The sequence below is a fragment of the Phyllobates terribilis genome, unplaced genomic scaffold (assembly GCF_046119375.1).
Source record: "Phyllobates terribilis strain yellow unplaced genomic scaffold, ASM4611937v1 Scaffold_8__6_contigs__length_399053987, whole genome shotgun sequence".
Taxonomy (NCBI): domain Eukaryota; kingdom Metazoa; phylum Chordata; class Amphibia; order Anura; family Dendrobatidae; genus Phyllobates; species Phyllobates terribilis.
In genome coordinates, this window is record NW_027362768.1 from 168,214,777 (window position 1) to 168,331,054 (window position 116,278).

The window sequence follows — 116,278 nt, forward strand, 5'->3', positions numbered from 1 at the left end:
TAACTTTGGGGCAATAAGGATTGGTTATACCTATTTTTTTTTTGTTTCGTAAGTGTCATAAGACGAGGGTAACATATCTCAGGAATGGAGAGGCGCAGGAGCAAATGAAAAACAACGCCGGATTCAGGAGAACAGCGGCATTTACTTCTGTATAGATTTACCATTTGCTAAAACGGCCACTTGATAACTTGACTTTTTGTAAAAGGTAAATGTTCCATTAGCAAAAAAAGATGAGATGAATATGTTACAGCTGCCATTAGTTCTATGCATGAATAAAGCCGCCATAACTGTTTTTAATCTATGATAAATTACAATCTGCCAGTCTGATACCGTTTTGGGTGTATATAGAGGCAGCCTATGTGGTTCCTACAGGGCCGTTTGGAAAATTTGGGTCTTGTTGGTCTTATTCTCTTTCTGTTGGGTGGTGTTTTGTGCAGGATTCCCCTCTATAGAAGGACGACATTTTAACAAACAAGGAGAGAGGAACTTTTTAAAAAGTTGCAACAGGTACTCCACATCAAATCTGGAATTTTGTACAAATTTTACACTATTTTAGAGGAACATGTGACTTTGTGCTAAGAAGTTGCAAAAAGGTTACAGACAAAAATAAAGAGCATTTTTTATTATACGTAAAATTCACGAACTGCGTGCCCCATTTTTAAGAATTTGGTGCGAAAAACATCATCGAATATCACGAGACAAAAAAAGAAAAGTGAATTAAAAAAATGCAAAGGATCCTGGTATACATGGCCTCCTCATCCCCAATCCTGTTATGCAAGGCCCCCTCATCCCCAATCCTGGTATGCATGGCCCCCTCATCCCTAATTCTGGTATGTATGGCCCCCTCATCCCCAATCCTGGTATATATGGACCCCTCATTCCCAATCCTGGTATGTATGGCCACCTCATCCCCAATCCTGGTATGCATAGCCCCCCTATCCTGGTATACATGCCCCCCCATCACTGCACACATAAAAATATAAACACTTCTACTCACCTTCCTTCCTCATCTATGCTCCAACGCTGCGTCCTGTTCTGCCAGCAGCTCATGTCAGCATCTGAGCAGCGCATGACATCACTGCCATGCGCCCTCAGACGCCGAGGTGAGCTTCCGGCATATTCACTCCACTCCATGTCGGGACTATGTGCGTGGAGAGGAGCGCATTTTCTTTAGTAGCGGGCAATGTCAGCAGAGGCTGCGGCTCAACGCTCCTCTGTGCCCACTAGTAAATAGAATAAATATTCACTCTCCTCCACCCCCATGGGCGTGGAGAAGAGTGAATATTAATTTCCATTTAGCAGCGGGCACATGTGTGCCCCGCTTCTCCGCAACCTCCCACCCCCACCACCACTATCCACCACTGGAATATATATATACTCGAGTATAAGCCGAGGGGGCTTTTACAGCCAAAAAAATTTCTGAAAAAGTTGGCTTATACTCGAGTATACACAGTATTTGTTTACTTTTTATTTATTTGAATCATTTATACAGCACCATTAATTCCACAGCACTTTACAGACATTATCATTTCAGTCCCAATTGGAGCTCACAATCTAAATTCCCTATCAGTATGTCTTTGGAGTGTGGAAGAAACTGGAGAACCCGGAGGAAACCCAGCAAACACGGGGGGAATATACAAACTCCTTGCAGATATCGTCGTTGGTGGTTTTTCAACCCTTTTCTATCTATATTAATGGGTAAATTTTATTCACTTTTTAGTAGATGATGGTGGAAAATGTGGATGAATAGTTAAATCTATCTCTCAGAATATTGTTGTAATTTAAAAAAAAAGTCCACAATTATCCTAATTTGATAGCATGCTTTGCATTTTTTTATATTGATAGGGGATGTTTTTAAACTGCTTTAATTTTAATATGTCACTTTTAACGGAGTCATTGGATGCGGGACATGCAACTGAAAGTATTTGGGATTTGGCAGGGGTGCCAGGTGTCGGACCCCAGCCAATCAGTAATTGATGACCTATCCTAAGGATAGGCCATCGATGTAAAAGCAGTGGACAACCTCTTTAAGCATGGAATTGTGTATCTTCTTTCTTTTTTAGCTATGGGGTTCAGCATTCCCTCTCCCTGATCAGAGTATTAGGTGCTTGCAGTCACATAGACGTGTAGGTGGTCATGTGTATATAAGGCACTGACTTACCATTCATGCTCCCCTTGCTCTCTCTCTGCGCCTGTTCCTTCTGTATGGATGGGCCACCACAATTGCTCTTAGCCTTTCGAAAAAAATTCTCCTTTGCTCGATGGCGATGTTTGGCCTATTTGGTCTATCGTCTGCCAGGAGTCGTTCTAGGAGTATGTTAACATCTGTGGAAAAAAAATATTAAAATTATTAATTATAGAGAAGATATATAGAAAAATCGGGGTGTCAATTTTTTTTTTTTTGAGATATTCCATGAATGATTACAATTTTTAGTAGGTTTCTAAATTATAATACACAATGCCAGTCGGCTGCAAATAGACCTAAAGAATTATAGCCTTTTATTAGGTCTTTAATCCATGGGAAAAAAAGTAAGAAATTGGCGCATACATCTGGAAATAATAAAAACTAATTGATCTTTATTAGAAATCCATGAAAACACAAACAAGTTTTGGTGAAAGATTAAATCTGACACGTTTCTGGCAAACCGCCCTTAGTCATGAAATGGTCTTTAATCATCAGTAAATGTATTTATTTATTTTTATTTCTTTTTACTCATGTATATAGCATCATTGATTCCACAACGCTTTACAGACATCATCACCATTGTCCCAAATGGGGCTCACAATCTACATTCCCTATCAGTATGGGAGGAAACCGGAGAACCCGGAGGAAACCCACAAAAACACGGGGAGAACATACAAACTCTTTGCAGATATCGTCTTTGGGGGGATTTGAACCTTTATCCATCTATATTAATGGGTAATTTCTATTCACTTTTTAGGAGATGATGGTGGAAAATGTGGACGAATAGTGAAATCTATCTCTCAGAATATTGATGTAATTAGAAAAAAAAAGTGCACAATTATCCTAATTTCATAGCATGTTTTGCATTTTTTATATTGATGGGTGATGTTCTTACTCTACTTTTATTATAATATGTCCCTTTTAATAGAATTATTGGATTATTGGGACATGCAACTGTTTTTTTTTTTGGAAATTGTAGCTGTAACTAAGAGAGGGAGGATGTAAGAGATTGCATTGGCCATTTCAATTAGGGGCAACAAGGATTAGTTATAGCTTTTTTTTCAGTTTTATAAGTGTTATGTAAGAGCCCAACGACCACTGATTCCCTCCTTATGTTAGACATTTATGACCAAATCAATTTTGTCTGGTAGCTGCTGCATATAATATGGCTTTACCTGTTTTTGAAACACTTTTAAAGAAGACTTGTCGCTTGCCACAAGCATGACTTGTTTCACCTGATATAAATGTCGCTTCCTGAATCCGGCGTTCTTTTTCTTTTCTTCCTACTCCTCTCTGTTCCTGAGATATGGTCCCCTTTTCTAAATCTAGTCTTGTTAGCCAACTGAGCATGATTCTCAAGAACACGCCCACAGACAAGAGTTGAGGATCACGCCTACTTGGCTAAAAAAATACTAGATTTATTTACAGAGAAAAGGGGGCCATAACTTAGAAACAGAGAGGCGCATGAGCAAAAGAAAAACAGCGCCAGACACCAGGTATAAAAATCCCCAATTACATATGACATACAAGTGACAGGTCCTCTTTAATGTTAATGGTTTATGCAGTAAGTAGTGACAGTGACACATTATATTGCTGGCCTTATAATCTGACCTGACATGATGACTTTCTGTCCTGCTGAAAATAGTATCTCAATAAATGAGGAAAAAGAAGAAATAAATGCGAAAAAGTCTAAAAGTTATGGGAAATCCCAAAAAGAGATGCTGTCCCTCCAATCACCGACACTGCATCAACAGTTTGTTTCCACGACGACGATTATGAGGTCTCTACTCGAGCATTCTAAATGGGAGGAGCTTCCAGCAGCCAATAGGAATCAGGTATTAGATTGTAATTGTTAACAGTCTGTATAGATTAGTCATTTGCTAAAACAACCACTTGATAATTTGACTTACTTTAAAAGGTAAATGGTCCAATAGCAAAAAAAAAGAGATGAATATGTACACAATGTGCAAATAAAGCAGCCATAAGTGTTTTTAATCTATGATATGTTGCAATCTGCCAATCTGACACCTTTTGGGGAGATATAGGGATGTATATATCAGCCAAGAGGAAAAACTTTTAAAATATAACCTTTATTAGATCCTTAAAATAATTAATTTTTTTTAAAAAAAATTTTTGTACCTCCAATGTCCAGTATGAACGGCTCATAACCCCTGTCGCATCATAGGCAAGCTCCCTATGCACTAGAGGGAATCAGCACAAAATACCTCTAACCTTATTTATTAAAACAAGACACTGTGCAACCTTCTTATAAATCCCATTGGAAGGAACCAGAAATATATAATGTCAATCCCATCTGGTCCATATAAAACTTAGACATAGTGATAAAAAAAAACTCTAAATAATATGTGTAGATCTCACCCATTCTCTTGTCCATGGGCATCCTCCAGGGTTTTTTCTCCAGTTCAGTAATCTCCAAATATTAAGAATAAATCTACCCTGTCGTGCCCCTGGTGATTGCTCCCGCCCTGACAAGGACAGTAACCAAGTGTATCTATTACCCCACAAAATGCCTCCCGACGCGTTTCTTCCTCCTCAAAAAGGATTCATCAGGGGAGTGTAACTCGTATCTTGGGGAACACTACAAAAAAGTGACTAAGTGCTATAAAGTGCTATGTGGTTCAAAAAATCTCGTCTAATGGACCTCACAATAGCGAGTGTCCATTTTTTGTGGTACAGAGTACTGTTACCACCTTCAAATATGCAGATATGCAAAGAGAAAAGGGGAGTCTCCACATCTGTCTCCTCTGTTTAAATATACTCCTTTTCCCTCCATTTTTGGGCGTCTCATGTCACTTCCGGGGTGGGGCTTGGTTTGTTTTCTCATTATCACTAATTAACAGCCTTTTTGTTATAGAATATTACCCCTTGTTTTTCTTAGGTAATAGTTTTCATTTTCATAAAGGTTCCCTTTTAACTTTTAATATCGCGGTGGCTTCCCATTCATCGCCCAAAAAAATGCCCATATGATCCTTTCCCTCCTATTACATCCATCTCTTAAGGTCACCAAACTCCCACGTGTCAAAATGTGGGGGTCATATATTTGTTTTCTAGCGTTCATTATCTGTTTCTCTTTCCTTAGCATTTGGAACGCATCTGCCATTTCCGGACGCCTGGAACGCAACCCTCCTACGTCATTTCCGGGCGTTCTCCACCGCGCCACTACCTGGCGTCTGGACCGCAGAGCCCGATGTGACCTTAACTATTTCCGGGCATATGGAACGCATAGTTCCCATACCAGCCCGGAATACGCACCTCTCACAGCGCTTCCAGGGTCTGGACCGCAAAATATCTTTTGGGCATTCCCTGTGCGTGTCACTGATCTCATTTCCGCCTCAACATGTAATTTAATGCATTCTTACACAGAATCCCTCCAAAAAGAAGGAACTTCTCTCTTAGAAAAACAACTTTACACCACCAATCTCCTACTTATTACTTTACATTACCCTCCTTTATTGTAACTGGAGGGATCTATCGGTGCCACCTTAGATATAAAATTATTAGGGAACCTTTAATATTGGATTTCTACTCTGGCACTAAATCCAAATTCTTTTCAAACGATCATCCCATGATTTTTCTTATAAGATTGGCCAGTACACAAAGTTATCGCCCCAAAATCACATATCAGAGGTACCTATATATCGCCCTATTTATTTTTCTTTTCCAGGGCATGTAAGTATTTGGCCTTCTTTTTTTCTATAAAAGGCATCCATCTTTCTTTTAAAAAAAAAGTCTGACTTATAGCTGGTTTCAGTAAGTGGGTCTTTACACAAAAGCATGGCCGTCTCCGGATATTACAGGGGGATTCTCATCTATATAAAGCCACTATAATTAAGCTGTTCATTTAAACCCCCAGGGCCATGGTACCTAACCGGAAAATCCATCTTGCTTCTTTCTGCCGTAGGATTTTGTCCATGTTACCTCCTCTAATATTGGTCTTCATACATTCGATTCCCATAAAGGAGATTACTTTAGGATCTCCTCCATGTACCGAATTCACATGCTTTGCAATTGGCGTCTCTTTTTTATTTAATATGTCATTTAAGTGCTCCCCTATACGTTGTCTCATTTCCCGAATGGTTTTTCCTACATATTCTTTTTTGCAGATACATGTTGCCTTGTATATTACAAATTTAGTTCTGCAATTAATAACATTTCTAATCTCAAAAGATTCTCCAGTGACATTACTCACAAAAGCCTTTGTATTTTTCACATTTGGACATGATACACAGCCACTACACTTGTAGCAACCTTTAGGTCTTGTTGGTAGCCATGACTTGTCTTTTTTTGGGGGCACATAATGACTCCTGATTAGTCTTTCTCCAATTGTTCTACTTTTACGGAACGTCACCTGTGGTGTAGTGCCCACAGTTCTCTTCAGATCCTCATCCATTGTTAGAATACCCCAATACTGTTCTATAATCTTTCTAGCTTCCAAGGCACCATCATGAAATGTGGCTATAAATCTTGTGCAATCCATATTTTCTTTTTCTTTCTCCAAGATTTTAGGGGTAAGTAAGATCTCTCTCCTTTGTTTCAAAGCAAATTGGTATGCCCTTCTCAGAACCCAGTCAGGATACCTGTTAGAACCCTCCTGTTAGTTTTTGCTATCTTGTGTTTTGCGGTCACGTGACCATCTGCCTATATATTCTAGCTCTGCCCTTCTGGCTTTGCTGGACTTTAGTGTTGTGTGACTGTTTTGCTAGCCAGGTGCTTCGGTGCCTATCTCTGTCTAGTTCGCTTGGTCCTCTGGGACCTCTAGTACTTTTTGTCAGTTTGTCTTTTGTGCTCTGCAACAACTTCTGTTTAGGAGGTGTCCCATTTTTGTCTCAGTCCTTAGTTCATTTAGGGACCCCTCCCTTAATTCTATAGGTCTTCGTTCAGACTAGCCGAGGACGAAGGCGGGTCTGTTCACAAGGAACAGGCAGCCCGCTACATCGTAGGGATTCAGCTTAGTCTTATTGTAGGGACAGCTTTCCTTATCTTTCCTTAGTTTATGTTGCAAATCATAACAATACCCCCTCCTTTTAAATCTTTCATATCTTTTGCCTCCTGTATAAATTCCTCATCAGTGAAACAGTTCCTTCTAAGCCTTATATATTGGCCCTTTGGTATTCCCCAACTCAGGGGGAGAGGATGATGGCTCTCCCACCTGAGGAGGGAATTTGTGGCCGTAGGCTTTCTATAGATGGTGGTACGCACCTCCCCCCCCCTCCTTTTTATTGATCCGTACATCTAAAAAGGGCAGGCTCGTCTGGTGTATCTCATGTGTAAATCTCAGTCCTATCTCATTTTTATTCAAAGCTTCCACAAATTTTTCAAAGTCCCTTTTGGGTCCCTTCCAGAATATTAGTATATCATCGATATACCTCATCCACAATTCAATACACTGTGTGAAGCGCTGATTCTCCTCTGTAAATACCACGGTTTCCTCCGCCCAGGAACAGATTAGCATAGGTGGGCGCGCAAGAATTGCCCATAGCGGTGCCCCTGAGCTGGTGGAAGGTTTTACCGTTAAACAAAAAGACATTGTTTGTAAGCACAAATTCAAGCAGGGTGAGTATCAGTACATTGTGTACTTGAAACTGATTTCCTCTTGACCCCAAAAAATACTCTACAGCGTCAATGCCCTTTGTATGTGGTATCGAAGAGTATAGGGCTTCGACGTCGATGCTTGCTATCCAGACGTCTCTATCTAAATGTAGCCCTTCCAACTTACACAAGAGGTCCGTAGTGTCTCTTGTGTAAGAGGGGAGTGCTTCCACAAAAGGTCGGAGCACCTGATCTAGGTAAATACCTACGTTTTGTCGCAAACTTTCAATGCCTGATACTATAGGCCTCCCTTTTAGGACGTCCAGCCCCTTATGCACCTTTGGCAATGCATAGAATGTTGCCAGTTTGGGATATTGAGGTAGGAGAAAGTCTAATTCATTTTTATTTATCAAATCTTCTTCTCTAGCCTCCTTCAAAATCCTTTCCAATTTTGTTCTCATTTCTACAATGGGGTTATTTGACAATACAGTATAATTCTCTTTATCAGCCAACATTTTCATACACATGTTCTCATACATTTCTGCTCCCATAATGACTGTATTTCCCCTTTATCTGATTTCTTAATCACTATTTTATCGTCATTTTCCAGGGTTTTAAGGGCTTGGATTTCTTCCCTTGAACAGTTTGGTTTCCGAGTTTTGGTATCTAACTTTGTCAGATCCCTTGTCACCATATTTACAAAAACATCAATTGCTGACAAGACCCCAGTGGGTGGAGGCATTTTATTACTTTTATTCCTCAATGTTGTATGTGGACCCATACCATCAGACCCATTTGGGTACTTATCTAGTCCTGCTAGTTCCTGCACATCAGGTAACAGATCTAATGGGATATTCAAATTAGAGCATAATTGTTTCTCAATCTGCCAGCAAATAGATTAAGATCTTTAACTCAGTCAAAGAGATTAAAATCACTTGTTGGTACGTATGTTAATCCCTTATTTAGAACACTCGTCTCTGCTAATGTAAGGGGGCGATCGGATAGATTAGTTATAGAAGACTTATCTATGTGTTCCGATTCCTGAGGTAGTAATTCCTCTGTAAAAAAAAAAACCATTTGGTGAAGGCCTATTATTTCTATCACCTCTGTGTCTACCTCTACCCCTTCCTCTGTCTACCTCTGAAGGGTTTACTTATGCCTTCATTATCAGAGAAGTCCGTTTCAGTGGACGAGAGATCAGTAACTGTCTCCTTCCATTCTGGTCTCTCCTCCAGGAAGCGATAGGCCTTGTTTTCCTTAAACTCCTGTAAGTCCCTCTGATACTGTTTATGCTTACGCTCTTTTAGATGGTATTGGAACCTCTCTATTGAATTTTGCAATAAGGTTTCCTTATTTTTGAAATCTGGTTCACTTTGGAACTGCTTTGTAACCTCTATTTGCTCTTTCAATTTTTCATTTAACGTTAATAGGTTTTCTTTTTCTTCCTCTAAGAGCTATTCGTGGCTTCCTGTTCCCACTTTGATAGAAGTTGGGTACTTCTACTCCTCAGACCGGGAAGCAATGTGATTCTTAAGCCTCTTGGGACTATGCCGTTCTTAACATAATTTTCAATGCTCTGTATCTCCCACCTCTTGTTCTGTATATGTTTTAGTCAGTTCCTTAAACGCCGCATTAAAAGTTGGGGTATATTTTTTTTGTGTAAATATTTTGTCGGAAAATACCTCCTTCGCCTCAGACAACCATTGCTCCGTGTTCAGACCCACCTCAAAAAAAACTGCCATCAGATCAATAACTCAGATATTTAGCCACAGACTGCTTAAACTTCTGGCTGTATTCACTTATAAACCTCAGTATTAACAATATATATCAGCCAAGAGGAAAAACTTTTAAAATATAACCTTTATTAGATCCTTAAAATAATTAATTTTTTTTTTTTTTGTACCTCCAATGTCCAGTATGAACGGCTCATAACCCCTGTCGCATCATAGGCAAGCTCCCTATGCCCTAGAGGGAATCAGCACTATTGTGAGGTCCATTAAATGAGATTTTTTGAACCGCATAGCACTTTATAGCACTTAGTCACTTTTTTGTAGTGCTCCCCAAGATACGAGTTACACTCCCCTGATGAATCCTTTTTGAGGAGGAAGAAACGCGTCGGGAGGCATTTTGTGGGGTAATAGATACACTTGAGTACTGCCCTTGTCAGGGCGGGAGCAATCACCAGGGGCACGACAGGGTACATTTATTCTTAATATTTGGAGATTACTGAACTGGAGAAAAAAAACCTGGAGGATGCCCATGGACAAGAGAATGGGTGAGATCCACACATATTATTTAGAGGTTTTTTTATCACTATGTCTAAGTTTTATATGGACCAGATGGGATTGACATTATATATTTCTGGTTCCTTCCAATGGGATTTATAAGAAGGTTGCACAGTGTCTTGTTTTAATAAATCAGGTTAGAGGTATTTTGTGCTGATTCCCTCTAGTGCATAGGGAGCTTGCCTATGATGCGACAGGGGTTATGAGCCGTTCATACTGGACATTGGAGGTACAAAAAAAAAATTAAAAAATTAATTATTTTAAGGATCTAATAAAGGTTATATTTTAAAAGTTTTTCCTCTTGGCTGATAAATATTGTTAATACTGAGGTTTATAAGTGAATACTGCCGTAAGTTTAAGCAGTCTGTGGCTAAATATCTGAGATATAGGGATGAGCTATATCTATGAGATATAGATGAGCTATTGGACTGCAAACGGCCCATATATTGTTCTTGCTCAGAGGACTCTCCTGTCCCGGTCCGCTCCTTTTTCAAACTATATTTTCTCTGAGAGCGTTTCATCTCGCTGCAATCGTGCCCGTGGTTTGGGCAGCATGAATCAGGTGACTGCTTACCTTTAACATCCATCGTTTGGAGGGACAGCGTTATAAGAGGATTTATTCCTTCCATATGCTTACCAATCTATCCGCAGAGTACAGGCTGCCGTAAAGCTGCAGTTCTGTACAATTGGAGTATCGTCAGTCGCATTTATCCAACATGTCGGAATCCCACCGTGCCCCCATACACATTAGATCGTGGCAATATTCTGCTGACAATCATGTGTTGCATATTTGCAGTTAATGAATGTGATTTCAACATCTTGTACAGATAGCCAGGGCATGCCTCAAGGTCAAATACCGCTGTCTGCAAGCCGTGACCTTTATGGACTCCCACCAGGAAGGGGCCAAGGTTCCTCGGCTTATATGGAGATGTAAATAGACAGGAGACATTCCACTGACTACATTTTGAAGAGCAATAAATAATTTTTATTGGTCTATTCAGGGAAAAAAAATTGCTGAAAACATAACATATAGGGAGGGTGATGTATTACATTCCTGTGTACACCATCAGGCGGGCAGCGCTGTGCATGATGTGGGCATTTGCTTCCTTCTCGGCAGATGTGGGCATCTCCGGCACAAACCTAGCCATCTATATACTTTCCAGATGTCAGCCTCACCTGTGCTTCCTACACACGTACGCTGGCTCACGTCCAGGTACAAGCTTCTCTTGCTTCCTCTGCTTTTCATCATATCTTGCTTTTTTTCTTCCATGCATCAACGGAAGAGCAACTTCTGTTGGTCACTAAAGAAGACATCTGTTTTCTGCATGGCGTCTGGAAAGCAAGAATCTTTGGCATGAAAATGATGCAAAATGAATATGGTATTTCCTGGAATGGTGCAGGATTAGAAAAAGCATGGTTGGTCACTTCCATAAACAGCGCCACCACTTGGTCACAGGTTGTGTGTGGCATTACAGCTCAGAACAATTTATTTGAGGGAAACAGAGATGCAATACCGGGCACAATCCATGGACAAGTGGGGCGCTGCCATGTTTTACTAATTCTGGACAAACACTTTCAAAAGTAGACGCCTCAATAGATCAAGTCTCAAATCACAATCTCTTGGCAGGAATTAGCATGGCTGCCCAGGCATGTTAATATTGCAAAATTAGGCCCTCTCCCAGGGAATCTTCTTAGACCTCATCAGTCATTTTTTCGTATGTTAAAAAGAACTAAAAATGGACGGATTTCTATCAGTGTTTTAGACTGAACTTTCATTCTTACCATCAGTGATTTTCTCGTACATCCCCAAAAAAATTTGTAAAGCGTAAAGCTTCTCCTACCCTGCACAGGAATGGGATCTGTGCGCTGTCCGTGACTTTCATGGACCCATAGACTTGTATGGGTAATTTTAATCCGTGACTCAGATCAAAAACAGACGTGTCTGTGTGATTTTTTTTTTGTGGACACATCACCTGCAAAAAGACACGGACATGTGAACAGCTCCATAGATTGCAATGGGTATATGTTCTGTCTGTGTAAGATACATGACTCAAACAGACACCACATCTTGGAGCTTGTCTCATATTGGTGGATACAGCGGAAAATGATGTCTGACAAAGAACTCAGTGACTCCGTCTCTATCATTACAGTCAATGGTCACATCAGCGCAAAGATCCAAATCCGATTTACAGGGCTACAGACACAAGTTCTGATGGAGCCACTGACAGTAGACTAAAGCACAATGTGAACCCAGCCTTAGGCAAAAACTTGTTACAGCTTTTCTTTCCGATGTCTCCAACACACACTTGGTTTGGCTGAGGGTGCATGTGTTCTGAATGGTAACAAGGGGAACAAATGGTTGGGCATGTCAAAATGTAAATTGTCCAATCTATACTTTTCCTAACGGGCTGTTGGTAAGAATTAGGCCGCCCCCATATATGTTCGGCCAGTTACGCCGAAGCTGTCTGGTTTTGGCGGCTTTATGTAACATATTCGACCAGCTTAACCGGGCTTCCCAGAGTTTTACTTAAGCACCTAAGTTTGCTGCCCAATCCTTTTATCTAACTACCCTAGCAATTGAAGGGTGTTTTCTTGGGGGACACATGCTAATCCATCTCTGTCCCCCCACCTAATACACAATTCCATCCATCCCAAAAACAGTACACAGCCCCCAAATAGTACAGCAAGTATCCATAGTACAGTATGATTGTCCACATCAGCCTTACTTCAGAGGATCGCTGTGTGCTTCATACAAGACGCCTCCTTTAAGGAAAACCTTACAGAATTGCCATAAATAATCACATTATATATCACCAGTCTCTTCTATAATCCTGCTGTTTTTACAGATAATACACATTTGATTCTTACTGAAGACCCTTCAGTTTTGTCAAAACTTGTCACAGGAAAGAAAAAATTCATCCGACTCCAAAAATGTATCCAGAGAAAATACAAGTCCCAGGATACAGATTATACTCTGTGCTAAAACAATATCAAGACGTCATATCAGACGACTGACTGTGTCACACAAGACTTCCTTCCTGGGGAAAGAATTCCTGCCTTTATGGTGGTAAAGAACATTTTCTGCCCTATAGAAGGAATGAGCTCATATAAAACACCTTGTGAGTCACCGAGAAAAGATATTCTCACTATGACCCTCTATCTACAGCAATTCATTGTATCAACTTCTGGAATCTAATTGGATGAGATAGATAGATAGATAGATAGATAGATAGATAGATAGATAGATAGATAGATAGATAGATAGATAGATAATAGACAGATGATAGATAGATAGATAGATAATAGACAGATGATAGATAGATAATAGACAGATGATAGATAGATAGATAGATAGATAGATAATAGACAGATGATAGATAGATAGATAGATAATAGACAGATGATAGATAGATAATAGACAGATGATAGATAGATAGATAGATAGATAGATAGATAATAGACAGATGATAGATAGATAGATAGATAATAGACAGATGATAGATAGATAGATAGATAGATAGATAGATAGATAGATAGATAATAGATAGATCAATAGATAGGTATATTTTTAGCTATGGGGTTCAGCATTCCCTCTCCCTGATCAGAGTATTAGGTGCTTGCAGTCACATAGACGTGTAGGTGCTCATGTGTATATAAGGCTCTGACTTACCATTCATGCTCCCGGCGTTATCTCTCTGCCCTGTTCCTTCTATAAGGATGGGCCGTCACGATCTCTTGTGTCTGGAGTTGTCCTAGCAGTATGTTAATGCCTGTAGAAAGTAAATATTAAAATTATTATTTATGGAGGAAGATATCCAGAGAAATCACGGTGTCATTTTTTTTATTGCAGATATTCCAGGAATGGCTCCAGTTAGTAGTAGGTTTCTAAATTATAGTACAGAATGGCAGTCTAGTACAACTAAAGCTAAAGTATTATTGCCTTGCATTAGGTCTTTGATCATCTGCAAATGTATTTATTTATTTTTATTTAATTTACTCCTTTATAAATTGACAAATTTGGAGCAAAAACAGAGAAAAAAAAGAAAAGTGACTTTTTAAAAAATTTTTTTATTGATTTGGAAACTTTAACATAAAATGGATTTTTTTTTTTTAATCCAGAAAATTTCTGACTCACTTTACCACTCCCCAAACTTCAGAGTTAATTCCTGCACATACTGCCCAGGTCTATACACAATGGTACAACCAGTACAGTTAATAGGCGCCTTACTCCCAGAAACTGATTCGAATAGGGGCGGAGGTGCAGTACCCTGCCGCGGCCACTATACAGTATATGGAGCTGTGCTGTGCTGCTCCGTAACTGAGCACGGCCGGCCGCTGCCGACACAGGGAATAGCTGATTGGCGGGGGTGGCGGGTGTCTCACTACCACTGATCAGACATTGATGACCTATCCCAAGGATAAGTCATCTGGCACAGGTTTACCATGACAGAGTTGTGCCAGAAGATTGCAGTGTCTGATTCCTCCCACTCCTGCACTGATTAGAAGCATTTCACCTTCATATGATGCAGGTTTATTTTAGCAGTGGAGGAGTTAATCTGTTTAACTGTGATCTCCATGAAGCTTACCTGCCTTGACGCTCTTAGCTGTTTACTGTTAGCCACTCCCCTCTCCTATATATTCTGGGCTCTGCCAAGCAGTCATTGCCAGAGCTATCTTCATGCTGCATGGTTTCAGGAGTTTGGTGGAGAGTTGTTTGAGAAGGCGATTGGAGGATTTAGCTAAAACTGTTGCATAGTTTTGGTTGTGTGTTAATTCCCTTCTCCTAATTTGATTTTGCCCCATCCTCCACTCCCCCGTTTTCCTCTGTAGTTTGTGTGAGTATATTTGTATGGTATTTTCCTTTATCCTTGTTTATATTACCTTCCTAGTCTGGTTGACGTATTGCGATACATTACTACTCCCCTCTTCCCTGGGTGGGGGGAGGGAACAGACTGAGGGCAGATTGAGGAGCTCAGACAAGGTACCTGGCCCTGGTGTCTTCATCTTCAGAAGTAATCAAAGGAACAGGGCCAGCTAGGGTGCCCCTAGCATTAGGGACAGTGAAGGAGCCCCTGGTCCAGGATACCCGACACCAGAGTCGTGACATCATCAAGTTAAAGTAGTGGAGAACCTCTTTAAATATTACAGTGCTGGCCTCTTATTTTTGGGTGAAATATTTATGGTTTGTTTTTTTTTGCTAATCCTCTGAAAGTGTATGCCCAGTAATATACTACTACTGCTGCTTTATTTTCTTTCAGAGAAATCTGAGATAGATAGATAGATAGATAGATAGATAGATAGATAGATAGATAGATAGATAGATAGATAGATAGATAGATAGATAGATAGTGATGTGCAATGTTGGCACAGTATTTATATAATTAGATAGAAATGTGTCAGTATTACATAAGTTAAACAGGGAATAATGTATCTATTTGATTTTTTTAGCTATAGGGTTCAGCATTCCCTCTCCCTGATCAGCATATTAGGTGCTTGCAGTCACATAGACGTGTAGGTGCTCATGTGTATATAAGGCTCTGACTTACCATTCATGCTCCCCTTGCTCTCTCTCTGCCCTGTTCCTTCTATAAGGACGGGCCGTCACAATCGCTCTCAGCTTTTGGAAAAAAAACCTCTCCTTTGCTGGTTGGCGATGTTTGGTATAATTGGTCTCTCTTGTGTCTGGAGTCGCCCTAGCAGTATGTTAATGCCTGTAGAAAATAAATATTAAAATTATTATTTATGGAGGAAGATACGGAATATACACAGAGAAATCGTGTGTCAATTATTTTAATTTTAGATATTCCAGGAATAATTACAATTTTAAGTAGTAAGAATAAGTAGTAGTAAGAAATAAAGGCGAATAAATGTAAAAGATATGGGAAATCGCAAAAAGAGATGCTGTCTCTCCAATCACCGTCACTGCATCAGCAGTTTCTTTCCACATTTATGATTACGAGGTCCTTACTCTAGCAAAAGAGCGTATACAGACATTACAGCACAGGATCACAGCTGATTCTTTCTGTGAGGTAAAACATTGCTTAAAAACAGCCAATGAAATGTTTTGCCTCACAAAAGGAATCATCTGTGATCCTGTGCTGTAATGTCTGTATTCTCTTTTGCATCTTCCCCTCCCCAGGAGATGTGTTATGATCAGACCGTGTTCCTGTACGGTCAGACACAGCCATTACACAGTACACAGCAGGGGACATTTATAAGATTATCTCGGCACAGGAATATTTTTATTTAATAATATTTTTTTTGCAGTAGGTCATCAATGTCTGATCAGTGGGAGTGAGACATAGACACAATGATACATAGACGTGTAGTTGCTCATGTTTATATAAGGCACTGATTTACCATTCATCTGACGCGCCCCCCTGGGCCGTGTGTGTAGGGGAAAACCCGGAGCCAGGTCTTTGTGTAATGCTGGGGGTTGTAGTCTCCGTGGCAGTGACCCAGTCTATTTATGTGGTTTTTATGATTATTAAATGTCCGACTACGCCACCCGTGGATTGCGGCTATTATGAACCACCGCTGCGGGGCAGTCCACTGAGGCTGATGGTGTGTGCAGCAAAGATAGTATAACTCCCCACAGGAGGAGTGTAGCCTCAGGGCAGCATGGGTGAATGATGAGGGTTGTGGTGCAAGGACGCAGCTGGAACGACTCAGAGTCTTTGAGGTGCAGTCCAGGGTCTTTACTCACAGTTGTTTGATCCGAGACACTTTTGCTGATAGTGACTTCCCCGCGTCGCACTGCGCTCACCAAGTGAGGGGCTCGGCTGACTCCCAGGTATCTCCGGAGTACTTGTCAGGACCCCATTCGTGTGTCCTTTCTCTGGCCTGTCGTACCCCACAATTGACCACGTTTCTGTCCAGCTGCCTCGGACCTTGGCGGTCAAACCTATGTTCCATTTCCCTGGATCCTATGTGGTGCCTTCCTAACGGGTGTAGTGAGGGGCCGTGACACGTGCAATGCCACGGCCTCCGGTTACTAGCTGAGGTTAGTTGCTCTCCTCTACTAGCTGAGGGATCCGGTTCCCTTTCTTGGCCTGATCCCCCTACTCTGGTAGCGGCGGGTGTACGGCCGGCTTGCTGCACGGCCCATACCCCTGGGGTCCCTTCACTCCACTCCTGGAGCCTCTCCTGCTCTCCTTCTTCTCCTCTCTGCTCTTTCTCCTCTCAGTCTGGGGCCTCACAGGCTAGGCCTGCCTCCTGGAGCAGAGCTCCACAGAGCCCTGCTCTGTCACTTCTCCCCTCTGACTGAACACTGTTCCTAAGATGGCTCCCACCTTTTATACCTCTCTCATCAGTGCTCCCAGGATCTACGTTCTCCACCTACATACTACTTGGTTCCCCTTACTCTAGGTGGTCCCTCCCCACTCCAGCCAGGGATCAGGGACAGTTGTGCTCTCTCATGGGAACATTGTCGCCCTGTCCCCCGGAAATGTGGTGTAGTGCATGTGGGTGTTAGGGTCCTGAGCCATACTCCATCCTTACCTGAGAGTGAGATATCACACCTCTGGGTGAGATGCAATACCTCTGTCCTAGCAGTATGTTAATGCCTGTAGAAAATAAATATTAAAATTATTACTTACAGAGGAAGATACAGAATATACACAGAGAAATCGGGTGTCAAATTTTTTTAATTTTAGATATTCCGGGAATTATTACAATTTGAAGTAGCAAGTTTCTGAACGGTTTTATATTAAAGAAGTTGTCCACTACTTGGACAACCCCTTCTCATACCCAACACGTGGCCCCAATTAAAAAAAAAGCTTACACTCACCCCCCGTGCTGGCGCCATTCCCACACTGTCGGCACTCGTGTTCCCGGGGCTCTGGAGCAGTTGTTATAATACGTGAGCCTGGTGCCCAATCAGCACTGGCGTCACTAGCCCCGTCTTTGGACAAATCGAACATCAAGAGGAAGTCAGGACTGCAGCTGATCTCTCACTTCCTCTTGATGTTCGAAGGTGGAGACAGTGACGCCAGCGATGATTGGGCGCCACAGCCCTGGGAATGCGAATGCTGACACCTCTGGAACGGCCCAGGAGGTGACTATCAGCTCTTTTATTTTATCGGCGCCAAACATGTAGATAAAAAGGGGTTGTCCTCAGGGGCGTAGATAGAAATCATGGGGCCCCATAACAGAAGTTCTAAATGGGCCCCCTCCCCACACAAAAAAATGTAAATAATTGTCGGGGTCACAGAAGAGTAGATCTCACAACTTTCCATCCTTTACATAGTAATATTCCTCCTGCTGAAGTCCTAGATTCCTCTTTCATTGCCCCATAAAGTGTGATACCAACAAAAGTGCCCCCAAACACAGTGTGATACCCTCATGGTGAATTCCTCCACATGCGCAGTATAATGACCCTACTGTACCCCACCTCAACTCCCAGGGCAAAGTATGCTGTCCCCAACACAGTATGATCCCCCAACTGTGACCTCCTAGAGCTAGAGAGGATGGTACATAATAAGGGAGAGTGTTATACATAATAAAAGAGGAAACTATATAACTAAGGATGGCGCTATACATAATAAGTGAGTACGGTATATACTAAGGGACTGTGCTATACATAATACAGCTACATTCCTGCATCTGTGTGCAGTGTCGGTGTGCTGCCCTGTTTTACCGACGCATTGAGCATGTCCTATTCTAATCCTCAAAATTAGATCAGAACAGGACATTCTCTGACCCTCACAGATCTCATTCTCAGATCCGTGATTTTCATGTATGTGTGAATGGATCTATAAAACTCTACGAGTCCGTGGACCATCCGATAAAAAAAATCTGGCAGCACACGGACATTTCACACAAATGTGAGAATGCAGCCTAAGGGATTTTACAGATAACATTATCACTCCAAGTCACACAGTGCATACAGAATAATATTCACATCCAGGCACTTACCGCTGACGTCTCATCTGATCAGAGTCAGTTTCTGCTGCTTCTTCTCCATCTGGTCAGACCTTCATGTCGACATCTCCCAGCCACGACTCGTCTTGTCACGATGATCTCCAGACTAGAAAATAACAAGGTCACATATTTTGTACATGCATCTCCCCCACACTGCGCTACTGACTACAGATATGTACACCTCCCCCCCATTAATATACTATTAGCCACTTAGTAATCAAAATATAAAGTGATAAGCAGCACTGTGCCCCCCATTAACTATAATCTCCACCAGCCAATAATATAAATTATTCAGTCTCTGTGACTCTCCCCAATTAACTGTAAGGCTATGTGCACACGGAAAATATACAAGGCTTTACAGTACAAGCAAAGTGAAACCCCCATCATTGCTCTCTCTCTCCCACCACCTCCATCATTGCTCTGTCCCAGCACCTCCATCATTGGTCTGTCCCAGCCCCCTGTCATTGCTCTCTCCCAGCACCCCCGTCATTGCTCTCTCCCAGCACCTCATCATTGCTCTCTCCCAGCACCCTCATCATTGCTCTGTCCCAGCACCTCCATCATTGCTCTGTCCCAGCACCCCGATCATTGCTCTCTCCCAGCACCCTCGTCATTGCTCTCTCCCAGCACCTCCATCATTGCTCTGTCCCAGCACCCCGATCATTGCTCTCTCCCAGCACCTCCATCATTGCTCTCTCCCAGCACTCCCGTCATTGCTCTCTCCCAGCACCCTCATCATTGCTCTGTCCCATCACCTCCATCATTGCTCTGTCCCAGCACCCCGATCATTGCTCTCTCCCAGCACCCCGATCATTGCTCTCTCCCAGCACCCCCGTCATTGCTCTCTCCCGGCACCTCCATCATTGCTCTCTCCCAGCACTCCCATCATTGCTCTGTCCCAGCACCCTCATCATTGCTCTGTCCCATCACCTCCATCATTGCTCTGTCCCAGCACCCCGATCATTGCTCTCTCCCAGCACCCCGATCATTTTTCTCTCCCAGCGCCCCCGTCATTGCTCTGTCCCAGCACCCCGTCATTGCTCTTACTGAGCACCCCGTCATTGCTCTCTCACAGCAAACCCCGTCATTGCTCTCTCACAGCACCATCATTGCTCTCACAGCACCCCCATCATTACTCTCTCCCAGCACTCCCATCATTGCTCTCTCCCAGCAACCCGTCATTGCTCTCTCCTTCCCCACATCCCTATCATTGCTCTCCCCAGCCCCACTATCCCCATCATTGCTCTCTCCAGCCCCATCACTGCTCTCCCCATCTCCACCATCTCCATCATTGCTCTCCCCAGCCCCATCATTGCTCTCCCCAGCCCCCCATCACCACCATTGCTCTCCCCAGCCCCCCATCACCATATTTGCTCTCCCCAGCCCCACCATCCTCATCATCGCTCTCTCCAGCCCCATCATTGCTCTCCCCAGCCCCATCATTGCTCACCCAAGCCCCATAAGCCCCATCATTGCTCTCCCCAGCCCCATGAGCCCCATTATTGCTCTTCCCAGCCCCATCATTCCTCTCCCCAGCCCCATCAGCCCCATCATTCCTCTCCCCAGCCCCACCATCCCATGATTTCTCTCCCCGGACCCATTATTGCTCTCCCCAGCCCCACCATCCCATAATTTCTCTCCCCAGACCCATTATTGCTCTCCTCAGCCCCACCATCCCATCATTGCTCTCCCCACCTCCCCTCCCCAGCGGTAAAACAAACAAAAAACAACAACTTACCTCAGCTCGCTCCCCTGCAGCATCCTCCTGGTTGCCGGCAGCTTCCTACCTGACCCAGGCGCACGCAGCATGATGACATCATCAAGCTGCGCGTGCCTGGGACAGGGAGGAAGCAGAGGATGGATTCCTTCAGTTCCGCTGCCATTCTCCTCCTGTCAGCAGCGGAGCTGCAGGGATCGCTCCCTGCCCGCCGCTGGCAGGGAGCAGCTGCACTGGCGGACCCCCCGGCGCAGCTGCACCGGCAGCGGTATGTCCGCCCCTGGACTGCTATGGGGCCCCCGCAGCTCACGGGCCCCATAGCAGCCGCGTGGCCTGCTGCCATTGGCGGTACGCCACTGGTGAGAATAGAGATGATGCAGCTGACAGGAGCAAACTGGATCTACCAGTGTCAGGCAGCTGCTGCCAAGGCATGAGATCATGGGGTGAACTTTGTTTTTTTAAGTTTTTTTTTTTACTACTTCTTGCATTCTAAGGCCAAGGCTCCACTATCAGTATTTGGTCAGTATTCGGTCAGTATTTTTTTTTTATCAGGAGTGGGAGCCAAAACCAGGAGAGGAACAATCAGAGAAAAGGTATAATACAGGGTGGGCCATTTATATGGATACTCCTAAATTAAATGGGAATGGTTGGTGATATACACTTCCTGTTTGTGGCACATTAGTATATGGGAGGGGGAAAACTTTTCCAGATGGGTGGTGACCATGACGGCCATTTTGAAGTCGCCAATTTTGGGTCCAACTTTTTTTTTTTCAATGGTAAGAAGGTCATGTGACACATCAAACTTATATATATATATAAAAAAATAAAGTTGGATCCAAAATGGCCTACTTCAAAATGGCCGCCATGGTCACCACCTATCTGGAAAAGTTTTTCCCCTCCCATATACTAATGTGCCACAAACAGGAAGTTGATATCACCAACCATTCCCATTGAATTTAGGAGTATCCATATAAATGGCCCACCCTGTAGAAACAAGTCACCAATTCTGCATTTATCACCCACTCCTGGTTTTGGCTCCCACTCCTGAGAAAAAATACTGACTGAATACTGACCAAATACTGATAGTGGGGCCGTGGCCTCACTTTGTTTTTGGCACCTTAACCACTCCAACTCTACACACTCCTCAAGGTCTCAAGCAATAAGTGACTACAGTTTCAGCAATTGTAATGTAATGAAAATGTAAAAAGTATCTTGCACCAGATATAAAAATGATCTGCAATTAATTTGTACAAGGTTTATTCAGTAGAGTGGGAATGAGCTGCAGTATGCAACACTGCCCATAGAGAAGGATGGTGCTACTTCTGGAAGGAAAATCAGCCCCAATTGACTAGACGTCATTGAGTCATTCTCTTGTGTCAAAATTTCTAAAACTACTTTTCAACCATTTTTTAGTTTTGATGATTTTTGTAAAAACTGTGTGACAACTCACATGGCCTCCATTACCTCCAATATTATAGAATGTAACATTGTAATATTTTGTTTCTATTTTTATTTTAATATTCCAGTCTTGTTTTCTTACTTGAACCTTTGGGATTTTTCGGGAGCTCACATGGGTCACTTCAAGCACCAGAGCCCAGATATTAGAACAATAGGGAGGAAGTCTGGGTAATGTCTCCCGGCCTAGGCTGTCTTAAGTCCGGAGGGTGCTATAGGATGGGGGGGATGGGGTTTCAGGACTCGGTGAAGTCTCTTGTCTTAGAAGTTGTTTTCTTTCCTGCAATTCATAAGCAGCTGGCACAGAACCAAGTCCTCTTTATGCCCAGGACACAGCTCCTGCCGCTCTGCAGTCCATGCTTGAAGATGTCCGAAAGTCAGAGATGGGATATTAAGTAAATAACTAATAAAGGAAAAATAAATTTACATTCGAATGTGATTATCTAAACATAATTGTCCTGAGAAGTGAACGGAGAATATGAATATTTCCGATTTATAATTGCAAACGTTTTTCCCCAAGTGTAAACTGAGCCCTAAAATCTGTACCAAGGTCACAACCATCATGTGTCATTTATTGCATTGCTGTTCTCAAGGGGCTCCACTAGGAACTTGTGCACCCCCATAACAATATTTCTGTGCAAAGTCTTTTAGCTAAAAGCCATAAAAAAAAACTCACACCATCCACCAATCCATAATTTTGTTTTCCCACCAAAAATTTCCCTCTAGAATTGTAAGACCAAGCCGATCAGAGATCCCAGTGCCTGGGTTTTGATTTATTTTCGATCAATCATAGATAATATTGGACCTTAAATGATCATTGTTATTTCAACCAACTTTGTATAAATGAATAGTGAATGAGTGAATATAAGATATTCTGAATAATAAGACATTTTGCAATTTATAGCATCAGAGAAATCTGCCCTTATCTCACTTATGAGCCACTTCTTCTCGTCATCCTGCCTCCAGAACTCATCATTTACTGCGAAAAACTGCAAAGATCCCTCTGGGTCAAAACAAAATGAACTGCCAGCTCAGTGAGTGATCAGATTACAGCTGCCTATTGAAGTCTATGGAGAAGGGAATTGGAGGAGAATTGAGGAGCAGAGTGAAAAGGAGAAGTAAAGAAACACCTTGTGCTGCTGTTTTCTAGTAAGTGTTCTAACGCACCGTACAACTGGATTCACAGCAACACTGCTCAGTACAGCTCAGTATTGATAAATATTTTTATACAGATTAATTCTTCAGGTTTTTTTTATGTTTTCCTCAGATGTTTCTATGGTTACTAAAGTACAATTTTAAGCATTTCATACATTTTAACATTTTTATTGACAAATAGATCAAGTTTATACAAAGACTCAGTTTTTACAGTGCTGCCCCTTATTTCTCCAGACTTCTGCCTGGCAGCTGGATATTGGCTTCAGGGCCAAATCCTGACTGACGACCGACCGCCCATTACTGCTTAATCAGTGATTGGAGGTTGTCACAATTTCTATGTCTTTGTTTGCCCTCCAGCTTTTTGAGGATTAACCACAGATTCTCAATCGGATTGAGATCTGGGGAGTTTCCTAGATAAGGACCCGGAATTTCAATGTTTTGTTCACCGAGTCACTTAATTATCACTTTTGCCTTGTGACATGGTCTCCATCATCCTGGAAAAATCATTGTTTATCATCAAATTGCTCCTGGACCGTTGGGAGAAGTTGCTCTTGGAGGAGATTTAGATCTTGTTCTTTATTCATGGCAGTGTTCTTAGGTAAAATTGTGAGTCCCTTCCATGGATGAAGAGGATGCTTTACTGTTCACATGACAGTCTGAAGGCAGCTTCATCAGAGAAAATAACTTTACACTTTGCAGTCAAATCCCTGTGCTTCCTGCAAAATGATCAGACTATGGCCACGGCCCCACTATCAGTATTTGGTCAGTATTCGGTCAGTATTTTTTCTCATGAGTGGGAGCCAAAAGCAGGTGAGGAACAATCAGAGAAAAGGTATAATAGAAACAAGTCACCAATTCTGCATTTATCACCCACTCCTGGTTTTGGCTCCCACTCCTGAGAAAAAATACTGACCGAATACTGATATTGGGGCCGGGGCCTATTTGGGACATCTGGAAGAATGATTGTTGGGGGGAAAAAAAGGTGAGCACTAGCATGAGTCCTGTGTCATCCAATAATAAAGCATCCTGAGACCATTCATGTGTGGGGCTTTTCATCCATGAAGGGGGCTCACTCACAATTTTGCCTAAGAATAGGGTCATGAATAAATAATGGGATCTAAATATTCTCCAAGAGGAACTTCTCCCAACAATCCAGGAATAACTTGGTGATGAACAATGATTTTTCCAGCATGATGGAGACCACATCACAAGGCAAAAGTGATAACTACAGTAAGTGGCTTCATGTACAAAACCTAAAAGTTTTGAGTCCATGGCCTGGAAACTCCTAAGATGTCAATCCCATTGAGAACCTGTAGTTAAGGCCCCGTCACACTAAGCGACGCTACAGCGATCCCGACAACGATACGACCTGTCAGGGATCGTTGCTGCGTCGCTATGTGATCGCTGGTGAGCTGTCAAACAGGCAGGCTCAGCAGCGATCGGGGGAGCAGCGACATCGTGGAAAGAATCTTTCCACGATGTCCTGCTCCTGGTTACGAGCCTGCTGCTGAAGCAGGAGCAGGCTGGTAACCATGATAAACATCGGGTTACTAGGGGCACACGCGCACCTAGTAACCCGTTGTTTATCATGGTTACCACTCTGCTACGGTGAGCGGGAGGTTACCGCTCACTTTAGCAGGCTCGTAACCATGATAAACAGCGGGTTACTAGGTGCGCGTGTGCCCCTAGTAACCCGATGTTTATCATGGTTACCAGCCTGATCGCTGCTCCCGCTGGTCACACACAGCGATGTGTGCTGACCAGCGGGAGGGCAACGACCAAAAAATGGTCCAGGACACTTTGCAGCGATCAGCGACCTCACAGCAGGGGCCTGATCGTTGCAAAGTGTCACACATAGCGACATCGCTGGTGAGGTCGCTGTTGCGTCACAAAAACCGTGACACAGCAGCGATCTCGCTAGCGATCTCGCTATGTGAGACGGGGGCTTTCATCCTCAAAAAGCTACAAACAAAAACAGAGAAATTGTGATAAACTCCAAGCACTGATTAGACAAGAACATGTTGTCACCAGTCAGGATTTGGCCCAGAAGCTGATATCTAGCTGCCAGGGGCGAAGGGCAGAAGTCTTGAAAAATTAAGGGTTAACGGTGTACATATTGAGTCTTTGTATAAACCTGATGTATTTGTCAATAAAAGTGTAAAAACTTATGAAATGTTTGTAATTGTACTTCAATAACCAGAGAAAACTAGAGAAAATGAGCTCAAAGATGAAAAAACACTGAAGCAACAAACTGTGAAAAAACAAAATTTGTGTCAGTGTCAAAACTATTTGCCACAACTGTTTAATGTTCCCTCTGCTACTGCTGCGACTGATTTTGCGCTTTAGGCTGTGTGCCCACGATGCGTTTTTCAAGCGTTTACGCTGCGGAATTTCCGCAGCGTAAACGCTTGTGAAACGCATGGTAAGCCTTCTGCCATGGTCCCCTATGCAATTCCGCACTTTCAATGCCCATGCTGCGGATTTTTCCGCAGCGTTTATGCTGTGCTCAAAAATCCGCAGCATGTCCATTAATTTTGTGGAAGCGCTGCGTTTTCGCCGCCATTGACTTGCATTAGAATGCGCAAATTCCGCAAGACTGCATCTGTACTTGCGTAATTGGCGCATTCTAATGTGCGGATGGTACCCGGGTGTAGAGGAGAGGAGAGTCTCCTCCACACCCAGGTACCATAAAAAAAGAATAAAATAAAAAATAAAGATTATATTCACCATCCGACAGCCCCCGGACTCCTTCTCTTCGCCTGCCGACAGATCGTGCAGGACTAATGGACCTGCGCTGACGTCACAGTCATGTGACGGCAGGTCTTTTCAGTACAGCGTACTGCGATCTGCCGGCAGCCAGCACAGGAGTGCAGCAAGACTGCAGGGGCCATCGAAAGGTACTCTCTCGGGTCACACTATATAAATCCATGCCGTTTGCATGGATTTATATAGTGTGACCTAGTTGTCACAAGCACTTTCCAAGTGATGCTAATCGCTTGGAAAGCGCTTGTCAACCCGCATGCAGAAATGCATGTGAAGAACGCTTCACATCCACATGTCCCTGGCAGGAAAACGCATGTACAATCCGCATGTACAATCCGCATGTACAATCCGCATGTACGATCCGTATGCACAATCCGCCTGTACAATCCATATGCACAATCCGCATGTACAATCCGCATGCGTTTTTTTCTGCCAGGGAGATGCAGAAACGCTCAGGAAAAAATCTTGAGCATTTCTGCATCGTGGGCACATAGCTATAGAGAGACACAGGAGCAGGAATCCCTTATGTTTGTGTATGAGACATCATAGCAGTCAGAGAAAATTACAGCCTGCAGAGGTGAAAACTGGTGAAAAATGTAGGATAAAAGTCATATAATGGTAAGAAGTAGTGTTACTCCTCATGTACACACAGGACAGCTAATCCCGAAAAGTCACCTGAGATGATGGCTACGCTTTAAGACTAAAGTTTTGGTTCTGAGTGGAAATGTCCTGGTAACATGGGGGAGGTTTATTCCTGGCCCTGCACCTCGGGGGGTTAAATTCTTGGCGTCTCCTTCCACTATTGCCATTGTCTTGAGATGTTTTCCTGTTATTGTTTGAGGACAGTAATGAAGTTGGTCTCCACATCCTGAGACTCTGTGAGCCGAGAGCAGCTGGGGATTCTCAGGCTACACGGACCTGGTATGATTGAGGATGTCACCACTTTGTTTTCAGGTTCCTTGCACAGTAATTGGCGCTCCCTCCGCTTCCTGCGCCGTATCACGAGTGGTAATACAGGGGAGACGATGAAGATAAGGGTCAGGACTGGTCAATAGAAGACATCTGTGGGTTCACTTTGGATCAGCTGTTCTCAATTGCTAATCCTAATTTGTTTCTCATCTATCCTGATCCCTTGCTACAAAGTATCAGTGCTGGTAACAGCTGCAAAATGGCTGGCAGCCCTCACTGCTTGGCTTATATGAAATGCCTGGACTGGATTCATTATATCAAACCCTCAGATGAGCGAAGAATGAAGGCAGAATTCACAGATCCGTGTTTGTGAATAGGGACCGTTATATCTGGACCGTCTGCGGGCCGGTCTCTTTATCATGGTCTGTACTCAGACACGGATGTGTGAAATCATTACAGGTGCTCAGGCTCTGAATGTAAACCAAAATGTGTCATTCACTAAAAGCAAACAGAGATCTGGAAAATGGCGAGGATTGCAACAGAAAGTATATTCGAAAGCAGGAGAACTGTATCATACAATGATTACTATCTTGGAAAGTGGTGGCTTATCACTAGGTGTTGCACTGGATGACTTTGCTATGGGTTTGTTACACATCTTTTTTTTGCTAAGGTAATGGTGTTTTCCTATATAATCAGCTGGACTTTAACAGAGAACCATGTGGTCACTTTCATTGTTGGGTAATAGCCTCATTTCATTTATGTCTGTCTTCCCCCTTTTTTCTCTCACAGTTATTGGTGCCACCGATAAAGCTTGTTGGCCCAATGAAAAATCTCCAATAGGGCTCCCAACTATCACAGATCATTAATGCTACAGGTCATGTCTTATGGCAAAGGGGACTTTTTGAGCCCTATGCTACATTACCCGGGTGTAGATGCAAACTCTTGCACCCCCTCTAACTACATCCCTGGCCATTGAGCACTTAGGAGAGATAGTAACAAGTCCAAGGTTTAGTAAATCCTCCCTGATGGTTCAGGTATCACACTGTGTTCTGTATCCCAAATAATTCCCACTAACGTTACAGTCATCCTGCTGTGACCACAGAGGCACAGTGCAATCTTCAAAAGACTGTTGTGAGTGGTGTATGGCAGGGCAGGGTGTAGCAGAGGGTGGCAGGATACCCATAGCGGTGTAGCTTGAGCTTTGGCACAACTTGATTATGGTGGGCACCTGAAGTATACTGTCAGGTCCCCGTCCGCGGTGTCAGGAACGCTCAGGACGTAGAGGAACCACTGCTGTTCAACCGCAACGGTCTTCATCACTTAAAAAGGGAGCCCAATTTTGAGGTGCTTTTAATAACACTGAGAATCTTACAAAAAGCTCGTTCCCGGCTACCAGCCCATGTAAATAAGGTGACAGTCAATCAACAGACATGAAAAATGCTCATTTTATGAGTAATTGCATTATGTCGACATAAAACTCATTGTAATCAGAAGCACATCGCTCGGTATACACAGCAGATGTGCTGCCGATAACATGATGCATCGCCCGGTGTACACAGCAGATGTGCTGCCGATAACATGATGCATCGCCCGATGTACATAGCAGAAGTGCTGCTGATAACATAATGCATCGCAAGGTGTACACAGCAGATGTGCTGCCAATAACATAATGCATCGCCCAGTGTACATAGCAGATGTGCTGCCGATAACATGATGCATCACCCAGTGTACACAGCAGATGTGCTGCCAATAACATAATGCATCGCCCAGTGTACACAGCAGATGTGCTGCCAATAACATGATGCATCGCCCAGTGTACATAGCAGATGTGCTGCCGATAACATAATGCATCGCCCAGTGTACGTAGCAGATGTGCTGCCGATAACATGATGCATCGGCCGGTGTACACAGCAGATGTGCTGCCAATAACATAATGCATCGCCCAGTGTACGTAGCAGATGTGCTGCCGATAACATGATGCATCACCCAGTGTACACAGCAGATGTGCTGCCAATAACATAATGCATCGCCCAGTGTACACAGCAGATGTGCTGCCAATAACATGATGCATCGCCCAGTGTACATAGCAGATGTGCTGCCGATAACATAATGCATCGCCCAGTGTACGTAGCAGATGTGCTGCCGATAACATGATGCATCGCCCAGTGTACACAGCAGATGAGCTGATAACATGATGCATCGCCCAGTGTACACAGCAGATGTGTTGCTGATAACATGATGCATCGCCCGGTGTACATAGCAGATGTGCTGCCAATAACATGATGCATCGCCCGGTGTACATAGCAGATGTGCTGTCGATAACATGATGCATCGCCCGGTGTACATAGCACATGAGCTGCCAACAACATGATGCATCGCCCGGTGTACACAGCAGATGTGTTGCTGATAACATGATGCATCGTCCAGTGTACATAGCAGATGTGCTGCCAATAACATGATGCATCGCGCGGTGTACATAGCAGATGTGTTGCTGATAACATGATGCATCGCCCGGTGTACACAGCAGATGTGCTGCCAATAACATGATGCATCGCCCAGTGTACACAGCAGATGTGTTGCTGATAACATGATGCATCGCCCGGTGTACATAGCAGATGTGCTGTCAATAAAATGATGCATCGCCCGGTGTACATAGCAGATGTGCTGCCAATAACATGATGCATCGCCCGGTGTACACAGCAGATGTGCTGCCAATAAAATTATGCATCGCCCAGTGTACACAGCAGATGTGCTGCTGATAACATGATGCATCGCCCAGTGTACATAGCAGGTGAACTGCCAATAACAAGATCCATTGCCCGGTGTACACAGCCGATGTGCTGCCGATAACATGATGCATCGCCCAGTGTACACTGCAGATGTGCTGCCGATAACATGATGCATTGCCCGGTGTACACAGCAGATGTGCTGCCAATAACATGATACATTGCTCGGTGTACACAGCAGATGTGCTGCCAATAACATGATGCATCGCCCAGTGTACACAACAGATGTGCTGCCGATAACATTATGCATCGCCCAGTGTACATAGCAGATGTGCTGCCAATAACATGATGCATCGCCCGGTGTACACAGCAGATGTGCTGCCAATAACATGACGCATCGCCCGGTGTAAACAGCAGATGTGCTGCCAATAACATTATGCATCGCCCAGTGTACACAGCAGATGTGCTGCCGATAACATGATGCATCGCCCAGTGTACATAGCAGATGTGCTGCTGATAACATGATGCATCGCCCAGTGTACATAGCAGATGTGCTGCTGATAACATGATGCATCGCCCAGTGTACACAGCAGATGTGCTGCCAATAACATGATGCATCGCCCGGTGTACACAGCAAATGTGCTGCCAATAACATGATGCATCGCCCAGTGTACATAGCAGATGTGCTGCTGATAACATGATGCATTGCCCAGTGTACATAGCAGATGTGCTGCTGATAACATGATGCATCGCCCAGTGTACACAGCAGATGTGCTGCCAATAACATGATGCATCGCCCAGTGTACATAGCAGATGTGCTGCAGATAACATGATGCATCGCCCAGTGTACACAGCAGATGTCCTGCCAATAACATGATGCATCGCCAGGTGTACATAGCAGATGTGCTGCCAATAACATGATGCATCGCCCAGTGTACACAGCAGATGTGCTGCTAATAACATGATGCATCGCCCAGTGTACACAGCAGATGTGCTGCCAATAACATAATGCATCGCCCAGTGTACGTAGCAGATGTGCTGCCGATAACATGATGCATCGCCCAGTGTACACAGCAGATGAGCTGATAACATGATGCATCACCCAGTGTACACAGCAGATGTGTTGCTGATAACATGATGCATCGCCCGGTGTACATAGCAGATGTGCTGCCAATAACATGATGCATCGCCCGGTGTACATAGCAGATGTGCTGTCGATAACATGATGCATCGCCCGGTGTACATAGCACATGAGCTGCCAACAACATGATGCATCGCCCGGTGTACACAGCAGATGTGTTGCTGATAACATGATGCATCGTCCAGTGTACATAGCAGATGTGCTGCCAATAACATGATGCATCGCGCGGTGTACATAGCAGATGTGTTGCTGATAACATGATGCATCGCCCGGTGTACACAGCAGATGTGCTGCCAATAACATGATGCATCGCCCAGTGTACACAGCAGATGTGTTGCTGATAACATGATGCATCGCCCGGTGTACATAGCAGATGTGCTGTCAATAAAATGATGCATCGTCCGGTGTACATAGCAGATGTGCTGCCAATAACATGATGCATCGCCCGGTGTACACAGCAGATGTGCTGCCAATAAAATTATGCATCGCCCAGTGTACACAGCAGATGTGCTGCTGATAACATGATGCATCGCCCAGTGTACATAGCAGGTGAACTGCCAATAACAAGATCCATTGCCCGGTGTACACAGCCGATGTGCTGCCGATAACATGATGCATCGCCCAGTGTACACTGCAGATGTGCTGCCGATAACATGATGCATTGCCCGGTGTACACAGCAGATGTGCTGCCAATAACATGATACATTGCTCGGTGTACACAGCAGATGTGCTGCCAATAACATGATGCATCGCCCAGTGTACACAGCAGATGTGCTGCCGATAACATTATGCATCGCCCAGTGTACATAGCAGATGTGCTGCCAATAACATGATGCATCGCCCGGTGTACACAGCAGATGTGCTGCCAATAACATGACGCATCGCCCGGTGTAAACAGCAGATGTGCTGCCAATAACATTATGCATCGCCCAGTGTACACAGCAGATGTGCTGCCGATAACATGATGCATCGCCCAGTGTACATAGCAGATGTGCTGCTGATAACATGATGCATCGCCCAGTGTACATAGCAGATGTGCTGCTGATAACATGATGCATCGCCCAGTGTACACAGCAGATGTGCTGCCAATAACATGATGCATCGCCCGGTGTACACAGCAAATGTGCTGCCAATAACATGATGCATCGCCCAGTGTACATAGCAGATGTGCTGCTGATAACATGATGCATTGCCCAGTGTACATAGCAGATGTGCTGCTGATAACATGATGCATCGCCCAGTGTACACAGCAGATGTGCTGCCAATAACATGATGCATCGCCCAGTGTACATAGCAGATGTGCTGCAGATAACATGATGCATCGCCCAGTGTACACAGCAGATGTGCTGCCAATAACATGATGCATCGCCAGGTGTACATAGCAGATGTGCTGCCAATAACATGATGCATCGCCCAGTGTACACAGCAGATGTGCTGCTAATAACATGATGCATCGCCCAGTGTACATAGCAGATGTGCTGCCAATAACATGATGCAACGCCCAGTGTGCATAGCAGATGTGCTGCCAATAACATGATGCATCGCCCAGTGTACACAGCAGATGTGGTGCCAATAACATGATGCATCGCCCAGTGTACATAGCAGATGTGCTGCCGATAACATGATGCATCGCCCAGTGTACATAGCAGATGTGCTGCTGATTACATGATGTATCGCCCGGTGTACATAGCAGATGTGCTGCCAATAACATGACGCATCAACCAGTGTACATATCAGATGTGCTGCCAATAACATGATGCATCGCCCGGTGTACACAGCAGATGTGCTGCCAATAACATGACGCATCGCCCAGTGTATATAGCAGATGTGCTGCTGATAACACGATGCATCGCCCAGTGTACATAGCAGATGTGCTGCCAATAACATGATGCATCGCCCAGTGTACACAGCAGATGTGCTGCTGATAAAATGATGCATCGCCCAGTGTACATAGCCGATGTGCTGCTGATAACATGATGCATCGCCCAGTGTACATAGCCGATGTGCTGCCGATAACATGATGCATCGCCCGGTGTACATAGCAGATGTGCTGCTGATAACATGATACATCGCCCAGTGTAAACAGCAGATGTGCTGCTGATAAAATGATGCATCGCCCAGTGTACATACCAGATGTGCTGCCAATAACATGATGCATCGCCCAGTGTACATAGCAGATGTGCTGCCATAACATGATGCATCGCCCGGTGTACATAGCAGATGTGCTGCTGATCACATGATGCATCGCCCGGTGTACATAGCAGATGTGCTGCCGATAACATGATGCATCATCCGGTGTACACAGCAGATGTGCTGCCATAACATGATACATCGCCCGGTGTACACAGCAGATGTGCTGCCATAACATGATGCATCGCACAGGGTACATAGCAGATGTGCTGCTGATAACATGATACATCGCCCGGTGTACATAGCAGATGTGCTGCCAATAACATGATACATCGCCCGGTGTACACAGCAGATGTGCTGCCAATAACATGATGCATCGCTCGGTGTACATAGCAGATGTGCTGCTGATAACATGATGCATCGCCTGGTGTACATAGCAGATGTGCTGCCGATAACATGATGCATCGCACAGGGTACATAGCAGATGTGCTGCTGATAACATGATACATAGCCCGGTGTACACAGCAGATGTGCTGCCATAACATGATGCATCGCACAGGGTACATAGCAGATGTGCTGCTGGTAACATGATGCATCGCCCGGTGTACATAGCAGATGTGCTGCCAATAACATGATACATCGCCCGGTGTACACATCAGATGTGCTGCCAATAACATGATGCATCGCCCGGTGTACATAGCAGATGTGCTGCCGATAACATGACGCATCGCCTGGTGCACACAGCAGATGCGCTGCTGATAACATGATGCATCGCCCAGTGTACACAGCAGATGTGCTGCCGATAACATGATGCATCGCCCGGTGTACATAGCAGATGTGCTGCCAATAACATGATGCATCGCCCGGTGTACATAGCAGATGTGATGCCAATAACATGACGCATCGCCCGGTGTACACAGCAGATGTGCTGCCAATAACAAAATCTTACAAAAAGCTTGTTCCCGGCTACCAGCCCATGTAAATAAGGTGACAGTCAATCAACAGACATGAAAAATGCTCATTTTATGAGTAATTGCATTATGTCGACATAAAACTCATTGTAATCAGAAGCACATCGCTCGGTATACACAGCAGATGTACTGCCGATAACATGATGCATCGCCCGGTGTACATAGCAGAAGTGCTGCAAATAAAATGATGCATCGCCCAGTGTACACAGGAGATGTGCTGCCGATAACATGATGCATCGCCCGATGTACATAGCAGATGTGCTGCTGATAACATGATGCATCGCCCAGTATACATAGCAGAAGTGCTGCTGATAACATGATGCATCGCACGGTGTACACAGCAGATGTGCTGCCGATAACATGATGCATCGCCCAGTGTACACAGCAGATGTGTTGCTGATAACATGATGCATCGCCCGGTGTACATAGCAGATGTGCTGCCAATAACATGATGCATCGCCCGGTGTACATAGCAAATATGCTGTCGATAACATGATGCATCGCCCGGTGTACATAGCACATGAGCTGCCAATAACATGATGCATCGCCTGGTGTACACAGCAGATGTGCTGCCAATAACATGATGCATCGCCCAGTGTACACAGCAGATGTGTTGCTGATAACATGATGCATCGCCCAGTATACATAGCAGGTGAACTGCCTATAACAAGTTGCATTGCCCGGTGTACACAGCCGATGTGCTGCCGATAACATGATGCATCGCCCAGTGTACACTGCAGATGTGCTGCCGATAACATGATGCATCGCCCGGTGTACACAGCAGATGTGCTGCCAATAACATGATACATTGCTCGGTGTACACAGCAGATGTGCTGCCAATAACATGATGCATCGCCCAGTGTACACAGCAGATGTGCTGCCGATAACATTATGCATTGCCCAGTGTACATAGCAGATGTGCTGCCAATAACATGATGCATCGCCCGGTGTACACAGCAGATGTGCTGCCAATAACATGATGCATCGCCCGTTGTACACAGCAGATGTGCTGCCAATAACATGACGCATCGCCCGGTGTACACAGCAGATGTGCTGCCAATAACATGATGCATCGCCCAGTGTACACAGCAGATGTGCTGCCGATAACATGATGCATCGCCCAGTGTACATAGCAGATGTGCTGCTGATAACATGATGCATCGCCCAGTGTACATAGCAGATGTGCTGCCGATAACATGATGCATCGCCCGGTGTACACAGCAGATGTGCTGCCAATAACATGATGCATTGCCCGGTGTACACAGCAAATGTTCTGCCAATAACATGAAGCATCGCCCAGTGTACATAGCAGATGTGCTGCAGATAACATGATGCATCGCCCAGTGTACACAGCAGATGTGCTGCCAATAACATGATGCATCGCCCAGTGTACATAGCAGATGTGCAGCCAATAACATGATGCATCGCCCAGTGTACACAGCAGATGTGCTGCCAATAACATGATGCATCGCCCAGTGTACATAGCAGATGTGCTGCCAATAACATGATGCATCGCCCAGTGTGCATAGCAGATGTGCTGACCATAACATGATGCATCGCCCAGTGTACACAGCAGATGTGGTGCCAATAACATGAGGCATCGCCCAGTGTACATAGCAGATGTGCTGCTGATTACATGATGTATCGCCCGGTGTACATAGCAGATGTGCTGCCAATAACATGACGCATCAACCAGTGTACATAGCAGATGTGCTGCCAATAACATGATGCATCGCCCGGTGTACACAGCAGATGTGCTGCCAATAACATGATGCATTGCCCGGTGTACACAGCAAATGTGCTGCCAATAACATGATGCATCGCCCAGTGTACATAGCAGATGTGCTGCAGATAACATGATGCATCGCCCAGTGTACATAGCAGATGTGCTGCCAATAACATGATGCATCGCCCAGTGTACACAGCAGATGTGCTGCCAATAACATGATGCATCGCCCGGTGTACACAGCAGATGTGCTGTCAATAACATGATGCATCGCCCAGTGTACACAGCAGATGTGCTGCTGATAACATGATGCATCGCCTGGTATGCACAGCAGATGTGCTGCCAATAACATGATGCATCGCCCAGTGTACACAGCAGATGTGCTGCCAATAACATGATGCATCGCCCGGTGTACACAGCAGATGTGCTGCCAATAACATGATGCATCGCCCAGTGTACACAGCAGATGTGCTGCTGATAACATGATGCATCGCCTGGTATGCACAGCAGATGTGCTGCCAATAACATGATGCATCGCCCAATGTACACAGCAGATGTGCTGATAACATGACGCATCAACCAGTGTACACAGCAGATGTGCTGCTGATAACATGATGCATTGCCCAGTGTACACAGCAGATGTGCTGCCAATAACATGATGCATCGCCCAGTGTACATAGCAGATGTGCTGCTGATAACATGATACATCGCCTGGTGTACACAGGATTTGTGCTGCCGATAACATGATGAATCGCCCAGTGTACACAGCAGATGTGCTGCTGATAACATGATGCATCGCCCAGTGTACACAGCAGATGTGCTGCTGATAACATGATGCATCGCCCAGTGTACATAGCAGATGTGCTGCCAATAACATGATGCATCGGCCGGTGTACATAGCAGATGTGCTGCTGATAACATGATGCATTGCCCAGTGTACATAGCAGATGGGCTGCTGATAACATGATGCATCGCCCGGTGTACACAGCAGATGTGCTGGCAATAACATGATGCATCGCCCGGTGTACATAGCAGATGTGCTGCCAATAACATGATGCATCGCCCGGTGTATATAGCAGATGTGCTGCCAATAACATGATGCATCGCCCAGTGTACATAGCAGATGTGCTGCCAATAACATGATGCATCGCCCAGTGTACACAGCAGATGTGCTGCCGATAACATGATGCATCGCCCGGTGTACATAGCAGATGTGCTGACAATAACATGATGCATCGCCCAGTGTACATAGCAGATGTGCTGCCAATAACATGATGCATCGCCCGGTGTACATAGCAGATGTGCTGCCAATAACATGATGCATCGCCCGGTGTACATAGCAGATGTGCTGCCAATAACATGATGCATCGCCCAGTGTACATAGCAGATGTGCTGACAATAACATGATGCATCGCCCGGTGTACATAGCAGATGTGCTGCCAATAACATGATGCATTGCCCGGTGTACATAGCAGATGTGCTGACAATAACATGATGCATCGCCCGGTGTACATAGCAGATGTGCTGCCAATAACATGATGCATCGCCCAGTGTACATAGCAGATGTGCTGCCAATAACATGATGCATCGCCCGGTGTACATAGCAGATGTGCTGCCAATAACATGATGCATCGGCCGGTGTACATAGCAGATGTGCTGACAATAACATGATGCATCGCCCAGTGTACATAGCAGATGTGCTGCCAATAACATGATGCATCGCCCGGTGTACATAGCAGATGTGCTGCCAATAACATGATGCATCGCCCAGTGTACATAGCAGATGTGCTGCCAATAACATGATGCATCGCCCGGTGTACACAGCAGATGTGCTGCCGATAACATGATGCATCGCCCGGTGTACATAGCAGATGTGCTGACAATAACATGATGCATCGCCCAGTGTACATAGCAGATGTGCTGCCAATAACATGATGCATCGCCCGGTGTACATAGCAGATGTGCTGCCAATAAAATGATGCATCGCCCGGTGTACATAGCAGATGTGCTGCCAATAACATGATGCATCGCCCAGTGTACATAGCAGATGTGCTGCCAATAACATGATGCATCGCCCGGTGTACATAGCAGATGTGCTGCCAATAACATGATGCATTGCCCGGTGTACATAGCAGATGTGCTGACAATAACATGATGCATCGCCCGGTGTACATAGCAGATGTGCTGCCAATAACATGATGCATCGCCCAGTGTACATAGCAGATGTGCTGCCAATAACATGATGCATCGCCCGGTGTACATAGCAGATGTGCTGCCAATAACATGAAGCATCGGCCGGTGTACATAGCAGATGTGCTGACAATAACATGATGCATCGCCCAGTGTACATAGCAGATGTGCTGCCAATAACATGATGCATCGGCCGGTGTACATAGCAGATGTGCTGACAATAACATGATGCATCGCCCGGTGTACATAGCAGATGTGCTGCCAGTAACATGATGCATCGCCCGGTGTACATAGCAGATGTGCTGCCAATAACATGATGCATCGCCCGGTGTACATAGCAGATGTGCTGCCAATAACATGATGCATCGCCCAGTGTACATAGCAGATGTGCTGCCAATAACATGATGCATCGCCCGGTGTACATAGCAGATGTGCTGCCAATAACATGATGCATCGCCCGGTGTACATAGCAGATGTGCTGACAATAACATGATGCATCGCCCGGTGTACATAGCAGATGTGCTGCCAATAACATGATGCATCGCCCACTGTACATAGCAGATGTGCTGCCAATAACATGATGCATCGCCCGGTGTACATAGCAGATGTGCTGCCAATAACATGATGCATCGGCCGGTGTACATAGCAGATGTGCTGACAATAACATGATGCATCGCCCAGTGTACATAGCAGATGTGCTGCCAATAACATGATGCATCGGCCTGTGTACATAGCAGATGTGCTGACAATAACATGATGCATCGCCCGGTGTACATAGCAAATGTGCTGCCAATAACATGATGCATCGGCCGGTGTACATAGCAGATGTGCTGCCAATAACATGATGCATCGCCCGGTGTACATAGCAGATGTGCTGCCAATAACATGATGCATCGCCCGGTGTACATAGCAGATGTGCAGCCGATAACATGATGCATCGCCCGGTGTACATAGCAGATGTGCTGCTGATAACATGATGCATCGCCCGGTGTACATAGCAGATGTGCTGCTGATAACATGATGCTATAGGAGACAGAACGATCATATTAGAGAATATTCTCATTTCATCAGTACTCCTCGGCCCGTGTTCACAGGACAGTAGACAAACACCTATTGACTTGTTATGTGATCGACCTTTGCTCATCAATGGGCTGAGATCTACCAGTGTGAAAGCACTTTTAGTCTTTATGATTATGCGGGAATATCACTGCTGCTGTTGGGGTCAGGAGCAGCGCAGAGGTCTCCAGGCAGCAGAAGTGGAGATAAAACTAAAGGAAATGGGAGGTGAAGTAGACAGATAACATAAGATGATAGACCCCACCTATGCGGGAAACGCTCAAAATAGCGTTACATTGTCGCCAACTGCAGGAGATTATTTCCAGGCATTCTTCAACCATGGGCATAAACTGGTATACAGGAGCCGGCACTGGAGAAGATGGGGGTGCATGGCACCTCTACTGGTCTAGGGTCCTTAGTGACCTTCCCAGGGGTAATTTCTCCGCCTTTCCCCAATAAGTCACATCCTGGACCATGGTATTGTTCACATGCTGAGGATAAAACCCAGCTCTAGTCCCTCTCTCGCAGCGGATAGGACTGTTACAATGTTATAGGCATGGGCAATTCTCTTCTTTCCTGCACCTTAGACTCCTATCTACACTGACACTTTTTAGCAGACCATCCTGATTAATGAGCAGGGCATAGCCAAGAAAGGCTTTCACCCCTGAATGTAAAGAGTGAATGTTTCCCTTCACTGACAGCAAGCAGAACTGTTAACATGGTGAGAAAATGAAACATAAAGCACCGCTGTGATCCCAACTGAGATTGTGTGTCACCATTTTATATTCCTCATGAACACTGACGCCCTCACCTTGTATATGAAGATACATATTTAAAGAGAGAGCAGTCACCTATTGTCATCTCTATGGAGCATGTAACAATATTTGCATAATGGGTGAAACAGACTGATACAAGTGAACCAGATAGTAACAGTTACACCAGTGCCCCCTAGTGGTCCGTCCCTTGCAACTTCAGCTCCTCTGCATGGGAGTCACTCCAGCTGATAGGACCAGTAGTGCTGACCATGCACATTAGATGGTCGTCTGTCGAATGAACAGTTGGACCCTCTCAATCACTAGGACCTGCTACTTGCACACTCCTTATAGCTGCACCCCGACTACATTGCATTGCTCCTATGATGGGGACATGTCAGCAGCTGGAGGACCCGGGCAAGTGCTGGGGCCCAATGTGCCTGGGGGATTACTTTTTGCTACATCTGTCTCTGATGTATGGCAGATGTGTATAGTTCATGTATGGAGCGGGCACCCGAGTCTAACTGCATAGAGTTTATCCCTTTAAATGCTACTGTCAATTGCAACAGTGGCACTTAAAGGGGTTGTCCACTATTATTGAAAATAGCCCAATGTATTTTTATGGTGAAAAGAAGCTTCTTTGTAATTACCTTCCTCCGCCGTTTCTGCCTGTGAGCGACGCTATAGCTGGCCCCCTCACAGGCAGCACGTGACCCCCCCGCTGACGTCACGTCAAGTGAGGCGTGACTCAGCGCTGGGGTCCCCGCGGTGGCTGCTGGGTTGTGGGCCAGGTTACCCCCTGCGTCACACCCAGTATCCACCGCGCGCTTTCCCAATGAATGAGGAGAGGCAGAGCGTGCGGTGAATGCCGGGTGTGACGCGCGGGATAACCCAGCCCACAACCCAGCAGCCACCGTGGAAAGCAGAAGAGGGACAATGTGATTTTCAGGATCTGTTTTCTCATCTTGTCTCTCATAGTTGAGGTCTACCTGTGATGTCAATTACACGCCTCTCTCATCTTCTTAAGTGGGAGAACTTGCACAATTGGTGGCGGACTAAATACTTTTTTTCCCCACTGTATATATATATATATATATATATATATATATATATATATATAGTGCATATATATATATATATCTATATATATATAAAAACTTTATGTCACTCCCCTTTATCCATAACATAAATATAATATAAAAAAATAACATATTTGGTATCACTGAGTGTCTGAACTGATAAAATATTATAATATTATGAACGTATGAGAAAGTCATATGGTTCCCATAACTGTAACGATAGAAATGACAGCTCGTGACGCAAAGAACGAACTATCATAAAAAGTTATAAACAAAAGCAAAAAGGTTATAGCTCCTGGAAGCTGGGGAGGGAAAACTGGAAGCAAAGAGAAGCTCACTGGGATTCTGTTGCCCCCGGGCATTAGATAGTCCTGATCAGGGGCGGTCGGCGGACATATCATTGGTGCAAGAGATGAGAGGGCCACTACCACCTCTAAAGCAGGTGCACTATGATGAACTATTGGGCTGCAAAGGGCCCATATATTGTTCTTGTTCTGTCTATGTCCACCAGTAGCCCTGATGGATCCTGTGGTTGCTCGACCTTCGCATACAACCACCGTCTTCTTCCTCACAGTTATTAACCATTTCTGTGACTACACACAATCCTCTGCACAATGATACCCGGCGTCTCAGGATTTCTTTTTATAGGCTTTCAGCGGAAACTGCAAACTTCCCAAAACAGGAAACATTATAAAGACCAGGGATGGAGGTTTCGCGGCTCGGGTACAGTGATGAGTACATGAAATGCGTGGGCCTGGAAGAGAACATGAAAGGGAGGAAAGCGCCGGAGCGGGAACATTATATGACTCATTATTAGGGACCAGGACGGAGAATCTGCCAGGGGTGAATACTGCAACAATGGGCAAACAGTCTCATGATTACCCCAGACCTAATACTTCTCACAGCTGAGGTTCGTTACAATTGTATCCAGTCTGAATTCTGCTCCAGACTGAGACATTTTACCTGCTCTGGTACATTGTAACAATTACCTAGAATGGTCTGGAATATATCTGCATTGCTTAATACAATGGATACAATAGTAACAAACAAGTAGCTGTGAAGAGTATTATCTTTGATCGTAAAGAGCAATGTTCTCATACACTGACAGCAAACAGTGAAAGTGGTGGAAAAAAAGGAATTATGTCTATATAATCCTATATAATCCTTACTGACAAGAGACTGGATGACTCCTTTATCTCCAGCTTTACTGCAGCCTCCTGACTCTACACCCTTCACCTTATCTGGTGTTTGTGCCCTGGGCATGGCATTCATGTAGTGCTAATGTTATGTGTATTGTGCCATCCATGGACTGATATAGGATGGCAGGAAGCTCCTGCAGATCTGACAGGTAGTCACATAACCCTCGTCTGTTGTCTTTGTTCATACGGGGGAGGTTATTCTTTAACCAGCTCTGCCACCTTTGGACCTCTCCCTGCTGCCAGTCCCCACCCCTCACCTTCAGGAAGAGGAATGTGAATGGAAGGTGGCGCAGGGTGGCACGCTGCGGGGACATGGTGCACACCTGAGAGACGTATATAGAGGTGAGGGGACAGGAGGGGGCACAGGTGAGGGGGGCCGGCACAGGTGAGGAGGGCCGGCACAAGTGAGGGGGGCCGGCACAGGTGAGGGGGGCCGGCACAGGTGACCTGTCCCGCAGCTGCTCTGGGAATGTGACCGGAGCACCTGGGCTCCCGGGAATCTGTATATAAGTCATGTGTTATATCTGCAGAACAGACAGGACTATCCCTATAGCTAGGGATTGAAAACAAAAGGATCGGCCATTGAAATTCCAACAGTGGAGGGAGAGTCGGGAGACCCCATACACATCAGACACTCCGGTCCCAATGACATTGGTGGGTTCAGCCTACATTCATCTAATATGTAGAATCCACCAACCTGATTTTTTTTTACTTTTTTTTTGTGAACAACTTATCCAAAAGTTACAGAAGTGAAAAACTGAAATGTATGATACGGATTTTAAGGGCTATCTGTGTATAGGTCAGATATTGATAATAAAAAAAACTTTGTACAATGATAAGAATTATAATCAGAATAATTTGTACAAGTTTCTCCAGCTTCCAAGTCACAGATTCATCCATTTTTTTATGGTTACTGGAAATATATCTTTTTACTGACTATTTAATTTACTGACTATTGGAAATCCTGACTGCAGAACTGGAGAGCACTGACTCTATCATTACAGACCAGGACGGTACAGAAGCTTCTGTTATTGCTCAGTGATCTGTGATGTGAGGTTTGGGGGTCTCGGTGCTGCCGAACACAAAGCAAAATAGTTGCAGGTTGTACAGTGACATGATGAAGATTTGGGGGAGTGATGTGAATTTTTGGAGAGAGTTACCCCTAAATGCTTCCTGTGTGGTCTGAAGAGGTTACTTAATTCACATTATATAAAAATAATCTCATTCAGTCTGGAACCTTTGCCCTGTGTCCTCATGTGCCAGGGTATGGACCCAGCCCTGCTCCGAGCAGAGGCCAGTGGAGAAGGGGTTAATTTAACTGCCCTTCACATTACAGGAAGTTCTTGCACAATTGTCACAGGGTATAATTATGATGAATCATTGCAAAATATTCGGATGGTAATGTTATAGATCCAACGGAAAACACTGATATATATATTCCAAGAATGTAATATCTCACATCTGCATCATCTCTGCTTTCTGTGGATGCATGCAATATAAAAGCCATATAGAGCAGCCATAATGATTATGCTGCATTTTACCTCCAGTCCCTGAGGCTCCACAGCTGAGGGTTTGTTTCAGTTGTATTTGTTCTTGATAATTTTCTATACGATAAACAGCCTGGTTGATATTTGTTACCTGCACTGATACATTGTAATAAACTATCAATACAAGAGAGAGATTTGTGCTGCCGATGTACTTAGCTGACAGCAAGCAGAGATCTTCAGTATAGCCTGAAATTAAAACACAAAGTATATTAGAAAGTGGCAGAACTTTTTGTTATACACAGATGACATGGTGACTTTCATTTCAATCAACTTTGCATAAATCAATAGTACAAGAGAATATGAGTTTTATAATATTTCATATCAGTGAAGTCTGCTTCTTTCCCCACTTATGAGCCACCTCTTCTCCTACTTCTAGCCTCCTAAACTCACCATCCACTCTGAAAAAAACGACTCAAATCCATCTTTGTGAAAGCAAGCACACTGAGGGATCAGATTATAGCTGCCCATTGAAGTCTATGGAGAGAGGAGGAGCAGAGTAAGAAAGGCACAAACTGATTGTGCTGCTTTTTAACAAGTGTTTTATATCCCCTTAGTGAAGGATTAACAACTATACTGCTCAGTACTGCTGCATAATATCCTCCATTCAATTTCAGCTTTCTAGTAAGTGTTTTATCTCACCCAGTGCTGAATTCACAGCTACACTGCTCAGTACTGCTGTATAATGTCCTCCATGCAGCAGCTGCTTCTACATATCCTACATGGAGCTAGTCTCTACCCACTTGCACAGAAATTGATAATAAATGCAGGAGAAAAGTCAGATAATTGCCAATAACGGTGTTCTTCCTCATTTACATGTAATGTGAAGTCATTTTCTTACTAATTGTCCAATCCATCTAAGGGTATGTGCACAGGTTGAGTATTTAAAACAGATTTTTCTATAGCAGAATCCAGAGAGCTTTATCAGAAAAATATGCGCATATTTGCGCTCGGTTTTTACTTGCGTTATTTTTCCCATTCATTTAAAGGTTGAAAAACGCTACACATGCTGCAGGTTTGGAAAAAAAAAGCTTTGATGGCTCAAATCCGCAAGGAAAAAAAATAAGCAGCGCGTGGAGGAGATTTAAAAAAAAATCTCATTCACTTTGCTGGTACTGTAAAACGCTGCATGTGAACAAGTTCCAACATTTTATTTCAGCTTATCACCTGGATAGGTAATAAATGCAAAATCCCCAGCACTCCAGCTTTTATCACCTCTGCAGTGAGTGACTTTCAACACTATCTATGTCAGGAACTTTCTGCTTCCTACAAATCAGACCCTTCACAGAAAGCAATTACAATGTAACATTTCCAGCTGCTACAATAAAAAATGTATATTTCCTTTCATGGTATTGTGTTCTCATTGACAGCTTGTATCAGCATGAGGCTCGTCCTGTACCTCTCATCGTTCCTCCTAGCAGCGTCTGCGCACCCCTGTACACTGACCGCTCAGGTAAGACATCGTACATACTAAGAGGAAGAGGATTAAAGTAATTACAAAAAGTCCTGGATCTCTAAAAGTTCCCAAACTATCATTTATAGGTGGGATCTAATTCAACAGATGATACATTTTTAAATCAAATGTTTTTTATTAATTTTTATAAACATTTTCACAAAGGTAAAAATAAAAAAAACAACAAGACAAACATTGGAGAAACACAGTTCTCCACCCCCCAACCTTAAGAAGCATTAAACATGAGTTATTTATAAATCCTGGCTCTGCAAAACCAGCATAACTAGATGAACAAATATTTGAACATAGTAACAATAGTCAATCCAATTACATATAACTTGTGAAAGTACTAATAACATTTTTATTAATTTTCAAAGAAGTTTAATTTGAGGCATCATATAAACGTAAGTCAAAGCAAGCCGAGGCGAAATCTCCTCAGTTCCCTAGATGTCAAACCAGAGCCATCAATCCATAGACCCCATATCTTGTCAAATCAAACCTTGTGCAATCAAACCTCTACTATGGGCCATACAGGTATGTATAGATTTACTTTTCTATACCCTGTATGCCCATAGTACAGGTCTGATAACTCCAAAGTGGTGACAGATCCCCTTTAAAGACCGCTGTGGAACTCTTTCCAGTATATCTGACCAGTGATTTTCCTCTATGGGTCCCATTACACTCTCACATTTCTCTTTTGATCGCATCGGCTGGTTTGTCAATATAATGTCTAAGAGAATGTTATAAAGTAATGAGATCGGTCCATGAGAACGGTGTAGATTATCTATTCTCTGTATTATTGAGTTTCAGGGTACCCCTCCTTCCAGAACAATGCCTTCCACCTGATATGCGTGCCTAAATTGTACGTTTTTGTAGAATTCAGGGGGAGGTAACCAATATTAATTTTGCGGCTGTGAGAATTCCTTATAATCACATCACCTATCAGCACTTAATTAAGTGTGGTTAAACCCTTGGGCTCCAGGAGCCAAATCCCACCAGTTGGTATAGATTTGGAAGCCATGGAGTGTTTCATATTGAAGTAAATTGTGAAACACCTTCTATTCCTTGTAATTTTTTCACCGTCCCCCAAAGTTTGTGACATAACAGCATAGTCAGTATTTTGCCTCCAAGTATCCCAAACTTATGTGCCTCCAATACCTCATAGAGTTTATCTGATTGGAAATAATGCTGTAGCCACATACGCTGAGCTTCCCCTCCCCCAGGGTCGTTCCATCCCCGAATATGTTAAAGTTGAGATGCCACATAATATACCCATGGGTTAGGAACCGCAAGCCCTCCCATGTCCGCCCTGCAATGTTTCCAGTTTAATTCTCGGAGTCTGTTTGCCCCATATTAGTTTTCTAAACTCCAGACTGAGTTTAAAGAAAAACCTCCGATTTATCCATATTGGGGAGTTGTGTAGAACATACAGTAATTGTGGCATCCAGATCATTTTGACCAGGTTACAACAGATGATAAATAGTATGAAAGCTGCACCCGCATGTCATGGTGCTGGTCATTTCTACTTCTTTGGATCGGCCGGCAGCTATTGATTAGGAAGTAGTAGTCTGTACTTTAGCTATATACCCATGAAGCTGCAAAATGTTTCCACTTGCTCTATATTGGTAGAATTCCCCTTAAAAAAGACCCCACAAAATCCTTCTGATTTCCCATGCCTGATAATAGTAGAATCTAACTGTGTAAATATCAGATTTTTAACCCATTTCTTACCCATAATTTATTATTTTTATCTTATGCACTGAGTGATGTTTTTTTTTTACCAAATGACTATGCAAATCTGACAACTGACTACTTTGTAAGAAAAATAGATATAACCTACCGGGTAAAGTCAGACACAGGTTTGTTGATGTGGGAAAATATATGTCATGTAGATAAAAGTCTCAAACTGTTACAATGTAGAAGCCATATTGTAAGACTGAGCGAATATGCACAAAACCGAAATGATGGGTCGACGTGGTGATGGGTGGAGTAGTGGGAAAACAAACTAATCTATTCTGTGTGGACTTTCTATAGGGCCGTGCAGACTGCAGCCACAAAGGACTCACTAAAGTTCCCATCAACCTACCCCATAATCTCCAATACCTGAACCTATCCTCCAACTCCATCCATCACTTGCAACTGTTTCCTCTAAAGTTTTCAGAACTTCTTTTTCTCAACTTGTCCGGGAATCCCTTACACCTCATCCCAGCGGGAACTTTCAAGACTTTGCCCCATCTCCAAGTCTTGGATTTGAGCAGCTGTGGGATCTCCAGACTACACTCCGATGCTTATAAAGGGCTGCTCCGTCTTCAAACACTGATATTAAGAAATAACACTTTACAAGACATTGATCTATGGAATCTTAGGGCATTGACCAGGCTGGATGTGAGGGACACCACCCTGTTGTTATCGCCCAGGATGGGGGTCTTGATGGACCAGTTAGCCAGACAAAGATTCTGCGACTGCTCCTCCAGGAGAAAACTTCATAAATCCCGTGATCAAGGTATTTCGGAGGCAGTTATGGGTAAGTGATCACTGTTGCTTGTTATTGGAAGAAGGTTCACCGTGGAGGTGTTATATTTTGATATACCAATGAATGATGTGTCTGTTCTGCCCAATCCACCATGATAGTGGAGTCTATGGGACAACTCAGATTGCAAAATATGTTGGAATAGTCCATGTACCACAACCAGTACTTATGCAAATTTGTGTATCTAATTATGCAAATAAGCTGCCCAGTTGTGGTGTTTAGTACCTAATTAGACACACTATAACGAGAATAGCTGCCCCAGTGCCACCAGCTGCAGGTGGGAGAAACTGATGACTCCTATGAATGTGTACCTAAATCTTATTATCAGTTCCACCATAGTATGGCATTGTTTTGAGAAGACCACTTATTTTCCATCATACAATCGAAGATGTATCCCTTTTGTGCCCCTATATAGTAGTAGAGACCTCCTTTGTGCTCCTATAGAGTAGTACTAGCGTCCCCTTTCTGTAGCCCCATACGGTAGTAGTATCCCCCTTTTATGCCACCTATACATTAGTAGTGACCCTCTTTGTACCCCTATACAGTAGTAGTAGTGGCCCCCTTTTGTGCACCATACAGTAGTACTAGTGGCCCCCTTTTTTGCCCCCATATAGTAGTAGTAGTGTCTTCTTTTGTGCCATGCCCTATACAGTAGTAGTGACCTCCTTTGTACCCCTATACAGTAGTAGTGACCCTCTTTGTACCCCTATACAGTAGTACTAGTGGCCCTCTTTTGTGCCCCATACAGTAGTACTAGTGGCCCTCTTTTGTGCCCCATACAGTAGTACTAGTGGCCCCCTTTTGTGTCCCATACAGTAGTACTAGTGGCCCCCTTTTGTGCCCCCATATAGTAGGAGTAGTGTCTCCTTTTTGTGCCATGCCCTATACAGTAGTAGTGACCTCCTTTGTACCCCTATACAGTAATAGTAGTGTCCCCTTTTGTGCCCTCATACAATAGTACTAGCCTCCTCTTTTTGTGCCCCATACAGTAGTAGTGACCTCCTTTGTAACCCTGTACAGAATTACTAGTTTCCCCTTTTGTGACTTATTTTGTGCCCTCATACAATAGTACTAGCCTTGTGCCCCCATACAGTAAACCCCCTAAACAAAAGTGACAAGTTTTCTTCCTTTCTTAATAGTGATTGGTGGAGCAAGGAGCCAATGGCTTTCTACTCCATCATGCTTTTCAACTGGTTCTGCATCCGGACAACACAGATGCAGTTGAAAATAGCACCGGCCATCGGCGGGCCCCCTTCCCCTCAGGTGTCCCATGTGCAGCCTCCTCCTTGAAATCTTTGGGCGTTATGGAAGAGCCAAGCGCTGCAGCTTGCCAAGAATAGGAAACGTTATTTCCATCTCATTGATGCAACGACGTCTTCTGCCTGTTAAAGAGAATCAGTCACACACCAGCATAATATTTTAATGAGGCGGGCACCAATGCATCCACTCAGCAGCCCCAAAGCTGCAAAATAGTGAGGCCAATGCAGACTGCAGCACTAAGGATCATATAAGTGTCACTGACAGTCGCCGGACCTACAACATTTCTGCAGTTTCGCACCATGGGGGGCTGTTTAATGGATACAATTTCGCTCACTAGGTTCCTCTATTTGGACGTCACACCAGAGCTATAATCCAATACCCACCAACCTGCAGCTCTACGGTGTTGGCAGAACTGCAACTCACATCATGTCCTGTGAGCCTGCCTGATGGGAGTTGCAGTTTTTTAACCTGTAGAGCTGATTAGGCAGATCAGGCAGTACGGCTCTGATGACAGGATTGTTCTTAAGTTCCAGATTCTCTTTTAATTTTTACTTGTCACCATGTTATCACTAAATATCACCCCTGAATCCTCAGTGTAAGATTCGTGGGGAAGGGCAATAGAAATAAATGTCATTTCTAAGTGCTCTATAAAGAAGCCGCAGGACAAAAAACATTGCAAAACGTTGTAAAAATGTTGTTATAAAACACACGGAAGTAATCATAAAACACAAGGTAGGCATGGTGTAATGCTTCATTTATCCTGTGGGAGTGCTGCAGGGAAATTGAGACAATTGCTTCCTGGTCCCTTCATAGATCACAGATGATTGCTGGAGGTCTCAGTAACAGGACACTGAGATCTGCTGATGGTTGGGGGACCCTGTGAACAAATAAGGATTTATCCAATGCCCCTTAAATGTCAAAAAGGCCTTCAAATCATATTTATATTCATGGACGTTCATTATATTGATGTAACCCCTAAACTCAGGGGATTAAAGCGGTTGTCCGACAGTGAAATATTTTTTTTTCTTAGGCATGTATTGTTTGAAAATAACCAATGGAGGCATACTATCCTTCGAGAAGACCCCACAGATCCGGTGCATGCTGCTCTGGAGATCTGCACCGCCTCCGGAAGTGATGTCTGCTCCATTCGGAAGTCACAGACCAGACTGTTCTAGTCTGATCTCTGCAGGGACTTCCGAATAGAGCAGACACTTCTTCTGGAGCCCATATCTGGGAACCGGTGCACGGGCGCAGATCTCCATATCGGCCTGTGCTGGATCCGTGCGGACCCTGGAATGTGAGTATGCCTCCATTTATTATTTACAAACAATCCATGCCTTAAAAAATTATTTTACTGTCGGACAACCCCTTTAAAGGTCTCGGACCCTAATACCACATCTGTTCTAGCGCACCCACCTACCATATCCCATTTATAATACCAGTTTCTACTTTGCAAAGGATCTTATGGATCCATCATGCAACAGAGCGAGGATACGACTGCGTTCTCTGTTGCTATGTCCCCTGTCCAAACTTAGCAATGAGGGTGAAGTCCTCCTTTATCTATCGTCCACATGATAAATAATTTATAGGTTTGATGCCACTTACCGGGAGAATGTTTTTCACGTAACTCCTATTGTATCAGGTAAACAGTAGGGAGGTGTCAGATAAGAGAAAAGGAGCAGGTCGCCCCCTCCCATCAGACACATAAGAGGTGACCCGTGGTCAGGAACCCCCTTTAAGTCCATTTTTAATGACATTTTACTTACTTTTCTACAAAATTAAAAGGAAATAACTGAGAACTTGAACCCACATGACATTTGTCTCCTGCCAGTTTCTGGTGACTTCTGCTCCTATCTGACCCTGATCGAAAAGGGGGAACTTGAAGTTCAGACTGCAGGCGAGGTCGCCAGCGAGGTCATCCAACGCTACATCCGTGACGTCAACGAAATCTCCAATGGCAGCTTGTCCTCCAACAGCAGTAAGTTATGTCTTGTCATGGCCTCCATACTGACCTTCATTGCATCGTATATAAGATTTACTGCATCATATATATAAGATTTACTGCGCTGTCGCTTTACGACATTCAACATTGCAGCTGGCAAACCAAGAGGAGAACTGACATTTATTTTTTTTATTTAATGAAAAGTTTTATTACTAAAATAGAATCTGTGTTTCAATTTTTCACCATTTTCATGATCTCTGCTTGCTGTCACTGAATGGGAACGTGCAGCCGGGACGTCCCCTGTAGAAATTGTCCTATTGTTCTCCAGTTCTCCTCTTTTACATCAGCAGTATCTTGTCCCTGGCAGCAGGGGGCAGCATCACACTTCTAAACTAATAACAGTTGCATTATACAGAAAGTTTCTCTCTAGGTTCCTTTCCCTACACTCAAGCTCCTCCCCTTTGACTGTGTGCAGCAATTATCCAATAATCTCCTTTTTCTTGATTTAGTTACTTAGTTTAGCTATAATCATTCTGTCCTTACTGCCATGAAAATCGCTTTTCCATTAACTAAATGCCTGTTAAGGCATGCTGCAGTGTAAAGCATGGGGGAAAATTTGCAGCATTTTAAAACCATCAAGTGGTGAGCTGCAGGTTTACACTGAGAACATTATTAGATGGGAATGCTAAGTGGTGGTCTTATTGGTGGTTACCCAGCAAGAATAGAAAGGGCTTATATCTCATAGTATTTGCTGGGGGAATATTTTATTTTTGGGGCCAGTTTTTTGCTTTTTATGGGTTTTTTTGCATCATTTAGATGATTCTTTCCCGCTCAGATCATTTCCAGCCCCGTCAAAGGGAGAAGGAAGTGAAAATTTCCTGCTCTGCGGGTGCGGCTGCTGCTGAGCACCAACACTGGAGCTGTTGGGTGGGATACGGGAGCGCAGTATTTTGGCAGCGGTCGTTTAATATGTGACTGCGGCTTTGTGTTTACGCTGTCGTCACCGGCTAAATCCTCGGCTCCTTCCAGTTTCCTTGTTTGTACAAGGTCTTTAATAATTATGTGCACACCCTCTGTCTGCTCATATTTCACTGCACGATTATTGTCTCCTGTGTCTCTCTGTACACAAGAGCCTGGTAACCAGAATGTTAAAAGCTTTTGTGGAACTACAAGTCTCAGCAAGCCCTGACGTTTATTACTTTATGCTGTAAGAGTCTCCTGTGATAAAGATTAAAAATGAGCAGATGCTAAAGCGGCAGCTAGCAAATATAAAATGGGGGGTTCCGCTTAGGTTGGTCTGATTCCCCTTCCTCGTGGGCGGGGCTAAAATCAGACAAAGCTCCACCCATCTACATTGGCAAACAAGGGGAACCGGGGAAAGGGTCACTCTGGTCTTTTCTCCTCCATGGGAAAAAGTTGTAGGGAATGACGGCTGTCTGAAATTAGGACAACTCGGTAGGACAACTTCTATCCTACTTTGACTCTTTCTATCCTTTTGCTTTGTTTGCTTAAGATGGAGGCTAAAGCACAACTTATATATAAAACAACCTTACATTGGAGGTAAATTATCCAGGCAGGGTAATATTAGCTTAGAACGTTACCCAGGGGGGTCACAATTTTGGAGCCCAGGAGAGTTGGGTGACAACCCCTGAGCTACAATGGTGCATTTATCAGTTGTTTTTTATTTTTGCTCCACAGCTACTCCCTCTCCAGCCTCCAACGCTTCTCAGGGTAGAAGTTGGCCGTACCTGGTGGGATTTGTGCTGATCGCGGGCACCCTGTCCCTTCTCATCGCCGCTGCTGCCAAATGCAACCTCTTCCACCGCTATTTCCGCAGCTATCGGCATCGCCCTTTGCCTGAGAACGAATGGATTACGGAATCTGAGAATGAGCTGCCAGGGGTGCCCCTTCCACCGCAAGATGATGAGGATGGGTTTATAGAGGACAATTATATCCAACCTGAGGACCATCAAGAAGAGTTGGATGAGGAGGATTTGCGAGGATCACATGAAGAAATTTAGGACTTGAGTATTCAAGGAACCTCAAGTTCCTGCACCTTCTTATTTGGTTTCTGTAGATGACTTTGAAGGAGACCATAGTCTACAAGGAACATCTTCTGGAGGTCCAGCTAAAACCCATGAAGAGAAAGTGCCATAGGGCATATACTGGGCTCATGATGATGACTGCTACAGTATTCCTGATGTATCCACCGTCTGTGGACGTATAGACCGGATATAGATGGTGCATCTGAGAATCATGTCACCCATGAAGACCAAGAGAATGATTACTTGCCTTCTTATCGTAAATGGTCAACACTCCAAATACTCCAATCACACCCACACTCCATTCACAACCAAGTCTCCAACTCCAAGTCCCTTGTTATTCCTCAGGGTCATTTCAACTTATGTATTAATAAAAAATAAAAAAAATATCTAAATGTTGTCTTTTAGTTGTTTGTGGTTTGTAATCATTGCTATAATGGAAATGATCTGTGATCTGACATGTTGAGTTTATGCGCTGAAGGCTGTTCGGACAAGCAGAGCTGCAGTGTAAAGAAGTGAGGACTAAGTAGCAGCATGATCATCATGAAACTAACACTGCCATTGATAATGCTAGAGTCACTGATCATCAAAGATTTGTGATCATGAAGATGACAACCTTAGAGTAAAATAGACAATGTAGTTGGGCTGATCAATCATAACTATATTCTAATAAACAGCAGAACCACTAGGGGGAACTCACTATGTATAGATTTATACCGCCATCTTTAGGAAGAGCTCACTACATATTGATTTATATAGGCAGCTCACTATATACAGATTTATACAGCCACCACTAGAGGGAGCTCACTACATACAGATTTATACAGCCACCACCAGAGGGAGCTCACGATATACAGATTTATGCTACCACCACCTGAGGGAGCTCACTACATACAGATTTATGCAGCCACCACTAATGGGAACTCATTGTATATACAGTGGGTACAGAAAGTATTCAGGCCCCTTTAAATTTGTCATTCTTTGTTTCATTACAGACATTTTTTAAATTCTAAAAAGTTCATTTTTTCTGATTAAAGTACACTCTGCACCCCATCTTGACTGAAAAAAATAGAAATGTTACAAATTTGTTAAAAAAAGAAAAACTGAAATATCACATGGTCATAAGTATTCTGACCCTTTGCTCAGACAGTCATATTTAAGTCACATGTTATCCATTTCCTTGTGATCCTCCTTGAGATGGTTCTACTCCTTCATTGGAGTCCAGCTGTGTTTAATTAAACTGATAGGACTTGATTTGGAAAGGCACACACCTGTCTATATAAGACCTCACAGCTCACAGTGCATGTCAGACCAAGGGAGAATCATGAGCTCAAAGGAACTGCCCAAGGAGCTCAGAGACAGAATTGTGGCAAGGCACAGATCTGACCAAGGTTATAAAATAATTTCTGCATTACTCAAGGTTCCTAAGAGCACAGTGGTCTCCATAATCCTTAAATGGAAGAAGTTTGGGACCACTAGAAGTCTTCTTAGACCTGACCGTCCAGCCAAACTGAGCAATCGTGGGAGAAGAGCCTTGGTGAGAGAGGTAAAGAAGAACCCCAAGATCACTGTGGCTGAGCTCCAGAGATGGAGTAGGGAGATGGGAGAAAGCTCCACAAAGTCAACTATCACGGCAGCCCTCCACCAGTCGGGCCTTTATGGCAGAGTGGCCCGATGGAAGCCTCTACTCAGTGCAAGACATATGAAAGCCCACATAGAGTTTGCTCAAAAACACATGAAGGACTCCCAGACTATGAGAAATAGGATTCTCTGGTCTGATGAGATGAAGATAGAACTTTTTGGTGATAATTCTAAGCGGTATGTGTGGAGAAAACTAGGCACTGCTCATCACCTGCCCAATACAATCCCAACAGTGAAACATGGTGGTGGCAGCATCATGCTATGGGGGTGTTTTTCAGCGGCAGGGACAGGACGACTGGTTGCAATTGAAGGAAACATGAATGCAGCCAAGTACAGAGATATCCAGGGTGAAAACCTCTTTCAGAGTGCTCTGGACCTCAGACTTGGCTGAATGTTCACCTTCCAACAAGACAATGACCCTAAGCACACAGCTAAAATAACAAAGGAGTGGCTTCAGAACAACTCTGTGACCATTTGTAACGGGTCTGGGAGGCGGAACCTCTGAGCTACTATACAAGGGGGTGGTCCTTGTAAGGGAGCGGGTGGCGCCCAGGGAAGACGGGCAGGAAGTCACAGCAGGTGACCGGGACAGTCTCTGAGTGAATGGGCTGGAGGTCACGGCAAGTGACCGGGGCAGTCTCTGGATGAACGGGCAGATGGTCACGGCAAGTGACGGGGGCAGTCTCTGAATGAACGGGCAGATGGTCACGGCAAGTGACCGGGGCAGTCTCTGAATGAACGGGCAGATGGTCACGGCAAGTGACCGGGGCAGTCTCTGAATGAACGGGCAGATGGTCACGGCAAGTGACCGGGGCAGTCTCTGGGTAAAGGGTTGGTACGACCTGTGGCGGCTGATGATAGACGTGAGCTCCCAGGTGAGCAGGCGAGAGTCTCTGGATGAACGGGTGGTCACAGCATGTGACGGCGGAGCCTCCAGGAAGACCAACAGACAGGCGGCAGATGAGCGCTCCCAGGTGAGCGGACAGAAGTCTCTGGACAGGCGGGTGGTCACAGCACGTGACGGCAGAGCCTCCAGGTAGGCTAGCAGACAGGCAGCAGATGAGCGCTCCCAGGTGAGCGGGCAGGAGTCACTGGACAGGCAGGTGGTCACAGCACGTGACGGCGGAGCCTCCAGGTAGGCTAGCAGGCAGGTAGCAGATGTGTGCTCCCAGGTGAGCAGGCAAGCTGGTCCATAGACAGACTGACAGGAGTTGAAAGGCAGACCGTCGGACCTCAGACTAGCAGGCAGGTAGCAGATAATCAGGCAGGAATAAGACAGCAAGCTGGCAGGAATCTGGCAGGTATCTGGCAGGTAACTGGCAACGGGACCTGAGGGCTGAAGCAGAGTAGTGAACAGTGCAACAACATTGCTCGGGCACCTCCATTTTGGAGGAGGTGCCTTATATATGGTGAAGTCCTCCGGCCATTGGCCGGGGACTCCTTAGGACGGCGCGCGCGGCCCCTTTAAGAGGGAGGGAGAGCGCGCGCGCCCTAAGCAAGTGGCCGGGAAGGAGCGCGCGCTGCCAGCAGAGCGGGAGGAGGACGCCGGGCACGGAGCAGAGAGGTGAGGGGAACAGCGTCCCTGCCTAGCAGAGGGCAGGGACGCCGGCGCTACAGTACCCCCCCCTTTAGGCCCCCCCTTTATTAGGCCAGACAGAAATTTAGCTAGGATAAGAGGGGCATGGATGTTCTCCCGGGGCTCCCACGTTCTCTCCTCAGGACCAAACCCCTTCCAATCTACTAGAAAAAAGGTCTTTCCTCTTACCCTTTTGGTGGCAAGAATGTTCTCTACCTCAAACTCGTCCTCAGCAGAAACCGGAGCAGGAGGCGTACCTGTAGACTTGGAAAAAGAGTTAAGTACCACAGGTTTGAGGAGAGATACATGGAAGGAGTTAGGGATCCGTAAGTTGGCCGGGAGTTTCAATTTATAGGCCACCGGGTTGATCCGACTGATGACCTCCAGAGGACCGATGAACCGAGGCCCTAACTTGTAAGAAGGTATCTTGAGTCGGACATATTTAGATGAGAGCCAGACTTTATCTTCAGGACGAAATTGTGGAGGATCCAGGCGTTTTTTGTCAGCGTGTCTTTTCATCCGTTCGGACGACTGAAGGAGTGCGGATCGGGTACTCTCCCAAATGGAGGAAAATTTGCTAACGAGAGATTCCGCAGCTGGGTTGTCCACAGAGGTGGAGACAGGAAAAGGAATCCGAGGATGCTGACTGAAGACTACAAAAAACGGGGATTTGGAGGAGGATTCGCTCTCGTGATTGTTATAAGAGAACTCGGCCCATGGTAGGAGATCCACCCAGTCTGAATGATGGGCATTAACGAAGTGCCGGAGGTAACTGGTCAGGTTCTGATTGATCCGCTCCACTTGACCATTGGACTGTGGGTGGTAAGCGGAAGAGAAGTCCAGGGTGACGTCTAGCAGTTTACAAGTGGCTCTCCAGAAACGTGAGGTGAACTGTACCCCACGATCCGACACGATGTGGAGGGGCAGGCCATGAAGACGGAAGATGTGGCGGATAAAGTCTTTAGCCAGCTCGGGTGCAGACGGGAGGGCTGGCAGGGGAATAAAGTGAGCCATCTTGGAAAAGCGACCAGCGACCACCCAAATGACCGTACAACCCGCGGAGACGGGGAGATCAGTTATGAAGTCCATAGCAATATGCTGCCAGGGGGCAGCAGGCACAGGAAGCGGAAGGAGGCGACCGGCTGGCAGGTGTCTCGGGACTTTGTTGCGGGCGCAGGACACACAGGCAGAAACAAAGTCTATTACGTCCTTGTGCAGGGTAGGCCACCAGTAGTGCCGGGCAATAAGCTGGAGGGTCTTTTTCTGACCGGCGTGGCCAGCTAGTTTAGACGAATGACCCCAGTGTAGGATCTTCTTCCAATCAGGTACTGAAACAAACGTCTTACCGGGAGGGAGACGATTTAGACTCACGGGAGCCACCTGCATTACTCTGGCGGGACCGATGATATGTTTAGGTTCTTCCTCGAGATCGGACACCAGAAAGGATCGGGACAAGGCGTCTGCTTTGACGTTTTTGTCAGCCGGGCGAAAATGAAGAACAAAATCAAAGCGAGCAAAAAACAAGGACCACCGGGCTTGGCGCGGGTTAAGTCTCTGGGCATGCTGGAGGTAAGCCAAGTTCTTGTGGTCAGTGTAAATTATTACCGGGTGAAGAGCCCCCTCGAGTAGGTAACGCCACTCCTCCAACGCCAGCTTGATGGCCAATAACTCTCGGTCTCCTATGGAATAGTTGCGCTCAGAAGAGGAGAAGAGTTTGGAGAAGAAGCCACAAGTTACCATTCTCCCGGAAGATCATTTTTGAGTAAGTACCGCTCCGGCTCCAGAGGAGGAGGCGTCAACTTCCAGGAAGAACTGCTTGTTGCCGTCCGGGCGATGCAGCACCGGGGCGGAAGAGAAGGCCTGTTTTAGGGAAAGAAAGGCCTCCTCTGCTTCGGGCGGCCACTCTTTGGGATTAGTACCCTTACGGGTGAGCGCGGAAATTGGGGCAGTCCGGGAAGAGAAGTGTGGTATGAAGAGGCGGTAGTAGTTAGCGAAGCCCAGGAATCGCTGAATGGCCTTCAACCCCTCCGGTCGAGGCCATTTCTCGATGGCAGACAGTTTCTCTGGATCCATTCGTAGGCCGGTCTGAGAAATAATGTAGCCCAAAAACGGAAGCGAGGTCTGCTCAAAGAGGCACTTCTCGTATTTAGCGAAGAGGTGATTCTGCCTGAGCCTGAGCAGGACCTGACGAACGTCCCTCCGGTGAGTCTGGAGATCCGGAGAGAAGACCAAGATGTCGTCCAGGTACACCACTACGCAGGAGTAGAGAAGGTCCCGGAAGATGTCATTGACCAACTCTTGAAAGACGGCAGGAGCGTTACAGAGACCAAAGGGCATTACCAGATATTCATAGTGGCCGTCCCGGGTGTTGAATGCCGTCTTCCATTCATCCCCCTGACGGATACGAACCAGGTTGTACGCCCCACGGAGGTCCAGTTTGGTGAAGATTCTAGCCCCCCTCAGACGATCAAATAACTCCGGAATGAGCGGAAGGGGGTACTTATTCTTCACCGTGATCTGGTTAAGGCCTCTATAGTCTATACAGGGACGGAGAGAGCCGTCCTTCTTTTTGACGAAAAAGAAGCCTGCTCCCGCCGGGGAGGTAGATTTCCGGATGAATCCCCTGGCCAGATTCTCCTCAATATATTCGGACATCGACCGGGTCTCAGCAGCGGATAATGGATAAATACACCCACGGGGAGGAGTAGTACCAGGTAACAGGTCGATAGGGCAGTCGTATGGTCTATGAGGGGGTAGTGTCTCTGCTTCCTTTTTATTAAAGACATCAGCATAAGACCAATAAGGAATCGGAAGTCCAGGTAGATTAGCTGGGGTAGGAGAAGGACGGACGGGATGGACGGGAACCAGACAGGTCTTATGGCAGTCCTGTCCCCAGCGAAGGACTTCTCCGGTCTGCCAGTCAAGCACGGGTGCATGTCTCTGGAGCCAAGGTAGGCCTAGCAAGAGGGCGTGGGAGAGTCCAGGCAGAACATGAAAGGAGATACTCTCAGAATGCAGCATTCCCACCTGCAGAGTAATGGATTCGGTGATGAGTTGGATGGGGCGTGGTAAGAGACCCCCATCCACGGCAGCAACAGACAAGGGTACAGCCAGAGGTTTGGTGGGGATGCGGTATTTCTCTACCAGGGACTGTGAAATAAGATTCCCGGCTGCTCCAGAGTCAAGTTGGGCTAGTTCGAAATAACGGTTCTCCCCGCAGACGATTGAGACTGACAACAGCAGAGATGGAGAGGATTTATTCTTGTCTAGGTCGACCTCTCTGAGCGAACCTATACACAGGCGTTTCCCGACCTCTCCGGGCAGGTACGGATCCGGTGCTCCTTACTGCCACAGTAGAAGCAGCTCCCCTCGGCACGGCGTAAGTCCTGACGGGTTTTGACCATCTTGGTCTGGTCGACCTGCATAGGCTCAGGAGAGTGTACCTGGGTAGAGACGGAGGGAGTGACGGGTTTCTGAAAAGTAGGAGCTAGACGTGGTAACCTCCTCTCACGGGTGACCTCTTTGGCACGCTCCTGGAACCGTAGGTCAATCCGGGTGGCAAGAGTTATTAGGTCATCGAGAGTGGTAGGGATGTCCCGACTGGCAAGTTCATCTTTAATACGGCCGGACAGACCCTCCCAGAAGACGGATACCAGAGCGTCGTTATCCCAGGCCAGCTCCGAGGCAAGGGTACGGAACCGTATGGCATATTGGCCCACGGTGAGACTTCCCTGACGGAGGCGTAGCAGTGATGATGCGGATGAGGTCTTCCGTCCGGGTTCGTCGAAGACTTTCCGGAAAGCCGTGAGAAAAGCAGGCAAGTTGGACACCAGGGGGTCTCCTCTCTCCCATAGAGGATTTAGCCAGGCCAGGGCCTCCCCGGTGAGATGGGACATAATGAATGCAATTTTGGCTCGGTCGGAGTTAAACTGGTGGGACAATAGTTCAAAGTGCAGGGTGCACTGATTTATGAAGCCCCGAGCCTGGGCAGAGTCGCCTCCGAAGCGAGGAGGTGCAGAAAGCCGGGGTCCGGGGTAGGATACCATGGTATTAGTGGGCAGCGGAGCTGCCGGATTGCGAGACATGGCACTGGCGGAGGTTGCTGGTGGAGCAGTCAGAGTGTCCAGGCGAGTATTGACATTCCGCAGGTGACCCAGGATGGACTCCTGTTGGGACCTTTGACGGGACAGTTCATGACACAGGTCCGAGAGCGAGGGAGCTTGGGTGCCACCGGGTTCCATGGCCCGAGCAAACTGTAACGGGTCTGGGAGGCGGAACCTCTGAGCTACAATACAAGGGGGCGGTCCTTGTAAGGGAGCGGGTGGCGACCAGGGAAGACGGGCAGGAAGTCACAGCAGGTGACCGGGACAGTCTCTGAGTGAACGGCTGGAGGTCACGGCAAGTGACCGGGGCAGTCTCTGCATGAACGGGCAGATGGTCACGGCAAGTGACCGGGGCAGTCTCTGAATGAACGGGCAGATGGTCACGGCAAGTGACCGGGGCAGTCTCTGAATGAACGGGCAGATGGTCACGGCAAGTGACCGGGGCAGTCTCTGGATGAACGGGCAGATGGTCACGGCAAGTGACCGGGGCAGTCTCTGGGTAAAGGGTTGGTACGACCTGTGGCGGCTGATGATAGACGTGAGCTCCCAGGTGAGCAGGCGAGAGTCTCTGGATGAACGGGTGGTCACAGCATGTGACGGCGGAGCCTCCAGGAAGACCAACAGACAGGCGGCAGATGAGCGCTCCCAGGTGAGCGGGCAGAAGTCTCTGGACAGGCGGGTGGTCACAGCACGTGACGGCAGAGCCTCCAGGTAGGCTAGCAGACAGGCAGCAGATGAGCGCTCCCAGGTGAGCGGGCAGGAGTCACTGGACAGGCAGGTGGTCACAGCACGTGACGGCGGAGCCTCCAGGTAGGCTAGCAGGCAGGTAGCAGATGTGTGCTCCCAGGTGAGCAGGCAAGCTGGTCCATAGACAGACTGACAGGAGTTGAAAGGCAGACCGTCGGACCTCAGACTAGCAGGCAGGTAGCAGATAATCAGGCAGGAATAAGACAGCAAGCTGGCAGGAATCTGGCAGGTATCTGGCAGGTAACTGGCAACGGGACCTGAGGGCTGAAGCAGAGTAGTGAACAGTGCAACAACATTGCTCGGGCACCTCCATTTTGGAGGAGGTGCCTTATATATGGTGAAGTCCTCCGGCCATTGGCCGGGGACTCCTTAGGACGGCGCGCGCGGCCCCTTTAAGAGGGAGGGAGAGCGCGCGCGCGCGCCCTAAGCACAGTGGCCGGGAAGGAGCGCGCGCTGCCAGCAGAGCGGGAGGAGGACGCCGGGCACGGAGCAGAGAGGTGAGGGGAACAGCGTCCCTGCCTAGCAGAGGGCAGGGACGCCGGCGCTACACCATTCTTGACTGGCCCAGCCAGGGCCCTGACCTAAACCCAATTGAGCATCTCTGGAGAGACCTGAAAATGGCTGTCCACCAACGTTCACCATCCAACCTGACGGAACTGGAGAGGATCTGCAAGGAAGAATGGCAGAGGATCCCCAAATACAGGTGTGAAAAACTTGTTGCATCATTCCCAAGAAGACTCATGGCTGTACTAGCTCAAAATGGGCTTATACTCAATACTGAGCAAAGGGTCTGAATACTTATGACCATGTGATATTTCAGTTTTTCTTTTTTAATAAATTTGCAAAAATTTCTACATTTCTGTTTTTTTTTCAGTGAAGATGGGGTGCAGAGTGTACTTTAATGAGAAAAAAAAATGAACTTTTTAGAATTTACCAAATGGATGCAATGAAACAAAGAGTGAAAAATTTATAGGGGTCTGAATACTTTCCGTACGCACTGTAGATTTATAAAGATATCATTAAGGGGAGCTCACAACATACAGATTTATACAGCCACCACTAGGGGGAGCTCACTGCATACAGATGAATATAACCACCCCTAGGGGGAACTTACTGTATATAGATTTATCCAGCCACCACTAATGGGAGCTTAATGCATACAGATTTATACAGCTACAAAAACACATAAGAAATCAACAAGTAAATCCTAAGAATTGAGCAAGTGTTAGCAGCTGAAAGCTGCTTTGACTATGTTATATGCAAACCAAAAAGTGCAGCAGCACACTGTAAGCGTTAAGATATATACAAACATTAAATATATGCAATTTAAACTGCAATAGCACTATATAACCGCCTGTTTTAAATTAGTACAGAATCCTCCCTGAACTTTAAAATTGTATGCTTTTTGCACAGGAGAGGCACATCTGATAGGTTAGGTTCCCTCCTGAAAAAGGAATGCCTTGACATGGCTTGTGGGCACACATGAATTGGTGAATTTGTTTATTTCAGAAGTATAATCTATATAGCAGTGATGCAGTTTTAATTTCACATTCTTAATGTTTGTATATATCCCACCACTAGGGGGAGCTCACTACATACAGATTTGTACAGTCATTACTAAGGGGAGCAGTCAACACTAAGGGGAGCTCATTACATATAAATTTATACAGCCACCACTAGGGGGAGCTCACTACATACAAATTTATACAGCCACCACTAGAGTGAGCACATTACATACATATGTATACAGTCACCACTGGGGGAGCTCATTACATACATATGTATACAGTCACCACTGGGGGAGCTCATTACATACATATGTATACAGACACCACTGGGGGAGCTCATTACATACAGATTTATACAGCCACCACTAGAGGGAGCTCACTACATAATGATTTATATAGCCACCTGTAGCATCGGCGTCTCTGCCCCGTTCTAGGCAGAGACGCCGTCCCTCTCACCTCCCCGCTCCTGGCGCGGCGTCCTCCAGCGCTGCTCTCCCCGCTGCTTCCGGCGCGCGCTCCTTCCCCGGCAGTGTGCTTAGGGCGCGCGCGCTCCCCTCTCTTAAAGGGACCGCGCGCGCCGTCCTAAGGAGTCCCCGGCCAATTGCCGGAGGACCTCCCATATAAAGGGCACCTCCTCCAAAATGGAGGTGCCCGAGCAATGTTGTTTGCACCTGTGTCTCACCTGTGCTTCAGCCCTCAGGTCCCGTTGCCAGTTACCTGCCAGTTACCTGCCAGATTCCTGCCAGCTTGCTGCCTTTGTCCTGCCTGATATCCAGTCACCTGCCTGCTAGCCTGAGGTCCGACGGTCTGCCTTCCAACTCCTGTCAGTCTGTCTATGGACCAGCTTGCCCGCTCACCTGGGAGCGCACACCAGTTACCTGCCTGCTAGCCTACCTGGAGGCTCCACCGTCACGTGCTGTGACCATCTGCCTTTCCAGAGACTCCTGCCCGCTCACCTGGGAGCGCCCACCTGTTACCTGCCTGCTAGCCTACCTGGAGGCTTCGCCGTCTCGTGCTGTGACCACCTACCATTCCAGAGACTCTCGCTTGCTCACCTGGGAGCACACATCTACCATCTGCCTGCTAGCCTACCCGGAGGCTCTGCCATCACAGGTCGTACCTACCCTTTACCCAGAGACTGCCCCGGTCACTTGCCGTAACTCCCTGCCCGTTCATCCAGAGACTGCCCCGGTCACTTGCCGTAACTCCCTGCCCGTTCATCCAGAGACTGCCCCGGTCACTTGCCGTGACCTCCTGCCCGTTCTTCCAGAGACTGCCCCGGTCACTTGCCGTGACCTCCAGCCCGTCCACTCAGAGACTGTCCCGGTCACCTGCTGTGCCTGCCTGCCCGTCATCCCTGATTGCCACCCGCTCCCTTACAAGGACCGCCCCCTTGTATAGTAGCTCAGAGGTTCCGCCTCCCAGACCCGTTACAGTTTGCTCGGGCCATGGAACCCGGTGGCACCCAAGCTCCCTCGCTCTCGGACCTGTGTCATGAACTGTCCCGCCAGAGGTCCCAACAGGAGTCCATCCTGGGTCACCTGCGGAATGTCAATTCTCGCCTGGACACTCTGACTGCTCCGCCAGCAACCTCCGCCAGCGCCATGATTCGCAATCCGACAGCTCCGCTGTCCACCAACACTATGGTATCCTACCCCGGACCCCGGCTTTCTGCACCTCCTCGCTTCGGAGGCGACTCCGCTCAGGCTCGGGGCTTCATAAATCAGTGCACCCTGCACTTTGAACTCCTGTCCCACCAGTTTAATTCCGACCGGGCCAAAATTGCCTTCATCATGTCCCATCTCACCGGAGAGGCTCTGGCCTGGCTAAATCCTCTATGGGAGAGAGGAGACCCCCTGGTGTCCAACTTGTCTGCCTTTCTCACGGCCTTCCGGAAAGTCTTCGACGAACCCGGACGGAAGACCTCATCCGCATTGTCACTGCTACGCCTCCGTCAGGGAAGCCTCACCGTGGACCAATATGCCATACGGTTCCGTACCCTTGCCTCGGAGCTGGCCTGGGATAATGACGCTCTGGTTTCAGTCTTCTGGGAGGGTCTGTCCGGCCGTATTAAAGATGAACTTGCCGGTCGGGACATTCCTACTACCCTCGATGACCTGATAGCTCTTGCCACCCGGATTGACCTGCGGTTCCAGGAGCGTGCCAAAGAGGTCACCCGTGAGAGGAGGTTTCCACGCCTAGCTCCTACTTTTCAGCAACCCGTCACTCCCTCCGTCTCTCCTGAGCCTATGCAGGTCGACCAGACCAAGATGGTCGGTTCTCGCCAAGAATCTCGCCGAGCCGAGGGAAGCTGTTTCTATTGTGGCAGTAAGAAGCACTTCATCCGTTCCTGCTCGGAAAAGCCGGGAAACGCCAGTGTCTAGGACCACTCGGAGAGGTCGTCCTAGACAAAAGTAAGTCCTCTCCGTCTCTGACCTTACCGGTCTCTATTGCTTGGGGAGAAAACCGTCTCTTCGAACTCGCCCATCTGGATTCTGGAGCTGCTGGAAAACTCATCGCCCAGTCTCTGGTAGAGAGATACCATATTCCCACCAAGTCCCTGGCGGAGCCATTGTCAGTTGCTTCCGTGGATGGAAGACTTCTCTCGGAGACCATCCTGCTCGTCACCGAACCTATAACCCTACAGGTGGGAATGCTGCACTCTGAGATCTCATTCCATGTGCTGTCCGGACTTTCTCACTCCTTGTTGCTAGGTCTACCTTGGCTCCAGACACATGAACCCGTATTGAACTGGCGATCCGGTGAAGTACTCCGATGGGGTCCTGACTGCCATAGGACCTGCCTGGTTCCGGTCCGTCCACTTCGCCCTCAGCCTACTCCAGCTAACTTACCTGGTCTCCCGGCTCCCTACTGGCCCTATGCGGACGTCTTCGGTAAGAAGGAAGCTGAGACGTTGCCGCCCCATAGGCCATACGATTGCCCGATCGACCTGGTACCTGGCACCACTCCTCCCCGTGGGCGTATCTACCCGTTATCTGCAGCCGAGACCCGAGCCATGTCTGAGTACATTGAAGAGAATCTGGCTAGGGGATTTATCCGAAAATCTACCTCCCCGGCTGGAGCCGGATTCTTCTTTGTCAAAAAGAAAGACGGCTCGCTACGTCCCTGTATTGACTACAGAGGACTCAATCTCATTACGGTAAAAAACAAATATCCCCTGCCACTCATCTCCGAATTGTTTGACCGGCTCAAGGGCGCCAGGATCTTCTCCAAGCTGGATCTTCGAGGAGCGTATAATCTGGTCCGTATCCGTCAAGGAGACGAGTGGAAGACGGCATTCAATACCCGGGACGGTCACTACGAGTACCTTGTGATGCCCTTCGGTCTCTGTAATGCTCCCGCGGTCTTTCAGGAACTAGTCAAGGACATCTTCCGTGACCTCCTGTACTCCTGCGTAGTGGTATACCTGGACGATATCTTGGTCTTCTCTCCGGATCTCCCCACACACCGGAGGGATGTTCGTCAGGTCCTGCTTAGGCTTCGGCAGAACCACCTTTACGCCAAATACGAGAAGTGCCTCTTCGATCAGACCTCCCTTCCGTTCTTGGGCTATGTCATCTCCCAAACAGGTCTGCAAATGGATCCCGAGAAGCTCTCTTCCGTTCTAAAATGGCCTCGTCCTGAAGGTTTGAAGGCGATACAGCGATTCCTGGGCTTCGCTAATTATTATCGTCTTTTCATCCCACACTTCTCGTCTCGGACTGCTCCCATATCTGCACTTACCCGTAAGGGGGCTAACCCCAGGATATGGTCGCCTGAAGCCGAGGAGGCCTTCCTTTCCCTAAAGAAAGCCTTCGCCTCTGCTCCCGTCCTGCACCGTCCGGACTGTAATAAACAATTCTACCTGGAGGTTGATGCTTCCTCCTCCGGAGCCGGAGCGGTGCTCACCCAGAAGTCTTCTACCGGGAGAATGGTAACGTGCGGCTTCTTCTCCAAAATCTTCTCCTCGTCGGAGCGCAACTACTCCATTGGAGACCGGGAATTGCTAGCCATCAAATTGGCACTAGGAGAGTGGCGCTATCTGCTTGAAGGGGCTCTCTACCCGGTAATTATCTACACGGATCACAAAAACCTGGCATATCTCCAAAATGCCCAGAGGCTCAATCCTCGCCAGGCCCGGTGGTCGTTGTTTTTTGCCCGCTTCGACTTCACTCTTCATTTCCGTCCGGCGGACAAGAACGTCAAAGCTGATGCCTTGTCTCGGTCTTTCCTGTCCTCCGATCAAGAGGAGGAACCTACGCACATCATCGACTCCTCCAAGGTGATGAATGTGGCTCCCTTGGATCTAACTCGTCTTCCACCCGGTAAGACGTTCATAGCTGTGCCAGATCGGGAGAGGGTTCTTCGCTGGGGACATTCTTCTAAACTAGCTGGCCATGCTGGCCAAAAAAAGACCTTTCAACTTATTGCCCGGCATTACTGGTGGCCTACCCTACGTAAGGACGTGGTAGACTTCGTCGCGGCCTGTTCATCCTGTGCTCGTAACAAAGTTCCCCGACATCTACCTGCCGGCCATCTCCTGCCCCTTCCCGTACCTGCTGCTCCTTGGCAACACATCGCTATGGACTTTATCACCGACCTTCCAGTTTCTGCCGGTTGTACCGTCATTTGGGTTGTCGCTGACCGTTTTTCTAAGATGGCCCACTTCATTCCCCTGCCTGGTCTTCCGTCTGCACCCGAGTTGGCTAAAGACTTTATCCGCCACATCTTCCGTCTCCATGGTCTGCCCCTCCACATCGTGTCGGATCGTGGGGTTCAGTTCACCTCTCGTTTCTGGAGAGCCACTTGTAAGCTGCTGGACATTACCCTGGATTTCTCCTCCGCTTACCACCCTCAGTCCAATGGTCAAGTGGAGCGGATCAATCAGATCTTGTCCAGCTACCTCCGGCACTTCGTGGATGCTCACCACTCGGACTGGGTGGATCTTCTACCGTGGGCCGAGTTCTCTTATAACAACCATGAGAGCGAGTCCTCTTCCAAATCCCCGTTCTTTATAGTTGGTGGCCAACATCCCCGGATTCCACTTCCTGTCTCCGTTTCTGTGGACAACCCTGCTGCGGAGTCTCTTGTCAGCGAATTTTCTACTATTTGGGAGAGCACCAGGTCCGCTCTTCTTCTCTCCTCTGAGCGGATGAAGAGATATGCTGATAAGAGACGTCTGGATCCGCCCCAATTCCGTCCGGGAGACAAGGTTTGGCTCTCATCCAAACATGTGCGGCTCAAAATACCCTCCTACAAGTTGGGTCCTCGATTCATCGGCCCCTTCGAAGTCCTCAGGCAAATTAACCCTGTGGCCTACAAATTAAAACTCCCGGCCGCCCTACGGATCCCCAACTCCTTCCACGTATCTCTCCTCAAACCCGTTGTCTTTAACTCTTTTTCCAAAAATCCAGGTGCCCCTCCTGCTCCGGTTTCCGCTGATGACATCTTTGAGGTAGAGAGTATTCTGGCCTCCAAGAGGGTAAGAGGAAAAACCTTTTTTCTGGTAGATTGGAAGGGGTTTGGTCCTGAGGAGAGAACTTGGGAACCCAGGGAGAACATCAACGCCCCGCTTCTCCTTGAAAAATTTCTTTCTGACCTAAAAAAGAGGGGGCCTAAAGGGGGGGGGTACTGTAGCATCGGCGTCTCTGCCCCGTTCTAGGCAGAGACGCCGTCCCTCTCACCTCCCCGCTCCTGGCGCGGCGTCCTCCAGCGCTGCTCTCCCCGCTGCTTCCGGCGCGCGCTCCTTCCCCGGCAGTGTGCTTAGGGCGCGCGCGCTCCCCTCTCTTAAAGGGACCGCGCGCGCCGTCCTAAGGAGTCCCCGGCCAATTGCCGGAGGACCTCCCATATAAAGGGCACCTCCTCCAAAATGGAGGTGCCCGAGCAATGTTGTTTGCACCTGTGTCTCACCTGTGCTTCAGCCCTCAGGTCCCGTTGCCAGTTACCTGCCAGATTCCTGCCAGCTTGCTGCCTTTGTCCTGCCTGATATCCGGTCACCTGCCTGCTAGCCTGAGGTCCGACGGTCTGCCTTCCAACTCCTGTCAGTCTGTCTATGGACCAGCTTGCCCGCTCACCTGGGAGCGCACACCAGTTACCTGCCTGCTAGCCTACCTGGAGGCTCCACCGTCACGTGCTGTGACCATCTGCCTTTCCAGAGACTCCTGCCCGCTCACCTGGGAGCGCCCACCTGTTACCTGCCTGCTAGCCTACCTGGAGGCTTCGCCGTCTCGTGCTGTGACCACCTACCATTCCAGAGACTCTCGCTTGCTCACCTGGGAGCACACATCTACCATCTGCCTGCTAGCCTACCCGGAGGCTCTGCCATCACAGGTCGTACCTACCCTTTACCCAGAGACTGCCCCGGTCACTTGCCGTAACTCCCTGCCCGTTCATCCAGAGACTGCCCCGGTCACTTGCCGTAACTCCTTGCCCGTTCATCCAGAGACTGCCCCGGTCACTTGCCGTGACCTCCTGCCCGTTCTTCCAGAGACTGCCCCGGTCACTTGCCGTGACCTCCAGCCCGTCCACTCAGAGACTGTCCCGGTCACCTGCTGTGCCTGCCTGCCCGTCATCCCTGATTGCCACCCGCTCCCTTACAAGGACCGCCCCCTTGTATAGTAGCTCAGAGGTTCCGCCTCCCAGACCCGTTACACCACCACTAGGGGAAACTCACTACATACAGATTTATAGAGCTAGGGCTGGGTTCACATAGCGTTCTCTTCTTCTGTGGTCAGTGGTTTTGCCAGTGCTTACGTCCGAACCCCTGCAAAACAGGATTCTGATGTATTCTACATCTTGCTGTCAGCCTTTAATAGGCGCATATGGCTGAAAATGATGTGCGACAGAGCGCACTGTCACTCCATCTGCATCATTGTAGTCAATGGCTCCGCTGGCGCATATACCAGAATCCACTTGTTGTGGAGGTTCGGACGTAAGCCCTGATGGAGCCACTGACCGTAGGAGAAAATGCTATGTGAACCCAGGCTCACACATCATTAGTTTTGATCATTATTTCAAAACCAGGAGTGTGCAAAATACAGAATAGGTGTCAATCTTTCAATGATAGTTTGTCAGTTCCACTCATGATTTCGGCTTGCAAACACTGATGTAAAATACTGACCAAATATTGATGTGTGAATAAGCCCTAATACTGCATATAGCTCTGATTGCACAGAGCTCCCCCTAGTGGTGGTCGCAGGCAGCCAGAATGTTAACATTTTATTCTACATCTATGTAGGAGATTTCGTTCTTTGTATGACACCAATGGAGCTCTGAGTCCCTATTAAGATATTTTATAGAGTTAATTAGCAGATAATAGCAGAGAACCGCAAAGAAAACAAAGATTATTGAATCATAATGTCTTTATTATCGTGTCATATATTAGCATCTCATTAAATAATCTTCATTTATTTGTACTGTAAAAATATATTATTTTCTGTACCACGTCTTCATATATCAGCATCTCAGATGCATCAGGATAGAAACCTCCTAAATTTCCTGCTCTGGACAGATCCTATACCTGGAGGGACGGCTCCTGCCCAGCACCTGCTGGAGGATGACCCTAAATTAAGGCCTCAGTGTAGGGGCCCTTTAAAGGACCTGGAGCCTCTGCAGCAATGGGAGTCATGTGAGGTCATTGTACAGGGTAAAAGGCCATAAAAGAATAGAGGTGAATAGATGTAGGGTCCTGCTGCTCCTCAGATTTACTGCTACCTGTAATATCTAGATACAATGCTTCAAATACTTTGTGCTATTACCACATCACTCCAGCCACATCCAGAGCTGCGTTCACAGTTCTGCTATTATATTATGTAACGCTGCTTTCAGTTCTGTTAATATATTAAGTCTTATCTCCTCCGAAGTTGCATTCATGGATCTGCCGATACATCATATTTGATACCAGAGCTGCAATCACAATTCTGCTGATGTTTATTACTCTTGCACATACATTTGAATAGACATTAGACTTTTTTTTCTACAGATTTCTTCCATTCGGATTTACATACATTGGACGTGATGGAACATTTTTTGGATCCCCTGTAGATAAGTAGGACCTCAGGTGTTTGGCAGCTATTTATCCCTCCCTGCTCTATAGATATTAGCTGAGCGGTTACAATGGAGCGGATTCTGTATGTAATCAACACCACAGGGGTCAGGGGAGGGATATGACGGGAGACGGTAGCAGAATTCTGAATGCAGCTCTTGTTACTAGATTATAAAATACAATATAAGATTAACACAAGATGACAAAGTGTTCAATGTAGGTTCTCACTGTAAAAAAACTGGATACAGTCTTTAGAGATGGGTCACATTTTTGGGTCTGATTGGAAGGAGTCCGGCATTTGAGAGAATTGGAATTTTGCAAACTAGAGCATTCTTATTGCGGCTTCTGACAAGGTCCATGACGAGAGGCACATGTACGACACCCAGTTTTGGAGGAGGGTTGTTTTCACTAGAATATACATCATCATCAGCTGTTATGTGACACCAGGAGTCGGCAAACAAGCAATGTCATCTATGTGGGGGAGGGGCGCTGACCCGAGTGCTGTATGGTCCCTATACACTAAGTATCATAAACATCCTGGTCTCTTATGTAAAATGTAAACTGCCCCCCCCCAGCCTTCACCTACTACTTACGAGGCCACAGGAGAAGACCTCTACTAATGGGGTTCTCGGATCAGGCTTACCATGCGTATTATTACAGAGCGTGTTGTCTGGTCCAGAAAACCCATATACTCCACTGGAGTAATAAAGGGGAGCTCCTAGTTCAGGGGAGCAGTTATGTAGACCATCCTCCTCTCTGGAGGACCCAGCACATCCATGTAATCCACAGACAAACCACTGATTTTAATGGACCTCATGCAATACCTTATTTCTCCAGTGGGGGTGCTGCAGGAAAAGTAACCATTTACTTCCCAGCTTAGAGAGGGCTCCGAATCTATGATTAGGTAACTGTTACCTATAAACACATTTTTAGCTGATATTTAGGCAATGAGGTGTCATTATTGTGGGCACTTTATGGAAGTTTTTGGAAGACTGTTCCTCACTTCATTAATACATTATATTAATCACCAATGTCCTGCATTTGCTGAACTAGTCTCCCTTCGGAAAGAGGGGTATATAACAAAACATGAATATACAAAACATGTGTCTTGCATAACAATCTTGATGCAAAGTCTGGTGGAATAAGATGTTCATGGCTTACAGAAGGATGATTGATTTGATATTGGAAGATGTAGATTATTATATTATATTATGGAACCAAACGACCCACTTAGCACTAATTACACATTTATTATAATTAACCCTAGGATGCATAACGCCGGCCTTTTAGGCTCGTTAGATTACTTTTTTGTTATTTTCTGCAAGATTACTTTACTCAGAATTTTGAAACTCTAGATATTCCTCAGCTTTGAGGTTTTTGGTAATTTCCAGTTGTTTATATAGTTTTATGCGATAGGCATTTTTTTTTATAGAAATGCTTTTTTTGGAAAACCACATATTTTCATGACACGGAGTATTATGTTTATCATATACTCATCAGTTTTTCTGTCATTTTGTCTCAGGTGACAAGTTACATTGTTATTGTAATCATTGTTTTTTCTATGATATTGCAGATGAGGTGGTTTATATACATCTTCCTTCTAAGTTTGTATTTTTCTGGAACAAACAAAACATGGAAAAATATCTCACGATATAAACTTTATGTTTCTATTGGACTAACACTTCTGGCAAGGTGTCAAAAATCTTACGACCTACCTATCAGAGAATTATTTCCAGACCCACATTCTGATCCATACTATAAAGCAACAATGTAAAATGCGTAAAAAGTGATTTATTTCAACTCCTGCATATGATTCGCACATGGCCATGTTTTGTGAAAGCGTAGATTTCTACTGTCATGCATAGTAGGGTTAATTAATTAAAGTCATACCCAAATAGGAAATAACACTCATATGTATAACCATAGAAAATGGGTTTTGGATCAATAACCAAATACGAAGTAACACTAATATATATCTCACCATAGAAAATGAGCTTAGATGAAAGAACAAAACAAAATAAAAGCAGTATAGGGAAAAATAAGTGCAGGTCGTTAGTCTAATATAAGACCCTAATAACACCCTAAAAAATCTGACCCCTATCAGACTGTGGATGTTGGCAACCTAACAGGTAGCGATAAAGACGCCATCCACTCCGGCTTACCCTATAGCAGCCCTACTAACTATTACATAACTTTGTCCCTCAACTATACAAAGGAATAATGAACTTATCTTTGTTGAGCGTCAGTCCCTCCGAGTCTCACCTTACGTTTATATTCCTGTTATTTTCAATGTGAGTGTCCGAGCTCATCTTCTTTGGTTATACATACGAGTGTTATTTCCTATTTGGGGATGATTTAATTAATTCAAATAAATGTGTCATTTTAACGCTATGTGGGTCGTTTGGTTCTAAAATGTAATCCAATAAGGTATTCCTAGTTTATTAAGCGGCCGAAGCTTCTTAATGAATTTGGCGCATCTTTCAGCCGACGTGCACCAGAGACAGGAATCTACCCAGTTAATTTCTGCTGTAACTTTCACCACTATTGTGGCATAAACCATAATGAATATTTCGACTGTGTTAGACCAGGCCCCTGATATTAAGCTCCACTCACTTTCCAAAAAGTTAACAAAACTGGTACAGAAGAAGGCAAGTTGAAAAGCTTTGCAACATTTGCAACTGTTTCATTCCGGTTTTCTGGTATAAACTGTTTTATGATTCTGCCCATAGTGCATAGGGTACCTGGGGCCACCTTAAGCTTTGATACGGTTATGCCTGCAGTTGCAACATTGCACATTATGATATGTCTTAGAATGAATGGTACAGAATCTAATGGGTAACTTGTCGAAGTAAAATTTGCTCTAAATTCTGCATTGGGGCCCTGGATCTAAGTACATGTCCTCCTTATCATATGCGTAACTTCTGCAAAGGAAAAACTCTTGTTTGATGGTTAGATAAACGCTGTTACATCTGTATCGATGGTTCTTTGCTGATTATTACAGTTTCTCAGCTTGTCTTGTGAGCACAATTCTCTTTCTTTGCTCTCAGTGTTTGACTCCATTGTGAATTCATGTGAATGATGCAGCGGCGATGACGGGTCAAGGACTTCACAAATCGAAGCGGGGACAGCAGAGGACACTCGGACATGATAAGGACACTTGTAACTGAAGCCACTTTGCTCATGGTCAGAGCTCATCTATTAGGTCATAAATTTTAAGTAGAAAACCATATTAAGTGTTTTATTTCACTTTGGATGTGACTGGAGTACAAGACTCGATAGCACTCAAGATCAGTATTCAGAAAGTGACTCAAGGATTCAGGTGTGCGGACTGACAGATTTTTTTTCTCTGCCATTACCCGTGATGACTCCCATGAGAATTTGCAGTGCATTCCTAGAGGGCATATCAGATTTTCTATATGAGTCAAAGGAACATCCTTGCTTTTCTTATTATAATATTAAAGGAGTTTTCTCAAGATTGAAAGTTATCTCCTATCCAGAGGATCCAATCGATGAGGGTCCAACCACCATGATCCCCACCCATCCTGAGATCAGCTGAGCGCAGCGCTCGGCAATCTCCAGCACTCCCATTAAAAATGAATGGAGCAATAGTGCACATGATCGACCACCAGTCCATTCAGCCGGGGTTCTTCAGAGCCCAAGTTCTTGGGATCGGAGGGGGCCACGGTGATTAGACTCCCAGCATTCAGAAAGCTGTCCCATAGATAGAGGATAACTTTTAAACTTGAGAACACCTCTTTAAGTTAAAGCTTAGGAATGTTCCAAGCAATCAAATGACTGGCCATTGCGAATTATTTCCCTCTACTCAGCTCCTGTCCTCATCATGACTTCAAAATAACATTATACAGATCCTATTATATCATGATCTCAACATGACATCATCATGACCCTACCATACCCATTACATGATCCTATCATGATCCTAATATTAGCTCAACATGACATCGTTATGACCCCATCATGTCCTCTTCATGATTTCCCCTTGACTTTGCCATGGCATGATCATGACTCTTTCATGATCTCACCAATGACCTCAATATGACATTATTGTGACCTCATCATGAACTCACCATTAATCAAACATGACATCATCATGTCCTCATCATGATTTCAGCATAACATGATCATGTCCCCATCGTGGTCCTCATCATGGCATCATCACACCCTAACCATGACAATTTTGGCTCAGATTCAAAGATTCTGGTGAAATTCAGAAGAGCGCAATGCCATTTGGTTACTTTGGCATAGGATAGGCTCATATGAGGTTGGCCAAACTTGAGGTGGTGTTCTGACGTTGATGTAATTGCCCAGAGATGGAGAAAACCTCAGTAATACGGGAATGAAATCGACCAGAAACACAAGATCTGCAAAACACCACTAGACTGAATATAATGACACCAACGAGGATAATTGATCCCACAATGATCAGTGTCACCCCCACACTGTGCATGGTGACCAGAATGGCAGGAAAGCCTGGAGTTTCTCCAGTAACTGAAAGTACAAGAAGGGAAACACCACAAATTAGGATAATTATGGAGCTTACGAGGAAAACCACCACATCTGATAACCCTCCGCTCTTCAGCATATTGATGTGGTCACGTCTTGTCAAACATTGCATGTCCTGGATAGCTGAGCTCAGAAGTTGTTTCAGTAAAATCAGCAGGGCAAGTATACAAAGGGTTGCCCCAACAGCCAATCTCCATTCACCCGATCGACTGGTGGTGGTGGAAAGGAGAATAATCCCACCAATGCCACTGGCCAAGATAAGGAGAACAGAGAAACAGTAGCAAACTATGGACTTGACCGGCTCCCTAGACCACCACAAATCTGTGTGCTCCTCTAGAGCGTCGCTCTGGATCTGTTCTTGATTGGGTGAGGCCCTTGGTGGAGGCAACGCGTCGATGGAAGACATGGTTACAGCAGAAGGACCAAAAGAGGAAAACTTGGAAAATTCTTAAAGTACGAGCAGAATCTCAAGGATTGTTCTCCAGGGTTCCAGCCATGATGGAGAAGTGGACGTTTGTGAAATTATGGAGCAGAGTTCACAGACAATAGACCAGCAGACTCGTCATGACCAGGACTCCAGAAGACTCATTGGAGGCCAGAGGTTATAATAAAGCCTGACTGAGGGGCACAATCACAGGAAGACAAAGAACAGCAAGACGTCTGGCTAATGGACATCTGGTAATCAACGTCATATGGGATAAAAGTTCCTTCAAGTTCCTTCCTGTTGATTATAGGAACAATTTCTTCTACTTTGATGACCATAAGTGGGGTGTCCTTTAGTCTTTAAAGGGACTCTTCACCTAAAATCTGAAAAGATTAATAAATTAATACTGATTGTGAAAGATGAATAATGATTAAACATTTTGGAAAGAGCAAGGACTAAACTAGGCAGACATTGCTAGCAGGTCCTACAGGAAGTGTAGATGTAAATAATTATTTGTAGACAAGTGTGAAGACCCCACAGGACAGATGTGGTGAATCCACCCTGCGGGAGTGGATTGGTGTCAGGGATCCCAGACAGCGACGACACCGGGGAGATCATGCGGTATCTCTCCGTGCCGTCACGCTGTCAGTATTTCGTCCGGAATCACGAGTACGCGATCCAGACTACTCTCTACGTGGATATCGGCAAGCAACCAGTGAGAGTATGGCGTCACACCCCTGGGTCCTACAGCCTGGAATCCCTGCTTATGCCCTCCGTACGGTCACTGTCAGCTTCACGATAGCCCAATTATTAATATTATTCTCTGCCACCGGCCGAGTTTGAATTATAATACAGGCCTGGCCGGACACCTGCGTTTTGGTAGCGTATATGGCTTCGGGGAAGGGAACGATTACAGGTCAAAAGAAACAGGACTATTCAATTTTATATTTAATCCAAAAGGGAGGCAGTGCTTAAGAAAAAATATATACAAGTATGTTGCAAAGGAGACATTAAAATACATGAGCAATACATAAAATAAACAGGATAAAAGAAGGAAAACTTAAACTATACGAACGCTGAGACGTTTCAATATAGGTGGAGGAGGGGTACCCCAGTTTGATTATGCTGTTATCGAACAGGACCCGTTGCTTATAATCCTTATACCCCCCGGAAATGAGTGCTCCTCTAATGTCCATGGGTTCTCTTATACCTAAGGGAAGGTTTACCCACACGCCCCTTATGGTGACATCATGTAGGCTGGTCTCCAGCCTGTACATTTTTATTAAAAAAACGTTAACTTTTGCGGTAACTCATCGCTCGTTGATCGCAGAAGCTTGCAAATGATGCCATTTTTCCCCTTCGGTTAGAGACCACACACCGCATAGTGGCAGTCTTCTATTCTGGTGTTTTTGCGCTACAGCTCTATGTAGCATTTTTCAGCGGCAGAAAAACTATCCCTATCATTCCCTAGCTGATTTTACCTCTAAAAATAAAGGTCCCGTTATCACCGGACGTATGGAACTCACAATATTTCAAATTTCATATCGGAGTCGACCTGGCTATGGCTGGTGGCCGGGAATTGTTTTTGAGTGCCTTTGAACTTAACAAACCACTTCCTCTTTCCTCCAAACTCTGGCCTGGGAGAAGGTGTCAATCTGTCTCAGGTCTGTGTCAAGAACAAATACATTTGCATTTTAGCTAGACTGTAACACTTCATGGCTGGCATTTGTTTGTGTAAGGTCTCCCTCATGACTGTCTTCATTGGGGCTTTTGTGCTGAGCAGAAGGGGAAGAATGGTCAATATCCGGGTCAGGGAAATATGGAAGAACATTTTCAATATTCCTCAATACTTCCCTGACAACGGGCATAAATAATGGTTTTAGGCAGGTGAGGAAAAAAATGCGGAAAAGTAAGAAGCTTTCAAAAATAAAATTTTTAATAGTTTATCAATTACAAAATACAAAGAGAATGAACAAGAGAGAAATCTAAATCCCATCAATATTTGGTGACCGCCCTTTGCTTTGTGGCACCCCTGCGGGTTCAGTCGCCACAGAGGTACTGCATCTCACCCAGAGGTGTGGTATCTCACTCTCAGGTAAGGATGGAGTACTGCCCGGGACCCAAACACCTGCATCCAACACATTCCACTTCAGTAGGGGCAGGGCGAGATTGCTCCTAAGGGAGAGCACAGTCCCTGGTCCCTAGCTGGAGGGTGGCACTAGGTAGTGGGTGTGGGTGGAGGATGTAGTTTAGGGGCAGAAGGAGGATATAAAAGGGGGAACCATCTTGGAAGTGGGGGCTTAGTCTGAGGAGAAGGAGTGGGAGCAAGAGCTCGGCGCGAGCTCTGCTCAGGGAGGAGTGGGCCTGAGTGAGAGAGGCCCAGGAGGTCAGACTGAAGAGGAGAGGAGCAGGAAGGAAGGCTCCAGAAGGAAAGAAAGGATCCTAGGGGTACGGGCCGTGCTGGAGGCCACCCGTACGCCCGAATCTACCAGGAGTGGAAGGATCAGGCCGCAAAGGGGACCGGCCCCTAACTAGTGAGAATTGCAATATTCAACTAGGAACCGGAGGCTTCTACATTTTCAGGGTGTAGTTGCCACAGCCGCAATTAATCGCCAAAAAGGTAGCCACCCAAGATCCAGGAAACTTCAGGTTGCCCGCCAAGATCTGCAGTTACCGGCTTGGGACACTGTTTGCGAGGCGCAGGGCAGGAGGGTGAGAGCCAGAGCAGGAAGACGACCAGGAGGGGCACACAGAAAGGGGTCCCGCTAAGTGCTCTGGAATTACCTGAGGGTTTGCTGAACCCCTCCCTGAGTAAACACCGGACGACGTGGGTGGTTATGAACTGCAGTTGTAACCAGGAGCAACATGATAATCGTGAGTAAAACCCTGAAGACTGCACCCCACTGTCTCTGTGAATTATTGCTGCCCCATCATCCCTTGCACCACAATGCACAACCACAGTTACTTCAACATCTACCATCATAGCACCGCCCTGGAGCTTAGCTCTACCTGTGGGGAGCTGAATCAACTCTGCTGCATTAACATCGGCTCCAGAGGACCTGCTCCGCAGCGGCGGCTCCATATACCCGCATACCACTGGTGGACATAAATACAAAAACTATAAAACCCCTTTTATTGACCGCCCTGGGTCACGGACCGGGTCACCGCCACTGTGACATCCCCCAGCATCGACCGGCCCGGCTACCGAGTACCCCACGGCCCAGGGGGCGCGTCAGCTCCATCAATTATTCTGGGTACATTTGCACAAGGTCAGGGATTTTGTAGAATGACAGTCCAGCGTTTGAGTAACGAATTATACCCAACAGGTGATAATGATCATCATTTTCCTATGTAGGTTGAAATACCTTCATTACAGGGAACCCGTCGGCAGATTTTTAGATGCCTAAAGTAATTTCATTGCTATAAAGCATCTGAAATGTTGATGACGCCATATCTTTGTATTATAAGTCCACTTCTCCGTTTTATAGAAATCCATCGGCGAATGTTTATGCTAATGAGCTCGCAGTGCAGGGGGCTTGGCATGCACCTAGAGCTCTCCAGCCTCTCTTCCTCTTTCTCTTCCTGTCGCCAACCTCCTATCAATGTCCGACAACTCCCTCTTCTGTGCCCCTGGGAATGACAGCGCTTGCGTGACATCTCAGATGGCGGAGCAGGTCACAGGTAACAGAAAAGAGTGGTGATAAGTTGCCGGTGGTGCGGGGAGAAAAGGGTTAGAGGCTGAATAGCTGTAATTACACGTCAAGCCCCCTGCACTTGTGAGCTCATTTGCAAAAACATTCGCTGATGGATTTCTAGAAAACGGAGAAGCGGACTTATAATACAAAGGTATAGACATAATCAACATTTCAGATGTATTACACAGATGATGTTATTTTAGGGTCCAAAAACCACCTGACAGGTTCCCTTAACAGAAAGAGGAACACCTATGTAGAAGGCTTTAAACTGAGTGAGAAACAGTCAAAATCTGCTACAAAAGTGAGGTTGTAGAAGACGGTTTCATGTCACAGGTACAGGCAAGACTGAGCACAGTAACAAAATACAAGGTGTGTTGAAACAGCTTCTTATCTTAATCAGCCATACGTCTAGATTTGTTAAGCCAAGAGAAATGCACTATTGTGTTTGGGTTGACTTTAGAACTTGTCTGTGTTTCTTTGGTGGGTCAAGAAGGACAGACCAGTATTTGTATAACCCTGAATGTTGTCTTCTCTTGGTTCTGAAACAATGATGTGTAGCACCCTGAGGATTCGGCTGCTACAGGGGTATTGCACCTCAAACCAGAGGTGTGGTATTCCACTCCCGGGTAAGGATGGAGTGTGGAACTGAGCTTAGTAGGCTGCATGCACTACATACATCCCATTTCCGGGGGACAGAACTACGGTACTCCCACCAAGTATATGTGCAGGTACGACAGCGTCTGTCCCTGGCTGGAGTGGGAGGGGGGTGGAACATCCCAGTAGTGTAGGGGCAGATAGGGGGAGTACTCTGGGTAAAGCTAGGAGCTCATTGGGTGCTAGTCACCTGGGCTCACACATAGAGGGAGTATATAAGGTGGGCACCATCTAGAGACAGGGTCTTTTTAGCAGAGGAGCTCAGCCAGGAGGGCTGACAGGGAGCTGTGGCTCCGGCTGGGCCCAGCTCCAGGGCCAAGCCTGCAGTGAAGAGAGAGAGGAGGAAGAAAGGCCCAGAGAAGCAGAGTCAGAAGGAACCCTAAGAACCCAGAATCAGACCAAAAAGGGTGAAGGGTTGGCGGACACGGGTACCGGAACCCGAACTGGTGGAGGCCACTTATCCTCAGCCAGGAACCGGAGGTCGTGGTCAAGATTTGCCACGACCCTCACCAAATCCACCAGAAAGGCACACCAAGCATAGGGTCAGGGAACCCAGAGGAGGTTTGACCACTAAGAGACCCGAGGGAGCCGGCCAGAGGTGGATCCCTGGTGGGAATGGCCAGGGACAGAGAGGGAGAAGGGAGCTCAGGACCACGCTCCAGAACTGCCTGGGGGTTAGCCGAGTCCAGGACCTGGTGGACGCAGCACGGCTCGGGTGGTCACTCAAGGCCAGAGTGACTGAGAGAACAACCGTGAGTAAAAACCCTGAAACTGCACCTCAAGTCTCTGACTCTCCTTTCTACAACATAACTACACCCATCATCCACACCTGCTGCCCTGAGGCCATACCCCTCCCGTTGGGGGTTATACCATCACTGCTGCACATATACCACCGGTCTCAGCGGACTGCTCTGCAGCGGCGGCTTCAAAGCCGCACTCAACGGGTGGCGTAGTCGATCAAATTAACATCTACTGCCATAGACTGCCACTTAGTTTGACACCCTGGGCACAGACCGGGTCAGATGTTTGTTACTATGCTAATTGCATATTATACTAAAGCCAGCTAGATGTTTATTTACAAGAGCCCCCTGCTATACCAACTATGTAAACTGATTAAAGGCTCAAACAATGAGACCTGAGCCCTGTGGAATAATACCCTCCATAACCCTGTGGATGTGCACTTGAAAGAACAAATGTGAACTATTTAAGGAACATATGCCTCTGTAGCCGGGAAATTTGAAACAGAGAATTGAAAGAGACATTACAAGGAGAATTAAAGATCAGATTCTCTTCAGACCATCAGCTTGGTATCATGGCTTTATCCAAAGAGACACAGATTTGGTATATGTCCCTGACAGGAAAGATACGGATCTGCTCCATTGACCATCAGAGACCCCATGGATACATTTGGGGAGACCAGGTTGGGACGATGAAGTCACCTGGCCCCATGGATATGTTGTTTGGGGTTGCCAGGTGGAACCCTCCGGTCACCTGGCCTTGTACCTCGATGAACTGTCAGCTTCCTAAGCTACCTCCTCTCTGTGGGGGCCTGCCTAAATCGGGGGGCCACTGGTTGAGGTAGTTGGCCTTGGAAGTCTCAAAGTCGCAGTTGTTCTATCCCAGGCGGGCCAGCAGAAGGGTGAGACTGTGTACTGTTGCACCATCTTGGGTATTTGCTGGGACTGTTCTATGTGTTTATTATCCATTTGGTGGTTCAATAAAGTATTGCCACACGGTTTTACCGTCATCTTGTGTTGTCTGAGTAGTATTCTGCCTATGGAAAACCCCGTGTCTTCACACAAGTTATCAAAATGTAAAATATTTTGCTATAACAGAAGGCACTACAATAATAGGTGTCTCCAGGCAGCAGTGAAGCATGGCGGAGGGTCCTGCAAGTTTGGGGCTGTATTTCAGCAAATGTAGCTGGGATTTGAACAGAATTAATGGTGTCTTCAATGCTGAGAAATACAGGCAGATACTTATCCATCATGTAATACCATCAGGGAGGTGTCTGATCGGCACCACATTTATTCTGCAGCAGGAAAACATCCCCAAACATCCAGCTAATGCCAGTAAGAACTACGGTATCTTCAGAGTAAAGTAGGACAAGGAGTCCTGGAAGTGATCATACGGCCCCACAGAACCCTGATCTCACATCATCCCATCTGTCTGGGATCACATGAAGACACAGTGGGATTTGCAAAAGCCTCATCCACGTAAGATCTCTGGTTAGGTCTCCGAGATGTTTGGAACAACCTCCCTGCCCAGTCCCTTCAAAAACGGTGTCCATGTGCAAGTGGCAAGTGTATCTAGAAGAATTAAGGCAAGGGCTGGTCACACCAAACATTGATTAGTTTCAAATGTCTCATATATACAGTATGTATGTGGGTATATATATATATACATACATACATACAGTGCATTGTGACAGTATTTGGCCCCAATGAACTTTTCTACCTTTTGCCACATTTCTGGCTTCAAACATAAAGATATAAAATTCTAAATTTTTTGGGAAGAATCAACAACAAAGTGGGACACAATCGTGAAGTAGAACGAAATTTATTGGATATTTTAAACTTTTTAAAAAAATTAAAAACTGAAAAGTCAGGGATGCAATATTATTCGGTCCCATTACTTTCAGTACAGCAAACTCACTCCAGAAGATCAGTGAGGATCTCTGAATGATCCAATGTTGTCCTAAATGATTGGTAATGATAAGTAGAATCCACCTGTGTGTAATCAAGTCTCCGTATAAATGCACCTGCTCTGTGATAGTCTCAGGGTTCTGTTTCAAGTGCAGAGAGCATCATGAAGACCATGGAACACACCAAGCAGGCCCGAGATACTGTTGTGGCGAAGTTTAAAACCAGATTTGGATACAAAAAGATTTCCCAAGTTTTAAACATCTCAAGGAGCACCGTGCAGGTGATCATATTGAAATGGAAGGAGTATCAGACCACTGCAAATCTACCAAGACCCGGCCGTCCCTCTAAACTTTCATCTCGAACAAGGAGAAGACTGATCAGAAAATGCAGCCAAAAGGCCCATGATCACTCTGGATGAACTGCAGAGATCTACAGCTGAGGTGGGAGAGTCTGTCCATAGGACAACAATCAGCCGTACACTGCACAAATCTGGCCTTTATGGAAGAGTGGCAAGAAGAAAGCCATTTCCCAAAGATATCCATAAAAAGTCTCGTTTGAAGTTTGCCACAAGCCACCTGGGAGACACACCAAACATGTGGAATAAGGTGCTCTGGTCAGATGAAACCAAAATCGAACTTTTTGGCCACAATGCAAAACGATATGTTTGGCGTAAAAGCAACACAGCTCATCACCCTCAAAACACCATTCCCACTGTCAAACATGGTGGTGGCAGCATCATGGTTTGGGCCTGCTTTTCTTCAGCAGGGACAGGGAAGATGGTTAAAATTGATGGGAAGATGGGCGGAGCCAAATACAGGACCATTCTGGAAGAAAACCTGTTGGAGTCTGCAAAAGACCTGAGACTGGGACGGATATTTATCTTCCAACAAGACAATGATCCTAAACATAAAGCAAAATCTACAATGGAGTGGTTCAAAAATAAACGTATCCAGGTGTTAGAATGGCCAAGTCAAAGTCCAGACCTGAATCCAATCGAGAATCTGTGGAGAGAGCTGAAAACTGCTGTTCACAAACGCCCTCCATCCAACCTCAATGAGCTCGAGCTGTTTTGCAAGGAAGAATGGGCAAGAATTTCAGCCTCTCGGTGTGCAAAACTAATAGAGACATACCCCAAGCGACTTGCAGATGTAATCGCAGCAAAAGGTGGCGCTACAAAGTATTAACTCAAGGGAGCCGAATAATATTGCACGCCCCACTTTTCAGTTTTTAATTTGTTAAAAAAGTTTAAAATATCCAATAAATTTCGTTCCACTTCACGATTGTGTCCCACTTGTTGTTGATTCTTCCCCCAAAAATTAGAATTTTATATCTTTATGTTTGAAGCCAGAAATGTGGCAAAAGGTAGAAAAGTTCAAGGGGGCCAAATACTTTCACAATGCACTGTATATACAGTGGGTACGGAAAGTATTCAGACCCCTTTAAATTTTTCACTCTTTGTTTCATTGCAGCCATTTGGTAAATTCTAAAAAGTTCATTTTTTTCTCATTAAAGTACACTCTGCACCCCATCTTGACTGAAAAAAAACAGAAATGTAGAAATTTTTGCAAATTTATTAACCCCTTAACAACCTTGGGTTTTTCTGTTTTTGCGTTTTCATTTATTGCTCCCCTTCTTCCCAGAGCTAGAACTTTTTTATTTTTCGTTCAATATGACCATGTGAGGGCTTATTTTTTGCGGGACGAGTTGTACTTTTGAACAACATCACTGGTTTTACCATATCATGTGCTGGAAAACGGGAAAAAAATTCCAAGTGCGGTGAAATTGCAAAAAAAATGCAATTCCACAGTTGTTTTTTGGGTTCTTTTTTTTATCATTTTCACTGATTGCTAAAACTGACCTGCCATTATTATTCTCCAGGTCATTACAAGTTCGTAGACACCAAACATGTATAGGTTCTTTTTTATTTAACTAGTGAAAAAAAAATCCAAAGTTTGCTAAAAAAAAAAAAAAAAATGGCGCCATTTTCCGAGACCCGCAGCTCCTCCATTTTTTGGGATCTGTGGCCGGTTGAGGGCTTACTTTTTGCGGGTCAAGCTGACGTTTTTATTAATATCATTTAGGGTAGATCCGATGTTTGGATCGCCCGTTATTGCATTTTATTGCAATGTTGCGGCGACCAAAAAAGAACGTAATTCTGGCTTTTAGAATTTTTTTTCTCGTTACGCCATTTACCGATCAGATTAATTATTTTTTTATATTGATAAATCGGGCGATTCTGAACGTGGCAATAGCAAATACGTGTATGTGGGTTTTTTTTATTATTATTTTATTTTGAATGGGGCGAAAGGGGGGTGATTTAAACTTTTATATATTTTTTTAATATTTTTAAAAACATTTTTTTTTTACACTTACTGCTCCATAGGAGACTAGAAGCAGCAGTTGTCTGATTGCTTCTAAGGCTGTGTGCCCACGATGCGTTTTTTTAAGCGTTTCCGCAGCGGCAAAAACGCTGTAGAAACGCTTAAAAAACTCATGTTAGAAGGCCTGCCATGTTCCCCAATGATAATTCGCATGTGCTGTGCACATGCTGCGGAAATTTCCACTGCAGATTATCATTGCGGAAAAAAACACAGCACTACCAATTATTTTGCTGAAGTGCTGCGTTTTCGCCGCCATTGACTAGTATTGGAATGCATGGATTCCGCATCAATGGATCTGTAGATGCGCAATCCATGCGTTTCAATGTGCGGATGGTACCCAGGTGTGGAGGACAGGAGACTCTCCTCCGGACCCGGCTACCATAGAAGCTGTAAAAAAAAGAATAAAATAAAAAATAAATATTATACTTACCTTCTGATGGCCCCCGCTGCGCTTGTCCTCTCATGCCGGCAGCTCGCGGTGGACTGAAGGACCTGCGCTGACGTCATAGTCATGTGACGGCAGGTCCTTCAGTGTAGTGTACCGCGAGCTGCCGGCAGCCAGGACAAAGCGAATAAAGACTGCGGGGGCCATCAGACTGTAAGTATAGATTTATTTTTTTATTTTTTACCATTCTTTTACGGTCACACTATATCAATCCATGCCGTTTGCATGGATTTATATAGTGACCAAGTTGACAAGCACTTTCCAAGTGATGCTAAAATCGCTTGGAAAGCGCTTGACACCCGCATGCGGAAATGCATGTGAAGAACGCTTCACATCCGCATGTCGCTGGCAGGAAACCGCATGTACAATCCGCATGTACAATCCGCATGCGTTTTTTCTTCCAGGGAGATGCAGAAACGCTCAGGAAAAATCCTGAGCATTTCTGCATCGTGGGCACATAGCCTAATGCATACAGGCGATGAGCAGATCGCCCGTATGCAGGAGAAATGTTCCTGTGCTATGAGCTCCGACCACTAGGTGGCGTTCATAGCAATTGAGACATGACAACCACAGGGATCTGCTGCAGACCCTGGGTTGTCATGCCCACCCATCGGTGACCCGCGATCATGTGTCGGGGTCACCGATGGGCAGGGACAATGCCGCACTTCCGGCGCGGCAATGTTAAATGCCGCTGTCAGAGATTGACAGCGGCATTTAACTGGTTAACAGCCGCGGGTGGATCGCGATTCCACCCGCAGCTGTTGCGGGCACATGTCAGCTGTATAAATCATCTGACATGTGCCCGGTTCAGTGCGGGCTCAGCGCCGGAGCCCCCGCTGAACCGGCCTTTCCGACCTGGTGCGTACTATTACTGACCAGGTCGGAAAGGGGATATAAAAGAAAAACTGATATATCACATGGTCATAAGTATTCAGACCCTTTGCTCAGACACTCATATTTAAGTCACATGCTGTCCATGTCCTTGTAACATAGTAACAGTTTTTAAGGTTGAAGGAAGACTAAGTCCATCTAGTTCAACCCATAGCCTAACATGTTGATCCAGAGGAAGGCAAAAAAAACCATGTGGCAAACACTAAGCTCCATATTTGGGGAAAAAATTCCTTCCCGACTCCATACGACAATCAGACTAGTTCCCTGGATCAACGCCCTATCAAGGAATCTAGTATATATAACCTGTAATATTATACTTTTCAAGAAAGGCATCCAGGCCCTTCTTAAATTTTAATAGTGAATCACTCATTACACCATCTTGCGGCAGAGAGCTCCATAGTCTCACTGCTCTTACAGTAAAGAATCCGCGTCTGTGATTATGATTAAACCTTCTTTCCTCCAGACGTAGAAGATGCCCCCTTGTCCCCGTCTCAGGCCTCAGAGTAAAAAGATCAGTAGAAAGGTCTTTGTACTGTCCCCTCATATACTTGTACATAGTAATAAGATCACCCCTAAGCCTTCTTTTTTCCACAGTAAATAACCCCAAGTGTAATAACCTGTCTTGGTATTGCAGACCCCCCAGTCCTCTAATATCCTTGGTCGCTCTTCTCTGCACCCGCTCTAGTGCAGCTATGTCTTTCTTATACACCGGAGACCAGAACTGTACACAGTATTCTAAGTGTGGTCGCACTAATGACTTGTATAGAGGTAAAATTATCTTCTCCTCATGAGCATCTATGCCTCTTTTAATACATCCCATTATTTTATTTACCTTTGCAGCAGCTGCCTGACACTGGCCACTAAACGTGAGCTTGTCGTCCACCAATACACCCAGGTCTTTTTCAGTTACAGTTTTGCCCAGTGTTTTACAATTAAGCATATAATTATACACTTTATTTCCTCTGCCCAAGTGCATTACCTTACATTTATCCCCATTAAAGCTCATTTGCCATTTATCAGCCCAAGCTTCTAGTTTACATAGATCCTCCTGTAATATAAAATTGTCCTCCTCTGTATTGATTACCCTGCAGAGTTTAGTGTCATCTGCAAATATTGAAATATTACTCTGTATGCCCCCTACAAGGTCATTAATAAATATGTTAAAAAGAAGGGGGCCCAATACAGACCCCTGTGGTACCCCACTGTTAACTGAGACCCAGTCTGAGTGTTTTCCATTAATATCCACCCTTTGTTTCCCATCACTGAGCCAATTCTTAACCCACATACATATATATTCCCCTATCCCCATTGTTCTCATTTTATGTATCAACCTTTTGTATGGAACCGTATCAAAAGCTTTTGAAAAGTCCATATCCACAACATCCACTGCATTTCCTTGGTCCAGTCCAGAACTTGCCTCCTCATAAAAACTGATCAGATTAGTTTGACAGGAACGGTCCTGTTATGATCTGCAACATGAACTAAGGAAAGATAGGGGAAAGCTGTCCCTACAGTAAGACTAAGCTGAATCCCTACGATGTAGCGGGCTGCTTGTTCCTAGTGAACAGACCCGCCTTAGTCCTCGGCTAGTCTGAACGAAGACCTATAGCATTAAGGGAGGGGTCCCTAAAAGAACTAAGAACTGGGACAAAAAATGGGACACCTCCTAAACAGAGAAGTTGTTGCAGAACACAAAAAGACAAACAAACAAAAAGGTACTAGAGGTCCCAGAAGGACCAAACGAACTTACAGAGAAAGGCACAGAAGCACCTGGCTAGAGAAACAGTCAAACACTGAAGTCCAGCACAGCCAAAAGGGAGGAGCTGGAATATAAAGGCAGATGGTCACATGACCGCAAAACACAAGATGGAAAAAACAAACAGGAGGGTTCTAACAGGTCTTTCGTAAACCCATGTTGATAATGGGTCATGAGGTTATTTTTCTTCAGATACTCTCCAGGATTTTACCCACAGCAGAGGTTAAGCTTACTTGCCTATAATTTCCAAGTTCGGTTTTTGTCCCCTTTTCGAATATTGGCACCACATTTGCTATACGCCAGTCCTGTGGTACAGACCCTGTTATTATGGAATCTTTAAATATTTAAAATAATGGTCTATGACGTTACTTAATTCCTGCAGTACTCGCGGGTGTATCCCATCCGGGCCCGGGGATTTGTCAACTTTAGTGATTTTTAGACGCTGTCGTACTTCCTCCTGGGTTAAGCAAGTGACATTTAATGGAGAATTTTTGTCAACACTAATCATGTTAGTGATCCTCCTTGAGATGGTTCTACTCCTTCACTGGAGTCCAGCTGTGCTTAATTAAACTGATAGGACTTGATTTGGAAAGGCACACATCTGTCTATATAAGACCTCACAGCTCACAGTGCATGTCAGACCAAATGAGAATCATGAGCTCAAAGGAACTGCCCAAGGAGCTCATAGACAGAATTGTGGCAAGGCACAGATCTAGCCAAGGTTACAAAATAATTTCTACATTACTCAAGGTTCCTAAGAGCACAGTGGCCTCCATAATCCTTAAATGGAAGAAGTTTGGGACCACTAGAAGTCATCCTAGACCTGGCCATCCAGCCAAACTGAGCAGTCGTGGGAGAAGAGCCTTGGTGAGAGAGGTAAAGAAGAACCCCGAGATCAATGTGACTGAGCTCCAGAGATGGAGTAGGGAGATGGGAGAAAGTTCCACAAAGTCAACTATCACTGCAGCCCTCCACCAGTCGGGACTTTATGGCAGAGTGGCCCGATGGAAGCCTCTCCTCAGTGCAAGACATATGAAAGCCGCATACTGTTTGCTCAAAAACACATGAAGGACTCCCAGACTATGAGAAATAAGATTCTCTTCTCTGATGAGACGAAGATAGAACTTTTTGGTGATAATTCTAAGCGGTATGTGTGGAGAAAACCAGGCACTGCTCATCACCTGCCCAATACAATCCCAACAGTGAAACATGATGGTGGCAGCATCATGCTATGGGGGTGTTTTTTCAGCTGCAGGGACAGGATGACTGGTTGCAATTGAAGGAAATATGAATGCGGCCAAGTACAGAGATATCCTGGATGAAAACCTCTTCCAGAGTGCTCTGGACCTCAGACTTGGCTGAAGGTTCACCTACCAACAAGACAATGACCCTAAGCACACAGCTAAAATAACAAAGGAATGGCTTCAGAACAACTCTGTGACCATTCCTGACTGGCCCAGCCAGAGCCCTGACCTAAACCAAATTGAGCATCTCTGGAGAGACCTGAAAATGGCTGTCCACCAACGTTCACCATCCAACCTGACGGAACTGGAGAGGATCTGCAAGGAAGAATGGCAGAGGATCCCCAAATCCAGGTGTGAAAAACTTGTTGCATCATTCCCAAGAAGACTCATGGCTGTACTCGCTCAAAAGGGGGCTTCTACTCAATACTGAGCAAAGGATCTGAATACTTATGACCATGTGATATTTCAGTTTTTCTTTTTTAATAAATTTTCAAAAATTTCTACATTTCTGTTTTTTTTCAGTCAAGATGGGGTGCAGAGTGTACATTAACGAGAAAAAAATGAACTTTTCAGAATTTACCAAATGGCTGCAATGAAACAAAGAGCGAAAAGTTTAAAGCGATCTGAATACTTTCCGTACCCACTGTGTATATATATATATATATATATATATATATATATATATATATACACACACATACACATACAGTACAGACCAAAAGTTTGGACACACCTTCTCATTTAAAGATTTTTCTGTATTTTCATGACTATGAAAATTGTACATTCACACTGAAGGCATCAAAACTATGAATTAACACATGTGGAATTATATACTTAACAAAAAAGTGTGAAACAACTGAAAATATGTCTTATATTCTAGGTTCTTCAAAGTAGCCACCTTTTGCTTTGATGACTGCTTTGCACACTCTTGGCATTCTCTTGATGAGCTTCAAGAGGTAGTCACCGGAATGGTTTTCACTTCACAGGTGTGCCCTGTCAGGTTTAATAAGTGTAAAGAGAGGAGAGAACAAGGCGCAATGGGTGACTCAGTATTGCAATTTGTAGAGGGGTGTGGGGATGGCTACTAACCTTATGAAGTTGTGCACCTCTGCACAACCCCAGTGTAAAGCTCCACAAGCTCCGCTCTGTTGGTGGCTGTCATCTATTTCCAGCGGCGTTCACAGATCCTGATCTCTTGGTGGTATATCACGTGGTCAGGTTAGTAGCATGTAATGCCGAGATAGACGCCCAGCTTCACCAACACCCCAGGCAGCGCTCCGGAGGGGTTAAGGCAGCGCAGCTTGGAAAACCAGGGTAGTAATTTTAATTAAATTGCTCCCACAGGTGAAAAAATAATAGATTAAAGGCAGCTCTACCGCACCCCAACAGGGGGAAAAGGACAATCAGTGAATATGAATAGCGGTACCAGAGCGCCAATAACAGGGCAAAAATATTAAAAGGACTGATTTATTAATACACACACAACGCGTTTCGGTGGACAGAGCCACCTTCATCAGGTGTCAAATCAGGTCTAATAAGTGGGATTTCTTGCCTTATAAATGGGGTTGGGACCATCAGTTGTGTTGTGCAGAAGTCAGGTGGATACACAGCTGATAGTCCTACTGAATAGACTGTTAGAATTTGTATTATGGCAAGAAAAAAGCAGCCAAGTAAAGAAAAACAAGTGGCCATCATTACTTTAAGAAATGAAGGTCAGTCAGTCCGAAAAATTGGGAAAACTTTGAAAGTGTCCCCAAATGCAGTTGCAAAAACCATCAAGTGCTACAAAGAAACTGGCTCACCTGAGGACCGCCCCAGGAAAGGAAGACCAAGTGTCACCTCTGCTTCTGAGGATAAGTTTATCCGAGTCACCAGCCTCAGAAATCGCAGGTTAAGAGCTGCTCAGATTAGAGACCAGGTCAATGTCACACAGAGTTCTAGCAGCAGACACATCTCTACAACAACTGTTAAGAGGAGACTTTGTGCAGCAGGCCTTCATGGTAAAATAGCTGCTAGGAAACCACTGCTAAGGACAGGCAACAAGCAGAAGAGACTTGTTTGGGCTAAAGAACACAAGGAATGGACATTAGACCAGTGGAAATCTGTGCTTTGGTCTGATGAGTCCAAATTTGAGATCTTTGGTTCCAACCACCGTGTCTTTGTGCGACGCAGAAAAGGTGAACAGATGGACTCTACATGCCTGGTTCCCACCGTGAAGCATGGAGGAGGAGGTGTGATGGTGTGGGGGTGCTTTGCTGGTGACACTGTTGGGGATTTATTCAAAATTGAAGGCATACTGAACCAGCATGGCTACCACAGCATCTTGCAGCGGCATGCTATTCCATCCGGTTTGCGTTTAGTTGGACCATCATTTATTTTTCAACAGGACAATGACCCCAAACACACCTCCAGGCTGTGTAAGGGCTATTTGACCAAGAAGGAGAGTGATGGGGGGCTACGCCAGATGACCTGGCCTCCACAGTCACCAGACCTGTACCCAATAGAGATGGTTTGGGGTGAGCTGGACCGCAGAGTGAAGGCAAAAGGGCCAACAAGTGCTAAGCATCTCTGGGAACTCCTTCAAGATTGTTGGAAGACCATTTCCGGTGACTACCTCTTGAAGCTCATCAAGAGAATGCCAAGAGTGTGCAAAGCAGTCATCAAAGCAAAAGGTGGCTACTTTGAAGAACCTAGAATATAAGACATATTTTCAGTTGTTTCACACTTTTTTGTTAAATATATAATTCCACATGTGTTAATTCATAGTTTTGATGCCTTCAGTGTGAATGTACAATTTTCATAGTCAGGAAAATACTGAAAAATCTTTAAATGAGAAGGTGTGTCCAAACTTTTGGTCTGTACTGAATATACAGTTATATGAAAAAGTTTGGGCACCCCTATTAATCTTAAGCTTAATGTTTTAGAAAAATTGGTGTTTTTGCAACAGCTATTTCAGTTTGATATATGTAATAACTGTTGGACACAGTAATGTTTCTGCCTTGAAATGAGGTTTATTGTACTAACAGAAAATGTGCAATCTGCATTCAAACAAAATTTGACAGGTGCATAAGTATGGGCACCTCACCAGAAAAGTGACATTTATATTTAGTAGATCCTCCTTTTGCAAAAATAACAGCCTCTAGTCGCTTCCTGTAGCTTTTAATGAGTTCCTGGATCCTGGATGAAGGTATTTTTGACCATTCCTCTTTACAAAACAATTCCAGTTCAGTTAAGTTTGATGGTCGCCGAGCATGGACAGCCCTCTTCAAATGATCCCACAGATGTTCAATGATATTCAGGTCTGGGGACTGGGATGGCCATTCCAGAACATTGTAATTGTTCCTCTGCATGAATGCCTGAGTAGATTTGGAGAGGTGTTTTGGATCATTGTCTTGCTGAAAGATCCATCCCCTGCGTAACTTCAACTTTGTCACTGATTCTTGAACATTATTGTCAAGAATCTGCTGATACTGAGTGGAATCCATGCGTCCCTCAACTTTAACAAGATTGCCGGTGCCGGCATTGGCCACACAGCCCCAAAGCATGATTGAACCTCCACCAAATTTTACTGTGGGTAGCAAGTGTTTTTCTTGGAATGCTGTGTTTTTTGCCGCCATGCATAAAGCCTTTTTGTATGACCAAACAACTCAATCTTGGTTTCATCAGTCCACAGGACCTTCTTCCAAAAAGAAATGGGCTTCTCCAAATGTGCTTTTGCATACCTCAGCCGACTCTGTTTGTGGCGTGCTTGCAGAAACGGCTTCTTTCGCATCACTCTCCCACACAGCTTCTCCTTGTGCAAAGTGCGTTGTATAGTTGACCGATGCACAGTGACACCATCTGCAGCAAGTTGATGCTGCAGCTCTCTGGAGGTGTCACGCTGTCTCTGTATACTGGAGGTAGGGGGCCTAAGCTGACCCTAAGCTGGGGCCCTGACTAGTCCCTCAACCTGGAGGTACTGTTAAAGGTACAGAGGTCCAGGCCGCCAGCGTAACCCCTACCTCCTGAGGATCCCTGCACCTAAGTAATCTAGTCCTGAGAAGGACCCCGATCACAACAAAAGGGGACAACTAATAATATGCCCACACACAGTACTTAGACGAACGAGACAGTACAAGGGAAAAACCAAAACCACCTTGCATACAACAACTACACAACTACAACAGAGGGAACACCAACGGGAAAGGAGATAAATGATAAAGCGAGGAAGGGAAAAAACACTCCAAATACACTTATCTCAGAAACTCCAAACACCACGATCCGCTCTGTTAGTCTGAATGAAATGCTTTCACCGACACTTCCCAAACAGACCAGCAGGCATTTGAAGGAGTCTCACTACAGCAGTATTGATTGCAGCTGGGCGAGGCTGGACCTCGTCTAGCACAGAGAGAGAGAGAATTAACTCCCTCACTGCCGAAAAACAAAGCACCAACAAGTCAGCTGCGAGAAGTCAGGCTGTGTACTCGTGACGATCTTCGTGGCGACACACCCGTGACAGTACCCCCCCTTCTACGAGGGGCCAGGTTTATCCGGGTGAGTCGTGTGGAAGGCCCGAACTAATCGGTCTGCGTTAATATCCGACGCAGGAACCCACATCCTCTCCTCAGGACCATACCCTTTCCAATGAACCAGGTACTGAAGGGACCGGCGATTAAAGCGTGAATCGATGACCCTCGATACCTGGAACTCCAAGTTACCATTGACCACCACTGGAGGGGGAGGTAAAGGTGACGGTACCACCGGCGCCACATACCTCTTAAGCAACGATCTGTGGAACACGTTGTGAATTTTAAACGTAGGGGGGAGGTTAAGACGGAATGCCACCGGATTAATAATAGAACTGATTCTGTACGGCCCGATGAACCTGGGACCCAGTTTCCAGGAGGGAACCTTAAGTTTAATATTCCTGGTAGACAACCATACCCGATCGTTCACACTTAGGTCCGGACCAGACACTCTCCTCCTATCAGCCATACGTTTGTATCGGTTCCCCATAGTATTCAGATTCTTCAGCACCCCTCTCCATACTGAAGCGAGTGATGAGGAAAATCGTTCCTCCTCAGGAACCCCCGAAGAGCCCCCCCTACTGAAAGTACAAAACTGGGGGTGAAAACCATATGCCCCAAAAAACGGGGACTTACCAGTGGACTCGCTCCGCCTATTATTAAGAGCAAACTCTGCCAGAGGTAAGAAAGAAGCCCAGTCCTCCTGGTTCTCTGACACAAAACACCGGAGATATGTCTCCAAGCTCTGGTTCATTCGTTCCGTCTGACCATTGGTCTGAGGATGAAAAGCCGATGAGAACGACAAATGCATCCCCCGCCGTGCACAAAACGCCTTCCAGAACTTGGACACAAACTGAGACCCCCGATCAGACACCACCTCGGAGGGTACCCCGTGAAGCCTCACAATCTCCCCAATGAACACCTGCGCAAGAGTTTTAGCATTAGGGAGAGCCGGAAGAGCGATAAAATGTGCCATCTTGCTGAACCTGTCCACTACAACGAGTATGACCGTTTTACCCGAAGACGGAGGGAGGTCCGTAATAAAGTCCATAGACAGATGAATCCAAGGACGCTCCGGGATCTTCAAAGGTAAGAGGGCCCCAGACGGACGGGTATGTGAGGTCTTAGAGCGCGCACAAACCCCACAGGACGCGACAAAAGTTACCACCTCCTTATGTAAGTTAGGCCACCAAAACCGACGCAAGAGGAGATCCACAGTTGCTTTACTCCCCGGGTGTCCTGCAAAAACTGAGTTATGGTGTGCCTCGATCACCTTTTGTCGCAACTGATCTGGAACAAACAGTCTCCCCGGAGGTCCAACAGGGGCGTCCCCCTGAGCCTCCAATACCTCCTCCTCCAGCTCAGAGCATACTGCCGAAACCACCACCCTCTCCTGAAGGATAGGAATCGGGTCGTCCGTATTCCCGGCCCCAGGGAAACTACGAGATAAGGCATCCGCCTTTACATTTTTTGACCCAGGACGATATGTAACGACAAAATTAAACCTGGTAAAAAACAATGACCACCTAGCTTGTCTGGGATTCAGACGTTTCGCGGACTCCAGATATAGCAGGTTCTTGTGATCGGTGATGACGGTGACCGGATGGACTGCCCCCTCCAAAAAATGGCGCCACTCCTCAAAAGCTAACTTAATGGCCAAGAGTTCCCTATTGCCGACATCGTAATTCCTCTCAGCGGACGACAATTTTTTAGAGAAAAAGGCGCACGGATGCCACTTACCAGGGGACGAACCCTGTGACAATACTGCTCCCACCCCTACCTCGGAAGCGTCTACCTCTACAATGAATGGCTGTGACGCATCAGGTTGAATGAGTATGGGTGCCGAGGCAAAACATCTTTTCAAGGAGGAGAATGCTTGACAAGCCTTGTCAGACCACCTAGAAAAATCCGTCCCCTTTTTAGTCATGTCTGTGAGAGGCTTAACCATGGACGAGAAATTACGAATGAACTTCCGGTAATAATTAGCAAACCCCAGGAAACGTTGTAGTGCCTTAAGATTCTCTGGCCGATCCCACTCAAGAACTGCCCGCACTTTCCCAGGGTCCATACGAAAACCGGACGCTGAAACCAGGAAGCCTAAAAACTGGAGTTCCTGTACGGCGAACACACACTTTTCCCATTTGGCATACAGTTTATTATCCCGCAAGATCTGTAACACCTGCCTAACGTGCTCCTGATGAGACACCAGATCCGGCGAGTAAATTAGGATATCATCCAGATATATGACAACAAACTGTCCCACCAGGCGGCGAAAAATGTCATTAACAAAGTGTTGGAACACCGCCGGGGCATTAGTCAGACCGAATGGCATGACAAGGTTCTCATAATGCCCCTCCGGAGTGTTAAACGCCGTCTTCCACTCATCCCCCTCCTTCATCCTAATCAGATTGTACGCCCCCCTGAGATCCAACTTAGAGAACCATTTGGCGCCCACGATCTGATTAAAGAGATCGGGAATAAGTGGGAGCGGATACGGATCTCGGACCGTAATCCGATTAAGTTCACGGAAATCCAGGCAAGGGCGTAGGCCTCCATCTTTCTTCTTAACAAAGAAGAACCCCGCAGCCACCGGTGAAGATGAAGGTCTAATATGCCCCTTAGCCAGACTTTCTGAAATATAATCCTTCATGGCCTGCCTCTCAGGACCAGAAAGGTTATACAACCTAGCTTTAGGTAACTTGGCCTCAGGGAGCAGTTTTACAGAACAGTCATACTCGCGATGAGGAGGTAGTTCCTGACACCCTTTCTCCGAGAATACATCCTCAAAGTCCGCCAGAAATGGAGGTAAGACCCAAGGAGTAACTGCACCGATGACCGTGTTCATGCAGTTTTTATTACAGAATTTACTCCATTGGCTTATCTCTCTGGTTTGCCAATTAATAACCGGGTTATGCTTAGCTAACCAAGGAAGGCCCAACACTATAGGAGTGGGAAGACCCTCCAACACGTAGCAAGACAACAGTTCTTTATGTATCGCCCCCACTTGAAGTTTTACGTCATGCACAGCTTGCAAAAAACTTCCCTGACCGAGAGGCCTGGCATCGATCGAGAATATGGGGATGGGTTTAGCCAACTCACTCAATCGCATACCTTGAACCCGGGCAAACCGAGCATCAACCAGATTAGCCCCGGCCCCACTATCCAGAAGAACAGATATCCTCTCAGTTCTCGTACCCACCACCACCTCCGCCGGTACGAGAAACTGAGACGAACCTAGGGACGAAATACCTACTCCCAGATTGCCGTCCACCACACAACCTGGGATCAACAGTTTTCCGACGACTCTTCACTCTGCAAGGGACGGGATGGACACCCCCCAATAAAATGTCCCTTTCTCCCGCAGAAGAAACACCTTCCTGTCTTATGGCGCACCACCGGTCCCCTCCCCCGAAATGATGTCCCTCCTAATTGCATAGGCTCCTCTGGACTGACCAGGGGAACCACCATATGAGGGGACCTTGTAGGAGGTGGAGTCATCACAGGGGGTAGAGTTATCCCGCACCTCTCCCGAAGCCGTCTGTCAACGCGAATAGCAAGGGCCATAGCGGCTTCCAGTGACGCGGGAGAGTCATACTGTGCCAACACATCCTGTAATTTGTCGGATAAACCATGACAAAACTGGCTCCTAAGAGCCGGGTCATTCCACTGGGTGTCCGTGGCCCACCTACGGAACTCCGAACAGAATTCCTCCGCCGGACGATCTCCCTGCTGGATCCTACGTAACTTAGACTCAGCAAGGGAGATCCGATCTGGGTCATCATATACGAGTCCCAGAGCAGCGAAAAACCTATCCACTGACTGGAGAGCCGGGGAGTCCGGGGGAAGAGAGAACGCCCAAGATTGTGGGTCCCCTTGTAGGAGCGAGATGACAATTCCCACCCTTTGTTCTTCACTCCCCGATGACCGAGGCCGCAGCCGAAAGTACAACTTGCATGCCTCCCGGAAAACAAAAAACTTGTCCCGCCCCCCAGTGAACCTGTCAGGGAGAGCTACTTTAGGTTCTGGTCCGGCTTGCTCCTGAGGATGCAAAACCTTGGACCTAACGTCCGCCAGCTCCATGGACAAACTCTGCAACTGCCGAGCTAGACCGGCTACTGGATCCATGGTAGCTGGAGAAAAACTAAGTAGGTCGGTGAAAATGTCACGCTGTCTCTGTATACTGGAGGTAGGGGGCCTAAGCTGACCCTAAGCTGGGGCCCTGACTAGTCCCTCAACCTGGAGGTACTGTTAAAGGTACAGAGGTCCAGGCCGCCAGCGTAACCCCTACCTCCTGAGGATCCCTGCACCTAAGTAATCTAGTCCTGAGAAGGACCCCGATCACAACAAAAGGGGACAAGTAATAATATGCCCACACACAGTACTTAGACGAACGAGACAGTACAAGGGAAAAACCAAAACCACCTTGCATACAACAACTACACAACTACAACAGAGGGAACACCAACGGGAAAGGAGATAAATGATAAAGCGAGGAAGGGAAAAAACACTCCAAATACACTTATCTCAGAAACTCCAAACACCACGATCCGCTCTGTTAGTCTGAATGAAATGCTTTCACCGACACTTCCCAAACAGACCAGCAGGCATTTGAAGGAGTCTCACTACAGCAGTATTGATTGCAGCTGGGCGAGGCTGGACCTCGTCTAGCACAGAGAGAGAGAGAGAATTAACTCCCTCACTGCCGAAAAACACAAAGCACCAACAAGTCAGCTGCGAGAAGTCAGGCTGTGTACTCGTGACGATCTTCGTGGCGACACACCCGTGACAGGAGGTGGTCTGAGGATTGTCCTTGACTGATCTCACCATTCTTCTTCTCTGCCTTTCTAATGTTTTTCTTGGCCTGCCACTTCTGGCCTTAACAAGAACTGTCCCTGTGTTCTTCCATTTCCTTACTATGTTCCTCACAGTGGAAACTGACAGGTTAAATCTCTGAGACAGCTTTTTGTATCCTTCCCCTGAACAACTATGTTGAATAATCTTTGTTTTCAGATCATTTGACAGTTGTTTGAGGAGCCCATGATGCCACTCTTCAGAGGAGATTCAAACAGGAGAACAACTTGCAAGTGGCCACTTTAAGTAGCTTTTCTCATGATTGCAAACACCTGGCTATGAAGTTCAAAGCTCAATGAGGTTACAAAACCAAAAAAAGTGCTTCAGTAAGTCAGTAAAAAGTAGGTAGGAGTATTTAAAACAAGAAAATGATAAGGGTGCCCATACTTATGCACCTGTCCAATTTTGTTTGAATGCAGATTGCACATTTTCTGTTAGTACAATAAACCTCATTTCAAGGCAGAAACATTACTGTGTCCAACAGTTATTGCATATATCAAACTGAAATAGCTGTTGCAAAAACACCAATTTTTATAAAACATTAAGCTTAAGATTAATAGGGGTGCCCAAACTTTTTCATATAACTGTATATATATATATATATATATATATATATATATATATATAGTAAGGTGGCCGCCAGACAGGTTCTTGAGGGGAGATATGTATCATCGAGGTTGGTAGCTTCGGTGATGTAAGCCCAAGAAAACAGGCTCCAGCACATATAGTGCTGAGAGAGTTAGTAGAGTTAGTAGAGCATATCAGGGCTGGGTTTTACGAGCAGTCAAAGAGATAGGTAGGACTGACTGCTCACATATCCCACCCCGGGGGCGTGTTTTGGCAGATAAAATAGAGACCAAATGTCTCATTCAGTGTAGTGATGGGCAGTCCGGCTCTTTTTGGTGATCTGGCTCTTCAGGCTCCACTCACCAAAAAGAGCAGGATCTTTTTTTGGATCCTAAATGGATCCCTATTAAATATGTGTGCACCATAGGTGAACACATATTTAAGATGATGTAGATGTCGCTGAAACTCCGCCCACTCATGGCTGAAACGCCTCCCACTCACAGTTAACCAATTAAATTGAACAATGGGCGGAGTTTAGTTTGGGTGGGCGGAGTTACGACCGCTGAACACTGTAATTTTATGCTCAGTCAGAGCCATTCAGAGAAGTTAGTGGCTCTCTCTGGGGTGCCGGCTCCCATCATTCACAGCAGGGAGCACATCACTTATTCAGTGTCTGGGCCTGGAGATGTGCAGACTTTCCAGTGTGTTGGTCTGTGTTAAGGACTTAAGAACTGGATACTGACCAGAGCAGGCATACCCACAATATTTTTTACTTTGTGTTTTGTGCCTGAAAAGGCTGTCTTTTTGTCTGGTTTCCTGAGAACTTTATGCAGTCTTAATAAACCAGCCTGGACATTTTAATGAAATATATACAGTATATATATATATATATATATATATATATATATATATATAGTTGTCTTTGCTTCTCCCTTGAGACTAAAGTTGGCCCTGGGGATTTTCCTTGGAGCCATTTGCATTCTACAGTTTTTCATATGACAGGAAATCCGCATCACAAGAGGAGAGAAATAAAACTTTTGCTGTTAGAGAAGATCAGCCCTTATATCAGAGGGGTCATTATAATATTACAGAATTTGTCTTCCTTGTAATACACAAATTATATCAGCTAACAAGTAACTAACAAGAACAAAACCTGCAACATCATCCAGACGTAGAGGCGCAAGAGCAGAGACAGCTTGTGTAGATACACCGAGGAAAATGCTGTATACTACATACAAACGCAAAAAACATCAAGAAAATACATGTATTTTCCCCTGACATATACATACTGTATTTAGTGAGGGGCACCGAAACATAAACACACATATATACTTCAACACATATACACAGATACAAACTCACTCACTGCACTACAGAAACACATATAGATAGATAGATAGATGATAGATAGATAATAGATATATAGATAGATAGATGATAGATAGATATTGGATAGATAGATAGATGATAGATAGACAGATAGATAGATATGAGATAGATAGATATTGGATAGATAGATAATAGATGGATGGATAGATAGATAGATAGATAGACTAAAAAAATGAAGACAGCACACCTCTTTAGAAAAATATAAATGATTTAATAGCCCATATGGGCTTTAGGCGACGTTTCGTCTCCTGATGTGAGCCTTTCTCAAGCAACGAAAAAGTGAAGTCAAGTTATTTATCAGTACATCCATTTACAGATTAATTACAATAATAAAGTGCATAAGTGCTGTGCATAAATATTAAGGCAGATATATTGAATATCATTTTATGCATTAACAAACATATAGTGCAATTGAGTGCATATCATTTACAAAACATGATCAGTGTAGATATACACAATACATTGTAGATCCATTAATTGACATAAGTGCCAGGTGTGCAAAATATACACACTGAGGAAAACACACACACACATATATATGTATATATATATATATATATATATATATATATATATATATATATGTGTGTGTGTGTGTGTGTGTAAACACACATATACTATACAGGAGCACACACAGGGACAGACACTGCAGAGATCCACATGGAAAACTTTATATAGGCTTGTTGTCCATCATGGGGCAAAAAAAAAAAAACAACACACCAGTAACTGTGGGTCATGAAAGTCATCAATTCATCAGCCCAGACTTTCCTCTACCCGCTGGGCACCTGCACAGGGGGCATATCTACAACATCCACATCTGTGCACAAATATCTACAGTATCTACAGTATCTATCAGAATACACATGCATATATACATATAGTCACAAACAATAAGAAAGGTCAAGGCTCTGTTCACACCTGCGTTTTGGCTTCTGCTTGCCTGTCCGGTTTTATGCACTTATGAATAGGACATTACATGCAGTGTAAGAAGTCCATCCAGTATAATCTATGGAGCTCCACAGATACATAGGTGACCACATCCTGTATTATATACATAGTGTTTTCTATACGCAGGAAACACTTGTGACAGCCCTTCTCCCTCCCCCTCCTGCAGTGACTCTTGCTCCCTCTTCTCGGGGTCCCCCTATAGTTACCTTCCTCCGGTGGGAGCTTCCCTTAGAGGCATGAGGCACCGGGTGGCTCAGTGCATAGTGGGGTTGGGTGGCACACGGGGTCCAGGCTGTGAGGTGCAGCACTGGCATGATGTCCCCTCTCATTGTGACTCTTGGCACTTACTGCACTCCCTGTCACCAAGTCACTCTGACTGCTGCCTGACAGAGGAGGAGCCTCCTGTAACCCTTTAAACCCCGCTCCCTACAGACTAAACGCAGCTGTCAGGAAATTTCTTAAATCCCAGGAACAGCGTCTCCTCTATAGGAAGCCGCTGACTTTCCTATAAGTCCCCCATCATTAGAAGCACTTCACCCCCAAAATAAAAAAAAGTCAATTCTTTCCATCCGTTCCTCAGGTATATCTGTTTTGATAATGCTGGGTGATGACCATGTTCTAGGTAAGGTGACACCTTTGTGGGATGATTTCTAGACTCTCATACATGCTAGTCTGAACTGGCTGATCACAGTGAGCAATAGATCACATTTAACTCCACAGCACGTGCAGTAATGATGGACAGCAGGGCCACTGTCCCTTTAAATAATGTTGCTGGTTTTATGCAAATATAGTTAAACAACTAAAACTTCTGGAACTTTTTACTTAGTTTCAGTCTCTCACCATTTCTAAGCTCTTTGTTTAAAAACTTTCTTTATATCCAGTGGCTGAAAACCAATATAGACCTAATTCTTCTCACAGCTGAGAGTTTGCTCCAGTGCCTTCCACAAACAGTCTAAATACTAAACTAATACAATGTATCTCCACATGAGAAATGTAAGAAATTATCCAAACTGAAGAGGGATTTGTGCTGCTGGTGCGATTAGGTCACAGAGGAGTGTGTAGACAACATACAATTGTAACAAACCCTCAGCTGTGAAAAGCAATAACTTTGTCATTCATAGTTAAAGAAGCACTCCTCTTCCTCCTCCCATCAAAGTTTTTATCCTCTTAATATATTGCAATCATCATATTATACAGCACTGTGTACTTACAATTGCTCATTCTGCCTTTTTACCCAGCTAATTCTTCTCTTTTCTCTGCTCTATGTAGAAACAGGAAGTCTCTTGTCCCTGCATTTATCAGTCCCCTCTTCAACACCTGACCCAGCTGCTCCACTTCTCCCCCCTGCCAGGGACTTTTGCAGTGACTGATGACTCATACATGCAAAATTGACCTCCTGTTTCAATATAGAGCTTAGAAGGATTCAGCTAGTCAGTTTTTAATCACGTGATGTCATAAACCTAATGGAAAACAGAAAAATTAGCTGGGTAGAAGAGAAAATGAGCAATTGTAAGTACACAGTGCTGTATAATGTGATGATTGCAATATAATAAGAAGATACAAATTTTGACGGGAGGAGGAGGCGGAGTGCTTCTTTAACAAATTGGGGCAGATTTATCAAATGTAATTGTCAGACAGTGCAAACTTAGACTAGGCAGTCTTGGATGCATCAAATTTATCAAGGTGAATGATAAATCTAATATTAAGACTGTCTGATTTAAGTTTACACCACCTATTAGTTGGTTTACTTTGTGCCAGAAACATGAACTACAATTCTGACACATTGTATCACACATTAAAGGAGTCCTCCAAGAATGTTAATAAAATGGCCTCCGAAATGTAGTTGAAACAGCAGCCCATTCTAGTAATGTGTCAGTCTGAAGAAACACAGCTCCGGAGACTAGTGTCTCAACTGACAGAGGAGCTGTCGGTGAAGGGCTGTGACGGAGAAAATAAATAAATCTTCTTCATGACTTACTAAGCAAAAAGAATTGTATTCTCCAGCCTCAGTCCTCTGTGTTCAGTCAGCCAGCCAGCTGAGGAGAAGATTTATTTCTTCTCCTGTCCCATTTCTTCTGGGGAAGCTCACTAGTATGTGTCCTTGCAATGCAGCTCCTCTGTCATAGGAGACACAGGTCTCGGGATCTGTGTTTCTTTTTCAGACAGGAACCCGTCTTGACACTTGACTTGGATGGGATGTCATTTGTATTACATGACAGGGGACATTTTATCACATTCTTGGAGAACACCTTTAAGTCATGCCCTATTTCATGATAAACCACTCCCCTTTAGGTTACGCCTCTTAGTTGCACAAGTCTTAAAAAGTTTATAATGCACATCATAGATATGGCACGAGACATGAAACACAGTTTTTTTTTTGTGCAAATTATGCCAGAATTGTTGCCTTATTTAGCTTGATATACAGTATATACACCACTGTTTAATTGTAGAGGGGGATGGGTAATTATCGCAGCATCAGCTCTAATTGTCAACCTATGTTCTGAAGGATTGGTTTATAAACTATATCAGATAACAAATTTCCTGTTCTGTCATCAGTGGAACGAGGAAATGCTGCAGAATAAATTTGGAGCAGCAGAGAATCATTCATGGCTGTAAACAGAGAGTTGAAGAACTGGTTTTATGTTGTTACAAGCAGCCACGAAATATTGTCTCCTTGTCAATCATTAAAGAAGAACTGCTGAAAACCCAGTGAAGATCCCAGTGTGATCATTTATGATCTGTTCTAAAAATATAACTTTAATACATTCAGAATATTTCAGATAATCAATTTATGTTGCAGTATCAGTCCAAATTGGTGTGTAAATGGCAATCTGATCTGATTGGAATCTGTCTAATCTGCCAGAAAACTGATCTGACGTGTATAAAAATCTGTCTGGCAAGGTTGTAGCGTGTGAACAGCATCTGAAATATATTTGACAGATAATAGCAAAAGCAGGGAATAGAAAGATGAGCATTGGTTTGAACGAGTAATATATCTGCGTGTGTAAAGTTGGGTTTGCACGAGAGTTTTTCATGGTCCATAAATGGACCATAATGCCCCGAGTCACCACGGACCTCCAGACAGGGAGTCTGGGTTCAGAGATCTGCTGCCAGATCGGGCATTGCAGTTTCTATACTGACCATAAAATATGCTTGCGTGAACCCGGCCTAAGCCTCGTATATACGAGGAAGTTATCTCAGGTCAGGAGATCTGGCCGGGAATTGTGAAGGGACAACGGTCCACATTTCATGAACGTTTGAAACCGGCCGTAGATCTGTAACTTCAATCTAATTAATCAAAAATCTCACTAAATTCAAGCTCTGAGCCTTTCAAACTACCTCCGCTTAGTAACACAACACTAGAGATCCACTCTAAACAAACTTTTGTATTTAATCTTGCACTGGATCACTGCCCTCTTGGGTGAGATCTCTACACTACTGTGCTGGATCTCCACACTCTTGAACTGGATTTCTATACTCTTGGATGGGATCTTCAAACTCCTAGGCTGGATTTTCACAATCCAGCACTCATGCACTCTGATCTCAACACTCCTTGGCTTGATCTCCACACTTCTGAAGTGGATTTCTATACTCTTTGGCTGGATCTCCACACTCCTGGGCTGTATTTCTACACTGTTGCACTGGATTACTAAACTCCTGCACTGGATCCTTTCTCTCTGTGGCTAGACCTTCACCTTCTTGGGTCGGATCTCCACATTCTTGGGCCAGATCTCCATCCTTTTGGGCTGGACCTCCACACTCTCCAGCCGGACCTCCACACTCTCCAGCCGGACCTCCACACTCTCCAGCCGGACCTCCACAATCTTGGGCTGGACCTCCACAATCTTGGGCTGGACCTCCACACTTTTGGGCCAGATCTCCATCCTCTTGAGCTGGACCTCCACACTCTTGGGCTGGATCTCCACACACTCAGGCAGGACCTCCTCATTCTTGGGCCGGATCTCCACATTCCCCTGTCGGACCTCCGTACTCTCTGTCTGGACCTCCACACTCTTGGGCTTTATCGCCACAAAAAAACATTGGACAGTCAGAATCTCTACGTTATGTTGTCTACGTACCCTAATAGAACATAAGGACGAGGCAACCTCCACCTTCTTGCAGGATCTGCTGGTATCTTAATGAAGGCACATAACAATGTTACAAACATTCATGACGCAAATGGGTGAATCAGGAAATGATCGGCCACATAGGAGGTTTGTGCACTGATAATATACAGTATGCACAGCTTTTTTCCTCCTGGAATAAACCCGAGGTGCTGTGTAGTTGGATTAGATTTAGTTTCCTGTTAGCTGCCGTTTTAGGCTGTAGGGGGTTGAATACTTTAGAACATTCTATTACTCCCTGATATCAGCCATTTCAGGCTATGCACAGGCCGACTGCAGAGTCCTTTAAAAAAAGATGTCAGCTCTTCTCTACTGAAAAGTCTGTTTTAGTAAATACTGCCATGAAATACCAATCCTGGAGCATCTTTTCTTATGAATCTGTGCTGTTACTCTGTTATTCCTCCTGGGAATTTATGAAAACATTCACAACTGGCTGTTACCATTCCTCCTGTCAATGGGGCATGTCCCTACATACTCTGTGTCCAGTAGGAATAACAGAGGATACAGGATACAGTACAGGGAAAAGTAAGTATTAACTGAAGGGGACCGAGTGTTATGAAGTGTTTTTCACTCTTTGACCACCATGATCACTACTAAATGTCACAGATCTTCAGTGCGGAGTAGTAATGAGCACATTCCCATGGTGCTTGTGCCGTTCCCCTTCCGCCATAATACTGTTCACCTAAAAGTGACTAAAATTGTTCTGTCATACAGTGTCTACATAACGGTCACATACAGCACCCACATCATACGTCTATACAGTGAATGCATAAAGCACCATACAATGCCTAAATAATACAGCACTACTACGCCTTCTGTATAAATATTCCCATATATTGCCCACATAACGCTACCGGATAGTGACCATATACCAGCGCTATACAGTGTTCACATAAAACCGACAATTACCCTTCTATAACAACATCACACAGTGTCCACTGCCTACATAATACCGCTTATAGCGACCCATAGTACTGCCGTAACACCGTCATCACGGTGCCATAAAGTAATCTCTGCATGTATAATACTGCTATATACCGCCACTGGCATATTGATATTTTAGCTGTGATTTTTTTTTTTTTTCCCCATATAAATAAAAAAGTTTAAAAAAACACAGTGTTACGGGTGTTTGTTTAGGTATTTTATTTTTAATACTAGTAGATCTGACCGCCATTCTTTCAAAGAACTCTTGCTAGGTTGTGCATGCTTAATATACAGGGTGGGCCACAAAATTTCGCCCCCCGTGACCCTTGTGCAGTTGTGCAGGATGGGGATTATCGGGCTTCATTCATCAGAACTATTCTACAGTGAAAGTGGATGTGTTGCCCATAGCAACCAGAGGTCAGCTTTCATTTTACCGAAGCAACCAATCAGAGCTCAGCTTTCATTTTATCTAGTTAGAGCTCAGCTTTCATTTTACCGAAGCAGCCAATAAGAACTCAGCTTTCATTTTACCTAGTTAGAGCTCAGCTTTCATTTTACCGAAGCAACCAATCAGAGCTCAGCTTTCATTTTACCTAGTTAGAGCTCAGCTTTCATTTTACCGAAGCAACCAATCACAGCTCAGCTTTCATTTTACCGAAGCAGCAGTGTAAGAAATGGCTGAGGCCGTCGTCTCCTTGCTGTCAGACAGGCGTTTCTCTGCGGAGGGCGGGAGAGTCCTGTGTGAGCACAACATGGTGCATTGTGATAGTGAAAGACAACGTAGATGCAGGATCATGCAAATAAACATGAATGTGACTGTCCTGCGGGGTACTTCATCTCTGAACCTCCTGGTACCAGCTACAAGTATATACAGTATGGCATGAAAATGGCTGATGCAAAAAAAAATAGGCCCCAGAGGCCTAGATCATTTCTGTATTTTTTTTTAAGTCACTTTTCTATTTTTTCTTTTCTTGTAGAATTCGTTGTTGTTTTTGCGCCAAATTCTATTTTACGACTTTTTAAAAAGTCGCAGTTGAAAAATCAGCTGAAAAAAAAAAAGTCTGGAAACCCCAAACTGCCGCCCACGATAACTAAATTAAAAAAAAAAAGCAAAAAAATACTCAAAATAGACATTTAAAAAAAAGCCAAATTAAAATAAAAATAAAGTGCAAATGAAAAACAGGCAAAAAACACCAAAAAAATGTAAAAAAAAAAAATGAGGCAAATGCAATGTTTGGACAAACATTGTTATTGTGACCGTCCAGGAGACGATTCGGAGAAGTTAGAGGAGACACATGCAGGAATGACCTCAGGGGGCGCTCATCAGCAGAACAACATGGTGCCGTCTACTGGAATCCCCTCACCGGGAGTCGCCCAGTATCAGCAATGGCGAGGGATAAAGAGATGCGAACAGACTACCTGGGTCTGGTCCCACCACCTCCGCACCCTTAAAACCATCATATTTTGTAAACTTTACAAACAATGCAATTTCCCCTCTGATCACCAGACTTTCTTATTAGCCAAAATAATTGCAGAGCGCAGCTCATTTTTAGTCCAGCCATTGTCAGTAGCCCTGCACCAACAACTAAACCATTGTACACGTGACAGTAATGACTCATGACCACATAATAGGTTCCTATGTTGGTATCCGTCATCCGAGCACTATTTCTATGTAAACAAATCTTGACCTGCTCAGAACCAAAGTGCCACCGGGTGTCCTAGAAATGTCATATATAGGTCTCAGCTAGGACACTTAATATGTGATTGTACAACAACTACACAGCGGTGACCTCATGTGTGACACTGACACTATATGTGTTATACTAAACGCTGATCACCAGAGACAGTCCTGGCTGACAACAGTACAGAGATTGAAGAAAAGTGTCAATGAAAGAACAGAGCAATGATAAAGATCTTCTGATCGAAATGCATCTACTGTAAATGATTTTATATTGCGTTTTGCATGTCCTATGTATTTAAGATAAAATGAATTTTTAATGAAGATTTTTGAATGCAGGACCTTCCTTATTCCTCCCAATATTTTTTGCTGCATAGTAACTGTCTGAGCAATCAGGTCTTCAAGAAGGGTGAGCTGACTTTTTTCCTATTTTCTTAATATAATACTGCCCTCTAGGTACAAGAATATAACTACTATAATACTGCCCCTATGTACAAGAATATGACTACTATAATACTGCCCCCTATGTAGAAGAATATGACCACTATAATACTGCCCCCTATGTACAAGAATATAACTACTATAATACTGCTCCTATGTACAAGAATATAACTACTATAATACTGCCCCTATGTACAAGAATATAACCACTATACTGCCCCTATGTACAAGAATATAACTACTATAATACTGCCCCTATGTACAAGAAAATAACTACTATAATACTGCTCCTATGTACAAGAATATAACTACTATAATACTGCTCCTATATACAAGAATATAACTACTATAATACTGCTCCTATGTACAAGAATATAACTACTATAATACTACCCCCTATGTACAAGAATATAACAACTATAATACTGCTCCTATGTACAAGAATATAACTACTATAATACTGCCCCTATGTACAAGAATATAGCTACTATAATACTGCCCCCTATGTACAAGAATATAACTACTATAATACTGCCCCCTATGTACAAGAATATAACTACTATAATACTGCCTCTATGTATAAGAATATAACTACTATAATACTGCCCCTATGTACAAGAATATAGCTACTATAATACTGCCCCTATGTACAAGAATATAGCTACTATAATACTGCCCCCTATGTACAAGAATATAACTACTATAATACTGCCTCTATGTATAAGAATATAACTACTATAATACTGCCTCTATGTACAAGAATATGACTGCTATAATACTGCCCCCTATGTACAAGAATATAACTACTATAATACTGCCTCTATGTATAAGAATATAACTACTATAATACTGCCCCTATGTACAGGAATATTACTACTATAATACTGCTCCTATGTACAAGAATATAATTACTATAATACTGTCCCTATGTACAAGAATATAACTACTATAATACTGCCCCTATGTACAAGAATATAACTACTATAATACTGCTCCTATGTACAAGAATATAACTACTATAATACTGCCCCTATGTACAAGAATATAACTACTATAATACTGCCCCTATGTACAAGAATATAACTACTATAATACTGCCCCTATGTACAAGAATATACACACGTGGTCAAAATTGTTGGTACCCCTCGTTTAATGAAAGAAAACCCACAATGCTCACAGAAATAACTTGAATCTGACAAAAGTAATAATAAATTAAAAATCTATGAAAATGGCAAATGAAAGTCAGACATTGCTTTTCTGCTTCCACAGAATTTTTTAAAAAAAATTAACCTCATGAAATCGGCCTGGACAGAAATGATGGTTCTTCTTCTTAGCTTAATATTATGTTGAACAACCTTTAGAGGCAATCACTGCAATCAAACGATTCCTGTAACTGTCAATGAGACTTCTGCGCCTCTCGACAGGTATTTTGGCCGACTCCTCATGAGCAAACTGCTCCGGTTGTCTCGTGTTTGAAGGTTGCCTTTTCCATGTTTCAGCTCTTTCCAAAGATGCTCAATAGGATTTAGGTCAGGGCTCATAGAAGCCACTTCAGAATAGTCCAATGTTTTCCTCTTAGCCATTCTTGGGTGTTTTTAGCTGTGTGTTTTCGGTCATTATCCTCTTGCACGACCCATGACCTGCGACTGAGACCAAGCTTTCTGACACTGGGCAGCACATTTCTCTCTAGAATCCCTTGATAGTCTTGAGATTTCATTGTACCCTGCACAGATTCAAGACACCCTGTGTCTGATGCAGCAAAGCAGCCCTAGAACATAACAGAGCCTCCACCATGTTTCACAGTAGGGACAGTGTTCTTTTCTTGATATGCTTCATTTTTCCGTCTGTGAACATAGAGCTGATGTGTCTTGCCCAAAACTTCCATTTTTGTCTCATCTGTCCATAGGATATTATCCCAGAAGCTTTGTGGCTTGCCAACATGTAGTTTGGCAAATTCCAGCCTGGCATTTTAATGATTTTTTTTTCCAACAATGGTGTTCTCCTTGGTCGTCTCCCATGAAGTCCACTTTGGATCAAACAATGACGGATGGTGCGATCTGACACTGATGTTCCTTGAGCTTGAAGTTCACCTTTAATCTCTTTAGAAGTTATCCTGGGCTCTTTTGTTACCATTTGTATTATCCGTCTCTTTGAGTTGTCATCAATTTTCCTCCTGCGGCCACGTCCAGGGAGGTTGGCTACAGTCCCATGGATCTTAAATTTCTGAATAATATGTGCAACTGTAGTCACAGGAACATCAAGCTGCTTGGAGATGGTCTTATAACCTTTACCTTTAACATGCTTGTCTATAATTTTCTTTCTAATCTCCTGAGACAACTCTTTCCTTTGCTTCCTCTGCTCCATGTTGAGTGTGGTACACACCATGTCACCAAACAGCACAGGGAGTATCTGTAGCTCCATATACAGGCCCACTGACTGATTACAAGATTGTAGACACCTGTGATGCTAATTAGTGGACACAACTTGATTTAACATGTCCCTTTTGTCACATTATTTTCAGGGGAACCATCATTTGTGCCCAGGCCTATTTCATGAGTTTATTTTTTTTTTAAATTCTGTGGAAGCAGAAAAGCAATGTCTGACTTTCATTTGCCATTTTCATAAATTTTTAATTTATTATTACTTTTGCCAGATTCAAGTTATTTCTTTGACCATTGTGGGTTTTTCTTTCATTAAACGAGGGGTACCAACAATTTTGACCACGTGTGTAACTACTATAATACTGCCCCCTGTGTACAAGAATATAACTACTATAATACTGCTCCTATGTACAAGAATATAACTACTATAATACTGCTCCTATGTACAAGAATATAACTACTATAATACTGCTCCTATGTACAAGAATATAACTACTATAATACTGCCCCCTATGTACAAGAATATAACTACTATAATACTGCCCCCTATGTACAAGAATATAACTACTATAATACTGCCCCCTATGTACAAGAATATAACTACTATAATACTGCTCCTATGTACAAGAATATAACTACTATAATACTGCTCCTATGTACAAGAATATAACTACTATAATACTGCTCCTATGTACAAGAATATAACTACTATAATACTGCTCCTATGTACAAGAATATAACTACTATAATACTGCCCCCTATGTACAAGAATATAACTACTATAATACTGCTCCTATGTACAAGAATATAACTACTATAATACTGCCTCCTATGTACAAGAATATAACTACTATAATACTGCTCCTATGTACAAGAATATAACTACTATAATACTGCCCCTATGTACAAGAATATAACTACTATAATACTGCCTCCTATGTACAAGAATATAACTACTATAATACTGCCCCTATGTACAAGAATATAACTACTATAATACTGCTCCTATGTACAAGAATATAACTACTATAATACTGCTCCTATGTACAAGAATATAACTACTATAATACTGCCCCCTATGTACAAGAATATAACTACTATAATACTGCCCCCTATGTACAAGAATATAACTACTATAATACTGCCCCCTATGTACAAGAATATAACTACTATAATACTGCTCCTATGTACAAGAATATAACTACTATAATACTGCTCCTATGTACAAGAATATAACTACTATAATACTGCTCCTATGTACAAGAATATAACTACTATAATACTGCTCCTATGTACAAGAATATAACTACTATAATACTGCCCCCTATGTACAAGAATATAACTACTATAATACTGCTCCTATGTACAAGAATATAACTACTATAATACTGCCTCCTATGTACAAGAATATAACTACTATAATACTGCTCCTATGTACAAGAATATAACTACTATAATACTGCCCCTATGTACAAGAATATAACTACTATAATACTGCCTCCTATGTACAAGAATATAACTACTATAATACTGCCCCTATGTACAAGAATATAACTACTATAATACTGCTCCTATATACAAGAATATAACTACTATAATACTGCTCCTATGTACAAGAATATAACTACTATAATACTGCTCCTATGTACAAGAATATAACTACTATAATACTGCCCCCTATGTACAAGAATATAACTACTATAATACTGCCCCCTATGTACAAGAATATAACTACTATAATACTGCCCCCTATGTACAAGAATATAACTACTATAATACTGCTCCTATGTACAAGAATATAACTACTATAATACTGCTCCTATGTACAAGAATATAACTACTATAATACTGCTCCTATGTACAAGAATATAACTACTATAATACTGCTCCTATGTACAAGAATATAACTACTATAATACTGCCCCCTATGTACAAGAATATAACTACTATAATACTGCTCCTATGTACAAGAATATAACTACTATAATACTGCCTCCTATGTACAAGAATATAACTACTATAATACTGCTCCTATGTACAAGAATATAACTACTATAATACTGCCCCTATGTACAAGAATATAACTACTATAATACTGCCTCCTATGTACAAGAATATAACTACTATAATACTGCCCCTATGTACAAGAATATAACTACTATAATACTGCTCCTATATACAAGAATATAACTACTATAATACTGCTCCTATGTACAAGAATATAACTACTATAATACTGCTCCTATGTACAAGAATATAACTACTATAATACTGCCCCTATGTACAAGAATATAGCTACTATAATACTGCCCACAATATGATATTTTTAAACAGGTATGGAAATCTTTTTTCTTTTAATGGTGCAGGTTTATAATTGCATCAGTTTATATAATCAGATTTGCTATTAGGCTATGTGCACACGTTGAGTATTTGATTGCAAAAATTTCTGCAACGTTTCTGAATCTCTAGGAATTTGTTGGCAACAAAAACACAATGGAAAATACGTGCGTTTTTGACTGATTTGAGTGAAGTCAATGGTGAAAACGTAGGGCTAAAATGCACAGTAAGACTATGTGCCCACGATGCAGTAATGCTCCGGATTTTTCCTGAGCGTTTCTGCATCTCCCTGGCAGAAAAAACGCATGCGGATTGTACATGCGGATTGTACATGCGGATTGTACATGCGTTTTTCCTGCCAGGGACATGCGGATGTGAAGCGTTCTTCACATGCATTTCCGCATGCGGGTTGACAAGCGATTTTAGCATCACTTGGAAAGTGCTTGTCAACTTGGTCACACTATATAAATCCATGCAACCGGCATGGATTTATATAGTGTGACCTTAAAGAATGGTAAAAAATAAAAAAATAAATCTATACTTACAGTCTGATGGCCCCCGCAGTCTTGCTTCGCTCCGTCCTGGCTGCCGGCAGATCGCGGTACACTGAAGGACCTGCCGTCACATGACTATGATGTCAGCGCAGTTCCTTCAGTCCATCGCGATCTGCTGGCAAGGGAGGATGAGCGCAGCGGGGGCCGCCAGAAGGTAAGTATAATATTTATTTTTTATTTTATTCTTTTTTTTACAGGTTCTATGGTTCCTGGGTCCGGAGGAGAGTCTCCTGTCCTCCACACCCGGGTACCATCCGCACATTGAAACGCATGGAATCCGCATGTAGAGATACAGTGATGCGGAATTCATGCGTTCCAATGCAAGTCAATGGCGGCGAAAACGCAGCGCTTCCGCAAAATTAATGGACATGCTGCGTTTTTTTCCGCAATGATAATCCGCAGCGGAAATTTTCGCAGCATGTGCACAGCACATGCGGATTATCATTGGGGAACATGGCAGGCCTTTTACCATGCATTTTTTAAGCGTTTCTGCAGCGTTTTTGCCGCTGCGGAAACGCTTAAAAAACGCATCGTGGCACACAGCCTTAATTGACATGCTGCAGATTATTTTCTGCACCAAATCTGCAAGTCACAAATACTCAATGTGTGCATGACACTTCAGGTTTCTCATTCAGTTTGCTGGTATCAGGTTTTGTCACAAATCCGCGCAGAGAAAATGTGACAAAAAACACCAAATCTGCAACGTGTGCAAACAACCTTACTGGAGAGAGTTTTTTTTTATTACAATTGATGTGTTACATTGTTGTTGATCAAAAAGTTCCACATGACCTTTCCTCTTGCACAGGATACCCATATTCTGCTAGGGTGCAGAGGTGGTAGTTGCACCTAGCTCCGCTCCTTACCTGAGAGGAGGCTTGGACTGGCCCACAGGAGAACAGGAGAATCCTCCGGTGGGCCCCTGTACAGGAGTAGGCCTCCACCTTCTTATATGAGCAGTACTTGACACTATATACTTGAATCACTATGTACAGACAAAGGCAGCATCTTATTCATCTAACAATCTACCCAGATCATTTTTATATAAATTTGTGATTGAGGATAATGTCACATTTGCATGTAGCTGAAAAGTGGGGCCCTGGAGTTGGTTACTGGTGGGCCCTTCGCCCCCAACTCCGATATTGCCTAAGAGGATGTAATGGCCCCACTAGCACATAAGGGGACACATAGTGGTAGTGGTGGGGGGCTGTTAGCGATTTTGCTTTGGGACCCAAGAGCTTTCATTAGTGCATTTGCTCAGTAATTTATACTGTACCCTCATCATCGCCACCAGCCAGAATTACAATTTATAGCCTCAGTCTGCAATGTACTGAATGATGAAAGTCCTGCATTCCTCGGTCAGGGCGCAGCTCGCTGTTTGCGTGGATCGGGTTTGGTTTGCAGATAAGATCAGAACCTCAGTCCACAGGTACAATGGACTCAGTGATAAACAGAGGTGTGCAGCGAGCGGCCCTGATCACGACTTAGGACCGCTCCTTATTCCTATCTGGAATGACTGTAAGAAGGATCCCGTGACGCATTTCCCTTGGGGTTTACAGCTTTACCTGTGCAGTACAATCAGAATACGGATACTAGAAGAATGGCATAACCATTACATTTTCCACCTTTCTGAATGGCAGCTCTACACATTCAGTTAGACTTTCTGCTTTCCTGCAATGATTTTCACCAAGTTGTCCCAGAAACAGATAAAATATGTAGGATTTGTGGCATGGCCGTCTTTTTTTATGGCCTTTTGACCCCTTTAGGGGCTAGGTGCCAGTTGTAACTACAGCCTCTGCACCCCCTCTAGCTCCCCTCCTTGCAGACCATTCCCGTATATTACAGGTGTGCTCATATGCTCAACAGGTGCAGGGGCCCATATGTTATTATAACCCATTAGTTGTTTCCTGCCTCAGAAAGGGTCCTGAATGGGTTAACCCTCTGCCGACATATACAGCGCAGAACTTCATATGTGTAAAGGACTTACCCACCTGACCATCCACACTGCTCCTAGGTCCTGTCAATGAGCCCCTTTCTTCTCCCCGTCTTGATCTTGTCCCCGTCTTACAGGATTCTCTGCTTTTGTTTATTATTCACAGGTGGAAATTCTATCTCTTCCTCCACAGCAGAGTCCTGGACAGGGATTGGCTGCGGCTGCAGTGACGGGAAGGGCAGGAACGTTCCAGGTGAACAGTCTGCTCCACCTGCTGCTCTGGGCACCGGCCAAGGCCTTTATACATTATATATTTTTACTCCTATTTCACTAGGACTTGTTTTTACTCCTTCTAACCATCCTGGATAGAAATCACCTCATTCTATCTAATAAACTTTGTGCTTCAAGTCTTCACCATTTTCAAGATTTCTGGTTGCAATCCAGAATAGGAACATTATTGTTTACTTCTAGAGGCAGAAAACATTCCCAGAACTAAAATGTAAGCGATTATTATATTGTCCAGTCTAGACAATCCTCTGTGAGATAAACAGCCTGGACTCCGGACTGATAGGATGACTATGGGCTGTGCATTATACTACATGGATGACTATGGGCTGTGCATTATACTACATGGATGACTATGGGCTGTGCATTATACTACATGGATGACTATGGGCTGTGCATTATAC

The 116,278-nt window shown here is 44.9% G+C and overlaps 2 protein-coding genes and 1 long non-coding RNA gene across 7 annotated transcripts; 1 reads left to right on the forward strand and 2 right to left on the reverse strand.

The window, feature by feature from the left end:
* Positions 1–2,166: 2,166 nt before the first annotated feature.
* LOC141156455 (uncharacterized) lies at positions 2,167–20,238 on the reverse strand. Its single transcript, XR_012247624.1, has 6 exons — positions 18,937–20,238; positions 16,727–17,585; positions 15,567–15,731; positions 13,691–13,790; positions 11,197–11,352; positions 2,167–2,325 (listed from the first exon to the last, which is right to left on the reverse strand). It is a non-coding gene; the product is annotated as an uncharacterized lncRNA (long non-coding RNA).
* A 21,935-nt stretch (positions 20,239–42,173) lies between these two features.
* On the forward strand, positions 42,174–53,089 carry CUNH1orf210 (chromosome unknown C1orf210 homolog). Its single transcript, XM_073643684.1, is given in 6 exon segments — positions 42,174–42,209; positions 42,211–42,253; positions 44,826–44,908; positions 46,943–47,432; positions 50,530–50,676; positions 52,339–53,089. Coding segments are annotated over 6 exon segments (1,107 nt in total). The 5' UTR covers positions 42,174–42,188; the 3' UTR covers positions 52,662–53,089.
* Positions 53,090–69,610: 16,521 nt separating this feature from the next.
* On the reverse strand, positions 69,611–115,814 carry TMEM125 (transmembrane protein 125). Of its 5 annotated transcripts, none has more exons than XM_073643688.1 (3): positions 115,648–115,810; positions 104,916–105,239; positions 69,611–75,632 (listed from the first exon to the last, which is right to left on the reverse strand). In XM_073643688.1, the coding sequence occupies exon 3, from the start codon at positions 75,229–75,231 to the stop codon at positions 74,575–74,577; it is 657 nt and encodes a 218-aa protein (XP_073499789.1). In that variant the 5' UTR covers positions 75,232–75,632; positions 104,916–105,239; positions 115,648–115,810; the 3' UTR covers positions 69,611–74,574. The 5 variants fall into 5 exon arrangements, with proteins under 5 accessions (XP_073499789.1, XP_073499786.1, XP_073499787.1 ...); XM_073643689.1 differs by having other exon boundaries at positions 75,233–75,632; positions 115,644–115,814; XM_073643685.1 differs by lacking the exon at positions 104,916–105,239.
* Positions 115,815–116,278: the final 464 nt, after the last annotated feature.

Bases quoted from the DNA above. Each gene is read 5' to 3' on its own strand.
- TMEM125 (XM_073643685.1), bottom strand. From the start codon at position 75,231: ATGTCTTCCATCGACGCGTTGCCTCCACCAAGGGCCTCACCCAATCAA.